Source organism: Galeopterus variegatus, unplaced genomic scaffold, assembly GCF_000696425.1.
Source record: "Galeopterus variegatus unplaced genomic scaffold, G_variegatus-3.0.2 Scaffold3763, whole genome shotgun sequence".
NCBI classification, from domain to species: domain Eukaryota; kingdom Metazoa; phylum Chordata; class Mammalia; order Dermoptera; family Cynocephalidae; genus Galeopterus; species Galeopterus variegatus.
In genome coordinates this window covers 15,513-132,259 of record NW_007729874.1, presented here as the reverse complement: position 1 = coordinate 132,259, position 116,747 = coordinate 15,513, and the positions used below count along the sequence as shown (strand labels likewise).

General features: G+C 41.7%; 2 protein-coding genes and 1 pseudogene across 4 annotated transcripts; 2 read left to right on the top strand and 1 right to left on the bottom strand.

Moving 5' to 3' along the window:
- Nucleotides 1–16,090: 16,090 nt before the first annotated feature.
- SLC5A1 (solute carrier family 5 (sodium/glucose cotransporter), member 1) lies at nt 16,091–85,736 on the bottom strand. Of its 3 annotated transcripts, none has more exons than XM_008585928.1 (15): nt 85,593–85,736; nt 79,656–79,727; nt 59,866–59,970; nt 59,170–59,229; nt 57,839–57,943; nt 47,439–47,544; nt 46,342–46,422; nt 45,614–45,834; nt 45,247–45,382; nt 43,764–43,871; nt 27,264–27,414; nt 25,004–25,172; nt 21,547–21,762; nt 19,632–19,737; nt 16,091–16,572 (listed from the first exon to the last, which is right to left on the bottom strand). In XM_008585928.1, the coding sequence occupies exons 1-15, from the start codon at nt 85,716–85,718 to the stop codon at nt 16,355–16,357; spliced, it is 1,980 nt and encodes a 659-aa protein (XP_008584150.1). In that variant the 5' UTR covers nt 85,719–85,736; the 3' UTR covers nt 16,091–16,354. The 3 variants fall into 3 exon arrangements, with proteins under 3 accessions (XP_008584150.1, XP_008584151.1, XP_008584149.1); XM_008585929.1 differs by having other exon boundaries at nt 16,091–16,569; XM_008585927.1 differs by having other exon boundaries at nt 16,091–16,580; nt 19,634–19,737.
- LOC103601504 lies at nt 55,462–56,205 on the top strand (annotated as a pseudogene).
- A 22,088-nt stretch (nt 85,737–107,824) lies between the features above and the next one.
- LOC103601503 (52 kDa repressor of the inhibitor of the protein kinase-like) lies at nt 107,825–111,032 on the top strand. Its single transcript, XM_008585926.1, is given in 4 exon segments — nt 107,825–108,120; nt 108,122–108,161; nt 108,163–109,305; nt 109,307–111,032. Coding segments are annotated over 4 exon segments (2,277 nt in total). The 3' UTR covers nt 110,105–111,032.
- The last annotated feature ends 5,715 nt before the right edge of the window (nt 111,033–116,747 follow it).

Below are 116,747 nucleotides of genomic sequence, written 5' to 3'. Positions count from 1 at the left end.
CCCCCCCCCCCCCCCCCCCCCCCCCCCCCCCAAATCCCCGCCATTTGGGGGGGGGGGGGGGGAGGGTCTCTGCTCAGCATTCTATGCTCACTGTACATTTAAACTGCCATATATATCCAAATGGGCCACATGCTACTACTATGGTCTAGACATTTTGATTCACTTTGTGTTTGGAGGTGATGAATATCAGGGCAAGAATAGGCTCTTTTTAAAGGAAAGGGAGTGAGAGCTCTGTCTTCTCCAGGAGGAACCGCGTGTGGTGAATTTTTGATCTTTCCCTGAAAGGAGGTCCAGCCCTTTCGGCAGGAATAGGGAAGAACCCAGGGATCAGGACCAGATTTTACCATCAAATTACACCTGGAGAGAAGAAAGACTCTGTGGAGGCAGGAAGGAGTGGGCCTGGGTGTGAATCAGGGGAAATTTAATCAGAACCCATAATCAGTAAGTGCCATAAAGGTTTGAAATAAGACAACAGAATGGAAAGTCAACAGGGCCAGATGAATTTGAAAGATGTTCGGAGAGAGAATCTACATGGCTGGTACCAATTAGATCTTTGGGTATGGTAAAGTCAGCATAAATTTGAGGTTTCTCATTTTACAAACCAGTTGGGTTTTAAATACTTTTATTTTTATGTTGAATAGTCTTAAGCCAAATTTGCACTTTTTTATTAGTGCAATAGAGGTACAGTTAGTGATTCAGAAGAAGGAAACGAATAAATGGTATTTGGAGATTCTGTGACCACCATGATAGACACTGAAAATATATGTGGCTTCCGCTGATGGCACAGTCACAGCCACTGCCAGTGGTGCCACTACCACTATGGCTGTAGTTTGTGGCCAACATTCCAAGGGGATGAACATGCTACTTTTCAGCAGGAGATGAGAGAGAATGCAGATGGTATTTTCTCCTATTTGCTTTCACACACCCAGACTGTCATCTGTGCACGTCATGTTGGGAGCCTATGCTTCAACAGCTCCCATCATATCCAGCATAGCTTCTTTTATAAAAGTTTTAGTAAAAAATGCATAACATAAAATTTGCCATCTTAACCATTTTAAGTGTACTCTTCAGTGGTGTTAAGTATATTCACATCAATGGGCACTACATCCCCCAAAATTCTTTTTCTTGCAACTCTGATACTCCATGCCCATTAAATAACAACCTTCCATTTCCCTCTCTCCCCAGCCACTGACAACCATCATTCTATTTTATGTTTCTAAGAACTTTATGATTTTAGATAACTCATATACAAGTAAGTGGAATTATACAGATTTGTCTTTCTGTAACTGGCCTACTTCACTTAGCTTAATGTTTCCAAGATTCATCCATATTGCAGTATGTGATAAGATTGCCTTCTTTTGTAAGACTGAATAATGTTCCATTGTATGTACATACCACATTTTGTTTATCCATTCATCTGTGAATAAACATTAAGTTTGCTTCTGAGCTGAGTGCGCACTGACCACAGAGGCGCCCCGCCAGACAGGCCCGAGTCCCGCAGAGACCACGCACCCCATGGCGCCAGTGCATGAACGAGCAGGTAGGCCTTACTGCCGCCAGACTCCATCCCCAGCCAGATCGAGTGTGCACCAACCAGAGAGGCACCCCACTGGAGAGGCCTGAGTCCTACAGAGACCATGCACCCTGTAGTGCCAATGCGCAACCAACAAGGTATGCCTCGCCAGCACCGGACCCCATACCCAGCTCGGCCGAGTGCATGCTGACCAGAGAGGTACCTCCCCAGAGAAGCCCAAGACCTGATGAGACCATGCACCCAAGGTGCCAGCGGGCAACCAAGCAGACACTGAGGCAGCCATGCCAAATTGGCAGCCCCAGCAGCATCCTAGCCAGACAATAGTGTCAAACCAGTGGACTGTGAAACCCCCTGCCGCAATGACTAAACACCAAAGGAGAGATACCAGAAATATGAAAAATCAAGAAAGTACATCACCAAAGGATAATAACTCTCAAGCTCTAGATCCTATAGAACAAGAAGCCCTTGAAATGTCTGACAAGGAATTTTGAGTGATAATTCTAAGGAAACTAAATGAGATACAAGAAAACTCAGCTAGACAACATGATGAAATGAGGAAAAGTATACAGGACCTGAAAGAAGAAATGTACAAGGAAATCAACGCCCTGAAAAAGAATGTAGCAGAGCTTGCAGAGCTGAAGAATTCATTCAACGAAATAAACACAACAGAGAGTTTAACCAGCAGGCTTGCAGAAGCAGAAGAGAGAACTTCTGACCTTAAAGATGGGCTGTTTGAAATAATACAGGCAGACAAAAAAAAAGAAAAAAGAATTAAAAACATTGAAGAAAATCTAAGAGAGATATCAGAAAACCTTAAGCGCTCAAATATCTGAGTCATGGGTATTCCAGAAGGGGAGGGAAAAGGAGATTGCATTGAAAACATATTCAACAAAACAGTGGCAGGAAACTTCCCAGGTATAGGGAAAAACACAGATTTTCAGATTCAGGAAGCTCAAAGATCCCTAAACATATTCAACCCAGATTTATAAAGCAAATTCTATTAGACCTAAAGAAGGAAATAGACACCAATACCATAATAGCAGGGGACCTGAACACCCCACTGTCAACATTGGACAGATCATCTAGGCAAAGAATCAATAGAGAAACACAAGATCTAAACAACATACTAGACCAATTGGACTTGACAGATACCTACAGAACATTCCATCCAACAACATCAGAATATTCATTCTTTTCATCAGCACTTGGAACATTCTCCAGGATAGACCACATGTTAGGTCACAGATCAAGTCTCAAGAAATTCAGAAAAATTGGTATTATCTCATGTATTTTTTCAGACCACAATGGATTAAAATTAGAAATCATAACAAACAAAACTCTGGAAACTATACAAACACATGGAAATTAAACAGCATTCTACTTAGTGACATATGGGTCCAAGAAGAAATCAAGCAGGAAATCAAAAAATTTATTGAAACTAATGAAAATAATGATACATCATACCAAAACCTGTGGGATACTGCAAAAGCAGTATTAAGGGGAAAATTTATTGCATTAAATGCTCACTTCAGAAGAATGGGAAGATGGCAAGTGAACAACCTAACACTTCACTTTAAAGAACTAGAAAAACGAAAACAATCCATACCCAAAGTTAGCAGACGGAAAGAAATCATTAACATCAGAGCAGAACTTAATGAAAATGAAACCCAAAAAATGATACAAACGATCAATCAATCAAAAAGTTGCTTTTTGGAAAGATAAATAAAATTGACAAACCATTAGCATGGCTAACTAAAAAAAGAAGAGAGAAGATCCAAATAACAAAAATTAGAAATGAAAAAGGTGATATTACAACTGATAAATCTGAAATACAAGGAATCACTCAAGACTACTACAACCAACTATATACTAACAAATTTGAAAATCTGGTGGAAATGAATAAATTTCTGGACACACACAAGCTACCAAAACTGAGCCAAGAAGATGTAGAAAATCTGAACAGACCAATAACAATAAAGGAAGTTGAAGCTCTTATCAGAAGGCTCCCAACAAAGAAAAGCCCAGGACCAGATGGATTCACAGCAGAATTTTACCAAACATTCAAAGAGGAATTGACACCAATGCTCTACAAACTATTCCAAAAGATTGAAACAGAGGCAAATCTCGCAAACGCATTCTATGAAGCAAACATCACCCTGATACCACAACCTAGCCCACACACCTACAGCCATCTGATCTTTGACAAAGGCACCAAGCCTGTACACTGGCGAAGAGACTGCCTCTTCAGCAAATGATGCTGGGATAACTGGATATCAATATGCAGGAGTATGAAACTAGACCCATACCTCTCACCATATACTAAAATCAACTCAAAATGGATTAAAGAATTAAATATACACCCTGAAACAATAAAACTTATTAAAGAAAACGTAGGAGAAACACTTCAAGAAGTAGGACTGGACACAGACTTCATGAATACAACCCCAAAAGCATGGGCAATCAAAGGAAAATAAACGAATGGGATTATATCAAACTAAAAAGCTTTTGCACAGCAAAAGAAACAATTAACAGAGTTAAAAGACAACCAACAGAGTGGGAGAAAATATTTGCAAAATATACATCTGACAAAGGATTTATATCCAGAATATACAAGGAACTCAAACAACTTTACAACAAAAAAACAAGTAACCCAATTTAAAAATGGGCAAAAGAGCTAAATTGGCATTTCTCAAAGGAAGATATACAAATGGTCGACAGACACATGTAAAAGTGCTCAACATCACTGAGCATTCAGGAAATGCAAATCAAAACTACACTGAGATACCATCTCACCCCAGTTAAGATGGCTAATATCCAAAAGACTGCAAATGATAAATGCTGGCGAGGTTGTGGAGAAAAAGGAACTCTCATACATTGTTGGTGGGAATGCAAAATGGTGCAGCCTCTATGGAAAATGGTATAGAGGTTCCTCAAACAATTGCAGATAGATCTATCACATGACCCAGCTATCCCACTGCTGGGAATATACCCAGAGGAATGGAAATCATCAAGTAGAAGGTATGCCTGTTCCCCAATGTTCATTGCAGCACTCTTTACAATAGGTAAGAGTTGGTACCAGCCCAAATATCCATCATCAGATGAGTGGATACAGAAAATGTGGTATATCTACACAATGGAATACTACCCTGCTATAAAAAAGAATGAAATTCTGCCATTTGCAACAACGTGGATGAACCTAGAGAGAATTATATTAAGTGAAACACATCACACAGAAAAAGAGAAATATCACATGTTCTCACTTATTTGTGGGAGCTAAAAATAAATAAATACACAAAAAAACCGGGGGGAGGGGGAGGGAAGAAGACACAGCAATTACAATTCCTCGAAGTTGATATGACAAGCGAACAGAAAGGACATTGTTGGGAGGGAGGAGGGAGGGAGGTTTCAATAATGGGCCACAATAATCAACCACAGTGTATATTGACAAAATAAAATAAAATTTGGATCTAAAAAAAAAGTACAGTAGGATCATGTCTTTTTACTCATTCTGCTGATCTCTGCCTTTTAATTAGAGAGTTTAATTCATTTACATTCAAAATAACTACTGATAAGAAAGGACTTATTTCTGCCATTTTGTTATTTGTTTTATGTATATCTTATACATTTTTTGCCTCTTACTTCCTCCATTACTGACTTCTTTGTGTTTAGTAGTAGAATTTTTGTAGTAACTATTTTGATTCTCTTCTCATTTCTTTTTGTGTATATTTTCTACATATACTCTTTGTGATTACCATGGGGACCACATTTAACATCCTAACGTTACCATAATCTATTTTGAATGGATACCAACTTCAAAAGCATACAAAACTTCTCTTTTTAAAAATGTAGGCTTTATTATTATTCAGGTATGATGAGGTAAGCAAAACAGGAGACATTGCCACTGAAAAGATAATTTGTTACTCACAGTTCCCAGTAGAAGGGGGCATGCCACACCACACAGGGCCACAGAAGAAGCACTTGGGTTGCTCAGAAGGCAGAGGGACTGGAAGGAAATGTAGGCAAGAGCATTTATTATTGGTTTTATGGGGAGGAATGGGCAGGGCAAGGTAAGCAGACTAAGCAGGATTGGCTAGTCTAAAGAATTTCAGTGGGCTCCAGGATGTAGGGGATACCCCTAGTTGTCTGATACCTGGCCCTGGAGTAACGAGGGCAGAATAACAGTGGCCCAGAGTGTATGAGCCTGATCAAGGAGGTTGCCGGGGTGTGTGGGCTCTGAGTTGGTTAGTTTGCATATAAAAGGTATGTTCAAATGTGAGTCATTTACTATCTCTAGGTATTGGCTAACCCTAGGAGAGGCAGTCTCAACAGGGACAGCAAGACGCTAGATGGTAAAACTATCAGAAATGTGATTAATACAAGAGTACTTCAGAAAGTTCATGGAAACGTAGAATTAAGAGATAATATGAATCCTTCCATTAACTTTTTGAAGTACCCTCATGCACTACTGTGCAGTTCCATCCTCCCCAATTTATGTGGTTGTCACAAATTATATCTCTATACATGTTACAATTATACAATTTGTAATTATTTTATTGTTAACAATTATACAACTGATCATTTTACAATTATACAAATTACACAAAGTATGACATATAAGTATAATGCAAACTTTATGCATTGTGTAATATAAATCTACATATATAGATTGAAATTTTTTCCATTTTGTCTTTAAATCTTGTAGGAAATAAAAAGTGGAGTTACAAACCAAAAATACAATAATACAGGCTTTTATATGTGCCCATATACTATCTTTACTGGTGCCATGGTCTGAATGTTTGTGTTCCCAAAAAACTCATGTTAAAATTCTAACCCACAAAGTAGTGATATTAGGAGGTGATTAGGTCATGAGAGGAGAGGCTTCCTAAAGAGGATTAGTGCCTTATAAAATTTGGCCCTTCCACCATGTAAGGACACAGTGAAAATGTGCCATCTATTGAGAAAGGAAGCCCTCATCAGACACTGAGTCTGACAGCTCCTTGGTCTTGAACTTCTCACACTCTACAACTATGAGAAACAAACTTCTGTTGTTTATAAGCTACCCAGTTTATGGTATTTTGTTATAGCAGCCCAAACAGACTAATATAACCAGAGATCTTTATTTCTTCATGTGGCTTTGAGTTACTGTCTAGTGTTCTTTCATTTCAACCTGAAGGACTCCCTTAAGCATTGCTTGCAGGGTAAGTCCAGTTAAGTTTTGTTCATTCTGCTACTTAGCCCATTATCCAAGCATCCTATTTCAACAAGTTAGATTTCCCTTTGAATAGCTTTGAGTAGAAAGTATAATACAATATTAAGAATTAAAACTCAGATACCTAGGAGTCAGATACCTAGGTTAGAATTTCAGCTCCATTCCTTAATACCTGAGTAACTTTGAAAAAATGAGCCTCAACTGTACCTCATAGGAAGGTTGTGATGATGAAATAAGATAATATATGTCAAACTCTTAGAACATTGTCTAGCATATAAGTAAACTCTCAAATGTGAATTGATGCTATTAATATTTTTATTTTTATCATCATCATCTTGTTTTCTGACTGTCTTTACTGTCTTTTTTTTCTAACTGCCTCTTCAAACTACAGTATCTCTTCTGTCTTTCATTGGCTAGAGCCTCACAAGGTCTCATTCAAACCCTGGAGAGGGGCTGGTCGGTGGCTCACTTAGGAGAGTGTAGTGCTGATAACACCAACGTCAAGAGTCCAGATCCCCATACCAGCCAGCCAGGAAAAAATAAATAAATACATAAACTTCCTGGTCATTCTATTACAAGTAGATCCCTCACTTGAGTCTATTTTTCTCTCAGCCAACAGAACAGGGCTTCCTAATCTTTGAATCTAAAATTGTCATTTGTGGCCTATAGGCCTCCCAGCTTCCAGTTTCTAAGCAGATAAAGGACAAATATTCTAGGCTTGGGACAAAACATAAGATTTTCACAGTCTGGCACCAACCTGTACATTAGCCGCAGCTTAGATTCATTTCCCACCGCTCTTCCCCTCGTGAATCCTCTATTTTAACTATATTTGTTTGCTAAGACACATGAAGCCGGGTTTTGTTTTGTTTTTTTCTGACTTTATATACAATTTCCTCTGCCTAACTATGACCCAATTCTGTATCCAGATAAGTGTCACTTATCCTTCAAGACTCAAGTCAGACGTTCCCTCTGTGAAGGTTTTCTGGAAGTTCAGAAGCAGCTTCAAATTCCTGCAACAGTTTGACCTCCCTCTATCTTGATGCTCATCACACAGGGACACAGAATCATTACTCATCTGCTCAGCTGGTTAAAGCCACGTCCTCCACTGTGAACCACTCAAGGAAAGGAACAGGATCTCACTCATCTATATATGCCAGAACCAGGCCAGGTAATGACTCTATGTGGGTGTTACGATTGAGCCACATGCATGGAGTATACCTGACAGATGAGCACAGAGCACCCAACTTTAGATATTTATTCCCACCTTGATGTCATAGGGACAAACAGCCACCCTAGAACCAACCATAGAAAAAAGAGCAAAAAGAAACCATGAAAAGAATATTAAGTTAAAGAGGATTTGTTTGAGGGCCTTACCATGTCATTGCCCCTGGTTTGAGGGGGTGGGAGGTAGGGATCCTGACTGAAATCCTACCACACATGACCCATTTATATCTCTCAGCCTACCCCAGGCTCTCTTTCTGCTGGGTACCATAAACCAGAGCCTACTTCATGCTGAGGTTTAATATATGACCTGCAATGCGTAGTAAGAAGAGATGGAAAATAAGGGGTCCAAGCCCAACATTGCTTCTGAAAGACTACATAATCTCTATGAAAAGGAACTATTAATGAATGGTGGGTGCTGTATCCCCCAAATTTTCATATACTGGATATTTAGTTCCCACTATGACTGGGTTAAGAAGGTAGAGAATCTTATTATGGTAATTGAAAGGTGGAGCCTCGAAGAGATGATTAGATTTTGAATACTGCACCCTCTTGAATAGATTGATCCACTCATGAAGTAATGGTCATGGTTCTGATGGCTTTAAAAGGAGAGTAAGGGGCCGGCCCAGTGGCGCACTGCTACAGTGCGCCACTTGGGAGTGCGGCGGCACTCCAGCCGAGGGTTCGGATCCCACGTACAGACCAGCCGTTCACTGGCTGAGCGAGGTGCGGGTGCAACACCGAGGGTTGCGATCCCGTTGCCGGTCCCCGGTACGGGCGCGACACCGAGGGTTGCGATCCCATTATCGGTCAGTAAAAAAGACAAAAAGGAAAAAAAAAATCTAAACCAAAAGCAAAGAAGGTACATCCTCAGACCAATATGTTTGGATATAAAACTGATTTAAAAGTGGAGGTCTGTGGTGTCACTTACAGTCCATTCAAGTGTTGCACAAGTAATGCCTTGAAGCCACTCCCATTCCAGCCAGCCCCACAAAGTCTTTGTTACTGATGTCACGGGCAAAAAGAGATACACCCTTCTGGAATCCAAGAGGAGAAGAGACCCAAGCCACACTTCTTAAAAACTTTTGCAACCTAATACCAATCCCCTATGCCTTAGTGCAGATTAACTCAGATTGTTACCCCTCCTGGAACTATTTGCCTCTTTGAGTTGCAGACACTTACTTCAAAGAAAAATGTAACCTCATCTTAGTTACAATCTTGGTCATTTGGCCAGCTGAAAGGTTATGGAATCTAGAGCTCACATCGCATAAGTATGAACTTAAAATCATGTCCTGAATGTCCTGAACCTCCACCCAATTGTATGGCCTTAGACTTCTTACTTAATCACTCAGAACCTCAGTTTTCTCATCTGTAAATTGGAGATAAATCTTCCTGCAGAATTTGTATACTGAGAGAGAATATGGGCACATTGGCTTAAACTTAGCTTCCCATGTGTAATCAATGTCATTGTATAATATATGCATGTATTGAAACAACACACTATACCCCACAAATATGTACAATTAGATTTATAAATTTAAAAAAATTTTTTAATAATCAATGTTGGTCCCGTGCTTAAAGTGTGTCTTAGTCTCTCTAGACTTGTTTTCTCTTCTGGAAAAATTCTGCTTTTACAGGCTCAAGGTGACAGTTAAATAAAATATGCAAAAGCACTTTGCATAATATATGTGAGGCTAAGTTATTATTTTATTCATTATTCCTAAAAGTCATATTAAGTAGCTTTCTACTATCGTTACACACAAGGGACTTGCTCTCCTAGTCTCTGATTCATAATATAGCAGCTGATGTTAGATGAGAAAATGGTGAATAGTTATTTTTAAAGAGATAATCATTATTTGGGAAATATAATGTGTCAAGCCCTATGCAAAGCACTGTCACACTAAAGCCTCAAAATAATTCCCTGATGCAGGTCCTGTTATTCACATTCTCCAGATAAGAAAACTTCCGTTAAAATAAACATAAGTACACTGCCCAAGGCCACACAGCCAATAAGACAAAGAGCCAAGGTTTCAACCTGTTTTGTCAGGTTGAAAATTCCATGCTCTTAACCATTACACAGGCCATTTATAACCTTATGATCTTAATAAAAGTGGAAAAGGGTAGAGGGAAGGATTGTTAATGGGCAAAGACATAAGGCACAATGAGTTGAAACACACCAAGATTCTACCATTCAGCCAGAGAATCTCAGTGGAATTTTTCATAAGCAACAGGCAGATGGAGAATTGTTTCTGAACTGACAGACTTTCTTCTCTCAACTTGAACCATGTGGGATAGGCAGCCTCCTACTTTCTTGGTGTGGTCTTGGCCCAAAAGATAGCTTTGAAGGAGACCCAGCCCTAAACAGGGCTTTTTATTCAGGAAGAGAGAGAGAAAAACCCTCACTCGCTGGCAATCAGCTCATTTCTCAATCTTCTAGGAAGAAGCTCTGACTCCAGGGGCCTCATCATGAGGCCAGGGCTTCAAGTGCTGGCCATGGTTGAAGGCTGTGCTTCTCTGTCCCAGTGTGATATTATGAAATATATATTTGGTCTTTGTTCCATTTCCTGGCACACAACTCTTGAAATCTTGGAATCTCCAAAGTAATAAATGTCTTTTTTTATGCTAATTAGTTGACTAATGGCTGGCAGCCCCTAGGTAGCTCCAGGATTGGAGCTGGTCACCAGAAAGACCAAGGCAGGATTAGAGGGTTGGAACTTTTATTCCAACCCCCAACCTCCAGGAAAGAGAGGGGCTGAAGTTTAAGTTGACTGCCAATGGCCAATGATTTAATCACTCATGCCTCTGTAACAAAGCCTTCATAAAAACCCAAAAGGACAGGGTTGGGAGAGCTTCCGGATAGCCGAACACCTGGCGGTTCCTGGAGGGTGGCACGCCCAGAGAGGGTGTGGAAGTTCCATCCACCTTTCCCCATACCTTGCCCTATACATCTCTTCATCTTATCCTTTGTAATATTCTTTATAATAAACCAATAAACACAAGTAAGTATTTTCCTGAGTTCTGTGAGCCACTCTAGCAAATTAATTGAACCCAAGAAGGGGTTTGTGGGAACCCCAATTTATAGCCAGACAGTCAGAAGCACTATTGAAACAAACTGGAGCTTGAAACTGGCATCTGAAGGGGAAGGGACAGTCTGTGGGACTGTGGGATCTGACATATCTCCGGGCAGATAGTGTCACAATTAAATTGAATCTGGAGAACAGATTGGTTGTTGGTGGGGAGAAATCTCCACATACTCCTCAGTAACCAGAGGTCACAGAGGTCTCCTGTGTTGATTGTTGTGGTATAAGAGCAGAGGAAAAACATTTGGTTTTATTTACACCCAGACATGACCCCTTCTTTACATAGGTTCTGAGTAATTTATAAGTTCAGGGAGGTGGAGCTTGATATCAAAGCTGGAGCCTGAGCATGGGGAGCATAAAATTAACCAAGGCTGAGTTTCTTTTCCAGCACCAGGCTCTAGAAACCTGGCCCTAAAGGGGCCAGAATTGAGTTGTGAGAATGAGAAACAAGAAGTGTGAACCTGTAAGAACAGCTTGTGTTGATTAACATCAAGGATGTGGTGCTGAAAACATGGTCTCTGAAAGCATAGACTGAAACTCTTTGCTATTTGAAATTATATAAGTGAGAATGAAATATCTCACTGGTGCCTGAAGGTTCCAAATCATGTGCATCACTGAAAAAGAAGCAGCCTCAATTTCCAACCATAGTGCACAGCTTCAGATAAGGGGTTTTCAACATAACATTCCCATATTTATCTCAACTTTGAATTGCCAAAATAAACAGGAACACTGAGTCTGCTTCTCAGACCAAGTTTCATGTTAATCCCTTAGTCACACTCTCTGCTTTATTTTGAGCCTAACAAAACATGGCTTCATGTAAATTCTTCCTAAACTCTACCCTTCTTCAAAGTCCCATAACTCCATCTCTTCTGTTTTGTGAGAAGCTAAAGTTCTGTTTTAATTTCTCCCTTGCTGCAGCAAGTTGAATCAGCATAGCTTTGGGTGACATAGGTGTGCCCTGGTGGGCTCCAGTTGATGGTGAGTTTCAAAAGACTGGTGATGTAGGTTCACTGAGGTCCATAATGTAGTGGGACCAAGGAAATGAGTACTGAGGAGATAAGAATGGGGACAAAGATAGAAGAAGAAGAGAGGGTAAAGGGGCCAGAAGAAAGGATAAGAAACAGACAGAGAGTCTTTTAAAGAAATGATAGTGCAGTTACTGATCAACAGGCTATCAGAAGATGTCCTGCAGATGTTTGAGCTAGCTATTAAAAGTGGAAGGGATTTGTGAAGTTTATTATATTCACAGGTCCCAGAGAGGGGGGTCACTGCAAGTCACGCAGGGTAATGGGGGAAGCATCAGTGTCAGTGAAGAGAGAGGAGTGAGGGAAAGGAATAGGCCACAACCTTTATTTGAGTTTCCATGGAAAAAGCAAGGTAGGACAGAGGAAATAGCTTAGGATTGGCTAGTTTGAATAATTCCAGCAGGCTTTGGGCCATCAGAGCGGTCTCTAGTTGTCTGGTACCAAGCCCTGGGATGATTTAGGGCAGGGGAAATATTGGCTTGAGGTGTGGAAGTTAGATAAGAAGGAGATTGTGGATATAGACTTGGGATTGGGTGGTTTATATATGCAACACATGCTCCCAGCTAAGCCTTTTCCTATCTCTAAGAAAGGGCTAGCCCTGAGAGAGGCAGTCTTTCCCCAAGTCTGTAAGTCCCTCCAAATACCAGAGCATCAAGAATACAGGAAATAAGAAATATATAGATAATATAATTGGCCCTGTAATAAATGGATGCCAAGTAGACAAATACAGAATCTAAGAAAACGCAGAGCAGGATCTTACTTCCTTACAGATAGTATCTGTTTGCTAGGTCTGCCATAACAAAGTTCCATAGACTGGGTGGCTTAAATATTAGAATTTATTTTCTTATAGTTCTAGAGGCTAGAAGTTCAAGATCACGCTGTCCACGGGGTTGGTTTCTTCTGAGGCCTCTTTCCTTGGCTTGTAGGTAGTCGTCTCTCTCTTTGTGTTTTCACATGGTCTTCCTTCTGTCTGTGTCCTGAATCTCCTCTTTTTATGAGATCAGTCATATTGGATTAAGGGTCATCCTAAGGACCTCATTTTAACTTAATCACTTCATTAAAGACCCTGTCTCCTAATGCAGTAACATTTTGAGGAACTGAGGATTAGGAATTCAACATAAGAGGTTTAGTTTGGTTTTGCTTTGGTTTTTTTTTTTTTGTTTTTTTTTTACAAACGAAATGTCAGTTTATTCGAAAACGTACACATTATCATAAAAATCATTACGCAAAAGTTAAGCTCTATTTCAAATTAGTAAGATGATATGAAAAGGCATTATTTTGAGATAGCACATCAATTAATGATGAAAAAGTATGTCCACATACATTTTCATATTAATGACTACACCCATTGAAAGTGTCTTTTCCTTTCGTCACTTAGAGAATTAACTATATTTAGAATAATAAGCAACTTTGTCTGTTTGTCAGTTTTGTAGAGGGAGGCCCAGGTCCACAACACATTTCAGACTACATTTTATAGAAGTATAGGGTTTTATTAAACTTCCTGTTTCTGCTGGCTGCTTGCTTGAGTAATTGTTTGGAGGCAACATGATCAAGCCCACAACACAGATAGAACTAAGTACACATCTTTTGGATTTCCAAGTCAGAGGTTCCCACGGAACACATAATCTGAAGTAGATGTTACACAGCAAAAGGAGATAGAATTACAAGCTGAACATACCCGTATAGAGCCTGTGGGTGAGGCAAGGCATGGGTGGGCAGGGCCTTTGGGTGAAAAATCATGATTTTTCAGTTCTATAAACTGAGCATTAATAAGCAGTCACTGCCCCCTGTATAACACCATCTTCTATTTGAGGAAAAGTATAGCTCTTCCATGTACCCCTGAGATTATTCTAGTATAATTTATCATTTACTGGCCCCTGGTTACCCAGTGGTCTGGTCTATTCTAACAGTAAGGTAGAGTTACTCACCTCATGTTTACTAGAGATTTTGTAGAGAAAATCATCTCCAAACTTAGCTATGTACTTTTTAATTGTTCAAGTAGCTAGATTCTATTCTCAATTTTCCTGGCCTCCTTCTTCCTAATTCATATCTTGTGCTAACTAATGCTCACCACAGATACATTTAATATTTGTCTAGAATCTCTAGAGAACAGGGAATCAAGATGTCAGGGGTTCTTAATGTTTTTATTTGTATCAAAGTAATATATTTTAAATTATGGGCTTAATATAACATCTGTATGGTATCTTTCATGTCCATATCTCCCATCTCCTTTTGAAAGTGTCCTCACCACAACCACAGGAGGTAGGTAGATGCTATAAGCACCAAGGTCCCATTTTCAAAGAGAAAAATACACAGTTGAGACAAAATCATTTATGACAATATACACAGTAGATCATTGGCAAAGCCAGAAACCGAATTCAGGACAATTTAGATATTTTACACTGTCTACTCCATTCACCAGTTTTTGATCCTCTCCCTTTATCCTCTCAAAGTTCAAAACACACCACAAACTCCACAGAAAACTGAGTCCTCTGAGCAATACTATTCATGAGAAGTTCTCCACTTTTCCCTCCTCTCTAGCTTCATGGGAATGAGAAGGCACTTCAAATAGTGCTCTCTGTGTTCTCCTCTTACCATAAGAAAAAGCCATGTCTTTACCTGTTGAACCATTTTTATACCCAGGAACTTCTCTCAGCTCTTTTCTAAACTAGCCTAAAATCAGTTAATACTAACATCATGACTTTTTCTTAACTTCAATGGGATTATATTACAATATGATTGAGATTTCACAGGTGGAATTTAAAACTTGACTTAATTCATTAAATTTAAATTAAATTAAAATAATTTCCCCCTTGGGCCGGCCCGGTGGCGCACTGGATAGTGCGCCGCTTGGGAAGCGCGGCGGCGCTCCCGCCCAAGGGTTCGGATCCCACATACAGACCGGTTCCCGCTCACTGGCTGATCGAGGCGCGGGAGCAACGCCGAGGGTTGCGATCCCATTGCCGGTCCCCGGTCCGGTACGGGGGCAACACTGAGGGTTGCGATCCGTTGCCGGACACGGAAAAAGACAAAAGACCAAAAATAAAAAATAAAAAAAAAATAATTTCCCCCTAGGAAATCAGTTCAACAAGAGATATACTCCTTTTAGTGAGAAATGTTGAGCACTAGCACCTGGAATTGAGACCACCTATCCTGACCCTTGTCAACTGATGATCACCAGATGATCACCGATCGAAACTCCTGAAAAAAGAAGTGCTGTAGTCACCCAAACTCACAGGGAGGAAGAGCTCCGGCTCATTATTTCAATGTTTTGGGAGGACACAGCTGCTTTGAGATGGCAGATGCCCCCAGCAGGGGCATTTGCTCTAACATAGGACACAGTGTCAACTTCTAAGCCCATATGTCAACATCAGCACTATAAGGCAGAGTGGCCTCGGGCAAATGCATTCCAATTCATTATAGTCACCAGAGGGTGTACTTTGTGCAGCCACAGGAGAAGATTAACTAAGAGCCAGCCTTCCATAGAAAACAAAGCAATAATTTATAAATAAATGTCCATATGATTCACTGAGTTAACAAACATTGCTGAGTGGCTCCGATATTCTAGGCACAGTAAATGCCCAAATGAGTGAAATCCCAAACACGGGGAACTCACAATGGACATTTTTAAGGCCAGAAAATCCCTGGGACTCAAGATTATCTGCTTCCCCAGATAATGAGGTTGGTGCCTGGGTCCCTCCCTTTTGGGTAATTACTGCCATCCTTAGGATCCCACTTCAAAGAGTAAATACCCAGGACAAGGACCCCATCAATCTCCCACCCTTAGTTTTTATGTGTGCATCAGTTTATCAGATTGATTTTTCTTGTGCCAGAAAAAACTTGACAAGGATAAGATGAGGGAAAGTTTTCTTTTTCAAAAATATGAGGAAGAAGTCAGGCAGGGAAAGTGGCAGGAACCAGGGAGACCAAAAGTCCTAAAATGCTATTCAAGGATTACACACAACGTTGACATGCTGAATCTGTCTGAGACAGACTTGCATCAGACATCACGGTGCTTCTGTTTCCTAGTCTGCCTTTGAGTATGACTGAGTGGACTTTCCTTCCACAGCTCTGCTACATACAGAGGACTATATCATAGTGGCTTCAAATACATAAGTTAAGAGCAAAATAATGATTTTTCCTCCAGCTGGCCTACAATTACACATGTACACATTTATCCGACTGGGCAAAATTTACAACTGACCAGTTTTCCTTCAACACCACAGAATGGGATTAAAGGAAGTAAAGATTCCAGCTTCAGCGAGTCTGCAGCAGCAGGTAGGACTCAGGCAAAATATGCATGGCAGAAGACAGCCACAGCCAGCAGGATGATGCCATTAATGTTTACTACTGTCCTCCACAGAGGCTTCTCAGAGGTGTCCGTCAGCTTCAGCTTCATGGCTGCCTCCTCTTCCTTAGTCATCTTGGGTCCCTTCTGCTGGTCCAGCCCACAAAATAGGTCATAGGCCCGCCTGAAGCATCCTTTTTCCTCCTCAGGAACTTCTGTGTCAGGGGAAAGGCATAAAAGGTTTATCGGATACAGAAGTAGGATGGCATAGAAAAAGTTTCTCCAGGGGAGATTCCGTACAATGCAGCATCCACCATTCTGCAGAAATTTCCCAACTTTCCTGTTTTCAGGAATAGAAATAGTACAGATGTTCAAATTAACTTAATTACAAGCCAACGTTACTAGATGGATTCTACATCCTTGTGATCAGCTAGCCTAAGTTTTATCTCTCTTAGTCCCAATACAAATGCATTTTGATTTAGAACAGTCAGATCAAATAATGTTTTATGAGAGAGAAATGTTAACAATAGGCTGGGGAATATTGTGACATATGAAGAACATGGAAAACCCACCTCTGAAACACATATACTTATATCTGTTTGCCACATCACTGGAAAGCAATGAGGCTGGCATGACTTAGGAGTGCATTGACTACATCTGTCAATTCTAAGGCTTTACCACAGACCCAGAAAGGTGGTAGAGATTGGTCTGAAAAGCTCCTGATGAAGGGCAGCGGTGATCCACATTTCCAGGGCTTAAGATCTGATTTTGCATACAAATGCTGCTAAATCAAATCATCCAACTGGTCCCGACACTCAAAGTGGATGCCCACCAAGGAAACTGATTCCCTCCTCTGAGCCCAGCTGTGGCACTGGAGGCACACAGACCTAGTTTCAAATTCCAGCTCTGCCACTCATGAGACATGAGCCCACTGTATTTTCAACACCATGGGACCATGGCCAGAGACCACTGCTCTGCACTTTCTCATTTTTGTGAGTCACAGAATTTTTTCTTTAAAAAGACACAAAATTTTAGAACTGGAATGAACCTTAGTGATCAAGTTGCATACATGAGTCAGAACTAAGACCAAGACCTAGCTTTATGGCCTTGTTAATTCACCCCTCTGATCTTCAGGCATCTGTAAAATTGAATAAATAATACCTTCTTCATTTTATTAATGAAGATTTAATGAGAGATTAATGATTCATTGAGAGATTACTTAACACATAGCAGATATCAGGAAGTGCTGGTCTCCTTCCATTCTCTCTTTTTTCTCTCACACACATAAGAGAGACCCCCCTTCTGATTCACTCCACCAAAAGAGTAGAATGGATAAAAAGGAGCAAGGAGTTGGGCTCACTGACCAGCTCAAGAGAGAAATGCATGGTTATCTGGGTCAATAAAAAATTGATTAGCCTATGTCTCATTTTCCTTGTCTGTAAAGTTGGAAGAATTATATTTGCATTACCTTCCTTAAAAGGATGATGTGTTGCTAAAATAAAACACTAAACTAGAATAACGTATTTATAATTAAAATATATTATTATCATATCATTATCAATCATGATGGTGCTGATGATGGTGATGGTTATGATGCAGCTGCAAGGCTTGCTTGTGCTGCTGTTTCTCAGGGAATAGTGTGACACCCATGGTCTGTAGAAGCCCTCAAGAGAGCTTAGTTTATTTAATAAGTTTTAGCAAAATAGGGTGTTCAGTCTGATTTTACTGAGTTCGTCAAGAAACAACAGAATTCTAGTGCTGCCATGAACCTCAGTGGTCACCAAGCCAATTCTCTAGCCAGTCTGGGAGTCCTCTCTGTAGCATCCCTCATAGATGCACACTTGCTGCCCATCCCTTTCCAGAACAACTCAGTTAGAAAACTCTTCCTTCAAAGCAATCATAATGGTGATAATTATAGCCAATTCTTATAGTGGAACATTATCTCATTCTATGTTTCCAACTGTGCCATGAGGTGTGGGCTATCATTTAGAATACTTTTACACGAGGAACCGGAACTTTAGAAAATTGGAATTATTTGCCCAGTGTACTAAATAGAGAAGTCAGGATTCAATGCCAGCTTTTTCTGATTCCAAATCCCACAATCTATCTCTGCACTGTCCTGACTTCTTACTCTGAGTTAAAATTGCATAACTTCTTCCCACCCATCAGTCTTGTCTGCTCTCTGGTGCAAAAATAATCTCTTCTTCCACATTAAAACCACTCAACTCAAATACTTCTCACCCATGTTCCTTTAAAGTCTATGATATTCTCACTCAACGTGGAGACATTTGGGGAGGTAGTAGAAGTAGGGGGTATGTTCATGCCTATCTGCTCCAGGGAAGCAAGAAAACATGCCTGTTTTCAGCACCATGGTCAGCTGCCTGTGGCTCCATGCTCCCTCTGACACTGTACTTGCAAAAAGTCACAGGTTTCAGGACTGAAAGGTCCTTAGAGATCAAGAGCAGATTATACCAGAGCTGGGATCACAGGCAATGCTTCTCAACTACCAAATAATCTCTAGGGTCCTTTCCAGAGCTAGGATTCTATGATGTTCCTGATGGCCAGATTCCAGATTTGTTCTGCTGCATCTGTGCTCTCCTTTAGATGGAGTGGTGAGATCTCAGCCCAGAGCCAGGTAAAACACACATGACCTTGAGTTCCCAACCTCTGCATGCCACACACCTCCACAATCATCCTACATGTATGTACCTCTCCCATGTAGGAAGGAAAAGATGCAAAATTGAAACTGAAGAAAGCATTGACTTAAAGGATAAGTCTCTGGGCACTCACTAAGAATCATCTCACCAGGCTTCCAGAGAAATCTGATTTTCTAAATTTGATATAGTAAGCCACTAAGATGTAAGATCCCACAACGCTGTATCCCATCGCCCCCGATGTCACTAGAACTGACCATAGCCTTGTTTCCATCTGCTCTCAGTTCACAGGATGTGTCATAAGAGCTCTGACTCTTCTCTTGTCCCTGACCATGCCTCAAATCAAGGCAGAGTGGCAAATTCCTCACTGAGATTTACTCACTGAGCACAGTAAAATATGAGGGATGAAGGAGCTGGGATGATTCTGCACCTCCCTCCTCTCCTTGACCAGGCCTCAAAGTGAACTTCTCAAAACTCATTTATCCATCTCATCTCAACTCCTCTGTAGAGGAGAGATCTGAGCTTTGACAAAGGCATTTAGTAAAGGCTTCAGTAAAGTTGTCTTGCTGTTGTAGGAGTAATTTTTATGGTTTGGGAATAGGTTCTGAGTCATAAATCACCTATTTCAATGGTTTCCTTTGGGGCTTCTTGGATATCCTCCTGTTCTGCATCCAGGTCAATACGCTCCTCTTTGCTGTTACGCAGGCTCCAACATAGACGGTAGAGCTGTGGAGGAAGCAGATAGGCTAATAGAAAGATCCAAATAGAGTCTTAGGCCAAGAAGTTGGGAGAACAGAGAACTATGCATCAAGAAATGTGGCCTCTCAGTACCAACAAAAACATAGATAGCAGTTCCCATCCATAGCATTTTCTTTAAATATGTTGGGAACTTAGATGTAAATCATACACACTTATACACTAGCCCTTATGATGTATGTACAGTCATGCTCCCCAACATTGGGTAACAATGTTTCAATTGGGTAAAAATGTTTCAATCAATGACAGACCACATATACAATGGTGGTCCCATAAGATTATAATAGAATTGGAGGTATGTAGTAGGCTATACCATCTAGGTTTGTGTAAGTACAATCTACGATGTTCACACAACAATGAAATTGCCTAACAACGAATTTCTCAGAATGTATTCCTGTCATTAAGTGATGCGTGACTGTATATTCAGACGCTAAGAGACTCCTCGAATATAGAAACATTTGTTGAATGAATAAACTCTTTTTACATGTGACAAATGAATTTGTTCCCTTTAGCACTGGTACTAACAAGACTAGACAGCCATTTGCCCAGAACAGCAATGCAAGATCAGATTTCTGTACTATGTCATATTATGGAGACAAGAATCCATAAACTTATTGGAATAGGATAGAGTTCGAAACACAATTTCTATTGACATAGTCTAGAATGTGAAACAGAAACTTGAAGTCTGAAAATCAATGCAATGTGTTCATCCCAAACATAACCTTTGGTGACTACCTTACTTTCTCTACTTCAAGAGGAAGCACAGAGCTAAATGTGTCTGGGGCTGCAAAACTTTCAAAGACTGAGACATGAGGAAGAAATTGATACAACACAAAGAAAGCCTGTGACGGACCTAACCAATACACACGATGGTGGTGATGTTGGTTCTGCTGCTACCAAAGCAGTCTTTGTTTGACATTAAAGTTTGTCACAGCTCTTGAAAATTTGGCAATGAGATTGAAGGTCTCAGAGATTCCATAGGCCCTTGTATTTGTGTATGCATGAGCAAAGTATTAACAAAATCCTTCCCCTTTCTCTATGGATAAATACGACCTTGGGTTAACTTTCTAGCTCTGTTCCCTTGGAAACCCGGAAAAGGTGGACTGTCATCTGTGTTGGGTTACCAGACTACATTGTTTATGGTAAATATAGCCCATAACTGATCATCTTTATCTGCTTTGGGAGAGCTATGAATGAACTCTAAACCAATGGGGGAATCTAGAGCTAAAGAAGAATAATGGCAATTTTTGAAGTCTTGAATCAATTGGACTTTGATATTGTCAGAAATGTCTTGAATTCTATAAGCAACTGTTTGGTGGCCTAACTGGAAAAGAAATCAAGAGGTAAACTATACTTTAGGTTTCCCTGAGTATAGTGATTTTTGTCACTAGGCATATCCCTTGCTGAGACCCCTGGGAGTTTTGGCCAAGGGACTATTACAAAAAACAACAGTTCCTATTTGGGACATGGGCTTCTAAGCTACCCATGTCATCTTATTCTCTTGCACCTGAGCTGTCACTTCAGGAGCAAGGTCCAGAGAATAGCCCCTGGACTGAAGTGTGGACTTCTGTGAGGACTCCTGCTGAAGACAAATGATCAATACTGCCACGAACGCACAATGTGTTTTCTGTCCTGTATCCTTCTACACAAAATCAATGGCAAGTATAGACTATTTTGGTCATGTGAGTGTGAGATGTATAATTAAACTGAGGCCAACCAAGAGTGTTGCATCATGAACATGAAGTAAGGGCAGGACAGGTCTCCCAAAAGGATACTCACATGCACATCTGGAATAGGCTTGGTGAAGAGGGAGACAACCACAATGGTGATGACAGAAATGACAAAGAGGATGATGGCAAAGTACAAGTAGTGCACTCCACAAATAATCGTGGGACATTTACTAGGCTCCACACAGCTGCCAGTTCCATAAGCAAATTCAGTAATCATACGGGAAATTCCAATCAGAAATCCTAGGACCAGTCCCCAAAAGGCTCCCTGTGAAAGAAAACCCTGGGTTAACTAATGCAGAGCCCACAAAACAGTTGGACATTCTACCTTCCCTGGGACAGAGGCAAAGGAATAAAGGTGAGAGAGACAGTAGCTCCAGGCCATCTGAAGCCAGAGCACTGGCTAGGGATGTGATGTCAGGCGTTCAGTGGGTCTATCTATCACGTTACTGTGACATGATTTCACCTGGATTCTAAAACAAGGATTCATAACATAATGGGGTAAACTATCTAATAATTGGTATAGAACATCAACTTGAAGACTAATTCCAAAAATTCCCTTTTACTTGAAAAATAATGTGAACCTCCCTGCTCGCAGCTATTGTCACCACCAGTCTCCAGATTCAGGTACATTCAGATGTAAAGTAATTACTCTGAAGTAATTTGCACTCCCCGAAGACATGGAAAAAGAAATTGGGTCTTTGAGGAATAGAAGAGAAAGAAATTTTTCCATCAAAATATAAATAATACTTCCTTCTTCAGCCCCCTTTATAGATCCAAAGCCACGACTTTTAGTTTGAGAACGTAAACTTATACTATGTGTTTTTACATTAAATTTTGGGTTTGCATGTTAAAAATATGGAAGCCTTTAAGAGATTAGAAACATTATGGAACAATTTTTCAAAGTTTTTTTTTTCCTTTGGTCAGTTCTCACCTAGAGGACCAGGTCTGAGCCTGGAGGCCACAGTTTAAGAGGGCCAGTGACAAAGCAGAGTGTACTCTCAGAAGGGTAGCCCAAAGGAGCCTTCCTGATTTTGTCAAGTATTGACCAATGCCTTTGCTAGCCATTGGCACCCCTGTACTTTATATTTCAACTGTGCCAAACTACCAGCCATTTTTTAAACAGAATGTATTCCTGTCATTAAGTGATGCATGACCGTATATTCAGATGCTAAGAGACTCCTCGAATATAGAAACATTTGTTGAATGAATAAACTCTTTTTACATGTGACAAATGAATTTGTTGCCTTTAGCACTGGTACTAACAAGACTAGACATGTATTCATGTCCCTGGGTTTTTGTACAGGTCATTCTCTTTGTCTTAGAGAGTACAAACTCCTCCCTTCCTGGTAACCTTGTTCTAACTTAAATAGAACAAGCTAGACAGCAATGCGTGCACACCCTCCTTGCTGTGGTCAAAGCACCAACCCCACTGCTATGTAATCACTCATTCATTTCTCGGTCTCCTCATCTGAACTGGGACCTTGCCCCTGGTAGGAACCAGGTTTCATTCACTTTTTGTTGCCAATGCCTCACCTTATGTCTGGCATCTGGAAGTGTCTGCTAGATGAATAAATGAACAAGGAAAAAGAAAAAATACATTCCCCATTTATCCTATACACTAGTTCACTCCAAAAAAATTTTGTTGATTTCAGTTTGTGTAAGTAGTATTGATAAAACTTGCTAAGGCTTTCCCTATCTTTTGACAATTAACCTCTTTCTGTTCTTTTAGGCTTTATTCTAAAGAGACTCTTGAGAAATCTGGTACCCTTTGACATTTTCCTCAAAACTTGGAGTCACCACCCTTCAGCAAACACAGTACCTGACCAGTCCTGAGGATCACCTTACAATCTTTATCTGCCATTGTCTGGAGACTCTAGCCCAGGGTTTCTCAACCTCAGCACTATGACATTTGGATAATTCTTTGGGGGTGCTGTCTTATGCACTGTAGGGTGTTGACAAGCACTCATGGCCTCTACCCACTAGATAATAGTAGATAATAGATAATAGTAGACAATAATCAAAGATGTTTCCATACATTCCCAACTCTCCCCTCGGGGGGGGGTGGGCAAAATCACCCCTAGTTGAGAACCTCTACAGTCTATCTCAATTCTAAGGCTTATCTTTTGAAAGCCCTGTTCCATTGCTGAACTGAATCTGCCTGTGGCCTGCTGCTATAATACCCAGATGAGCTTTGGACACACTTTCTTAACTTGTATTTTAGAAATCTCCCAATAAGCCAGCTTTCTGCCGATCCCTACTGAGAGTTATCCCACGATATGTGTCTATTTCTCTAACCTGTCAAGATGACTTGCAGATTTAATTCTGATCTCTCAAAGGTGTTTATATGCACACCTAGTATTGTGTCACCAGAAAATGTGGACTATCTTCCTAAAGGAAGAGAGGCACATGTAATTTATGCACCTCAAAATGGGGTGACTCAAGTGAGGTATTTCCCTGATGTACATCTGTTTCTGTCCCATTGGGAGAAAGGGAGTGTCTCCAATCAAAAATATGTCATTGTCTATACTGTTTCAGACAATTAGCCACATGGTCAGCACCTCCGTACCTCGCTGACCCTCCCAGGCAGGTAGATGGTTGGATACAGAGACAGCAAAGCAACACCTCAGTTTTATAGCATATCTGAAGTCATCGTTTTCATTGTACTTTAAAATCTGCAATAGTGTACCATTGTTGATCTAAATTCTTTCCCCTGGCTTTCAAAGGGGCCATTCTCAATCTAACCTTGACCTGCCTTTCCATTACTCACATTCATAAACTCCCTCTCATGCCAGGTGGGATTCCTTATAAGTCCTTCGCCCTCACCCCTATCCTTCTACTTTTGGCTAAAAGTGCTGTTCTCTCTGCCTTGAATGCCATCTCTTGCCTCTCCAGCTTCAAATCCTTCCAGCTCCACCTCCTCCCCAGAGCCCTCCCTGACTGTTTTAGCCCATGTTGATATAACTTTTCTTGAATCCCTTCCTACTTATATTATGTGTTTCATTTTATCCCTCATTTGTTATGTGCTTTACATTGTTCTATGTATAAACTGCTTGAGCACCAGGAATTTGTCTTTCACTGGGCCCTGAAAACTGCTGTCTGGAAAGCCAAGTGCATGGCAGAGCCATTGCTGAAATTTATGTTAGAATTTCCCTGGCAGCTACTCAGCCAGGGGCCACAAACTTCCCAGGGGATGCCATACAGTCAGATTAAAATCACCAAGATTCAATAGAAAATGTACAACATTTTGTGGGAGCCTGTAGCAAAGAGGACAGGTGAGACAGAGGGAATGTGGACCTAGCACCAACTCCCAAGGAGTTCATTTCAGCTCTCAGAGAGCCCCGTGGTCCTTCTGCCTCTTGAAGCTTTCCCATATAAACCTTTAGCAGCACATCTATTTCTGATTAAGATCTCTAGGAAATAGAATCCTTCCCACAGAGAATATACAAACCCATGTAGAAACTTCTGTGCCAGACTGGCTTTTCTGGACATGCCAGAATGATACCTACTTGCTCATTGACTCTTTTGCAGAAAATAGCAAGCAGGAAGACAGCTGCAATGGGTGGTCCCAAGTAACTGGTGATGGACTGGATGTAATCAAAGAGCTGCCCGCTTTGTGCTGACTGCACAACAGGCACCCAGGTGATACTGATGCCAATCAGCACCAGGATGAACAACCTGAAATCAAAGCCCCCACAACAGAGTGTCAATAAATAACTGTACATGAATAAAGATATATCACCAGGTATCATATTTATAAACACCACCAGCAAATATGACCACGGCAAGGAAAAAGAATTAGCAAATTTATTCTTGAGGCTTTTGTCTTCCATATTCTACCTACAGAAAAGTCATCTGTGCCTATGAGTAAGTGGAATGCACTTGACTTTCAATAGTGACCTAGGCCCAGTTACCACCATAAGAGAATCCCACTTTGAGAGGCAATAGAATATAGGAATAAGGGTATGGATTTTGGAGCCAGGCAAGTCCTGGATTCAAATTCTTATTCTCTCTCTGTGACATACAACACATTGCTTAACCTGAGTTTCAAGTTCTCCATCTGTATACTGCGACTATGACCAACCTTGCAAGGCTGGAATAAGGGATAGTGATACTAAAACACCTTGCAAATAACAGGCACTCAGTAAACAGTAAAAATTATTACTATTTTCTTCTCCTCCTTCTCCTCCTCTTTTTCCTCTTCTTTATAACAAAGTTAAAAACACTAGCCAAGTAGAGTTCATAAAGGAATAGCCTGGATAAGAAGGGACACTACCAGGTATTTCCAGCTCTCCTTCCACCTCTTGAGCTTCACTTCAAGTCCTGAAAAGATTGGAGATTCCCTTACAAACTCTTCTTACTTGTGCTCTTGATTTAATTAGAAAGAAGGCCATTATTTCCTTACCTCACTTACCTGCATTTAAGGCAAAAAGAGTCTTAAACAGACCTTCACAAAGCAATGTTTTCACTCAGTATTTCTACTTCTGGAATGCCTTTCCCACTGCCCCCCACTTACCCAAATCCTACCCCCATTTTGGAATCAGGTCAGGTTCTCCCTACCCCAGCAGCCTCCCCCAGATACATCACGCCATGTTCATCTCTCCCTTATCTGAGCCCCTGATTGCTCTTACAGTCTCCATAACAGAGTCTGGAATTTTTTCACATCACTATGAGTTTGTCCAGGGCTGGGACAAGCCTTAGGGTAGTAGTTATGGAATGCACAAAAATGTAAGCCCCAACATAGTCTTAGGTCCATGGGATCTAGACCCAAGCAAAGCCACAAAATGGTTTTCTTTCCCATTTTGCATTTGAGCCATATGAACAACAGGAAACGTCAGTGCCTGAAAAATCAACCAAGGTAACAGGTGGCTTCCTATTGCACAGAGTAGTATAGACTCTTGCCTGGTCAGATCTCCCCTAGGTGCCAGGTCTCTTGACACCTGAAAGTTGCCCACCACTTTTCCTTCTCTTCCTTTACCCTGATCTTGCTGATGAGACTTATGAGGTAGCAGCCCAGACCCCTCCTGCATTACTGGGAACCTTTCCCTTGGCTGACATCTCAGGGACTTGTTCCACCTGCCCTGAGGTGTGACCTGCCTTAGCCCCATGGAGAGACATAGCAGAGCTTCTGTTATCCTCTCTCCAGAGCATCTGCTCCATGGATGAGCATGAGAACGAGCACAGCTGATCGATGTATCAATGCTTTGATGCTTTCAGTATCTTGTTGTGTGTTTTAGACCATTGGCAATAATAAATATGCACATAGCTTGATGTTTTACACTTTATGGAGCATGTTCACAAATACAACCTCATTTGACCTTTTACAATGGTTCTGAAAAATGTTGTATCACAGGTTGAGGCATCAGAGGCATTTGGGCCTCAAAGATGGTGAGTGTGAAGAGCTGAGAAGGACAACATGGGGCAGTATAAAGGGACTCAGACCAGGACTTAGTCAGCTTTAAGATTCCAGTCCTGGCTCTGTCATTGTCTAAACTATCTGGGTTTATGCAGGATGAGCCTCATTTCTCTTGTTGATAGCCTGAGAGATTAGATGATCTCTTATGTCCCTTTTAACTCCAGAGGGCCATTGTTTGATGATCTCTAATTTAAAGTTAAATGCCACTGAAGGGCAAATATAACTAGCTACAAAAGTTATTCCCATTCTACTAAGGCATCTGCCAATTCTTCTAAGCTTAAGGGATAGCACAAATGGAACCTCTCTGATCATTCAAGAAAGCTTCGTACATGGCAGGAGGAAGCTATATTTACCTTCCTACAATCATGAGCTCTTTCTCAGATGCCCTTTTCCGGATCTTGGTGTAGATGTCCATGGTAAAGAGGGTGCTGGCACTGTTGAAGATGGAGGTCAAGGAGCTCATGAGAGAGGCCATCATGACCGACAGCATCAGGCCCCGCAGTCCTGGAAGAGAAGGAGGTTCTGAATAGCACACACCGCACATCAGCTCTCTCATGCTTGGAAATAATGAGGACTCAAGGTTTGTTTGCCTCCTGAAACCAAGCCATGTTATCCAATTTATCTCTCCAGAAAGACTAGACATTTTAAGAAATGGACTGTGGCTTTAAATTATACTATAAGCCTATAGCAGCCAGCCAATAGCTAAAGACAATATATATAAGAGATAAATACTCTGCAATTGGGTGGTGATGGTGGTGTGTTTCCAATTGAGGGGACTTTTATAAGGTCTCTCACCCAAAAGATCCATGATGTAACAGAAAGAGATTTAAACTAAGATTCAAAAGATGAGGTTCTCAGAACTGTGGTTACTAGAGATGGGAAAGGGGAAAGAGGGGGTAATGAGAAGTGGGTAAAGGGTCACAAAGAATGATTACAATTTGCAATGACGAATATACTAATTATCCTGATTTGAGCTTACATGTTGTATCCAGGTATTAATATTCAACTCTGTACCCCACAAATATTTATAATCAATTATGCTTCAATAAAAACGTTTTAAAGAAAAAGATGAGGTTCTCAAGAAAATGAAAAGACAGGCACAGAATGAGAGAAAATAGTGGGCAAATAATATATCTGATAAGGGTCTTGTATACAGAACATATAAAGAACTCCTACAGCTCAATAATAAAAATGAAAAAATTAAAAATTAAAAATGACAAAGGATCTGAATGGACACCTCTCCAAAGATATACAAATGGCCAATAATGACATGAAAAAATGCTTGACATTGGAGAAATTCCAATCAACACCACATGAGATACTACTTTGCACCCACTAGGAAGACTATAATAAAAATAATAAGAGACAGAAAATAACAAGTGTGAATGGAGATGTGGGGAAATAGGAACTCTCATCCATTGTTGGCAGGAATGTAAAATGGTACAGCCACTGTGGAAAATGGTCTGGCAGATCTTCAAATATAGTTAAACATAGAGTTACCATATGACCCATCAATTCCACATATGTTTTCACGAAAACTCATACATGAAAGTTCATAGCAACATTATTTATAAAGCCAAAACATACAACCAACATATATGTTCATCAACTGATTAATAATAAACAAAAAAGATAAACAATTGATAGAGCCACAGACAGTCATGCCAACAGACAGTAAGAGCATATAGGACCTAAGGAGCTGCTGCCACAGATACCAGTTCCACACAGGTGGTCTGCTGCAACCACTGCCACAGCCACTATCACAGAAAGTGTGGCTTAATGCCATAGAAGCAGCTAAGGCTGCCATGCAGGCAGCCCACCAACTACTTGACTGCACTGACACAGGAGAGTCACCAATGGAGCTGGGGAAAGAGGTGAGCAAGTGCAGACCCATGACCAGGGGCCAACCCACAGGGTGAATTATGCTGCCACAGTTGGTAGCACACCTAGGGGTGAGAGGTATATGTGCAACCCATGAGACTGCCTTGATCCAGGGAGAGAGACATGTGGAACCCTTGAGAATACAGAAATCCAAGGTACCCAAAAAGAGTAAGAAAGAAAATTCCCAATCACCACCAACCCATCACCCAACAAGGGAAAGCAAGGACCAAGGAGTAACCTTTGCCTGTAGGACAGAGGAAAGAGAAACCCCACCCATGGTTACCCATTCAAACTGAGGAGCTCCAGTACACCCCAGTGCACCCATCAGGGTCATGGGATGCTAGCTGGATGCCAACAAGCCTTCCCAGGGTCACCCACCCCAGCCAAAGAGTAACAGGGAACTTAGGCATTTTTCCCAAGAACTCAAGAGCTTACCCACATCTTCAGTAACCCAACACAGTGTCACCAACCTCAGCAAGGAATCAGTAGAACACAGAGGCACTCAGACGAAACTCCAACACTGAATATGGCCAAAGTACTCACACAGGGACTAGACTACTGCATGTACCCAGAGCCAATACTAAAACATCCTACTCAATGGTCAATGTAAAACACATCTACAGGACGTAGTCTCTCTTCCCAAAGTCCACTCCAGAGTAATTAAAGAAGAAACTGCTCTACCAGATAAGCAGACGTCAATGTAGAGATACTAGAAATATGAGAAAACAGGAAAATATGACACCACCAAAGAATACAATAATTCTCAAGTACCAGACCCCATAGAGCAGGAAACCCTCAAAATGACTGAAATGAATTCTGAATAACAATATTAAGGAAATTCAATGAGATACAAGAAGAATAAGTTAGACAACACAATGAAATGAGAAAAACTATCCAGGATATGAAGGAGGAAATTTAGAAAGAGATTGATACCTTAAAAAAGAATGTAGCGGAACTCCTGGAACCGAAGGATTCATTCAACAATATTAAAGAGCGAGAGAGAGGGTTTAAGCACCAGGTTAGAGCAAACAGAAGAAAGAATTTCTGATCATGAAGATGGTCTTTTCAAAATAACCCAGACAGACAAAAAAAAAAAAAAAAAAGAAACAAGCATCTAAAAAAATAAAGAAAATCTAAGAGAGCTAGCAGACAACCTTAAGCACACAATCATCTGATTCATGGGTGTTTGGGAAGGAAAGGAGAAAGGAAAAGGCACTGAAACATTCAACAAAATAATAGCAGAAAACTTCCCAGGTATAGGAAGACACACAGACCTTCAGATCCAGGAGATTCAAAGATTCCCAAAGAGATTGAATCCAAAAAGGTCCTCTTAGAGATATATTATAGTCATACTGACAAAACTCAAAGGCAAAGAGACAATCTTAAAAACAGCAAAAGAAGGCAACATTCTGCATTTTTTTTTTTTTTGGTCCTTTCTGCAAGCTTCGCCACTAGACACAGAACTTCCAATCTGCTTTTCAGTACCACACATTTATTTGAGAAGAGACTTTGACGTGGAAAACTCATAGTTAAGTCTTCATACTGGGTGCCGGGGTGCCTCCAGGTGCTTTCCGTGTTGTAACTTTTCTAATCCTCCCAATTTTATGCAGTAGGTTACTATCCTGTCCCCATTTTACAGATGAGTACTTTGAGGAAGAAGGAGGCCATGCCCCAGTACAGTCATGTAGTTAGTACACCATAGAATTGAGCTCAGGACCTAGGCAGTCTGCCTCCCAGTCCACATGCTATAGGCTATACCCCAAGACAGAGATCAGGTACAACATAGGCAGGCAGAGAACCCAAGGGAAAGAAAGATAATGCAAAAAAATTTTTAAATAACCGTACAGAATAAATATCCTATAAGAGATAGAAAAGATATTGCATTCATAAAATAGGATTAGGATGCTATGAAAAAGGAAAAATTAAAAAGGAGGAAGAGCTCTAGAAAATTAAAAATAAAATGCAAAATAAAATGTACAACAAATATTGTAAAATAGCATCAAAGAAATCTTCTAGAAAGTAGATCAAAGTGGCAAAGATATGAAAAAATAAGAAAAATATATTTAAAGGATTGTGGTAAAAAAAAAAAATACAGCAAAAGAAAAGAATCAAGTCACATATAAGGGAGTCCCCATCAGAATAACAGCAAACTTTTCAGCAGAAACTCTATAGCTAGAAGAGAATGGGATAACATATTCAAAATACTAAAGAAAAAATCTGCCAACCAAGAATACTATTCCCAGCAAGGCTATCCTTCAGAAATGAAGGATAAATAGTGTATTTCCCAGACAAACAAAAACTGTAGGAGTTCATCATCACACAACAAACCCTACAAGAATATTCTCAAGGGAGTCCTGCATCTGGAATCAAAAAAAATGATAAACACTACTATGAATACACAAGAAAGAACAAAAACTACTGGTAAAACATATATATACAAATGAGGGAGAGAAAGAAACTGTACCTTACCACCTCCAAAAACCAAAGAACACCAAAGAAAAACAATAAAAGGGAAACAAAGGAAAAAGATATTTAAAACATCCAAATGAAAATTGATAAAATGCGAGGAGTGAGACAATACTTTTCAATAACAGCCCTAAATGTAAATGGATTAAACTCCTCACTCAAAAGACACAGACTGGCTGATTGGATTAAAAAGCTAGACCCAACTATATGCTGCCTACAAGTAACCCACCTCACCTGTAAAGACTCACACAAACTAATAATGAAAGGATGGAAAAAGACATACCACAAAAATGAAAACCAAAAACAAGCAGGAGTGGCTATTCTTATAATGGATAAAATAGATTTTAAAGCAAAAACCATGAAAAGAGACAAAGAAGGCCACTATATAATTATAAAAGAATCTACCCAGCAAAACGATGTAACAATCATAAATATACATGCATCCAACTCCAGAGCACACAGACATATAAAGCAAACACTATTAGACCTAAAGAAAGAGATAGACCCCAATAAGATAATAATGGGAGATCTGAACACCCCTCTCTCAGCATTGGACAGATCATCTAGGCAAAAAATCAACAGAGAAACACAGGATTTAAGATACACTTTAGACCAGTTGGACCTGGAAGATATCTACAGAACATTTCAACCAACAACTACAGAATATACATTCTCCTCATCAGCACATGGAACATTCCCCAGCATAGACCACATTAGGTCATAAATCAAGTCTCAACAAATTTTAAAAAACCAAAATCATTTCAAGTATCTTTTCAGATCACAATGGATTAAAACTAGAAATCAGTGACAAGCAAAACTCTGGCCACTATACAAATGCATGGAAATTAAACAACATGCTCCTAAATGACCTATGGGTCCAAGAAGAAATTAAACAAGAAATCAAAAAATTTCTAGAAACTAATGAAAATAAAGACACATCATACCAAAACCGGTGAGATACTGCAAAAGCAGTAATAAAAAGGAAGTTTATTGCAATAAATGCTTATATCAAAAGAATAGGTTTCAAATAAACACCCTACTTGAAACCTCAAAGAACTAGAAAACAAGAACAATCCAATCCAAAAATTAGTACACAGAAAGAAATAACTAAGATCAGAGCAGAGTTAAATGATATAGAGACAAAAAAATGATTAAAAAAAATTAATGAAACAAAAAGTTGGTTTTTTGAGAAGATAAACAGGCAAACCATTAGCTAGTCTAACTAAAAAAAAGAAAAGAGAAGACCCAAATAACAATAATCAGAAATGAAAAAGGAGACATGATAACCAATACCACAAAAATACAAAGAATCATCACAGACTATTACAAACAACTATATGCCAAAAAATTTGAAAACCTGGAGAAAATGGATAAATTTCTGGACACATACAAACTACCAAGACTGAATCAAGAAGAAATAGAAAACCTGAACAGACCAATAACAAGTCATGCAATTGAAGCAATAATCAGCAGTCACCCAATGAAGAAAGCCCAGAACCAGATGGCTTTACAGCAGAATTCTACCAAACCTTTAATGAGGAATTAATACCAATTCTCTTCAAACTATTCCAAAATATTGAAACAGAGACCATTCTCCTAAACTTATTCTATGAAGCCAGCATCACCCTGATACCAAAACCAGATAAGCAGAAACATAGAACTACAGGCCAATATTTCTGATGAACATAGATGTAAAAATCCTCAACAAAATATTAGCAAACATAATGTTACAAAACATAAAAAAAAATTATACGCCATGATCAAGTGGGATTCATCTCAGGGATGCAAGGATGGTTCAGCATATGCTAATCAATAAATGTGATACATCAACAAAATCAAGGACAAAAACATGTGATTATCTCAATGGATGCAGAAAAAGCATTTGAAAAAATTCAGCATCCCTTATGATAAAGACTTGCAGCAAATTAGGTATAGAATAGAAGTATCTCAACACAGTAAATGCCATATATGACAAAACTACCACAAATATAGTATTGGAACAGGAACAAGACAAGGGTGACCAATCTCACCACTCCTATTTAACATAGTATTAGAAATCTAGCCAGAGCAATCAGACAAAAGAAATAAATTAAGGGCATCCAGAATGGAAAAGATGAAATCAAGCTGTCCCTGTTTGCAGAGCATAGGATCTTATATATAGAATAACCTAAAGACTTCACAAAAAAGCTCTTACAGCTGATGAACTATTTTGGTAACATTGCAGGATACAAAATCAACACACGAAAATCAATAGTGTTTTTATACTCCAATAACAACATAGCAGAAAAAGAAATCAAGAAAGCAAGCCCATTAATAATGTCCCTCAGAAAATAAAATACCTAGGAATTAATTTAACCAAAGAGGTGAAAGATCTCTACAACAAGAACTGCAAACAAATGCTGAAAGAAATTAAAGAAGACACAAAAATATGAAAAGACACTACATACTCTTGGATTGGAAGAACAAACATTGTGAAAATGTCCATATTACCCAAAGTGATCTACAAATTTAATGCAATCCCCATCAAAATGACTTTCTTCACAGAAATAGAAAAAACTATCCTCACATTCATATGGAACAACAAAAGACCCCAAATAACGAAAGCAATCCCTAGCAAAAAAAATAAAGCCAGAGTGCGCATGGATCAAAGAGACACCAGCTGGAGAAGCAGAAGTTTCACAGAGACTACATGCCCTGCGGTGCCAGCACGCAACCCAGCAGGTAGGCCTCACTGCCACCTCCCAACTCCATCCCCAGCCCGGCCGAGTGCATGCTGACCAGAAAGGTGCCTCTCCAGAGAGGCCCAAGACCCTAGGAAACCACGCACCCAAGGCACTAGTGGCCAACTGAGCAGACACTGAGGCAGCCATGCCAAATTGGCAGCACCATCAGCATCTTAGCCAGACAATAGTGTCAAACCAGTGGACCATGAAATCCCCTGCCACAATGACTAAACATCAAAGGAAAGATATCAGAAATATGAAAAATCAAGAAAGTACACCACCAAAGGGTAATAACTCTCAAGGTCTAGATCCTATAGAACAAGAAGCCCTTGAAGTGTCTGACAAGGAATTTCGAGTGATCATTCTAAGGAAACTGAAGGAGATACAAGAAAATTCAGCTAAACAACATGATTAAATGAGGAAAAGTATACAGGACCTGAAAGAAGAAATGTACAAGGAAATCAATGCCCTGAAAAAGAATGTAGCAGAGCTTGCTGAGCTGAAGAATTCATTCAACAAAATAAAAAACACAACAGACAGTTTAACCAGCAGGCTTGCAGAAGGAGAAGAGAGAACTTCTGACCTTGAAGATGGGCTGTTTGAAATAACACAAGCAGACCAAAAGAAAAAGAAAAAAGAATTAAAAACATTGAAGAAAATCTAAGAGAGATATCAGAAAACCATAAGCGCTCAAATATCTGAGTCATGGGTATTCCAGAAGGGGAGGGAAAAGGAGATTGCATTGAAAACAATTCAACAAAAAAAGTGGCAGGAAACTTCCCAGGTATAGGAAAAGATACAAATCTTCAGATTCAGGAAGCTCAAAGATCCCTAAACATATTCAACCCAAAAAGGTCTACTCCAAGACATGTTATAGTCAAATTGGCAAAACTCAAAAACAAAGAGAGAATCTTAAAAGCTACAACAGAGAAGTGTCAAATCACATATAAGGGAGCCACAATCACACTAACATCAGACTTTTCACCACAAACCCTAAAAGCCAGAAAGGAATGGGATGATATATTCAAAATACTAAAGATAGAGGTAGCCAGCCAAGAATACTCTACCCCACAAGGCTATCCTTCTGAAATGAAGGGCAAATAGTATATTTCTCAGACAAACGAAAGCTGCAGGAGTTCACTACCACACGATCACCCTTACAAGAAATTCTCAAGGGAGTACTGGGTTTGGTACCTGAAAAACAACTACTACTACCATAAAAACCCAAGAAAAATCAAAACCAATTAGTATAATAAAAATGCCAACAATGAAGAGGAAACAAACAAAAAAAAGGCTATCTACAACCCCAGGAACCAACAAATACAGAAAGCAAACAGTCAATCAGAAAGCAAGGAACAAAAGACACTTAAGACATCCAAACAAAAATCAATAAAATGCTAGGAGTAAATCAACACCTTTCAGTAACAATTCTTAATGTAAAAGGATTAAATTCCCCAATCAAACAACACAGACTGGCTGACTGGATTAAAAAGGAGGACCCAACTATATGCAGCCTTCAGGAGACCCACGTCACCTATAAAGACTCACATAAACTAAGAGTGAAAGGATGGAAAAAGATTTACCATGCAAACAGAAATGAAAAACGAGCTGGAGTAGCTATTCTTATATCTGATAAAATAGACTTTAAACTAAAAGACCATAAAAAGAGATAATGAGGGACACTACATAATGATAAAAGGACTCATCCATCAAGAAGACATAACAATCATAAATATATACACACCCAATGTCGGAGCAGCCAGATTTATAAAGCAAACTCTATTAGACATAAGAAGGAAATAGACACTAATACCATAATAGTAGGGGACCTGAACACCCCACTATCAATATTGGACAGATCATCTAGGCAAAGAATCAGCAGAGAAACACAAGGTCTAAACAACATTCTAGACCGATTGGACTTGGCAGATATCTGCGGAACATTCCATCCAACAACCTCAAAATATTCATTCTTCTCACCAGCACGTGGATCATTCTCCAGGATAGATCACGTTAGGTCACAAATCAAGGCTCAACAAATTCAGAAAAATTGGAATTATCCCATGTATTTTTTCAGACCACAATGGATTAAAATTACAAATCAATAACAAATGAAACTCTGGAAACTATACAAACACATGGAAATTAAACAGCATTCTATTTAATGACATATAGGTCCAAGAAGAAATCAAACAGGAAATCAAAAAATTTATTGAAACTAATGAAAATAATGATACATCATACCAAGACTTGTACGATACTGCAAAAGCAGTACTAAGGGGGAAATTTATCACATTAAATGCTCACTTCAGAAGAATGGGAAGATGGCAAGTGAACAACCTAACACTTCACCTTAAAGAACTAGAAAAACAAGAACAATCCAAATGCATAGTTAGCAGATGGAAAGAAATCATTAAGATCAGAGCAGAACTTAATGAAATTGAAACCCAAAAAACAATACAAAAGATCAATCAATAAAAAGTTGGTTTTTTGAAAAGATCAATAAAATTGACAAACCATTAGCATGGCTAACTAAAAAAAGAAGAGAGAAGATCCAAATAACAAAAATTTGAAATGAAAAAAGTGATATTACAACTGATACATCTGAAATACAATGAATCATTCAAGACTACTATAAACAACTATATGCCAACAAATTTGAAAATCTGGAGGAAATGGATAAATTTCTGGACACACACAAGCTACCAAAACTGAGCCAAGAACATGTAGAAAATCTGAACAGACCAATAACAATAAAGGAGATTGAAGCTGTTATCAGGTGGCTCCCAATAAAGAAAAGCCCAGGACCAGATGGATTCACAGCAGAATTTTACCAAACATTCGAAGAGGAATTGACACCAATGCTCTACAAACTATTCCAAAAGATTGAAACAGAGGCAATTCTCCCAAACTCATTCTATGAAGCAAATATCACCCTGATACCCAAACCTGGTAAAGATACAACTAAAAAAGAAAACTACAGGCCAATATCCTTGATGAATATAGATGCAAAAATCCTCAATAAAATACTAGCCAACAGAATACAGCAACACATGTGCAAAATTATACAACACAATCAAGTGGGATTCATCCCAGGGATGCAAGGTTAGTTCAACATATGCAAATCACTAAATGTGATACACCATATCAATAAAATCAAACACAGGGACCATATGACCATCTCTATAGATGCTGAAAAAGCATTTGATAAAATTCAACATCCATTCATGACAAAGACCCTCTATAAGTTAGGTATAGATGGAAAGTATCTCAACATAATTAAAGCCATATATGATAAACCCACTGCCAAATTCATCTTGAATGGAGAAAAGCTGAAAGCTTTTCCTTTAAGTAGAACTAGACAAGGATGCCTGCTCTCACCACTCCTATTCAACATAGTGTTGGAAGTACTAGCCAGAGCAATCAGAGAAGAGAAGGAAATAAAGGGCATCCAGATTGGAAAAGATGAAGTCAAACTGTCCCTGTTTGCAGATGACATGATCCTATATATCGAACAGCCTAAAGCCTCTACAAAAAAACTCTTGGAGGTGATAAATGAGTTCAGCACAGTAGCAGGATACAAAATCAACACACAAAAATCAGTAGCATTTCTATTCTCCAATAGTGAACATGCAGAAAGAGAAATCAAGAAAGCCTGCCCATTCACAATAGCCACCAAAAAAATAAAATACCTAGGAATTGAGCTAACCAAGGATGTGAAAAATCTCTATAATGAGAACTACAAACCACTGCTGAGAGAAATTAGAGAGGATACAAGAAGATGGAAAGATATCCCATGCTCTTGGATTGGAAGAATCAACATAGTGAAAATGTCCATACTACCCAAAGTGATATACAAATTCAATGCAATCCCCATCAAAATTCCAATGACATTTTTCTCAGAAATGGAAAGAACTATCCAGACATTTATATGGAATAACAAAAGACCACACATAGCCAAAGCAATGCTGAGCAAAAAAAATAAAGCTGGAGGCATAACACTACCTGACTTTAAACTATACTACAAAGCTATAATAACCAAAACAGCATGGTACTGGCATAAAAACAGACACACGGATCAATGGAATAGAATGGAGAATCCAGAAATCAACCCACACACCAACAGCCATCTGATCTTTGACAAAGGCACCAAGCCTATACACTGGCAAAGAGACTGCCTCTTCAGCAAATGGTGCTGGGAGAACTGGATATCAATATGCAGGAGAATGAAACTAGACCCATACCTCTCACCATATACTAAAATCAACTCAAAATGGATTAAAGAATTAAATATACACCCTGAAACAATAAAACTGCTTAAAGAAAACATAGGAGAAACACTTCAGGAAGTAGGTTTGGACACAGACTTCATGAATACAACCCCAAAAGCACAGGCAACCAAAGGAAAAATAAACAAATGGGATTATATCAAATTTAAATGCTTCTGCACAGCAAAAGAAACAATTAAAAGTGTTAAAAGACAACCAACAGAGTGGGAGAAAATATTTGCAAAATATACATCTGACAAAGGATTAATATCTGGAATATACGAGTAACTTAAACAACTCTACAAGAAAAAAACAAGCAATCCAATTAAAAAATGGGCAAAGGAGCTAAATAGGCATTTCTCAAAGGAAGATATACAAATGGCCAACAGACACATGAAAAAATGCTCAACATCACTCAGCATTCGGGAAATGCAAATCAAAACCACACTGAGATACCATCTCACCCCAGTTAGACTGCCATTATCAAAAAGGTAGAGAATAACAAATGTTGGTGAGGATGCAGAAAAAGGGCTACCCTCGTACAATGCCAGTGGGATTGTAAATTACTGCAGCCATTATGGAAAACAGTATAAAGGTTCCTCAAACTACAGATAGAACTGCCATACAATCCAACAATCCCACTGCTGGGTATATATATCCAAATGAGTGGAAATCATCATGTCAAAGGGATACCTACACTCCCCATATTTATCACAGCTCTACTTACAATAGTCAAAATATGGAACCAACCTAAATATCCATTGACAAATGACTAGGTAAGGAAAATGTGGTATATATACACAATGGAGTACTACTACTGTGCCATTAAAAATAATAAAAGCCTACCATTCACAGCAACATGGATAAACTTAGAGAAAATTATGGTAAGAGAAATAAGTCAGACACAGAAACAGAAATACCACATGTCTTCATTCATAAATGGGAGCTAAGAAAATAAATAAACTTTTAAAAAGGAAGAAAGATACAACAATCACAATAATTCATTGAACTTTCAAAAAAAGAGAACAGAACTGAGGCCACAGAGGTGGAAAAGGGAGAGGAGGAGATTAGCGAGAAATTGGCAAAGGGTCACCAAAAATGAGCACATTGTATAATGACGAATATACTAATTATCCTGATTTGAGAATCACATATTGCACATAGGTATTGATATTCAATTCTGTACCCCACAGACATGTACAATCAATTATGTTTCAATAAATTTTAAAAACTGGTAAATGAATAAACATGCAATGGAATATTATTCATCAATAAAAAAGAATGAAGTACAAATGCACACTACAGCACAGATGACCTTGAAACCATTATGCTCGGTGAAAGAAGCCAGTCGCAAAGAACCATATATTATATGATCCTATTTATATGAAATGTCCAGAAAAGGCAAACCCATAGAGAAAGGAATTACATTAGTGGTTGCCTAGTGCTGGGGTTTTGGGGTAAAACAGGAACTGACTGCTAATTTCTTTACCAGGTACAGGATTTCTTTATGGGGTAAAAAAAAAGTTTCTAAAACCAATTGTGGTGACGGTTGCACAACTCTGTGAATATACCAAAAACCACTGAATTGTATACCTTAAATGGGTGAGTTGTGTGGTATGTCAAAATTATAGCTCAATAGGGGCCGGCCCGGTGGCGCACTGCTACAGTGTGCCGCTTGAGAGCACGGCGGTGCTCCCGCCGAGGGTTCGGATCCCACATACAGACTGGTTCCCGCTCACTGGCTGAGCGAGGTGCGGGCGCGACACCGAGGGTTGCGATCCCGTTGCCGGTCCCAGTCCAGTACGGGCGTGACACTGAGGGTTGCGATCAGTTGCCGGACACGAAAAAAGACCAAAAAAAAAAAAATTATAGCTCAATAAAGTTATATGGTATACAACTTTTATTTGGTATACAATGTTTATTGAGCAAGTTATGCCAACCTCTAGGCCTCATTTCTTGATGTGTTAAATAAGGAGACTACTACACCCACCCAAATCAGAATGAGGAATTTTTCTTAACGTTTTCCCAGTCGTGGAAAGCATGGTTGGCTATAATCTCTATTATTCTTTCCAAGGAGGCCACAAGGGTTGTACCTGCTGAGGCTGGAAGGCTGAGGGTCCACCAACAAGAGTACAGTTTAACAGTCTCAGAAGTAAAAGTAACCTTAGGAACACCTAGGCCTATCATCCATCTGATTCATGAATCCCTTCCACAACACTTCCTCTGTCAAACCCTCCAGCAACAAGAAATCCATTACCCTACAGTGCCTGCTTCCTCTTGGCAAAATTTGCTTCTATACAACTTCAGATATAGTCCTTATGCTACTCAACAGAACAGGTCTTATCCTTCGTGTATTTTACCATCTTTCATATATTCAAAGACAACTCATGTCCCCTTGAACTTTGTCTTTTCTAAGCTAATTATCCTCAGCTTCTTCCAATATGCCTATATAATTAGGATTGGGGAACCCAAATAGATAGAACTTAACTTATATCTCTATAAACTTCAGTTTGTTAGATTTGAGTCAACATTCAGGCCTCCTGAGATCTTTTTGGAACACGATTCTGTCATTCCTCCAGATTTTCTATCTGTAAATAATTTTATGGCCTCATCTATAGCCTTGTAAAATGAATTATAAAGGCTGCCTATTCCAATTATTTTGTCATTTGCTGGGAGGTCTTTTAAACGGTTCCTCCTGAGTTTGTGTAATGTAGATCACAGACTATCAGAGCTATAAAGAGTTATAAAGATCTTTATAAGGAGTTATAAAGATCATCTAGTCCAACTCTCTCATTTTTCAGGTGATAAAGTTCCATTTCAAGGAGTCTATAGGTAGAGCTTCCAGCTCTGCCACTTGCTCCAGGTTACTCCATCCTGAAATTGCTAAGCTGGAATCGAACTCTCCCCTCTGTTCCACACTCTTATTATCAAACCCTCACTCATTTATTCACTCAGCAAATATTTGTTGAACATAATTTTACAAGAGACCAGGCAAGAAATAATGGTATATCACACTAGGGTAACGGATATAAAAAGAGAGATGTAGATGAACATAACAGACATTTAAGAGACAAAATCGACACAATTTGATGGGGATTGGTGGGGAAACGTTTACTGGCCATGCAGAGGAGGGTGTACCTGCAAATAAGGCAAAAAGGAGCAGACAAAGAGGATGGAGAAAAGAGACAAACAGGAGAGTATAGTATTATGGAATCCAAGAGGAGAGAATAACTCAGGAACGACTAGTAATCAATAATGCTGAGTGCTACTGAAAAGTCAAGTCAGGCGAGGAATGGACAATATCTATTTGATCTAGCACAGGGTGGTCATAGGGGAGGGAACAGCAATGGCACACGTGAACACAGCATTTTGTTGTTCAGCATGACACACAGCTTTCTGTTGTGCACGGTCCACTCTAACATAATGTTCACAGCTACAGTCCTCAATAAGGATCTGCCAGTCTAAGGAAATAACATAAACACTCCCAGTGTAATCAGTCCCAGTGTAAGAGGCCAGTGTAATCCAAGCCAGAACTCTTTATTTTTTCCTTTTTGTCTTTTTTTACTGACCCTCGGTGTCGCGCCCGTACCGGGGACCGGCAACGGGATCACAACCCTCGGTGTTGCACCCGCACCGCGCTCAGCCAGTGAGCAGGAACCGGTCTCCACATGGGATCCAAACCCTCAGCAGGAGCGCCACCGTGCTCCCAAGCGGCGCACTCTCCAATGCGCCACCAGGCCAGCCCCAAGTCAGAACTCTAAAAGAGCCATCATGACTTTTGCTAGTTGCAACCTTAATTAATAAGCACACTGTGTTACTCCTATTTTCATATAATTTGAATGCAAATGTTTGCCCAAGGTCACGTATGAAGCCAATGGTTAAAAAGAAAATCCTCCCAAATTCTTCAATTCCAGCCTTGAGCAGAGTTAAGCAAGCCAGATGGCAGACACCAAGTTGCAGGGTGGCCTTAGAAAAGTCACTTCCCCTATGCAGGCCTCAGTTTCACCAACTGTAAAATCAAGGGGTTTGACTAGATGGCCTCTAAGTTCCTTTCAGTATAAAGTATATTCTAATTTTATCTGGTTTATACCTTTGAATTGTTTGTCTGCTGAGACTCCATAACCTAACCAGATGCAAATCCTGTGAGTCAGAATTAGAAGATTTTTCTTCAATAGAAAACATGAACTGCAACCCCACATGTCAATCCCAAAACTCTAGTAGCTATTGGAGACTCAGAGTTAAGTACTCAATCTACTGGGATAACATATTCTTTATGGTGAGAAGCCCCCTTGAGTCCCATCCATCTACTGCTTCAAACTTTCTCATTCTAGAGCTAAAACCTTGCCTTTTTCTCCATATATTTCCTTGAAATAGCCTAGAAGTCAACCTAATCTCCAAGTAATCTCCTCTGGACTTAGTTCAAGGCACCACATTAATATCTGTTGAAGAGCTTTCTTTTTACTTATTTTTAATTGACAAAAATTATATATATTTATGGTGTTAAATACGATGTTTCAAAATATGTGTACATTGTGGAATGGCTAAATTGAACTAAGCAACATACCCATCACTTCGCATACTTGTTTTGTGGTGAGAACACTTAAAATCTACTCGCTTAGCGATTTTCAAGTATGCAATACATTGTTCTTAACTATAATTCCATGTTGGACGATAGATCTCTTGAATTTATTTCTCCCGTCTAAGGAAACTTTGTATCCTTTGACAAACGTCTCCCTAATCCACCTCCCCACCTACACTGCAGCCCCTGGTAACCACCATTCTACTCCCTGCTTCTGTGAGTTCAACTGTTTTAGATTCTACATTTAAGTGAGAACATGCAGTATTTGTCTTTCTGTATCTGGCTTATTTCACTTAATATAATGTTCTCCAGGTTCATCCATGCTGTCACAAATGACAGGATTTCCTTCTTTTTAAAAGCTAAATAGTATTCCATTGTGTATATATACCACATTATCTTTATCTATTTAACCATTGATGGGCACTTGGGTTGATTCTATATCTTGACTACTGTGAATAATTCTGCAACAAACATGGGAGTGCAGATATTGCCTTGATATACTGATTTCATTTGCTTTAGATATATAGCCAGTAGTGGGATTGCTGGATCATATGGCAGTTCTATTTTTAAATTTTTGAGGAACCTCCACACTGATTTCCATAATGGCATTTCCTCTGTTGGAGAGCTTTGAAAGACCTTCTAGATGAGCATGGAAAAATCACCTTTTTCCCTAATGAGTTTTCAGATCATCTCCTTTCCAAGCATGGCTGATGAGCAAGTACCAGGACTCACAGAGCCCAACCAAGCCATATGTCTCCTTCCCACTAAGAGAAGTCACATTCAAAAACTGAGGGCACCCAGAGTGAAGCTTTCCCTATTGATACTCCAGGTTCAGAGATGGCTTTGCCCCAGGAGGCCCACAGAAATCTAAGTGGAGCCTAAACTCCATCAGCTTCCCAAGGAAGACCCCACCAGCCTCCCAAGAAAGACTCTCACCCTTAGGCATGAGCTCCACCACTAAGGTTGGGTAGGCAATGTTGGTACAGCCGACCTTGGTGCCGCAATATTTCTCACATTCCGAGGGGAGGACACAGGCAATTTTTTCTGGGGAGAGATGAAGAGCCATGTCAGCAAGCAGACATCAGGGAAATATTTCCAAAGTTCACCTTCTTAAAACAAGGCTTCAAACAGGACATCCCTGCCCAAGGCCCTGAAAGCATTCCTCAAAGAGTGCAGCTCCCAGCTGAGCCCCTCTGTGCCACGCCCCTGCTGAATAGAGACGAATGACCATTCCTAGGCAGAGGCGAAAAGGAAATAAAGAAATGTTCAGGGTGTGAAGGGAGGAGGCACAGTCCTTAGACTTTAGCTAACTACCCTGCAGCTAGTTTTTCCTGAAAATCACAGTGATTTATGGCTCCTAATGTTGAGGTTTAATTTAAGCACCTCTTGCAAGTAGTGTTGAATGCTCAGACAACTGAGGGAATTCTCCAGTGGCAGGACTATTGGGTACTGCTTCCAAGATGTGGGAAATCTGGGGTAGAGATTTAAAAAAGAAAGAAATAAAGAAAAGAAACAGTCTTGAAGGAGAAGGAGACATGATCTAGAGACTTGGAGAAAATTTTAGAAACTTGTATAGAATTCAGACCAACAAATACTTATTAGGTACCTACTATATATAGGTGTACCTCATTTAGTGCTGCCCAATATAGCCCTGATTCATTATGACACTACTTCAAATATTTTTATGAATAAATATGTGTAATATCCATTATAATATGAACTATTCAGTCAGTATAGGACTGTGAGAGCACTTTAGCAGCACACAGCCAGTGGCAGCAAGTTCTCCCAGACTGTCTTGTCTTCATTTCAGAGGGAGCTCACCAAACTATCACTCTGTGGTTCTTTTGCCATTATTTCATATTCCAGGAAATAGTTTTGACCCGTGATAGCTGATCAAAAAAAAAATTACAAGTGGCAATGCTGGAGAGGCCACAAAAAGGCCAAGGAAGAATCTATCACCCTAGATTGTAAAGTGCAAGGCTTGGGGCACCTTCAAGGAAATGGTCCAGGAACCAGGGCTTAGAGCAGTGAGCAGTTAGAGACTGTCTGTGTCCTTTGACATTACAATTAGAAAGGAAATCACACACACCACTACAAGCCTGGGGAAGGGGCTGGGGAGAGTGAGCAACAATTGAGCAAATATTATTAGCTGGAAGAAGCAACCTGGAGGCACATCATGACTTTAGAAGATTTGAATAAAGGGGGAAAGCAACTGCCGATGTAAGAAACCAAGGAAGGCATCTCCAAAAGTTCTGTGCTCTCAAGTTGCTCACTGTCTAGCAGGGGAACGATAATGTCAGTGATCACGGCAAGAAAAGGAGAAGGTGGAAAAGAGAAAGCATGGAGCTACAGGACTTTAAAATTGACTTTGAGCCAGGAAAATGGAAGAGTAGCCAGTAAGTCCAGCAGAAGGCATCACCTGTGTACAGAATGCGGCTGACCATCCCCGTCATCACCATGAGGAACATGGGCAGCAGCTTCAGGTACCCACACAGGATGCAGCCAGCCTTCACGTGTGACATGTTTTTGGCCGAGAGGCAGCGCTGCACAATGACCTGCCAGGGAAAGCCCAATGCGAGAGCGGTACAGGTCAGAGACCCCATGATACCCTCCTGCTACCCCATCCTGGATCCCTGGCCTGGCACTCCCATGTCACCAGGGCTCAGTGACCTACAGACCACATGAGCCTCCCCTGGCTTTCCCAACCACACAAGCCACAGACAGACAGAAGTTCTTGTAGCGCCCTAGGGAAGATCCTGTCCACCCTGCCCGTCCAGCCTGGGTACCTGATCTGTGCACCAGTACCACAGGGCGAGGATGGTCAGCCCAAAGATGAGCCCAGGCCATGGGATGTCTCCCGTGATGGGATCTCGGAAGATGTGGAAGGAGTCGGCCCTTGGAGTGTAGCATTTTTCCTCAACGGTGAGGTTTCCATCAGAAATCAAGGTTGGAATGGCTTTCATATACTTCTCCATGAAGGCCTCATACCCTCCCACTTCGTGAAAAGCTGCAAAACATTGATACAAAAATGAACATTCTGAAAAGTTCAACTCTTTATAGCAGTTTTCTTCTGTGGATGCCTGAGAAACTGAGAGGACCCAACCAACAGAGCCCTCACTGTATGGTCTTGGTCATTCAGCTTCCCACTCTGGGCCTCAGCTTTCTCATCCATAAAATGGGTTTATTAACCCTGCAAAGTCCACTTGGGAGCTACTATGAGGATCCAAAGTAGTAACTTGTGAACGTGTTCCAACCATAAACTTCTTTACATAAGGAAAGGTATTTTAATTATTGAAAGGAAGACCTCAGTCCTCCAATGGTGAGGAAGCTGCCCCTACACACCCACAATGATGGCCAATCCAGGCTGGACCACTCCCCTTGGGACGGCAGAGTACGCCCAAGCTCACTGCCTGGGCTGGCAGCAGGGCGGAAGGCCAGATTTGCTTTTCTCTTCCTGGGCTGCAATGCCTCTACCTCCACCCCCACTTCTCCAGCCTGCCCTTGTCCCACTTACCAAACCCAGTCAGGATAATAGATCCCACCAACATGATCACTGTCTGCAAGGTGTCCGTGTAAATCACAGCTGCCAGGCCCCCTAAGCAGGCAGGAAGACAACACATCTTACCTCATGTGGAGGGGGACCTGTCTGCTTGTTTCCTTTCCCCACCCTCTTCCCTCTACCTCTTGCACACTTTCTGAAAACCAACCCCCCTCAGTCCCCCACCTGTCTTTCCTTCCTTCCCTCTCTTGTCCTGTTACAGTATTCTGAAACTCAGAATGTTCCCATACCTCTGCTTTTCTGAGAAATGCTTGTGAGGCCTTGGGGAAAGGAGGATATTCCTCCCTGCTCGAGAGGGAAGAGCTTGATGTGATGCTTTTAAGCCAGAAGAAGGATCAAAGCAGATGGCTCTTCTATGGTAAGAAGAAGCATCTTCCACAAATGAAGGCAGAGAAGAGCAAAGAGCTGACTGTAGCGATGTCTGCGGACACTGGCTCATTTGAAAAGATGAGTTCTATGTCCACTCTCTCTTTTCTCATACCATCTAAGTATCTTCCTGCCCCCAAAGCTGTAGGGCTCCTTTTGAGTAGCAAGTTCCATTGCTGATCCTGCCCTCCATCCCAACCAACTAGGCAGAGTAGCACCTCTGCAAAGGAGCCCCCAATTGTTATTCACATACTAGCTTCTCTGGTCACCCTCCTCCAGCCAAAACCACCCTCGTCCAGCCAAGAGCATCTGCCTGCTCCCCCTACCTCCATCTCAGTCCATGCCCATTCCTGCCTCCATTCCCTGCTCTCACTTATTCCTGCATCTGGCAGTCCCCTGATTGTCCCAACTTAGCCAAGTCATCTCCACAACCTGCAGAACCAAGCTTTGCCCCACCTCCTCTAAGAAGTTGTTCTGACTATTCCAGTACACTGGAGCTTTCTGAGACCAATCCTATAACTTGTAGGGTCTTTGAGTGGGGACCAACCAAATACTCCATTCTCAAACTCTTTCCTCGGTGTTTCTCTCCTCTTCAACAGCAGAAATCATGTCTCCTACCTCCTTTTATCTTTCATGAGTGCCTAACCTCAAGCTGGCCTTGAGCTAGTTCGTTTGAATGAACTCACCTGTGATTGTATAAAGGGCAGTGATCACCAATAAAATAACAATGGCCAGGTATAGATTCAGGCCCACAGCCAGATTGATGAATATGGCCCCAGAGAAGATATCTGCCTGGAAGGAGAGGAGAGGTGGAGTTAGGAGTGGAAGAGGCCAGCTGGCCACAGGGTCCAAGATCTATTCCTAAGTTTCCAAGTAGGCTTTCTTCAAGATGATAATAGGTACTTCATGAGAAAAAGGATTCCATGGTCAAAAATGTCTGTGAAATGCTAGGTCAAACAAAGGTAAGGCGATTTCTTAAAAATAGAACTAACATATGATCCAGCAATATCACTACTGGGTATTTATCCAAAGGAAAGGAAATTAGTACACTGGAGATACATCTGCACCCCCATGTTTATTGCAGCACTATTCACAATAGCCAAGATATGGAGTCAACTGAAGTGTCTATTGACAAATACATGGGTAAAGAAAATGTGGTGTAAATACACAATGGAATACAACTCAGACATAAAAAGAATAAAATCCTGTCATTCATGGCAACATGGATGAACCTGGAAGACATTATGTTAAGTGAAATGTCAAGCACCGCATGTTCTCAGGTGGGAGCTAAAAAAGTTAAGCTCATAGAAGTAGAGAAGAACTGAGGTTACTAGAGGGTGGTAAGGCAGGCAGGGTAGGGAGAAGTTGGTTGCCTGATACAAACTTACAACTAGATAGCAAGAATAAGTTCTGGTATTCTACAATACCATTAGGTGACTATAATTAATAACTTATCGTACATTTTCAAATAGCTAGAAAAGAGGATTTTGAATGTGCTCAACACAAAGAAATGATAAATGTTTTAGGTGATTGGTATGCTAATTACCCTGACTTGATCATCAGACCTTGTATATATGTATCAAAATATCACTCTGTACCCCATAAATGTGTACAATTATTATGTGTCCATCAAAAATAATAAAAAAAAAAAAAGTTAAGGCAGTGTCTTTGCCACACAACTTCTCTGAGCCTATAATGTACACTCTGTACTGGAATTCCCAGGAGGGGAGCATGGAACACAACACTTCACAAACTCATTTAACTATGAAACTCTTTTTGCCAAGGAACACCTTGATGTTCCTTCCAACCCACCCGTAGACTGTTGCTCTAAGCTATTATCCATCATTTACACCTCAGTGTACACAGGTTTATCAGATCTATTCCCAAAAATAAGTCTGAGTGCTCAAGAGGCCATGAATAGGAAACCCCATTCCTACTCCACAGTGGAAAGAAACTTCAGCAAGATCATAATTTTATGTCCTGAACCCAGATGGAGTTCATCCTGACTCAAACACAACCAGAACATCACCAAGCACCTCTTGCAGAGAAAGTTGGTACCAGGTGGTTTTATCTAGATTATTGCATGCAACTTTCGGGAGAATTGTTCCCTCTTCAATCCTGAATTCATTAGTTATGTTCTTGCTGCAGTTCTTACACTGGCCCCCTCTCTCCTCCTCCTGTCTCATTTAGGTACTTCATAAAGAACCTTCTACCTGGCTGGAAGGTGCAGCTGCTAATATAAACCAGCAGAGAGCGCTGGGGTCACCGAAAATAAATTTTCATATCATCTCCAAAATACTACAAGGAAGGGTAGTGTAAGGGATGAACATGGTGAATCTTTTGTTCCCAAACCTTCAGGTGCAGGAGAAATTAGACTTCCCCTAGATGGAATGCACATGCTGTTTTATTGCACAAAACCTAATACATTTCAGGGAATGCTAAGGGTGCCCGGTCAGAGTCCTGGGGAATGGGCCGACAAGGTTGGACGCTTGCATCTCCTCTCTCTTCTCATCTCCCCCCTTCCCATCTCACTGCAGCTTCTCAGGACCCTCCGGTGGTTCAGGTCCCCCACCACCACCACACCATCCTGCTCCTCCCAATGGAATCTCCTATTCCCCACTTCTGTTAGTTGGCAGAGAGTTTGTCTAAAATCAACTCCATGTTTATGTGCTAATATGTGAGCCCTGGAGAGAATCAACCTCTTCCCCCAAAATGGACCTTGTGAGGACCCAGTGCCTTAATTCCTGTCCTCTCAGACCTCCCCTGCAGATTCTCTTGCCCCAAGGAACCTAATGTCATCATCTTTCCTAGTGACAGCAGAGAGGTGGGGGAGAGACGTGACTTAGAAAGAGACATCCCCCTCCACCTGGGGCTGGTGGTCAGAGCACCTGCGCTTTATCCCTCGTGTTGCCGCTCTAGGCCTGAGTGACCTTGTACAAGACATTTCACCTCTCCACTTTTGAGTGTCCTTCTCTTTAAGCAGGAAGTCCTGACTCCAGTGGCTTGTGATTCTCAATGGCTGGAAGTGGAAAAGCCCTACAGTCGAGGAAAGCATTCGCCTCCCAAATCCTGGACCAGTTTCATCCTGCCCTCTGCAGCAGCCCAAGAGGAGGAAAGAGCCCCTGCGGTGCATTAGACTTGCTAAAGGTAAAATGGCCAGTCCTTCCTGACTATGCACACTGTGCCACTTGAAACTGTGATGGATTTTCATAATGCTGGTCCCTCCCCTCCAGTGACTTCTGTATAGTCGCATAAAGTTATCTAAATTAAAAGAACCCTATTCATTGATTACAGTGGAAAGTTGTTAAATGTACACACTTTGTTTTGGTAGATTAGCTAACAAGCATAAATAAGCTAGGAAAAGATTCCAAGCCTGCTATGGTATGTACTGCCTTAAAAATGCCCTTGATTGGTTTATTTTCCAGAGTAGTTCATTTTTAGTGCTTTACGACGGCATGCCATAGTATACTGTGATATCCTTATTAATATTTCCCTTTGACATTAGTCACAAATAAGTAACACACAACTCCTAAGATAATTCTATAAATGAAGTCTATAAAGACTTCTGTGAAGTGTTTTTTAATATTCTATTTCCATCTAATAGTACAGATAAAGAATTCTAAGAAAATCTCCCTGGTAAATTGAAAAAAACTAGGACAGATTCTTCCCCCATGAGTCACTCCTAACTTCAGAAATAAATTCTGCCCTGGGAACCCCAAAGCCAGCCTGAGGATACCTTAGCTAACCTCACATAGGTGACTCCAGCTGAGCGAACCCACTTTAGCCCAGGCGCTTTCACATTACTCTTGAGTTCTCTCCAGCTGCTCAAACTTTCTCCTGCTTCACTAGGGGTTTTTTCCTTCATATCCAGGGAATTTTACAATTTACCAAGAGCTTTCAGATGCATGTATTATTGTGATACTCATAACAACATTGAAAAGAAAGGGACGTCCTTTCTGGAATATTTTCTGCAGAGAGTAATATCTTTCTTAACCAAAAAAAAATTTTTTTTTTACTTTTAAAATAAAATGTTTTAATAATATAAAATAATTCATGTGTGTAGTTGAAAAACAAACAGCACAGAAAGTTATATGTTGAAAAGTAAAAGTAGCTCCACTTCCATCACTCTGCCCAAAAGTGACCACTGTCAAGAGCTTTTAGTCCACCAGAGAATGTTTAAATGGCTTGATGAAAATGACATATCAACAGTTCTACTCAACAACCCCTAAAAATAATAAAGATTCAAACCTGAAAAATGTTTACAATTTCATGGTAAGAGGGGAAGTGTGTTTGCTGCCCGTTCTGTTCCTAACCAAGATGTATCTGAACACACAATAAATCCTGCCTGGCAATTAGGTTTCAGATGCAGAAGCCCCATTACTCAAATTTCTCTTTCCATTTGTTAAAGCGAATGGCCCAGGTAATGAGCATTAAATCCCTGAGCAAAAGCCAAAGCTCCTATTTTGACCCAAGGACCCAAAATGGACAGTGGAGGTGCTGTAAAAGCTTATTGCAGTTGTGATACAAATTGAAATACAAATGGGGATATTTGGACATCACACGTAATCATAAAATCTGAGGCTTTATCTCAAGTGATTGTGCACATTTTAATAAGATACACAATGTCAGGAAATTTTACAGAACAGAATGCTTCCCAGAACTTGATAAGGTAGGGTGCTCGAGGGAGTCAATAAAATTCAGGAGTTCAAAGAGGGACAATCAATAAGACGGCAGCCATAGCCAAGGCTCCACACCACGGATGCCCAGTGTCCTGCACCTGCAATGCCCTTTTGCTTCCTCTCTCTCATCAGTCGCACACCCCCTGGATCACTACGTCCTCCCTGGGCCTTCCTGGCAGGTCCCTGCTTGTTCCCTGTCTGGACATGGATCTCACAAGGCCATCCCTCCTCTCTTCTCACCCAACACAAACCATCTGTGCTTCCCCCCACACACAACAAAATTGACGAAGCTTTGTGTGCAATATAAATACCTTTCTACTGTATTTTGTTAAATAACTGTTCTTTTCTTCTGTCTGTGAGCCTTGCACTCCTGTGTATCTTGATATGAGCTCCTAGCAGGAGTAACATCAGTGTAATTCTTTAAAATTTTCATTCTCTATGACTCATGGGGAGCCAGCCAGCCAAACTTACGAAAACGAAGCCTTGCCTGTCTGCATCCCTCTCCACCCTCCCTCTACGTAGGTGTCCCTCCTTCAGATCCTTCACACACCTATTATGCCACTGATGTTCTCTCCTCACAGTTCTCTCAAACCCTACTCTCAGAAATTCATTTATATTGTGAGGCTCATTTAACTGGCTCTCTTAATTTTTCCCTGGTTCTTAAATTTGAACTCTGTACTGGAGGAATGAGAGAGTTAGAAAGCAGGGAGGACATAATGCCAAAGAGTTTGAACTTAGAGTCAGGAAACCTGCTTCTCATCCTGTTTCTGCTCCTGTTTAACCCCGCAAAGTCCCTTTCCCTCTCTGGACCTCAGTTTCCCCATCTGTAAAATGAGAGCATAGAACATAGGACTAGATGACCTATCCCATTTTGTTATTCATGCCTTCATCCCATCCAAGCACAGTGCAGAACTGTGAAGAGAACACAGACTTTGGGACTAGAAAAACCCTGGTTACAATCCTGGCTTTGCCATATACTAGCTGTGTGATCTGGGGCAAATTACTTAAATTCTCTAAGACTCAGTTTTCTTGTCCATGAAGTGGAAAATAAAATAGAAATCCTTACCCGTGTAGTACTCTTATGAGAACTGGAAATGGAGTAAGTGAAGCCTTTAGTGGAGACTAAATGAGAGACTGGCACTAAACAAAAGGCAGCTGTCATCCTTCTTATGCATTTGCCAAGGGATCACTGGCCTTAGGCAATGGGTGGAACAAGTACGACATTGGTCAGGGCCTCCAGTAAGGAGCCCCAGAAATCACACAGAGTGGGAGCAGTCTATACTGTGTACAATTCAAAAGCAACATTTAGAAAAAGCTGACTGCTGGGGGATGTGCCCCTTCAGGATCTGAGTTGAAGGAGGCTGCCCCTCAGCTACCTGTAGGGGCTCCCAAGTCCAAGGAGGTTTAATCAGTAACCTGAAAAATAGATGAGGCAACAGAAAAGGCAGGGAGAGAGGTTGGGCACTTAGTCTATTTATATGACTACCCCTACAACAGCTCTGAGGGCAGAGTGCCCTTTCCATGGCAACTGTAGTCAACAGACTTTCACCCCCTTGAACTGTGGACTTGGAGAATGCTTGTCTCCAAGAAGGGGAAACCCCATGCCCTCCTCTACATGCTCATTACACAGATGCCACCTCACAAGCTGAACCAAGGGACAGTTATCTCACCAACCTCCCACTCCTTCCAGTGTGACCTCCCAACCCTCCCACTTACATCTCTTCTCTCTTAGATCAATGTCTTTCCCTCCCTCGGGAAACCAAGACCTGATTTCTTCAGCCCTCCCAGCCCTTCCCAGTCTAGACTCTGCACACCGATCATCTAATGAAATAAGACTGGAAAGCCCAGGGTCTTCATCTTGTAACTAAAAACTAACCTGAAGGAGAGGAGGAGAAAATGAAGAAGCAGAATCGTCACATGAATGGATAAAACACAAAGGCACAGGTCAAGGGCAGTAGCAGTGGAAGTCAGGAAGCTGCTCAAGGAGGGAACACTATTAAGGTGTCAGTCCCAACTCCAAGACAAAACCCTATTGGCCTTATCAATGTGAGCATGTTTTCACTGAGTTGTGTAAAACTTATGTACAAGACCATTCAATGGGGAGACAATCGTCTTTTCAACAAATGGTAATGGGAAACCCACATACAAAAGAATAAAGTTAGACCCCTACCTCACACCATACACAAAAATTATCTCAAAATGGATCAAAGCCCTAAACCTAAGAGCTAAAACTCCTAAGAGAAAACATGAGGGTAAATCTTCATAATGTTGGATTTGTCAATGGATTCTTAGAAATGACACCAAAAGCATGAGCAACAAAAGATAAAATAGAAAAATTAAACTTCACCTTGATTTCAAATCTTTGTGCATCAAAGGACACTATAAAGAAAGTGAAAAGACAACCTACAAAATGGGAGAAAATATTTATAACTCATATATCTGATAAAGATCTGGTATTCACAATATATAAGGAACTTCTAAACTGAACAATAAAAAGACAAACTACCCAACCAAAAAAAAAAGTTTGTGCATGCAGGCCAGGACAGAAAGGTAATACATAAAAGGGAAAAATAACTGTGGTAGGCTGAAGGCTTGTACATATATAATTCCTTTAAAGAAAGAACAACCAAGTGCAATGTATGGACTTTGGATCCCGATTTAAATAAACTAGCTGTAAGTAAAAGAACATTTTTGAGATAATCAGGAAAATGTGGCTATGAACCAAGTATCAAATTATCTAAGTTGAGAAGTTACTGTAAATTGTGTTAGATATGATAAAAGCACAAAGTTTATGTTTTTAAAAAGTCAAAGGTGCATCCTGAAGAATTTATAGTGAAATGATATAATATCTGGGATTTAATTTAAAATATTGCTGGAAAAAAAGTGAAAGGGGATAGATGAGTCAAGAATGGCATAATATTGATAATTGTTAAAGCGAAGTGATCGGTATTAGGTCCATGAGTGCACATTATACTATCCTGTCTCTGCATAGGTATGTTTGAAATTCTCCATTAAAAAATGCAGATGTTACTTAATATTGCTGTTGTCTCAGCCTTAAGTAATCAGGAAAATAAAAGTACTAGCGACTATTCTTTCAGCACCCTCCCTAGCTAGAGGAAAATGCTCAGTTCGGTTCCAATCCAACTCAGATCTCAGCCAGGACAGATCTTTTGCAAGATACTGAAATTGGTCCAATCTCACCTTTGGTGCTGGATAGGGGAGGACAAGAAAAGCGAAGAAAACTGAACATAGCTAATGAGATAACCCTTTTTATTTTTTTATTTTTTATTTTCTGTGACCGGTAAGGGGATCGCAACCCTTGGTGTGGTGTCACCCTGCACCGCACTCAGCCAGTGAGCGCACCAGCCATCACCAGCCATCCCTATATAGGATCCGAACCCGCAGCGGGAACACCGCTGTGCTCCCAGCGCCACACTCTCCCGAGTGCGCCACAGGGTCGGCCCTGAGATAACCCTTTTGACAGAGCTATGAGCACTTTATAACTACTGGCTAAGGGAGAAAGTTGGAGCCACTCCTTGAGTGATGTCAGAAAATGTCACTTCTCTCTGTCCTACTGCAGCTCAAGGAGCTTCTCATAGAGTGTTGAGGGTTCTCAACTGGCCATGTTCCTCATCATAATATCTTACATCTCAATTAACACTTTACGTTTTCAAATAAATTCACTTGATCCTCACCACCACCCAGTGAGTTCGGCTAGGTAGGAATTATTATCCTTACCTTACTCATGAGGAAGCTAAGTTCTGGAGAGTTTATGCCATCTTCCCCAGGTCACCTGCTAGTGAGCAGTAGAACAGACCAGGAACCCAGCTTCTTCCAATTATTTTCCTAGGTAATTTTCTTACCAAGATCCTGTTTTCTTTCTTATTCTTTATCATTCACATTTTCTTTCTCTTTTTTTTTTTTCCACTGTTGTTTTAATCTTTATCAGACTGACATTCACCTTAGGGAAAGAAAAATGCCAACCAAAACTTACATGAAAATTTTTCTCCTCCTACCATCTTTTGGAACCATGAAGGGTGTCAACGAGAAGGAAAAGAAGGCTCCTGCTGTGACAGAAACCCTTAAAAAAAAGTGAAGGAACTTCACAGAGCTGAAGATCAAGCACCAGAGGAAGAAGTTTGCCCTAAAGATGCTTCAAAAGACAAGGAAGAAGCTTATCTATGAAAAAGCTAAGCACTATCACAGGAATATAGGCAGATGTACAGAACTGAGATTCACATAGCTAGGATGGAAGAAAAGCTGGCAACTTCTATGCACCTGCAGAACCCAAATTGGCATTTGTCATCAAGATTAGAGGTATCAAGTGTGAGCCCAAAGGTCTGAAAGGTGTTGCAGCTTCTTTGCCTTTGCCAGATCTTCAATGGCACCTTTGCGAAGCTCAACAAGGCTTCAATTAACATGCTGAGGATTGTGAAACCATATATTGCTTGTGGGTACCCAAACCTGAAGTCAGTAAATAAACTAATCTACAAAGCATGGTTATGGCAAAATCAATAAGAAGCAAATTGCCTTGATAGATAACACTTTGATTGCCCGATCTCTTGGTAAATATGGCATCATCTGCAAGGAGGATCTGATTCATGAGATCTATACTGTTGGAAAGCACTTCAAAGAAGCGAGTAACTTCCTGTGGCCCTGCAAATTATCTTCTCCATGGAGTGGGATGAAGAAGACGACCACTCATTTTGTGGAAGGTGGAGATGCTAGCAACAGGGAAGATCAAATCAACAGGCTTATTAGAAAGATGAACTAAGGTGTCTGCCGTGATTGTTTTTGCAATCTGCTTAGTTAAATAAAGAGCTACTGCTTTCAAAAAAGAAAAGAATTTTGATGGTTTCCTGGGGGGGGGGGGGTTCCCACTTTGTTTTGTCTTACCATCATGAGGAATTGACTTGAACACTTTCAAGGAAGAAAAAATAAAGGAAAGAAGGAATACAAGGCTTGCTCCAGTAGGTCAGCGAAGAGCTCTGCTCAGCTTTCAAAGGCACCCCAGTGGCCAGCCAGTTTCTGAGAAATCTCAGCTCTGCAAAATGGGGACTGCTGCTCCAGGTTGGCAAGGAGAGTAGGTTGGTAGGAGAGTAACCCCGTGGTTGGGTTCAGAGAGAGTAAAAATCCCCCAAAGCGTTAGCAACTAGAGGCCCAGGGAGCTGATCTCAAGTGAACACAAGGAGCCCCATGCAGGGAAAAGGACAGTGAAGTAAGAGCCAGAAGCCTGGGTTCTACTTCTGATTCAGGATCCTGAGTACTTTCCATGCCCAGGGTTTTCATTTCCCTGTCCATAAAAGAAGACAGAATGTCAGTAGTCCCTTACAGAGTTGGCACTGATGTCCATGTTTAAGTGCATCAGAAATGTCACATGGAGTCAAATTTTGACCCTGACAGGGCACCAAGGCCCATGGATGCCTCTAAAGTTGGAGCTGGTCCTTAGATATTTCTAATTCCCTCTTTTTTTTAATTGAGAAATAAAAATTGTATATACATATCATGTACAACATGATGTTTTTAAATATGTGTACATTGTGAGATGGCTCAATCGAGCTAATTAACATAAGCATTACTTCACATAGCATTCTTTTGTGGTGAAAACACTTAAAATCTATCCTAGAGATTTTCAAATACAGTACATTGTTATTAACTGTAGTCACCATGATATACAATAGATCTCTTGAACTTATTCTTATCTAACTGAAGTTTTGTATCCTTTGACCAACATCTCCCCAGTCCCTGGTGACCACCATTCTACTCTCTGCTACTATGAGTTCAACTTTTTCAGATTTCACATGAAAGTGAGGTCATGCTGTATTTGTCTTTCCATGTCTGGCTTTTCCACTTAACATAACATCCTCCAGGTTCATCCATATTGTGGCAAAAGACAGGATTTTATTCTTTTAATGACTGAATAGTATTCCATTGTGTATATATACCACATTTTCTTTATCCATTCATCCATTGATGGGCACTTGGGTTGATTCCACATTTTGGCTATTATGAATAATGTTGCAACTAAAATGGGAGTGCAGATATCTCTTCAACATACTGATTTTGTTTCCTTTGGATATGCACCCAGTAGTGGGATTGCTGGATCATATGGTAGTTCTGTCCCTAACTCCCTTCTAATCTTCTTTTAAAAACAGCTTTCCCTGAGCCTTCTTAAACCTGTTTATGTTTTCAACCTGCACCACAGTGGAGGACAAGGAGTTCCATTGAACTCCAGTGGTTCCTTGATGCGTGAAATAGGACTTTACCCCAAGGAGCAAGAAGGCTTAAGGGACTGAGTTAAGAGAAACATATAGAGCTGCATCTTGGTGCGGCAGCATGTGCTGGGAAGTGAGAGTGAGCAGCTAACTGAGACAGCCAGTGCCCAGTCCCCAGAGCAGTGGACTCACCGAAATCTTGGTAAAAATGTAGAGCAACAGGGACAAAAGGGAAAGGTAGATCTGGATCCGCTTGCCTCCGAACCGCTTCTGCAGGTACTCTGGCATTGTCACCACCTGCATGGGATGCAAGAGAGGTCACTGCCAGCAAGAGAGACCAGAGGGCCCAGAGCAGGCAGAGAAATGAGATCCACCCTGATGTTAGAGCCACGGAAGTATGGTCAAGGATTTATAACCATCATTGGCCACAGAAGTCTGCAAGGTGGAAAGATGGCCCCTGACTGCCAGCCATTTGCTCGTTGTAATCCCACATGCCCCACCACTGTAGGAGTAGCTAGGTGTTATCCCAGCACATAGAATATGATCAATAAACACCTGTTTTTGAATGGGCACATGACTAGGCATAACTAAGGAGGCAAATCCTTGCCCTAGAGTAGGAGGGAATATATATATATATTTTTTTTTTTTTTCATTACTATACAGAGCACCTACTGCAAACAAGACATTGTAACAATGGTGGCATCTTTGCAGTGCACCAAACAAGCTGGCCAGGCTTCATGATGCTCTACACACAGGCAGGGTCAATGATTGCAGCTGGAGGCCTGCCCAACTGTTCTCCCAGTTCCTTTCTGCAAATTCCAACCACACTTCTTTTCTTGCTCCCTCAACCATGAGCCCGTTGTCTCCTGGGACCAGACATGTGTTACCAATAAACTGTGAGCCTTGAAAAGATGCAGGATCTGCCCTGTGTTTCTCCTATATTGCTTTTATCTCCTAAAGTATAGACTTACACATAATAGGTGTTCATTATATCTCACTGAACAGATGATACCAAAGCTGCGCTATGCAAAATGACAGAGAGACATAGTCAGGAAACCAAGCATGCATTTGATAGTTGAGTACAAGCTGCATGCTCAGCAAACAAGAGCTGCTGATGTATGTAAATGAAGGTGAAATAAGGTTCTTTGTCTCAAGCTGCTTCTTTTCCAGGGGCAGAGGCTAGAGTCAGTTATATGTTAAGAGCAGTGCATGGCAGTGCAGTGCAAGTACACACCCAGAGTGAGGAAACATGATGCTTCAGAGAGTTGAATTGAGTGAGGTTGCTTAGGGGAGCTTCCTAGAGGGAAAGTCATGAGCATGGACTGGCAAAAGCCATCAGATCCAACCTAGTGGATCTGTTTAATGCCCCTGCTGGCAGTCAGAAACTTTATGACCTGGGAGCAAAAGCCAACCCACAGGTCTTCTCTGACATTTATACCATAAAGTTTCCTCTGTTCTCCAGGAGGACCAAGCTCACATATAAGTTTGCCAGTAAGAAATGGAATAACAGAACAGATACTTACCCCAGCCTTAATGTAAATGGGGACAAACACCCAGCCCAATACAACCACCAAAACCAGGGCCTGAAATCAAAACAAGAGGTGGATTCAAACTAGAAGAAAGCTTAGCCCACGCCTGCCGCCTGAAGGGCCTCTTAGCTGTTGCAGAAAAATCACCCAGTATTTGCTCCTTTTAGCTCTGAGGACAACTCCGTTGGTGGCCATTAGAAACTGGAGGCGGCCTTTGCTGCCCAATAGGCCCAGGGAAACAGCAGTTGGGCAGTAGCAGAGGGGATCCCAGGAGATAACCCACTAATATCACAGCCCAAGGCCCTAGTCAGGACATCGAGTTCTCCCTTGCCTCTTCCCTGGTTACAAGGAGTAAAATACCATTCAGAGAGATTTTATAATAATAATTATTATTATTATTATGGAAGTCTGGTGATTAGCATGTCCAAATTTGCAATATGGCTAGAAGGATACTGGGGGGCTTGGCTTTCTAACACTGAGGGGAAAGAGAAATACTCTTGTCATATCAGTGGCTTTCTCATGCTGCTCTGGTGGATGCTGGGACTCCTGCAGCCATGCGCCTCCTCCACCTACACCTGGGTGGCTCTGAGGAGTTTCCTAACACCCAGTGCTCCTCTGAGCATAGATTGACCTGGCTGACTGCTAATGCTCCCTCCAGTCCCAGGACACAGTGGCTCTGGTGTTACTCACGTTCCATTCAAAGCCTCCCATGGAAATGCCTGAAGCCGCTCCTGTCCCAGCCAGTCCCACAAAGTGGCCACTTCCAATATTACTGGCGAAGAGGGAGGCACCAATCTGGAAACACAAAAATAAATTCAGGTGCAGCCTCTAGACTCAACCAGGACACTCAGAGTAGGACAAAGAGAGAAGGGACATGTCAGCCAAGAGAAGGACAGGAAAGAGCAGAGGTGGTGCAGGAACTCTACTGTGCTGGAGTCTGTCCAAACAGCTGGTTCAGAAGACAGATGTGGGGACTTGGGAAATGGGAACGATGAAAAGGAGATGATTAGGGAAGAAGCAGTGGGATGTATTCCCAAAGCAGATGATCCGTGAGTCTTTTGTGAGACCAATGCGCAATAGTGAAGAAGACACGGGAAGCTCCACAGCCTGCTGGGCCTCCACTGAAAGTCTCCTGCAAGGCTGTCTACTCAGGGGCTGGCATGGGCCGTTCAGCTCCATATCCTCCAGCATGCCTGGTGGCTTACGGCCTGGCCCAATACAGGCTCTCAGTAAATACAGGCAACTTTCTAGAAAAGAATCATTTAAAAGAAAGCCTCTGGGCCTCAGTCATCTTGTCAAACTGGGAGGGGCACAGAGCCAGTGATTTCCTAGTGATTCTTAGCTATTAAATTATATGATTTATGTACTCCCAAGTAACAAGAGATGAAACTAATAATAATAATTCTCTAAATCCATATAGTATTTTTATTTTTTTTAATTTTTTTACAAAGAGACTACATAGACACATGCACAAAATACTGAATTTTTCAAGGAGACACATATGTCTAAGTATACAGAATAGAAAACAGATTGGAAGAGGAAAGGATATTGGGACTGTGAATGGAGACAAAGAAAAAAATAGCAGTAAAAACAAGAAAGGGGGGCCGGCCTGGTGGCGCACTGGAGATGCGCCACTTGGGAGCGTGGCGGTGCTCCTGCTGAGGGTTCGGATCCCATGTGGAGACCGGTTCCCGCTCACTGGCTGAGTGCGGTGCGGGCACAACACCAAGGGTTGCGATCCCGTTGCCGGTCCCTGGTACGGGCGCGACACCGAGGGTTGCGATCCCGTTACCGGTCAGTAAAAAAGACAAAAAAAAAAAAAAACAAGAAAGGGATCTTGCACTGACCAATATGCTGTGCCATCAGGTCAATTGCATCTGTGAGCCAAAAGAACTCCAGAAAGTTCTAGAGTCCTTCTATACTCCAGAGAAGAAGGTACAGCAGCATTTGATAAGTACCAAACAAGTATAATTATTCCCATTCTTGCTTAGCACATGGTGGAGGCTTGCAGTTATTTGTCTAATGTCCCTAAGATAGTCCAATTCTGGACCAAAACACCTATCTCCCAAAAGACAGATTACTCCAAGGAACTGTCCTAAAAATACCAGCCCTGTCCCAATGTAAGGGAGCTGGTGCTTCTGCCAAATACTAAATCAGAGAAGAGGGAGATCGCTGAAGGGCTGGGTGGAAGGAGTTCTCAGAATGATGAGGAGGAGACAGTGGTGTAAATGCACTCATTCATTCTCTCAACAAATATTAACTTAGCATCTACTAAATGTGCCAAACATATTCTAGACTCTGGGGAATCAGCTGTTTATATTCAAACACAGTAAACATAAATAAACAACAAAAAGAAAGGTCAGAGAATGGTAAGTGCTGTGAAGAGAATAAAGTGTGATACAGTGGTTAGATTCTTCTCTAATTTTAGAGAATTATTATTATAACTCAAACCTTCAAGCCAAGATCTGAGTGAAAAAAGGAGCCAACCATGCAGAGATCAGAGGGAAAGCATGCCAACAAAGCAAAGACCCTCTGAGCAGGAAAGACATGCATGTTGTGAAGCAGAAAGAAAGCCAGAGTGGCTGGAAAGTGCTGGAAGGCAGGAGAATGGCCTGAGAGGAGGCTGGAAAGTCGGGAGGGTGGAGTCACATTGATTCTAGGAAGCCAAGATAGGAAGAGTGGGTTTTATTCTTAGCGTGATGGGAAGTCATTAGAGTGTTTTAAGCAGGGAGGAAGCAGGATCTCACTTCTTTTAAAGATTGCTCTAAATTATGTGGAGGGCGTAGTATTGGGGGCAAGGGAGAGAAGAGAAACCAGGTGGGAGGCTATCACTGCATCTAGGTGAGAGGATGGCAGCTTGGACTAAAGTGGTAGCAGTAGAGACAAAGACGAGTTAGAGATTGGGAGTAAGTTTTAGAAACAAAGTTGACAGGCTTTATGAATGGATTAGACGTTGGAAATGAGGAAAAGAGTAATCAAGGGTAACCCCTAGATTTGGGACTTGAGTAACTGTGTGAATACCGTCCATTTGAAACAGAAAACTAGGGGAAATGATTTTGGCCATCCTAACTGGGGTGAGATGGTATCTCAGTGTGGTTTTGATTTGCATTTCCCGGATGCTGAGTGATGTTGAGCATTTTTTCATATGACTGTTGGCCATTTGCATATCTTCTTTAGAGAAATGCTTACTTAGCTCTTTTGCCCATTTTTTAATTGGGTTGCTTGTTTTTTTCTTGTAAAGATGTTTGAGTTCTTTATATATTCTGGATATTAGTCCTTTGTCAGACATGTATTTTGCAAATATTTTCTCCCACTCTGTTGGCTGTCTTTTAGCTCTGTTAATTGTTTCTTTTGCTGTGCAGAAACTTTTCAGTTTGATATAGTCCCATTTGTTTATTTTTCCTTTGGTTGCCCATGCTTTTGGGGTCATATTCATGAAGTCTGTGCCCAGCCCTATTTGCTGAAGGGTTTCTCCTATGTTTTCTTTAATAAGTTTTATTGTTGCGGGGTGTATATTTAAATCCTTGATCCATTTTGAGTTGATTTTAGTACAAGGTGAGAGATATGGGTCTAGTTTCAATCTCCTGCAAATGGATAACCAGTTATCCCAGCACCCTTTGCTGAAGAGGGAGTCCCGACCCCAGTGAATAGACTTGATGCCTTTGTCAAAGATCAAATGGCAGTAAGTGCGTGGGTTAATTTCAGGGTGCTCTATTTTCATATATTACTCTGCCACTTGCTTTTTTCATTTAACAATGTACATTGGAGGGCTTTATGTAGATATAAAAAAAAAAAAAAAAAAAAAAAAAAAAAAAAAAAAGAAAACTAGGGGAAATGAGATGTCCACTTGTTTCTGCTCAAAGCTTGTAGGGGATAAGAGCCCACTTTTAATCAAAATTTCCCTTCGGCAAGTGGCCCACCTGTCCTGACCCATTTTCATTTATCACCTCTCACTTGGTAAATTATTAAGCCTAATAGTGTACTATTAAGGACATAATTACCAGAAATTATTAACTGCATTAGATTAATCTTAAATTCCAGCAGTCCTCTCCAATATCCCCTCCAAAGGAAGACATCGGGCTTTAAGCAATCTCAGGCTGTCCTGAGGTCCATCACCCCTCACCAGCTGAGAAGAGTATGGAAGGGGGCCAGGAGAGATTTGGGGGTACCAGAATGTCCTGGGCCAGGTTCGGTTCATTTCTGTTAGGGGCATCACCTTAGTCTCATTCTGAACTCCCTCTCTTGACCCTATGACCTGCACTCAATCATTTACCAAAACCCTGACTCTGACTTTACAATGTAGTGGGCATCTGTATTGCCTTTGTGCTGCCTGTCATTATATACAACAGGACTATACAACAAGCTTCTAGATGATATCTAGTCTCTCCCTCCTATCAGTCACCCCCACCCACTCCCATGGCCAGTTACCTCCCCACAGCACAACTGTGGTCATATCACTGCCCTATTCAGAGACCCTCCTGAACACCCTAAAGGGCCTGCCAAGCACCCACAGCTTGGCTTGAAGACATAGTCCCAGGAATTCAGCAAGATTTCATGGTAAATTTCCCTCCAGTGTGAAGACAGCAGGAGCTTAAAAATTCGAGTTTGAATGCTTTCTTGACCTCTTGCTATCTGGGTGATCACACATCTGTGAGCCTCCACCTTCTCTCATGACAGTGTTCTGCAAAAGTTCAGTGAGATAATGAATCAGTAATGGCTGGCCACTCAGAATGACCCTCAATTGGTAACCATTCTCTCCCATTTCCTCCCAAGAGGACAATTATTTCACTCTCAAAGACAATTCACAAGAGCCACAATGGACACTGTTATAGACTGAATTGTGTCCTCCCTGCAAAATTCATATGTTGAGCCCATAATCTTCATTTTTGGTCCTCTTTGCTAAGAAGAGCTATTGAAAATGTCATAATACTGCAATTCAGAAGAATGGAACAGAGCTAAGTAATCTACAAAGTGCCTCCTCTTGAAACGGATGTAGCACAGGAAATAGAAGCTATAGAAAGGTTTAGGAATTGTATAACAAGGGAGTTTAACAAACTATCCATAGTGTTAGAGAAGGGATAGGCAGAGAGCTTGCAATGTATCACGGAGTTGAGAGAGTTAATAGAAAGGTTACAAGGTGGATTCTCCACAAAATCAAATCACTGAAGTAAATGCAAAACAAGAGAAAATCCCACAGAATGCAGAGAAAAGGGAAAAGAAATCAAGATGAGAAAAAAAGAGACCGAGAGGGTCAGTCCAGGAGACACAATGTACACATAATAGGAATACCTGAAACAGAGGACAAAGCAAATGGAGCTGAAACAGTAATTAAGGAGCTAATTGAAGAAAATTTCCATAGTTGAAGAACACACTAGATCCACAAATGGAAAAAGTACACAGGGTACCTTTAAAATTCAATGAAAAGAAAGCAACACCTACATATATTCTGGTGACATTTTTAAATTTCAAGGATAAAGAAAAAATTCTACAAGTAGCCAGACAGAGAAAGCAAGTTACCTATAAAAGGGCATAACTCAGACTGACCTCAGATTTTTCTCTTGCAACTCGAAATGCCATAAGACAATGGAACAATACCTACAGAGTTTTAAGGGAAAATAATTTTGAGCCAAGAATTATATACCCCGACAAGTTATCATTTCTATACAAAGGCAACTAGAAGACATTCTCAAATATGCAGAAGTTAAGAGAATATGTCAACCAAGAACCTTCCCTGAAAAGTTTTCTGAATTATTTACTGCAGAAAACAGAGAACATGAACTGAAGTAACTCAAGAGTAGGGAGGCAATTGTATGAAAGAATTAATGTTAGCTTGGAATTGCAAACTTGCCACAAGACACATACTATCCAGATCCCAGGAAACCAAAGAAGATATCAATAAAGCTATGCTGATTCCACCCTGAATCTCATCAAAATCCAGCAGGACCCTAAGTAAACATCAAGGATGGGAACAGAAACCAGAAGGAGCCTTGGCAAGAACTTGGATCTGGCTCCTTGCTCGGAGCCTTCACAGATCACATCCCCTCCCTCCTTTTCATTTCCCACATTCCATTCCCTCAACTCCCTCTTTAAAAACTCCTCAGTAAATCTGAGTCTTTGAGATGGTTTTAGTCTGGCCATTGTCCTTCAGGTTTACTGAAAAAATGGATTTGCCTGACATCTCTCCTCAGGTCATTGGTACTCCTAAGTAAAAGCTGACTTCCTATTCCACCACCAACAACAACAAAAAAATTCATATGTTGAAGCCCTAACCTCCAATGTGATTGTATTTGGAGACAGGGCCTTCAGGGAGATAAAATGTTAAATGAGGTCATAAGGGTGGGGCCCCAATCTGATAGGACTGGTGTCCTTATTAAACTGATAAGAACAGATACTACACTTGATCTTAGTGAAAAGGCTGAGAAGCAATGGACTGGTGTCCTTATAAGAAGAGGAAGAGATATCAGAGATCTCTCTTTATCTTACCCCCCTCCCCCCCCACACACACAGTGAAGAAGCCATATGAGGACACAGAGAAAAGACAACTGTCTAGAAACCAGGAAGAGAGGCTTCACCAGGAACCAACCCCAACAGCACCTTGATCTGGGACTTCCAGCCTGCAGAACTTTGAAAAAATAAATTTCCATTGTTTAAGCTATCTGGTCTGTGGTATTTTGTTATGGCAGCCTGAGCAGACTAAGACAGACACCACCGCTTTATCACCTACACTCCTCTGCCCCTCCTCTCACTGGAGCTCATTAACAGCACTTTCATCACACTGATTTCCCAAACACTCTCTCTGTCCACTTCTCACCCACACTCATGCCCATTTGGGAATCAGGACCCATCTGGGGAGTGACCCAGTGACATGAATCATCACCATGTCCTTCTCTGTAATTTCTTCCCACATTCCCTCTGAATTCAGGATTTTAGACTTTATCTAAAATTTTTCCAGCTTGACCATATTTCTGACTAACTTCTTTCCAAGCCCTCCTCATCCCCTGGCGGGGCTCAAAAAGTCATCACAAGTAGATATTTTGCTGTCACTGTGCAAGATGAGCTGGGCCTGACCAAACCCAACAGGATTGAGAGCATAGTACTTGGGAAAATAACATAACGTCACATAATAAAAGGCAAAAAGACTGGGGGGGGGGGTTGCCTTTAGGGAATTCATGATCACATTTTACTGCCTAAATTTCCTATCTTAGAAGGTTGGCAGGAGGGGAGATTTATATGGAGAAATTATAGAATCATAGAGTCTTCCAGAGTTGGATGGGTCCACAGATGTCACAGCTTGAGTCCTCTGTGCAACACCTCCAAGTGACAGCTTCTGAATGTACACCTCCAGTGACAGAGAACTCCCCACCTTGTAAGGCAGCTGAATCCGTGGTTGGACAACTCTAATTGTTAAAAAGTTCTTCTATACTTTGAGCTGAAATCTACCCATTAGTCCTACTTCCACCCTCTAGAGTCATACAGAACAAGTCAAATCTCTCTTCTGCGAGCTAGTTCTTCCAATATCTGAGGACAGGGGTGGTACCCCCCTTAAATCTTCTCCAGGCTGTTTCTTCTTCTCGTATGTCTGTTCCTTACTGGACATGGGCTGGAATATCATCACCCTTGTTGCTGTCTGCAGCTCTGAGCCCCATCTCTGTCCCCAAGTGGGCGTCAGACCTGAATAGACTATTCCAGACGTGAGCTGTCCAGAGTGAAGCAGGCCACCCTTCTTGACTTCCTGTCTGGTTTTAACATCATCTAGCTTCAAATCCTCTTTTAAACCTGTCACTTGGCTAGGGGTCCTTAGCAGTAGTAAGGACCTGGGCCAGTCTCTCTTATTCCTGTCACTATTAGAGAATCTGCCTCTACATTATTTGGAACACTTAAGAACAGATTTCCTCTCATTGCAATTGAGATTCCTGATAAGACCAATTTGGTTTGCCTTAACAAGACAGGGGCTCTATCACCTAAATTTTTTTCTCTTCAACTCCTCCAAGGTTTGGCAGAAATTTGATGTTTTCCCATGAGTCTTCTCTAAAGGGAAAACTACTTAAGCCATAAAGGAAAAAGTCAGGTCAAATCATTCCTCTTCTATTAGTGTTAGAAGTCAGAAGCTAGCAAGGATTGCATCTATCTCTTGAACTGAAGATAGACATTACCCTAATGATCATTCCTTCAGTGCTTAAATCAGCCCTTGAAATGAGGTCCCAGAACCAATCCTACTCACAGAGCATTCTGCAGGCCAGTAATATCAGCTTCATCTGGGAGCTTGTGAGAAATGCAAATCCTCAGTCAGCACCCAGACCTACTAAATCAGAGTAATAGGCTCTCCAGGTGATTCTCACGCACAATAAAGTTTGAGAAGGCTGCCCTAGACTGTGTTGAAAGTCCTTATTTCCTCCTTAAACTTGTTTTGACCTCTCTTCAGAAGCAGGAGCACAGTCACTAACTATACAATTACAATGCTAAGCTCTGGAGAACAAAAAATTCGGGGTGAAAGAGGCTCTCTCCAAAATCTCCTGCTTAGTCTCCAGAGTTTTAAAGGTCTGTTACCATGGCATTCATACTGCCCAGTGGGAGACGCTGTTGCTTCAATCACATGCCAACATATGGCACATAAGCTGGAAGAAGCTTTGACCCATCTCACCAATGAGACCACAAAACTGGTGGCTCAGTAGAATAAAGATTTCCAGAATATCCTCAGTCCACAGCAAAGTTATCGAGACATTTCAAATGGAAATTCTCTGAAGCCACTTAAAGGCTTTGTGGGAAATTCTTCCACACACAATTTATCCACCCAAGAGATGGAATGATAAGAGTTCCCAGAAGGTGATCCCAACCACCAGAGACAACAGAGATTGTCAAACAGATAACTCCTCTGTCCCTCTGCTGCGGCATGAAATTTGGCTCTCTGTAATCCAGCCAATCCTACCTTTCCCAACCCCAGCAGCCTTGCCATGCTCTGTCATGTACCCTACACGCTGGCAAAATCACAGACTCAGTCTTCTAGACGTGCTCTGTGCTCTCCTGCCTCCTGCTTTTGTTTATGCCATTTTTCTCTTCCTGGAATTCCCTCTCCATGGAGCTCTGCCTACCAAAACACTGCTCCAGTCTTCAAGATAAAGCCAGGTCCATCTCTCTGCTGACACCATGCACAGCTGATGTCTCCCTCCTCTAATCTCTCACCCCACATGTTATCTGTTCCACTCTCCTGGTAACTTCTTCTGAACAAATGTGGTATCCCAAATATCTTCTAGCCTTCAAAGAGCATTTCTGCTTCCACTTAGCACAGTATCTTCCTTATACATGGCAAGGACTCAGTAAAGGTCTGCTAAGTGAGTGGGTGATATCAAATCCCTGAATGCTTCTCTTGGGGAAACAACAAGAATCATGGTGACAAAATGCCTTAGAGTTATATTTGTTCCTACTGGCTGCATGGATGCTTCACAGGCCCATGCCAAGGACCACTCTATCCTGGGACATACTTATACTAAAAAAAGTATTCATTATTTGTCTGAAATTCAGATGTAACTAGGTATCCGGTATTTTTATTTGCTAAATCTGGCAATCCTAATCAGAATCACCTGGAGAGCTTATTAAAACACAGATGACTGGGCCCCATCCCCTAGAGTTCCTGATTCAATAGGTCTGGGTCGGGGCTGGAAGATTTGCATTTCTAACAACAGCCCAGGTCTTGCTAATGCTGCTGGTCTGGGTGCCACACTTTGAGAGCCCCGTCCTGGGAGAATGAGAAAGGGAGAGAGGAACACTAACTTTTACAGTGCTTCCTTTGGACCAAGTGTTGAACCATATACTTCATTCACTTTATCTTATTTAATACCCACAGCAGTCCTGTGAGGTTGATATGATTCTCATCTTCACTTTACAGATGAGAAGATTAAGGATCAGAGAAAGGAAGTAACTTGCCCAAGGTCCCACAGCCAAAGGTGACTGAAGTCCAGGGGGCACAAGGAGAGACCACAGCACCACACTCTTCCTCCTTCTTCCTCAGACATTCTCTTCTGAACGTCCCCGAAGAGGCACAGTGGTGTGAGACCCTCCTGCCCGTCTCACTGTAAACTCGGGAACAGCATGTGCTCATCTGTATGGTGTTTCATTTCAGATTCCTCCCTCACCCTCTCAGGAACTGGTCTTTCATCTTGATCAGCATCTCCCCTAGTAAGCTCTCTTTGCAGGGGAAGTTTGGAAAGGTTTAACCTTTGACCCTTGTCATCTCTCTGGTATTATACTTCCTGGACTGGGACAGAAAAGAAGGTGGGGCTTGTACATTCAGAATATTTTATTTCTGAGACTCTGGCAAATATGTAGACACAGGCCTTGCTCCAGAGTCATCATAATCTCTGTTTACTCTGTCAGCTCATGTGCCCACGGACAATGGTCGTCTTTTACTCATAATCTTCATGAATCGCTCTCCTTGACCAAAGAACCAAAGGGGAAGAAAATCAGGAAACCATTGCCAAAGCTGACATTTTCCCACTAGTTTTTGGCACAAAAGGCAGGTGACGTCTTCTGTTGGCATTCAGAGGTCAAGGAGGCTGGAGACCAACCCACCCACCAATCCAGATAGGCCCATCTTTGGAATCATCAACCACTCGGGGTCTCTCACGCAAAAGGCCTGATCTAAGTGCACTCTCTCCCCACCATGCTGGCCCCTTCTCAGTTCCTCAGATAATCCAGCTCTTTCCTACCTCAGGGCCTTTGACCACTCTTGTTCCTTCTGCTTGGATTGCTCATCCCCCAATCTTCATATGGCTGGCTCCTTCTGACGCTTCAGGTCTCAGCCTAAATGCCCAATCTTCAGAAAGGCCCTTCCTGATCCTCCTACAGAAGTTAAGGAAGACCCTCTCCTTTCCAACCACCCTCTTTGACTCAAATACATTTCTTTTTTTTTTTTTTTTTTATAAAGATGACCGGTAAGGGGATCTCAACCCTTGGCTTGGTGCTGTCAGCACCACGCTCAGCCAGTGAGCAAACCAGCCATCCTTATATGTGATCCGAACCCGCGGCCTTGGTGCTATCAGCACCGCACTCTACCGAGTGAGCCACAGGCCGGCCCGACTCAAATACATTTCTTTCCTAACACTTAACTGCTGTTTGTAATTTTACATGTATATTGTAAGAATGTGCGTGACATGCACATATACACATGGACATATACCAGCAGCTAACATAGAATCCTGCACATAATAGGTAAGCAACACATGGCTGTAGGATAAAAAGAATAATAACGTATAAATGGATGAGTGAATAAATGGATAAATGATTGAATACACAGCTTAAGGAGGAGAATCTAGAGATGAGATACAATAATAATGATGACAATAACAATAGCCAGCCCTTGGGTAGCACTAACTATAAACTGCCCTCAGAGATTTACATGTATTAACTAATTTAATCCTCAAAATGACTCTACAAGGTAGGTGCTATGATCTCTATATTGTGGTTGAGGAAACTGAGGCACAAAGAGGATAACTTGCCCAAGACCACACAGCTAGGTATGCAAGGAGCTGGGGTTCAAACCAAGGCAGCCTGGCTCCATAGTCCATCCTCCTAACTCCAACCCTCAATCACCTCCCTAATATCACATTTACCCCAAAAGATACATACTGCTGCAGCTGGCTTGTTTTGCCATGCCAATGGTAGACAAGAAAAGCACAGATATATTTCTAATATGAATAACCCAAAGACTTCATGTTAGCCAATAGTTTTAGCAGTCTTCTCTTTAACCAACTAGAAATTTTTTTTTTTTTTGTCTTTTTGTCTTTTTTCATGTCCGGCAACGGATCGCAACCCTCAATGTCGCACCTGTACCGGACCGGGACCAGCAACGGGATTGCAGCCCTTGGTGTTGCACCTGCACCTCGCTCAGCCAGTGAGCGGAACCGGTCTGTATGTGGGATCCGAACCCTCAGCGGGAGCGCCACCACGCTCCCAAGCAGCGCACTGTAGCAGTGCGCCACCTGGACGGCCCCCCAACTAGAAATATTGATTACAATTTGCTTTTTCCTTTCTCTGTGTACAGAAGGGCTAATCTGTTAGAAAATGCTGGGAAGACTGCCAGTGAGAAAGAAGCTAAGAACATAGGTACTAACTCAGTGACAGGAACTTAGCTACTTGCAGTCAACTGATGCCTGGAAACACAAAGAATACATGGGGTGGTAAGTGGCTGTGCATTAATCAAAGAAGCTCCCTGGAGGAGAGACCAAGCCATGAAGAATGGGAGGGAAAATCTCCACCAAAAAGAGACAGAGAGAGAGAAGGAGAAGGGGGAGAGGGAGAAGGGAGGAGAACAGGGAAGGAGAAGAAGAAATGGAAGGAGGAGGTGGAGGAGGAGGTGGAGGAGGAGGAAAAGGAGGAGAAATAGGGGAAGAAGAGAAGAAACAGTTTGTTCAAGAGCAAGACAGGAACTGCCATGAAACCAAAAACTTCCACCAAAAAGGAGATATATATCTATGGGAACTGCTAAGTTTTGCAAAAACTTAACTCAAACTGAGAAAAAACAAATGGCCTGAGATAGTGAGAAAGCATGACCACAACAAGCATTACCAAGGGATCCGGTGTGGGCTGAATTTAGGTACTCTGGTTAGGGCCAGGCTGGCTTTTCTCATTTACTACCATGAGCCTAGAAAAACAATTTTTCTCTGTGCGTAGGAACAGAAATGTGGAGCACTGCTGGACGCAGGCTTTGACTTAGACCCAGTACCCTCCTAACCTCCCAAATTCTTTTTTTTTTTTTAATTTAACTTCTCAAAATACATTGCAGTTTATTTTCATGCCCCTTTATCTGTTCCTCTCCCCCCCCCCCCATTTAATTTTTATTTTATTTTACTTCTCAAAATACATTGTACTTGATTTTCATGCCCCTTTCCTCTCCACCGCCTCCCCTCACCCCCGCACATCATATCTGTTCACTTGACTTAAATAGTTCAAGGAATTTTTGTAGTTATTCTGTCTTCTTCCCCATCCCCGCGTTTTTTATTTATTGGTTGATTGACTTTTAGCTCCCACAAATAAGTGAGAACATGTGGTATTTCTCTTTCTGTGCCTGACTTGTTTCACTTAATATAATTTTCTCTAAGTCCATCCATGTTGTTGCGAATGGTAGTATTTCGCTCTCTTTTGTAGCAGAGTAGTATTCCATTGTGTAGATATACCTCAGTTTCCATATCCACTCATCTGATGATGGACATTTGGGCTGGTTCCAGCTCTTGGCTATTGTAAATAGCGCTGCAATAAACATGAGAGTGCAGGTGTCCCTTCGGCATGATGACTTCCATTCCTCTGGGTATATTCCCAGCAGTGGGATTACTGGGTCATATGCTAACCTCCTAAATTCTTACCCCTGCCTACCCTGTGTGGCCCACGCACCAGAGAGCAGAATGTAGACTCAGGTCTCAGGTAACACCACAAAAGGGAGCCAAAGGGTCTGGGGACATGTCCCTCTCCTCCTGCCTTTTTCTTTAATTTGTCAAGCGCCTACTTGCAGTGCAAGACCTTGGACTAGGTGTTGTGAGGGAAAAGTGTAGGCTTGGCCCTCATCACAGGACACTGGGATGAATGAGGGCACAGACAGCTACATGCAGGTTGAAAGCAATCAGAGCAGGGAGAAGGCTGCAGGGACTTGGGGGTCAGAGGAGGCAGTAATCACTTTCCCCAGGTTTACCAAGGGCCAAGTACGTGTCTTTCCTTCTCACTCCCTCCCGGGCCTTCCTCCCTTGGTGGGCTCTCTGCCTCTGCTGTGTGCATTTGCCTGGTTCCCTCTCTTCCTCTCTGATTCATGAGCTCCAACCTATGTCTTAGGCCTACCAGGTGTTTCCAAGACACCCTTTGGCCACTCTGGTGGCATCATAAGTGGCTGAACTTTGATATGATCATTGGATTTTAGGGACTTAAGGATAAAATCAGATATGTTTTTCTCAAGAGGGTTTTAAAAGTTTGAAAAGCTGTCTTCTTTCTTCAGGGAAAATTTCCATCATGATCTCTGGTCAGCCCTAAATGAAAGAATTTCTTGGTTTTCAGATTAATTTCTAGATCACACCCATTGGCCTTATAAATTTCCACCTCAAAGGACGAGGAGAAAAAGACCTGAATAACCAGAAGAACAGAAGGAGTCCTAGCTCTGTCGTTATCCTGTGTGCACTTGGGCAACCCTTCGGGCTAATCATCATTCTGGCTGTACTTACCTGCTAGATCACTAAGGATTCAATTAGATAAGGGATGTGACAGTCCTTTAAAAGCTTCCAGTTGAAAAAAGAATAGCTAAACCTGAGAGTTTGCTGTGTGTCAGGCAATATTCTGAGACTGTGAATGTGTCCTCACAACAGCAAATCTGACCCTCCGCCTGTTTTTGTAAATAAAGTTTTATTGGAACACAGCCACACCTGTTCACTCATGTTTTTCCATGGAGGCTTTTGTGCTACAACAGCAGAATTGAGTAGTCGTGAGAGAGATCACATAGCTGCAAAGCCAAAAATATTTACTATCTGACCCTTTACAGAATAAGTTTGTCAGCCCTTGCCTTAAAGCCGTGATATGCTGTTTTCTGATGATTTTCTAGTAATAAAGGAAGGAAAGAAACTCTGGCTGTTGAGAGAAACAGCCATACCATCTTCAAGTCCCTCACTGGTGATGGACTGGCTAGCATGCCCACACCCATTTGCTGTACTTGTTCCCCCCGAATAGTGTAGAATCTTAGAATTTTAGTCCTAGAAGAGGCTTTGAGATCCCTGATTGACTGTCTCATATAGGAGACTCTCTCAGAGTCATGAATTGCCCAGTGTCACAAAGCTGGAAGAAGCCAAATGTTTTGGCTCCTTGTGTGTTTCCCACTCCCTGCCCTTTGGAATGCTAACTTCTGAGTCAAAGTGGGTTGCCAAAGCATTGGCCCAGCCCTGTCATACCTCACTGCTCCCACGGAGCCTGCTCTGCCGATGGTCATAGTAGATGGTGTGACCAAACTCTCTTCCCATACAAGAGTCCTCTACTGAGCTGTGTACCTGGGGCCCCACTTCCCTGAGTAATTTCTGCTGCCAGTAGCCAAGGAGTGGGGGATTCCCCTTGACAGCCTTTCTAACCTTACATCTCCCCCATCCCCAAATGATCATCACAACAAGCACACAGGCAGCTGTTAGTTAAAAGTGCCAAACCATGGTGCCACAGAAAAAGGGAATCCTGGCCTATCAATTAGCCCATAATTACGTAAGGTATGCCTTCTCGGTTTCGTGTTACTCAGTCGAGTTGGCTAGGCTTGCCTCACCTGTGACTCAATCTTCTGGGGCCTCCCCACCTGGCTCCCATGTCATTTCAGCCCTGGAATCCTCCTTCCCTTGGCTTGTCCCGATCTTCTATCCTCAGGCCAAGGCACAAACTATTTCTCTCTCTCTGGGCCTCATTAAGAATGGGGTCTTTTTCCAGAGCTCCTGGATCTCCACCTGTTACAGGTCATAACCAACTCCTTTCAAAGCCCCCTAAGCCCCAGGAATGCCCCAAACCAGACTCTCCTCTGTCAAATCTCCTTTTAAACTTTATAAGCTCTGATTTCCTCCTGCTGTTCTCGTGGGTATTCCCTCCCTGCCTCGGGTATATCAACTTAGGGTTGACACAAGTCCTCCCTTCCAAAAATCCCCTATCTTCCTGAAGGTTCTCTAGCTGCCCACTCCTCCTACAGCACACAGCAACTGGGCTCAAGGCAGATGGAGGGGGCAAGGGCCCCATTGGAGAGTTTCTGCTGTGGCCAACAGACCAAGAGAAATGTCAGCTCCGGAGAGCCTCTGGCCCTTGGGATGTACTTCTTCGGTTAGCACGTTTGAGAACTGATATTCTGGTCATGGACATACCATCCGAAGACGGGCTTGAACTGACTTCATATTTCATTACAAAGGGAAATTTAGAAGTATAGTTTTGATGCAGTTATTTTGAAGAGAAACTACTTAGATATGCATTTCCTTTGCATGCCATGTTTTCTTTTAACTCTTTTTTCAGGTGTGTGATGCTAAGGTATTTTAAAACCATTTTAAATTTTAGAATGGAAATCACCTGCTTATTTTCCTTCTACATTAGCAGTTTTTAAACTTTGTAAGATAGCAGGATCTTGTACTCAAACAAAATCTTAGAAGATTCCCCTTATATAAATTAATAAAATATATAAAAGTTGGGTTGGAGGGAGTGGGGGAGAGGAAGGTAGCCCCTGAAGCATTTCTGCAGAGCCCAAGGGTTGTAGTGAGTATAGTTTAAAAACTATTACTTTTGAATATAATCATATCTTATTGAATCTGAGACACCAACTATTGGAAGACATACCATGTAGCACAAAGAATGAAAAAATATTACCACTGATTGATTATAACATACAACCCAGTTTCAGAGATGTTAAAAGGCAGTCTTTGTGTAGCTGGAATTAATGATTTACAGTAGTATAAGTAAATATATATATATATTTATAACTATAAATATAAATCACATTAACTTATCCACATCGTCGACCTAAACGTTAAATTCAAGAGACTGAGCAGCAATAGCTTTAGGTAAATGCTAGTCTCCCTTTACTGGGCACTACTAAGTTCTGTGCACAAGACAGATGCCAACTGGGTGTTCGTCTCAGCACTCCTGACCTTCCTTCCATTTCTTGATGTTCCTATTTATTGACAACTCTCCAGGCTCAGTGCTGAGTGCTGTACATGCATTATCTCATATGATTCTGATACACGGGCAGGTTTAGAAACCATTAAAGTAATCTCATAAGGCCTTAGATGAAAAGATGAAAACTATGCCTGAAGGAAAAAGTTGAATGTCAGCCTCATCAAGGAAGCAGTGACTTCTGCAGAAAAACAGAATGGTGCCATGTTTCTCCCTTGGTTAGAAAAATCCAATACTGGGCCGGCCCGGTGGCGCACTGCTACAGTGCGCTGCTTGGGAGCGTGGCAGCGCTCCCGCCGAGGGTTCGGATCCCACATACAGACCGGTTCCCGCTCACTGGCTGAGCGAGGTGTGGGTGCGACACTGAGGGTTGCGATCCCGTTGCCGGACCCGGTCCAGTGCGGGCGCGACACTGAGGGTTGCGATCCGTTGCCGGACACGAAAAAAGACAAAAAGGAAAAAAAAATCCAATACTAAGACATTCATGCACAAGGGAAACAATACTCTCAGGAAATCCCGTGTAAACCACTGAAACCTGCTGCTTTGGGTGGGGCTAATCCCTCTCATCAATCAACCTTCAGCCCAGATCCAGACCCGGGCACAATCAGGAAGGAAAACATCATCTGGTTAAGACATGATATGTTCCCAGGTCTAACCCAAAATATATATGTCCTAAGGGTAGTTCTGCCCCATGATTCCTCCTCTTATTGGCTTTTTTCAAGACTCGGAGATTGCAAGCTGAGGTCTTAGCCCCAATAAATCAGCTCTAAAAAATTTCATCTTGATTATAGTCAATAGAATGAAAGATCACTGTCTGAAAATGGAATGGTTTGTGTTGAAAATAGTGAGTTTCCTGTCTTAGGGGTTAGAGAGGAGAAAGTGAGGATGGGCACAAACAGGCTGGGTAAGCATCTGTCAGACTTGCTATAGGGGGCACTGAAGCATTAGATAGGGTGAGTGATGCACTGTTTTCAAAATAATGAAATAAACTTCAAGGTCATGTTCAACTCTCTAATTCAGCAGATCTCAAGTCCACTAAGATTTCATGCCAACCTTGGATCTGAAGTCCATAGAGTGGCATTGTCCAATTGAGCTTTTTATACAATGATGGAAATGTTCTAATGTGCACTGTCCAATATGGTAGTCACATATGGCTACTGAGCATTTGCAATATGGCTATGTGACTGAGGAAAGAAATTTTTAATAACAGTCAACTCTGTACTCCACAAACATGTATACTCAACTGTACTTCAATTAAAAAATAAAAATAATAATAATAATAATTTTAGTTTAAATAGCCAGTGTGAATAGTGACTACCATATTGGACAGCACAGCTCTAGAGGGACTACCCCATCCTTGTCTTGAACTTTAGGACTACGGCTGCCTGTTTAACACCAGCTATTAGGAAAGCACTAGTGTCCAAAGCGTGAGAAGACAAAAAGCCCTGACACAGAACTGAAAGGAGGTACCCAAAGGTATGTGCCTCTTCTCACAAAAGCATCAGGAGAGACCACCATGAGGGACCCATCACAGAAAATCAGCATCTGTCCAGTATTCTTGGGCACCTTAAGTATAAAATAGAAATGACTTCATGGTCCCACTTATATGTGGCATCTCGAAAAATTAAAATAATAGAAGGGCCGAGCCCATGGTGCACTCGGGATAGTGCGGCGCTGGGAGCACAGCAGCGCTCTCGCTGCGGGTTCAGATCCTATATAGGGATGACCGGTGCGCTCACAGCGCTCACTGGCTGAGCGTGGTGCGGCCGGTCTCAAAAAGGACAAAAATAAATAAATAAATAAATAAAATAAAATAATAGAAACAGAGAGAAGAATGGTGGTAAATAGGGTCTGGTTGGCAAGAGAGAGAGGGTATGGATGGGGAGATGTTGGGTAAAGGGCACAAAGTTTCGGTTAGGTTTAATAAGTTCTGGAGATCTACTGTACAGCATGGTGACCATAGTTAATAATAATGTGTAGAACACTTTTAAACTGCTAAGAAATTAGATCTTAAATGTTCTCACCACAAAAAATAATAAGTAGAGTATGAGGTGACAGATGTGTTAGTTTGATTTAATCATTTTACAATATATACACATATCGAAGCATCATGTTGTACACCGTAAATACATTCATGCATCACTTAACAATTTATTCTGAGAAATGCATCATTAGGCGATTTCCTCATTGTGTGAACATCATAGAGTGTACTTCACAAACCTAGATGTTGTGACCTGCTACACACCTAGGCTCTATGATATAGCCTATTGCTCCTAGGCTGCAAACCTGTTCAGCATGTTACTGTACTGACTACTGTAGGCAATTGTAGCACAATAGCAAGTCTTTGTGAATCTAAACATATCTAAACACAGAAAAGGTACAGGGAAAATACGGCTTTATAAATATTATGGGACCGTCATCATATATGAGGTCCGTCATTGACCAAAACCATGACACATGACTGTATATGCAATTTTTATTTATCAAAAACTTTTAAATTTTAAAAAATAGAAATGAATTCAGGGATAACTCAAGCAACTGTGAAGATGCCAGTTATTAAAATCCATCCCAGGGGCCGGCCCGGTGGCGCACTGCTACAGTGCGCCACTTGGGAGTGCGGCGGCGCTCCCGCCGAGGATTCGGATCCCACATACAGACCGGTTCCCGCTCACTGGCTGAGTGAGGTGCGGAAGCAACACCGAGGGTTGCGATCCCATTGCCAGTCCCGGTCCGGTACAGGCGCGACACTGAGGGTTGCGATCCGTTGCCGGTCATGAAAAAAGACAAAAAGGAAAAAAAAAATCCACCCCAAAATAGATGATCAAAGGCCAACTTCAGGATGTGGCATGATTTCCTGGTAAGTTCTCTCTGTGCTGTACATATCGCAACAGTGACAGTCTTTACTTTCTTGCTTCTCTTCCTCCAATCAACTCACAGCTCTCACTCCCTTCTCATTTTATGTAGGTACATTACTCCCCCCTTTCAGCAGCTAGTCTTGCTTGTATCTTAAGCCCAAAGAACTACACGATTTGGCCATTTTTTTCAACCAGTCCCTTTGGTGAGAACTCTGGATCAACATGGTCATTGAGCTGAACTGATAAACCAGCCAGAGTCCTATGCTGATCTGATGAAAGGAACCTCCAAGTTTCTCTTCCACTCATGCACATGTCCTTGGATTAAGACAGTTCTGCCCATGTGCAAGTGTCAGGGGAAATGTCTCTTCAATATACAAAACATAAAATCTACCAAGAGATGAGGAAACCTCATCCAAATGAAAGCTGGAATTAGAAACAGTAGGGGGTTCCTTCTCCATCCATTCAGTAAGTATTTACTGAAGGCCTCCTATGTATCAGGCACTGCATTAAGCACCAGAGGTAGGAAAGGTAAAATCTCTCTTCCATGGTGCTTTCAGCAGGAAAAAGGGAGCAAAAGACCTACTGTTTATTGAGTTTCTGCCCCATAAGAGTTCTCCACGTCTCTTAACACTTCTGGAAGATAAATATTATCATCACTATTTTGTAGATATAGAAATAGAAGCTCAGATTTAACCAAGATTACCTTGGTCTGTGTCCTCTCTTTGTTTCTCCGCACCGCCCACCTTTTGCAGTCTTTTCCTCTATATATCCCTTGAAGGATTCCAAGCATCACTTATTTATAGGCGATTCCCTTACCACAAGAGATTAAGGGTGCCCAGGAGACCTGGTGAGCACGAGACCCGTTATCAGGATCAAGAAGGAGAGGAAGAATCACCACCACCCAAAGCCAAGAAGAAAATGGGTTCCTAAAGGGAATATCATAGTTAAGCAAATAGTATTTCAGAGAAAACTTACCGGCCACCACACCATACTTCGGCCTGCCAGGAAGAAACCTCCAACAGTCCCACGATTAGTGGAAAACATAGCCTGAGGAGGAAAGGGTCAAAAATGTAACAGAAAACTACAGGAGTGACCTTGCCAGCCAAAAGGATATGCCTCCCCCACACTGGCACTTTCTTCTACTCACTCCACTTTCTGAAAACTTTCACATTTTATTCCCCTGGAGCCTCAATACACTCAGATGGAGGAGGCAGGGACCTACATTTGACAGACAAGGAAACTGAGGTTCAGGCAGTTTAAACAGTTTGCCCTCACACTAGCTCTGTAATTAGCTTACAGTATGGCTTCGAGCCAGTGACTTCACCCAGATTTGTTTGCTTTTCTGTTAAACAGGAGGAAATGGAACTTTTTAAGCCTTATTTACAAGCATATCAAGCTACCTAATGAAGCAGCACACAGTCAGCCCTCCATATCTACAGGTACCACCTCCACAGATTCAACCAACCACAGATCAGAAATATTCAGAAAAAAATAAAAAGCAACAATATAACAATAAAAATAATACAGCTAAACAAACAATACAGTATAATAGCTATTTGCACAGCATTTACATTGTATTGGGTATTATAAGTAATCTAGAGATGATTTAAAGTGTACAGAAGGATGTGTGTAGATTATATGCAAAAACTACGTCATTTTATATCAGGGACTTGAGATCTAAAATCTATATCCATGGATTTTGGTATGGGAGGCGCAGGAGGGTCCTGGAACCAATTCCCCACAGATACCAAAGGACAACTGTACTTTTTAAAAGTACCATATGGTATGTGAATTATATCTCAATAAAGCTGTTATCAAAAAATGAAAAATTCTATAAGGCATTTGTATTTATAAGACAACATGTTCAAACTCAATTCAAATCTTTCCTCTCTGAGGATGTAGGTAGGAGCTTGCTAGAATCATTACTTTTTAATATATCATGACTACTGTGATAAATACAGAGGAACAAGGGAATTCCTTCTGACTGTGGCATCAGGCAAGGCTGCACAGACAGAGGAGCATTTCAGCAAGTCTTGAAGAAAGGGTGAGGTTTTATTAGTCTGAGAGAAAAGGGAGGTACTTCTGACTGCAGGAACAGCAGATCAATGAGGTGGAACCACACCCAGTACAGGGAAGGAGAGAATGGTAAAAGTGTTATCTGGCGAAGCTGGCTGAGGCATAAGAATGGGGAATGTGGTGAGAAGTAGAGCAGAATGCAGGCTCTCAAATGCCAGGCTAAAAAGTGTCGGCTTTATTCCATAGGCAGTAGGGAGCCACTGAAGGTTCATGAGGAGAAAAATGACATGGATTTTCAGCACCTGATAACCAGCTCCTCTCACAGCTCCCTTACAATGTTGCCTCTGAGCCTTCAGCTTATTCCTGGCCCAGCTCAGACCCAGGCCCAGTCCTCCAGCACTAAATGGTGACAGTGCCTCTGCCCTGGCCCCTGGCCCTCTTTCCCCTTCCTCTCTCTGTGTCATTGGCCTTCTCTCAGCTAACTCTTGCTAATCCCCCTGAAAATGTAAATGGCTAATAGTGACTTCGCCCTGTCAGAGGTGTTTGTGTTTTCAAAGGTGACATTGGCCTTCTCTCAGCTAACTCTTGCTAATCCCCCTGAAAATGTAAATGGCTAACAGTGACTTGGCCCTGTCAGAGGTGTTTGTGTTTTCAAAGGTGACTATTAAGGCTAAAGAGCAGCACTGGTCCAAAGGAATTAATCTCTGATGGTGACATTGCAGGCACATAGAAACTTGCCATTCATTTAGCAAACATGTCTGTGACAGCACATTGCTACGTGCTCAGACTGCAGAGATGTATTGGACTTAGCTCTTTAAGAAGCAGGGCCATTCATGCATCCAGTCAATTAACATAGATTTACTGAGCACCCCCGTGTGCTAGGTGGTGCCAGGGAGAGCACAGCTCAGGTCTTTCTGGACTCCTAGCAGTGTCCTCCCTCCTACTCTGAAGGCCTCTGCAGTGGTTTTCCTAGAAATAGCAAGAGGACAATAGACCTAAGGAACAGAGAAAGTATCTAGGAGTGAAACAGAAATAAATCCCAAGGACTCAGGCTCTGGAGGTTGGCCAGAGAAAGGCCATTCTAAGATCATTCTGAAGTTGAAGAAGGTTGATACCCCCTCACCCCCAGGCACGGTTGGAGGAACAGGAAAAGTGGATTTGGGGCCCAGACACCCAGACACAAACATTTCCCCGTTGGTCTCAGAAATGAAGAGCTCAGAAGAATGTGAGGACAGAGACTAGAGTGGGGAGCTGGAATAATTCGGGACAGATCTTGGGATGGGCAAAAGGTGAGGAGAGATGTGCCTACAGCAGACCGTCTCCTCTCCAGAATGTTCATTCCCCCACCTCTGCAAGTTCAGACCCTACCTACCCATCCTTCAAGACCTCTTAAATGCTACCTTCCCTGTGAAACCTTACCTGACACTCCCCCATGGAAACCTCCTCCTGCCCTGCAAACAAAAGTAATCTCTCCCTCCTCTAAACACCTAGAAGACTCCATCTATACTTTGTTTACAGCCCTTACAATTGTTTTTTACTTTGTATTATCATATTACAAAATTTAATCTCCCCGTAATGCTTAGTATGATGCTTTGTGCATGGAAAGGCACTGTCCTGTGAGCAAGAGATGCTCAAAGGAAAACTCCGAGGTTCCAGACCCCTCTTCATACACCATGGCATTAAGTTCTCCAGCCCACCCTGCAACTAGAAGAGAATGAAGTCAAAATTGCAAGCTGCAGTGACCAAAGAAGCACAATTACTGACCCATAACAACATTTTGGTTTGGGGTTTTATTTTGTTTTGTTTTGTTTTTTCTCAATGGAATAAAAATATCATTGAACAAAAGGAAGGAACTTCTGGCATCTGTTTAGATGAGGAACAGCTTAAGACACTGGGGATGTGGGCCTGAGAAGACTCAGGAGTGGCCTATTGTCTTCTGATAAGTAAAGTGGGACAGACACACTCAGCCTGGCCTGCGTAGGGGACAACCAGATGAAATGGTGGAATCTCCAGGCTGTTAGGTCTGAACTCAGCACTGGGAAGAATTTTCTCTCTTCAGAGCTGTTCAGAGATGGAAATGATGCCACTGGGGAGATTCTGCTGGAAGTATTCAAGTGAAGGCTGTTGACAACTTGTCAAGATGATTTTGTCAAATGATTTAAAGAAGAGATGTGAGCTTAGGATAAAGAGAGTTGAAGTCAACAAAATTTAGGTCCTCTATTCATAAAAATATGTTAGAGAAGAAGGAATTCAGCACCACCAGGACACTGTCACAGCAATGCAGTGATGGTAAGGACCATGGGGAGGATATTCCCAGAGAGGATATTGTCTTAGGGAGGGGAAAAGGTAGAATAGTGGAAAGAGCATTGGCTTTGGCATCATCGGACCTGAGTTTTAACTCCAGCTCTGCCACTGATTCATCTTAGTGACTTCTGTTCACCCTCTCTGATCCTCATCTGTAAAATGGAAAGGTTGGGCTCCCCTAGGGGTCATCCCAAATCAGATATTCAATGATGATATGGGTTCAAATGATGGCATAACACAGGTCAGCAAATTTTTTCTGTAAAGAAAAAGGGCCTGACAGTAAATACTTTAGGCTTTGTGAGATACATAGGGTCTCTGCCACAAACTCTTTATTTTGTTTTGTTCTGTTTTGTTTTCACAACTCTTTAAATGTGGAAAAAACATTCTTAGCTTGTGGGCCATACAAAAACAGTCTGTGAGTCAGATTTGGCCCATGGGCCATAGTTTAACAACCCCGGGCTTGAGGGGGTTTCAGAATAGCTTAATTAAATCTTCCAGCAAAAATAAGGTAGAGATACAGCTTAAAAGGATATAAAATCCCTCAAGAAACAGTCTGAGAGGTGGTAAAAAACAAAATTCAAATAAACACTGAAGATGTAATAAGCCAAAGCCCAAAATATGATTGGATAAGGCAAAGTTGGAAGAGGATGAAAAAGAACCAAATAATGTTGGAAGAGGGGGGGATGGTGACAGGGATATTGGCTGTGAGGTCCTTTCTACGTTGAGGAAGCACAATGGGCCTGGACCATTCCATCTGTGCAGCCCAGAGATCACGTGGGAGTCAAAATGCCCATCCCTGAATCAAGCTACTATTGACGCTTCAAGAGCAAAAAATGGAGTGTAAACTGGGAGAAACCAAGCATGTTAAATGATCAGGGTCCAAAGGCACTGACTAATGGAGGAAGATAAAACATAAACAAATACTAGCGGGCTCATCTAGTAGCATTTAACAGGACAAGTGACACTGATTCACAAACACTTGAAAAGCATAAACACCATTTTTAAAAAGTGTGAACACCTTCAGAACTGGCAGGGCTAAAATGAGATCAGTTAAGGGAATGGAGATTATTGGTGATGGGGAAACAAGCAATATAGCACAGCCAGCAAACGCTGGATTCCCCTCTTGGCTCTAGCTCTTAGCAGCCGGAGTGGGTGGGGAAAGGTAGGTAGGTACTGTGGCAATGCTCCTGGCACCGTGGAAAACCAGGAGTCGAGAGACCTGAGTTCCAGGAACAGTTCCGTCTGTTGCAACCTTAGACAAATCACAACTACGTGGGGCTTCGATTTCCTCTTCTCTAAAATGGGGATTAGCATTCCTGCTCTCCCTGTCTTACAGCTTTTTGTGAACATGTACAACCCAGCTGACTATTTTTGCCCATTTTACTTAAAAGTACAAAACTTATTCAGGGCCTGGATCATACCCTGGAGAGCAAATAACAATAGTAATTTTTAAAATTCCTGCAGTTCATAAAGAACTTTCAGATTCATTTCTGCAGATCCTCCCAACGACCTTGGAGTGTAATATGAATAGGTAAGATTGTATCTATTTTACACTGAGTAAACTGAGGCTGAGGGAAGTTACCCAACGCGGCATGGCTCAAACTATAGGAAAGCCAGTACTAAACCTGAGTATCCTGGTTCCTAGTTGGACACTTTCCACTTTGTCTGGGAAGTTGAGAGTATTGAGGAAGAGTCAGCCACACTGACCCCATGTGACACTTGAGGAGGCTTTCTGTCACATCTGGTTTCTACAATTCCTTTTTTAAAAAAAATCAACACTTCCTTTTACCCCTGAAAAAGCTCCGTGTCCGTGGAAGGGTTAATGCCCATCCTCCTCTCCCCTAAGTCAAAATAGTTCTGCACAATCACCTGGGGCACCTCAGCCTACCTGGGTCCTCACACACACCCCATGACAACGCTTGACAGTAACTGGAATATTTGCACACGTTTAAAACGCCTCCTTTTCTAGTCATTGGGTGTGCCAACTAGAGTCTGTCACAAGTGAAATTTCCAAGTTCCAGGCTGCTGAGAACAAGTTTCTCTGGTTCAGTGTGTCCCCAGAGTCCCAAAGAAGAGACACACACACTTCCCTCTCCCCAGTGCCAGGCCACCCACAGGTCTTCCTCCTCCTGCTCCTCCTCCACCCCTCTTCCCCATCTCTAACTCGCTGCAACCCCGGGAGGTCACAAGACCTCCGAGTTAGTTGGCCTTTCCCAGGAGGGGGACGGAGATGGGCCGCCCCACAGCACCTGCAGCTGGCAGAGGCGGTGGCTTCCCTCGAAACGGGATGACTAAGAGATAGGACAGCAGTCCCCTTCTCGAGGCTCCTCTCCCAAGCCTGGCATCCTCGTTGGGCGTTCCTGGCAGGCTCCCCTGCCACCCTGTCGCTTCTGCTCACACTCGCTTGCCCGCTGGCCCCACACTGTGCCCCTGAACTCCTCTCAAGCGCTTCCAAGTCATTTCCAGCCCACTCCAAGGACTCCTAAGCCTGCCGCCCTCGTGCAGCTCGGCGGGGCCGTCGCTCTGGGCGCGCTCCCCTCATCCCTCCCGGCGGCCTTCGTCCCCTCGGTCCGCATCTCGGACCCCACATACCCACAGCCCGACGGCCATCACCACCAGGAAGTAGATGACAATGACGGAGATGTCGGCCGCATTGCGGATGCGCTCATGGGACGCTAAGGGCGCGGCGGTGGCGGTGGCCGCGGTGCTACTGTCCATGGTGGCGGCGACGCGTCCCTCCCGCCCGCCCGGGGCCGCTCCGCTCCGCTCCTTATGCGGCCCGCGTGTTAATGATCAGCCCCGGGGGAGGGGAGCGCGCCGTCGGGGCCCCCGCGCAGCGCCGTCGGGAGCAGCTCCGGGCGTGCAGCGCCAAGTGAGGAGGCCGAGCCGCTGGCGGGGTGGCGGCGGGCGGCCAGGTAAGGGCTGTCCCGCGAGCGGGGAGTGGCCGGCCAGGGGGTGGTGCCCGCCTGGTACAAAGGCCCGCTGTCGCTGTCGCAGCGGGTACCTGGCAGGACTGCCACGCCTGGCTGGCCGTGGGGCCGCGCCTGGGGCAGACTGGGAGTGGCTCTACTGAGGGACCAGGCCACCTGAGGTTGGGGTCTCAGAGGCTGCGGGTCTCCTGTCACCTGCCCTTGGACCAGTCCCAGGCTCTCTGTGGAATGGGCTTCTCCATGTGTAAAACAGGTGCAGGGCTTTTCTGAATAATCAGCCAAGCTCTCCTCGCTGTGGAGAACATTCTTGGGAGTATGGGAAGTTGCTGGAAAAAAATTCAGCACAATCGTTATCTCTTGGCCACAGGGATGGCCACCCACCCACCCACATTCCTGACTCCCCCTCCACAGCCTGCAGCCCGCAGGGGCTCTGTCACTCCCACTGTAAGGAGGAAGAATCTGAGACTGGGAGAAGGGATCCCACTAGGAGCCATTTCCTCACCCTGTGCCTCCCCCAGTAATGTGACTTGGGGCCTTCCCAGGCAGGCAGAAAGGAAGATACTAGAAAATCCCTCCCAAGGAATTCATCAAACCCTGGCCCTTCCTGGAGACTCAGCCTGCCCATCTGGAAACACACATCTAAGTCACAAGCGGGAGCTCAGAACAGAGATGGCTGAGGGAGCAGGCATGACTTGCCCAAGGTCACGCAGTGAGCCAGTGCGGAACTGTCCCTGCAGCCCAGGCCAGGGCAGGCCTGGTTCAGGTTGGGGGGATGCTCTCAGGGGGCTGGCTGTAGAGGCCCCAGAGCAGCCAAAAGTGGCTGCTTCCAGAGAGGGGAGCCTTGCTCTGATGATGAGTCAGAGGAAGGGAAGGACCACACAAACCCTGCCAGGACTCTGCTCCACCTCAGGCCCTCCCTGCCCCCACTAACATCCACCAACTGCCCTAACATGAGTAGCCTGTTCCTTTGCACCCCACTGCCTCAGAGGTCTGCTTCCCCACCTCCCTCATGAGCGCTTACTGTTCCCACTGAAGATGCAGTCTGGGAAACATTATTTGCACAGCATCTGTGTAGGTCTTCCCCATTTCCCCACCCATCCCCCAGGACTGTAAACTGTATAAAGCTATGTCCAGGCTCAGCATAATGTCTGCCCAGAGGAAACAGGAATTCCTCTTCTGAGGAACCTCAAAGCAGGGGCTCTTCCCTGCGGATGCCTCCCAAGACTTAGAGCTCAGCCATCACCTGCAGCTTGGAGCAACTCGCCTTTCATGCATGTTCACTCATTCATTTATTCCTGCATTCAGCAAAGCTTTTTCACATGGATTTGTGCCTGGCAGAGACCCTGCCCTCAGGGAGATTCTGGTCTGGTCTGGAAGTGAACCTCCCCACAGAAAAAGACCAGCCCTGAACCTATGGCTACAGGCAGGCAGCCCACGAGAAGTTCGAAAACTACAAAGCATAGAAAGTGAAGTCTGTGAAAATGAGCAAATTCAAAAAGTGAGCAGGAGAGAAGACCAAAGCACTTCAGAGGAGAGACAGAGCTATTCTTCTATCTTTCTAGGACAGCAGAATAGATGGGCAGAGAGGCCAGACAATGCATACATTCATTCATTCATTCATTCATTCATTCTTGCAAAAAGGAGCAGCTTCTATGTGCCACGTCATGCATGACCACCCTGGGGATACAGCTGTGAACAGACTCACACACCTCTTGCCCTCACAGGGAAGACAGACTATCATCAAAGATGAGACAGCTACCTATAAAATGACCATTGTAATACATGCTTTGAAGAAGAAGTACTAATGCTTCAAGTGTCTACCAAGGAATTTGACCTGGAGATGAGGTGAAGTTGGAGGAAGGCCTGGGAAAGCTCTGTTTTGAGCAGAATGCTGAAAGAAAAGGAAGAGTGAGCCAAGTAAGGTAAGAGTGAGGGACTTCCCAGGAGAGGGAAAGCATGGGGGGTAGGGGATGAGGGGGGTTTATAATATTTAGGGAGGGACCAGCTGGGGCTACAAATGAAAATAAATGAAAAACATGTCATCAGTCAGTAACACCCCACCAGAGTTTGCCAGAGGCCCTTTTGTAATCTCTCTTCCTCATTCTAAAGGGTCTCTTCTAAAGGGACACTTTAAGCCCAATTTCCTCTAAACAGATGCTTTCAAAATACAGATGATGCACCACCTGTTCCCATACAGCTGGCCAGTGTTGTAGGGTCACTGCTCATTGATAGGATCCTATTGGTCTCTCTCTCTTGCCTTCACTGGTGACAACCAAAACCAGGGTCTGGTTACTAAAAGGGACCTTGTTATCAGAACCCCATAGAAAGAAAAAAACTGGCCAGACACCCTGGTCATGGGGAAGATGAGGCTGATGAGGAAAGATGGGCCTGAGACCACAAAGCAGACACCCCCCCATCCCTGAGTACACACAGGTTTAGAATCAGTGATCAGATTAGGGTCCTAAATTTAAAAAGCCAGATGCCCACAGAGGTACAGCCCTATCTGACTATTGGAAGAACAAATATTCAAATGACCCTGAGGTCGCTAAGCTGATGTCTATAGATGACAAGGAGGATTTGGCATTTTGGAAGGTAATGACTCATCACTAAGTGGAAATCATCCTGTCTCCACTTCTCTGCCTCCCTCCATACACCTCATCTGTCCTGGTCCCATAAAAGTTCTACCTCTCCTGCTAGCCCAGGAGCTCCTCCCCTGAGGCCCAAAATGTATAGCATCCACCTCTTGCTGGCTAAACTGTACTTCTTGGCAAGGGACCACATGGTAGAATGGCCAGCTTCTAAATTCCTGTCACACAGTGAAATCAACAGCCTAGGTGCAGAGGCCATGAGTTTGGGGAAGTGGGAGCTTAACAGGGGACCTACATGGCTAGTTTGAATCTTAGCTTAGCCACCAAGCAGCAGACCATGGACAGCTCATTTGACATCTGTAACCCTCCCTTTGAACATCTTTAATAAGGCAGAGACAGCAATGATTGTCTCAAATGACAGGTGTGAAGAGGCCTCATTGACAGTGACACAGCAGCAAAGCTGAGGGACCGAGAGGGCTGCTACGATTTTCTCTTCCTTCCCTTTTCCTCATTGTGAGTTCAGGTGTGGAAAGCACTGGAGGCAGACTACTGATCAATGTATTTGTTTCCTGTGGGTGCTGTAACACATTACCACAAACTCAGCGGCTTAAAACAACATAAGTTTATTCTCTCATAGTTCTGGAAGCCAAAAACGTGAAATCAGTTTCACTAGGCTGAAATCAAGGTGTCAGCAGGGCCACACTACTGAGGTTCTAGGGGAAAATTCTTCCTTGCCTCTTCCAGTTTCTAATGGTTGCCAGCATCCCTTGGCTTGTTCCACATCACTCCAGTCTCTGCCTCTGTCTTTCTGTGTGTACAAGTGTGGTAAGATATACATAACATGAAAACTGCCATCACAATCATCTTTAAGTGTGTAGCTCAGTGGCATTAAGTACACTCACAATGTTGTACCACCATCCATTTCCAGAACTCTTTCATCATCCAAACTGAAACTCTATACACATGTATATCCATCAAACAGTAACTTCCCATTCCCCCTCCTCCCAGCCCCTGGTAACTACTATTCTATTGTCTCTATGAGTTGACTGCTCCAGTACCTCATATGAGTGGAATCACACAATCTGCCTCTGTTTTCACATCACCTTCTTCTCTGTGTCTGTCTCCCTCTGCCTCTCCTTTATAAGGCCAATTGTGGTGACATTTAGGACCCACCTGGATAATCCAGGATGATCTATCGACATCTCAACATTCTTAATTGAATCACACCTGCAGGGACTGTAAATTAGCACAGCCATTATGGAAAACAGTATGGAGGTTTCTCAAACAACTACAGATAGAACTACCATACGACTCAGCAATCCCACTCCTGGGTCTATACCCAAAGGAATGGAAATCATCATGTCGAAGGGATACCTGCACTCCCACGTTCATTGGGGCTCTATTTACAATAGCCAAAATATGAAACCAACCTAAATGTCCATCGACAGATGACTGGATAAAGAAAATGTGGTATACATACACAATGGAATACTACTCAGCCGTAAAAAAAAAATAATGAAATTCTGCCATTTGCAGCAACATGGATGAATCTGGAGAAAATTATGTTAAGTAAAATAAGCCAGACATAGAAACAGAAATATTTCATGTTCTTACTCATAACTGACTGCTAGTAAGGAAGGAAGGGAGGGAGGGAGGGAAGAAGGAAGGATTGAAGGAAAGAAAGAAAGAAAAGACCACAACAATACCTTGAACTTTCAGAAGAGAGAACAAACCTAAGAATACTAGAGATGGGTGGAGGGAGGGAGGGGGTTTGGGAAGTGATAGGTCAGGCAAAGAGCATAAAGAAATATCACTATTTGTAAGAATGAATATGCAAATAATAAATTTTTAAAAATCACAGCTGCAAAGACCTTTTTTCCAAATAAGGTAGCATTTACAGGTTCCAAGGATTAGGACCTAATATCTTTGAGTGGCCATTATCCTGGCTGCTATAATCAGTGACGATGAAGGAGTCTGAATGTGGAAGAAGTTGCTGGAGAAAGCAGGACTAGAGATGCTTTGTGAGGGTGGGTTGGGGTGAAGGCACTGCTGGAGAGAGTGACTCCAGGCCCAGGAATAAAAGCCAAAAGGTCGCCAGGCAAAGAGGAGGTGAGAATGAGTTATAAGGGCCAGAAAAGGGAACGACTGAGCTGACCTCAGGCTACTCCTGGGAGCTGGTGTATGGGCTTAGGGGAGTGAAGAGAGGAAGATGAAAATCTAAGAGGGACAAAGTGCTCCTGACCCTCCCTCTAAAGCTGAAGTCAACAGAAAATTGGTCCCTGGTGGGCTCCATCCAAGGATCTGAGCCTTAATTCAGCCCCTGACGTTCCAGGTGACCTTGGGCAAGTCCTCTCCATTCTCTGAGTACCACCTCTGCAGTGGAGATCAAATCTGATCTAACAGGGGTTTGCTGAGTGCCCACTATGCATGTCAGCTTCGGGCTGGGGCCAGAACCCAGGTGGCTTGGCAGTGGGTTATAGTTCTATCCTCTAAATCCCAAAACCCAGACAGGCTTCAGAGAGAAGCCATGGGGCGAGAAGCTGCAAAATGCCCAGCCTCCCCTCCCCAGAGCTCTTCACAGGGCCCTGCCTCAACCCTGTCCTCAACCTGGGGCAGCAGGAAGAGTGCATGGCTAGGAGTCAGGAGGCCTGGGTTTAGGTGCTGGTTCCTCTTCCAAGTGGCCTTAGGCAAGTCACTTCCTTCTCTGGAGCTGTTTTTCTGCCTGTCACATTAGCAGAATTTGACCAATTGGTCTCTTAAGAAGGATCGTGGTGCCAATACTGACTCTAGCCAGGCTCCTGAAGCTCCCTGGGCCTCCATCTCTTATCTATTCACTGGGGACAATAAGCCCTGGACAGTTGCATGTCAGAGCACGTCAACCTCATTTCATCCTAAAATCCCCACTACATCTGCTGTGCCAGAGATGACATTTTCTATTGCTCACCACCATTTCTAAAAGCAGAAATGAAAACATGACCATTGCTCATTAAACATCAAGCTCCTCCCTGGATGCTCTTCACCCAGCAAGCTTGGCAGTGGCGATGCAGTCAGGCACACCTGGCTGGAATTGTGGCTCCTCCTCTGGTTAGCTAGATAGCCTCAGAACAATTTATGTAACTCTTGGGTGTCTCATTTTCCTCACTTGTAAAATGGTGATAATAATATCTCAAATAAATGAAAGAACATATGGAAAACATTTCAGCACACTGCCAAGCACATATTCAGTGCTCAATGAAACAGCATTTATCTTCTTCATCAGCATCACCTTATCTGAATTCAAAGATGAGAGATCCTGAGCCAGGATTCCGCCCTCACAGTGCAGGAGACAGACACAGAAAAGAATGTATGAAGTATATTTGTGACAAGTGGTACAACTTCAGTCTTCACAATGACTCCATTGTTATCCCCGTTTTATGGATGAGAGCACTGAGACTCAAAGGGGTTAAGTAACTTGCCCAAGGTCCCTCAGCTGGTAAATAGCCACGCTGGTGTTCAACCCTGTGTACCAAAGCCTGTAGTATTTTAACCAACTTGTGCAGAGGGAAGAGAGAGGAGGGGACAAAGCAAGGGGAAGTGAAGGCTTAGTCCTGATTCCGAACCCACTCTTGCAGCAGCCTCCCTGTTTCCATCCCCCCACCTCACCCCCAGACTGGCACTGGGCCCCAGCTGCCATAGGTGTGAGGCATTTCAATGAGTCAATAATTATAATAAATGCAGGCAGAAGTCAGCAGTATTACAGGCATCATATTCTGCCAAAAGCCTTAGTTTTCTGAAAATATAGAGCCCAGGATGAGAGCAGGTGGAGTAGGAGAGTTAACCGTCACTCAAGTCCTGGAGAAATTGTCTTTCTGAGAGCCCACCTCTGGGTGACTGTCACCCCATGTGTCCCGACTCCCTCTGTGAGATGAGGCAGAGAAGCAGCTCCTGACAGAAGGTGGCCTCAAGGCCTGCAGGCCCTGGTTGAGGAACACAGCAAAGCTCTCGCCTGTGAACCTTACCTCCCACCCTGCCAATTCACCACCCATCAATCAACCTGCCACTGAGACTGGGATTCCAGAAACACAAAAATCAGGCTCAAAAATCCTTGGGTGATTCCACTTACATGAGATAGTTCTAATATTCAAAATCATAGAGACAGAAAGTAGAATGGTAGTTGCCAGGGGCCAAGAGGGAAGGGAAAATGAGGAACTATTGTTTAATGGTATGGACTTGCAGTTGCACAAGACAAAAAGAGTTGTGGAGACAGATGGCGGTGATGTTGGCACAGCATTATGATATATTTAATACCACTGACATATACACTTCAAAATGATAAAATGGTAAATTTTATGTTACGTGTATTTTACCATGAGAAATAATAAATTTTTTAAATGTTATATAAATATGTTATAAATAACATGATTAAGAAAATAAATAAATACCTGGGCAACTGAAAAACCCATGAAGGCAACCGTGGGGCTGGGAAGTTATTCATATATTCAACAAATACCAGTCGAGTATTTGTCTAAGCCTTAGGGGTGCAAAGTCAACAAGACAAACATAGTCCCTGCCCTTCAGAAGCTTAAAACCCATGCATGTGCTTAATGGGCATTAGGGAGGGATTCCTTCTGGGGTGAAGAAAATATTTCAGAACTGGATAGATATGGTGGTTGTACAACATTGTGAATGTGCTAAATGCCACTGAATTGCTCACTATTTAAAATGGTTAATCTTATGTAAATTTCACCTCATTTTTATAGATAGATAGATAAAACATGTACAAGACACCAGGTCTGGAGATAATAAAAATTAGATCCCCCACCCAGATAATTTCTCCCCAACCTATTGACCGGTCCTAAAAGTTTCATGGGTTTCATTCATTTCTTCAGCACATCATTTGAAGAAAATGAAAAAGTGAATTAATTTCACAACCAAAAGAACATTCTGTCTTTAGAGCCATTAGATCCATCTAATGTCTGATTCTGATAATTCTATATCGAGAAACTATTCATTCATTCATTCAGAGTATTCACTCTACACTAGGCACTGGGTTTACAAACTTGCATAAGACACCATCTCTGCCTTGGAGTTCTCCTGTTTCATCAAGGAATATTTACATGTGATGTGCACATACTGTTCCCTCTGCAGGGATGCTTTCCCCCTACTCTTCACCAGGCTGTCTCTCACAATCCTTCAGTCTCAACTTAAATTTCTTCTGAGAGGTTTCCTGACCTGCACCCCCTGTACCCTAATTGCTGTCTCAGAGAGCCCTGTTCTTATCCATCCTATGCTTGTCTCAATTTTCAATTTGCGTTTAATTGTGTAACTATACATTTAATGTCTCTAGTCCCCACTAAGCTGTAAGCTTCATGAGGGAGTGTACCAGTGTCTTTTGGCCATCACCATGCCTAGGACTGGGGCTGGCATATAGTGGATGCTCAATAAATATTAGCTGGGTGAATAAATGAATTAAAATAATGAACATAAACAATTATAATGTGGCTGGCTGGTTAGCTCAGTTGGTTAGAACACAGCCTTGTAACACCAAGGTCAAGGGTTCAGTTCCACATAACAGCCTGCTGCCTCAAAAAAAAAAAAAAAACTACAATGTGATAGATGCTCTGATAGTGAGGCAAGGTGAATCAAAACATGGCTAACTTTGCCTCTCTAAGAGAAGTAGAGAGAGGGGCAAAAGAAACCATCAGTAAGAGGGGATATTTGCAATGAGTCCTAAGTGATAAGTAGGAGTTCCTGAGGCAACTCAGTTGGGGAAAGGTAAGAAGATGTGTCAGCACATGGTATGCATATTCGGGGAACTGGAAGTGCTTGTGGTCTGCATGACTGGGCAGAACAACAGGAGATACGGCCAGACACCTGGGCAAGAATTGGACCACACAGGACCTTGTGCAGCATGCTAACCATGCTAATTTCATCCCATAGAACACTGGGGAGCCATAAAAAAGGGGTTCCTAACCTTAGATTCAAGGACTACTCAGCAGCGGGTTTCAGATATCCATTAACTCCCTACAATTGTATGCACAGTTGTGCTTAGATTCGTGTTTTCTTGGACAGAGGGTCCATGGCTTTCATCAGATTCTCAGAAAGATCAATGACCCAAAAATAGGTTAAGAACCACCGCCTTCCCCCACCACCCTAACTAAAACAATCCCACCCCCATCCCAGTTTTTGACTTTCATAGTACTCATAACAAAATATGAATATCTTGTTTATTTCTTTGCCTTTGTTTATTTATTCCTGTCTTCTCCACTAGAAGGGAAGCTCTGTGAAGGCAGGGACTTTGTCTCTCTTATTCACTGCTCTATTTCCAGTGCCTAGTACACATGGCCTGGAATGTAAACAAGCTCAAGAAATATTTGTTGACTAAATAAATCTTATTGTAGGCATTTTCTTCATTGTGGTAAAATAAAATACACATAACATGAAATTTACTGTTGACCATTTTCAAGTGTGTGCTTCAGAGGCATTAAATACATTCATATTCTTGAGCTACCATCACCACCATCCATCCACTGAACTCCTTTCATCTCACAAAACTGAAACTCTGTACCCATTAAATAATAACTATTAAGACAATAACTCTCCATCCTCCTCCTCCCATCCCTCTCCAACCCCAATTGCCCTGGTAACCACCATTCTACTTTCTGTCTCTGAATTTGACTACTCTGGGTACCTCATATAAGTGGAAGCATACCGTGGTATTTGTTCTTTTGTGACTGGCTTATTTCATGATGTCCTCAAGCTTCATCCACGTTGGAGTATGTGTCAGAATTTTCTTCCTTTTTAAAGCTGAATGATATTCATTGTATGTATATACCACACTTTGTTTATCCATTCATTCATTGATGGACACTCGGGTTGTTTCCACCTTTTGGCTATCATAAACGATACTGCTATGAACATGAATGTGTAGGTATTTTTAATACTTTTGGAAATAAAGAATAATCACAGAATGGGCTAGTGGATGAATGAATGCACAGATAGATGATAAATGGATGGATGAATAGGTGGATGGTTGATGGATGGATGGATGGATGGATGGATGGATGGATGGATGGATGGACAGGTGGATGGATGGGGGACAGATACTAGATAAGTGGATAATGAATGGATGAGTATATGGGTAGATGGATAATAGATGCATGGATAGATCAATGAAAGCACTCTGAACTAAGCACTAGGAGAGCTGTTTCCTGCCCTGGCTGTGACACTTTCCACCTCTATGACACACCAGGCATCAGAGATATTGTGAGGTAACAGTGATCCCATTGTAGCAATGGCAATAGTATTGAGTCAGGGAGTTTAAAGATGTTTATAAAGATGAGTAATTCTGTGCTACTTCATGATAGAGTTGGCATGCATCAGTGAAAAGACAGTGCACTAGAACTTAAGGTGTTGCTGACTAAGGAGAATGGGGTTTCCCAGGGTGGTAACCCTGGGAAGGAAGGGAGTGATTCAGGTTGGGTAAAACCACATCCAGTATCAAATATGGAACAACCTGAACATCTGTCGAAACAGCAAAAACAGGGTCAATGGAAATTCAGGAACTTGAGCCACAAAGGATGTCGGCAGTGAATGGGTTAAAATGCCAAAGGAGTGTGTATAAATGATGAGTGCAGAGAGAGGAAGTTTAGGGGATATTGATTGATCTCTGCTCTGAACTGGCCCACAAGATTTGCTCATCCATAGTCTCAGCATCCATGGCAACCAATCCCAATTGAAAAAGGAACAAAAAAAAAGTTAGTTCCTATAAAAGGAAATACAAATAGCACACAAACATTTTTAAAGACACCAAATCTCACTCTAATAAGATAAATGCAAAGTAAAACTATGGTGAGATAATATTCTTTACCTATCAGACTGGAAAAGATCATAAACAAATTGATGACACATTGTATTGTGAGAGGAGACATGGACTCTCACACGTCACTGGTGGGAGCAAAAATTGGTGCCTCCTCCAACCGTAATTTGAAAACATGTATCAAAATTATATAAGAAAATAAGCAGATAAGGTCTGCAGACTCCTGTTTAGTTTTTTTATCTGCCCTGGGCTTAAAGTATGGTGGAGGAAGTGGACTTGATCACACAGTCAATGTTTATGAGCATAAAGATAACTGAACCACAAAACTGGCTTCCCAGAAAGGGCTTACCTCTCATACATGTGCTTTCCAGTAGTCATAGATGCTGACAGCCAATGGAAAGACCCCTCACTACTATTTAACACTATCCTCATTCTCTACCCACAGAAACTATTATTGAGGAGTCATTATAAATAAACGCAGTTCACACACACACCTTTCCAAATGATGATCTGTCCCTGCTGAGACACCAGAAATTGGTAAGACAAACCAATAAGGCAGAGATTCAGTTAAAGAATTATCTGTCTGAGCAAGAGGGAAAAAACCTAATCCACTGTCAAGTGTCTCTGATCCCTGGGATTTTCTAAGGGTCTTAGGCAAACTCTTCCATCGGGGTTTTCCAAGTTTGGGAAATCCCACCAGGAAGCAAGAAAAGAGGAGTGAGTGTCATTCTCATTATTATGAATGACACGGGTGCGACAATCAACCGCCTGGGGCTTAGCCTAATGTTTTTAAGTTAACTTTGATTAAAATATTATATAACACACACAGAAATGGAACTATATATACACAAACACATATATAAATATCCCCACAAATATATACCCACATAGACATATACACAAATATCAACCCCAAAGCACAGAATAAAAGTCTGAGATGAAGAACCATCAATTCTAAATTGGCTAGACTTACAGAATGAACCACCATGATGATTCAAAATGGGAAACCCTAAAATCCCTGTTTGTCTTTGGAGTGATTCTGTTATTGGGGGAGGGTCCGCTGATTGATCTCCCAGCTTCAGTTTGGCTCTGATGGGTAGGCAAAGCAAATAACTGATCCTCTATGAGACAGTAATTGCTGATGAGAGAGAGCAGATGGCTCAGTGTTGTGCTTGAAAAGAACAGAGAAGCCAAACTGAGATTTTTTTTTTTATAGGCTTAGGCATGCATCCAACCACAGTGGCTCATTTTTAATGGAGGGCCACTCCACAGGGCCCATTTGTTCCACTCTCCAGCCAGCATCACCCCAGGTCCCAGTTTAATCCCTTGATTTGACTCATCATGAGTCACTCACTGCTTGCTTCCCACTTCCACTCCTTGAGAAAGCACCTGGGCTGGGAGAGCATCCTTCAGTGCAAAGTATACTCCAAAGTCATTTTTCCATGTAAAAGGGCTGTGAGCTCTTTCGGGAAAAGGCCTCTTTAAACTGCAACTGTTATTAATATTGTGATTATCCCCACATAACCCTCCCTGACTCCAGCACCCTCATATGGGAGGGCAGCTTGTGCCTTCCTGAGCACAGAGACTTGCTAGTGAGTGGCCTTGAGAGTCAGTTCCTTTAATTCCTGAGTTAGGTATGGGTCAGGGTTTGGATTTCCACAGCCTCTAAGAATAATAGACTCTTCACACTGATCAAGGTTAAAAGCATTCAACTCACCCCTTCATTTTAGTAAGAGTGGTATCTAAGGCCATGGCCTGGCCTCTGAGCTACTAATTCAATGCTCTGCTATTTCTAAAAACATTGTTCAAAACAAATTCTTACAATTTCTTATAAAGCTTAACCTACATATTCTCTACAACCCAGCAATTCCACTTTTAAGTATTTACTCAAGAGAAATGAAAAGATTTATCCACAAAAAGACTTGTATACAAATGTTCATAGCAGCTTTATTCATAGTGGCCAGAAACTAGATACAAGCCAAATGTCCATTAACAGGTAAATGGATAAATAAATTGTGGTGTACTCACTCAGTGGAAGACAGCTCATCAATGAAAAGGAACAAACTATGATACACACAACATGCATGAATCTCACAGACACCGGATTAATGAAAGAGGACAAATATAAAGCAGTACATACTTTATTATTCCATTCATATGTAGCTCTATAACAAGCAAAACTAATTAGTGTATGGTGATAGAAAACAAAGTAGTTGTCTGGGGCAGAAGGATTATTGGCTGCAAAGGGATACGAGAGAACTTTCTAGGGTGTTGGCAATGTTCTATATCTTGATTGGGGTGGTGGCTCTGTGGGTGTAAATATGTCAAAACTCACCCAACAGTACACTTAAAATCTATGTATCTTATTGTATGCAAATTATACCTTAATCAAGTTAATTTTTTTTTCTTAAAACCAGAGTGTCAGTTTATTTTTTTTTCATTAAATTTTTATTTTGTCAATATACAATGTATATGATTATTATGGCCCATCACCGACACCTCCCTCCCTCCTCCCTCTCTCCCCTCCCCCCCAAGAATGTCCTTTCCGTTTGCTTGTTGTAACAACTTCAAAAAGGTATAGTTGTTATATCTTCTTCCCCCCCACCCCCCGGTCTTTTTTTGTGTGTGTATGTGGGTGAATTAATTTGTTTATTTTTTAGCTCCCACCAATGAGTGAGAACATGTGGTGCTTCTTTTTCTATGAGTGCCTTTTGACCCAGAAATACTACTTCTAGAAAATTTCATTAAGGAAATAATTTCGTATAACTTCGTATAATGTATGCTATACGAAGTTATTACGGATACAAAATCAACACACAAAAATCGGTAGCATTTCTATTCACCAATAGTGAACATGCAGAAAGAGAAATCAAGAAAGCCTGCCCATTTACAATAGCCACCAAAAAAATAAAATACCTAGGAATTGAGCTAACCAAGGATGTGAAAAATCTCTATAACGAGAACTACAAACCACTGCTGAGAGAAATTAGAGAGGATACAAGAAGATGGAAAGATATCCCATGCTCTTGGATTGGAAGAATCAACATAGTGAAAATGGCCATACTGCCTAAAGTGATATATAAATTCAATGCAATCCCCATCAAAATTCCAATGACATTTCTCTCAGAAATGGAAAGAACTCTCCAGACATTTGTATGGAATAACAAAAGTTAATTTTTTTAAAAACCTAAGCTCTTACATTCACATTGCTCTTTTCTGTTAACAAAGCACTTTCTCACCTCTCATCTCACAACCACCTCACAACAGCCTTGTGACTGAGAGGCAGCAACCTCTGCCACCTGGCACAGGTACTGGGAGTGTCTCTGTGGTCTTAGGACGTGGAGGGCATGAAATCCACCTGTCATTTGACAGACGAACACACTGTGGCTCAGAGGGCCAGGAACTTGTGAGTCCCAAGTGAATCAATGGCAGGATTGGGACTGGGACCTTGGACCCCTGGTTCCTGGTCTAGTGCAATCCCCCTGCCCACAGGGTCTCTGATGAGCAAAGCCAGAAATCCTAGTTCTACACTCCTTCCCCATGTAAACGCTGGGCTCTTCAGGCATTGCTCTCAGGTAATTCTCAAGGACTCTGGGATTCTAATGAATTGGTCCACAGGGTGGTTTCTTATGAAACAGTTCCCAACATTATTCCACCCCAGGGTATCTGCCAACACTGGAAGAATAAGATCTTAGTAATCAAAGAAAAAAATTAAAATAAGATATTTTCCACCTATAAGATTGTCAGATGTCTAGAAGATTAATGATATCCAGTGTTGACAAGGGTAAGGGAAAATGGGCACTCTCATATACTGTTAGTAGGAGTGTGTTTTAGGGCCTAGAGCAGAGTGTGTGTGTGTGTGTGTGTGCGTGTGCATGCACATACACATGCATGCATGTATGTATATGTGTTAAAGGATGATCACAGACAGGACAAGTCCAAAGTGGTGGGGGAAGAAAGAAAGTATACAGGACATCAAAGAGGTCCAGGGAAGAGAGTGATGTTCAGAAGTGGCATAAACCTTCCCTCCCTTAGACCAAGAAAATGAATTTTCAAGAGATCATTATTAGAAGACTAATAAAAGAGCTATCATTAATCAGTTGCTTGCTATTATTTATTGAGCACGGTAGTAAGTGCATTACCAATCTTATCTCCTTCAATCCTCACAACACCCTATGACATAGGTGCTATTATCCCGTTTATAGATGAGGAAAGTGATACCTAGGTTAGGTAACTTGCCCAAGGTCACACAGCTAATGAAGGACAGAACTAGAATTTGTGCCCTTAACTGCACATTAAAAATATGTGCCCAAGGGCCTGGCCGGTTAGCTCAGTTGGTTAGAGCACAGTGTTATAACACCAAGGTCAAGGGTTTGGACTCCTGTACGGGCCAGCTACCAATAAATAAGTAAATAAAAATATGTGCCCAGAGAGGGTGTCCTGGGGGGAAAAAAAAGAAAAGAAAAAGAAAAAAAAACTCTGGAAAGGAACTCAAAATCCCGGCTTCCAGTCCCTGTCCCACCCCAGATTCACTCTGCCACCCTGACAAGTCCTTTCTCCTTTTTGGTCAACTGCTCCTCTTTGAAACTATGTGCTTCACAGCAACCCACCTCCACCAGCATCCACCTGACTCCTCAGCCCATTGGCCTCCTTTATCCTTTCAGGGGTTCCAAGTTCATGCTACTGGCCCCTCTTCCCACATTTCCAGCTGCGCCAGACTCAGGTTCTGGCGGGAGCCCAAAGTCCTAATGGCCTGTGGGTGGAGGGACTGACAGGAGATTCCAGGAAGCTCTGCTCAGCTCAGATCCCTTGGCTCTTTCTCCGCAACCTTTCGCAAGGCCCATAAGTTGAGCCTTATCACATAATGAATTGGTACTTTGAGAGGTCAAGAAAACACACACTCCCCTCTCTGAAGGTACACAATTCAGGCTATAACCTAAGTCATGCTAACATATTTCCACTGCAAAAACTGTCTAAGGGAGCAGAGTACCTGATACTGTTATCACAGCTCCCTGATTACACATGTGTAACAGTAATCACAGCTCCTCGGCGACCTCATCGAGGAACCCGGAGCTGAAGTGTTACCCAAGTCAGCTCACCACCCCGAGGATGCCAACGGGTCTGTGTATCCTGATCTGCTCACCCCAGTTACAACTCACCTGGCTTCTTTTGAAGAACTAGAAATTAAAAAGTAGCTTGAACATGAACCCTGGAAAAACCACCAGAGATGACATTACTCATCCCCCCCTACCTTTCACAAACGGGACACTGAGGCCCAGTGAGGCCACGTGACTCAGGTGGAACCAGAATTCGGGCCTTCCAATCCTGTGGTGCTCCTTTGACTCTTGCCTTTATTTCATCCCTTAGCCAGTTTCTGGACCCTATGGAGTCATCCTGTATAACGCCTCTTCTAGTGTTTTCCTCATTGCTTTCCCCAGCAGCGTCCCAGACTAGGCCACATCATCTCTCCCTGGATTATTGCAACTAACTCTTGTGGGCTCCATCCTTCAAGTTTTCCCTTCCTCCAATCCATCCTGAGAAATTTGCCATGTCACCATCTGACCCAAAACTGTTAGGGGCTCCCCACATCTACAAAAGAAATCCCAAAGCCTGATGTTCAAGGTCCTACACTATCTGGTACCAACCTGTTTTCTGCTTCCCTTCCCCTCTACCTCCTCTCCTCACTCATCCTAAGTCTAACCCAGCTGGACTAGGTGCTGTTCCCAGTATCTCCCTTCTGCTTCTGCATTTGGTCAGTGCTGTTTCCTCCACCAAGTTTGCAAGACTATCCTGCCCACTGCTCCATCTGCCACCTCCACCTATCTGAATTTTACTGTCTTACAAGGCTTGGTCTCTCATCCCATGAAACCTCCTTATACTCCACTCCGAATGGAAGTAATTGCCCCCTCCTCTTGACCCCCAAAGCACTTTCTCTGTGACCCTAATATGGGTAGAGCTAGGCTTTAGTATTATGTACCTGTTTTCTATCCTAGTATAATGTATCTGTTTTCTATCCAAGCAGGTTACATGCCTTCTCAAATACAGAATACATAATTAACTTGTCTGTATACTTCCCACCAGTCCAGCATGGTGCCTTTTGCTCATTGATTTATTCTTTCTTTCATTAATAATTTACTAAGCAGAGGGCCGGCCCGGTGGCGCACTGCTACAGTGCGCCGCTTGGGAGCGCGGCAGCGCTCCCGCCAAGGGTTCGGATCCCACATACAGACCGGTTCCCGCTCATTGGCTGAGCGAGGTGCGGGTGCAACACTGAGGGCTGCGATCCCGTTGCCGGTCCCGGTCCGGTACGGGCGCAACACTGAGGGTTGCAATCCGTTGCCAGACACGAAAAAAGACAAAAAAAATAAAAATAAAAAAAATAATAATTTACTAAGCAGAGTTTTGAAGTCCAACGGACCTAAGTATGAATCCAAGCTCTATCATTTGCGAGTAGTATGACCTTGAGCAAATTACTTAACCATTCTGAGCCTCAGTTTTCTCCTCTGCAAAATGAGAATAACAATACCTATTCCACAAATCTGTTGTAGTGATAATCGAGATAATGTGGCATATGCTTAGCACAATGCCTGGCACATAGTGTTCAATTAATAAGGCAATACTACTACTAATAATAATAATAAACATAGCCCCTACTACATGCCTAGAATTGCAAAGAATACTTACAACACAGAGATAAATAAAACTAGGCTCACACCTTTGAAGACTCAGAGACTAGTGGGGAGACAAAACAACAAGGAAATAGCTGACCTCCATACCCATACAAGGTGATAAGTACTATGACAAAGATATCCACAAGGTGCTCCAGAGCTTCCAAAAAAGGCACTGAGTGGAAGCTATGCCCTGGGAGACAGGAGATCAGAGAAAGCTCCCCAGAAGAGTCACGTGAGTAGCATTTGGAAAGACCAGTTATAATGATTCAGGGAGAAGGGGTAAACTGGAAGAGCCAGACAGAAGGCATAGAACAAGATAAGGAGCACAGGGGCAAGATGGAGCACCACTGCACCTTGCAAACAGCTGGTGCTTAATAAGCATTTGCCAAAGGAGAGGCAGCCTAGAATAAAGAGCAGAGTTCAGGCTCTGTCACAGTCACAGCATGTAACCCTGAATAAGCCTCACTCCAGCCCTTGGTTCAGTGTCCTCATGATCCGTAAGGTCAGCCCCAGTTCCATGATCTAAGATATGGGATGTAACACTGGGCCTTTGAATTGTACCCCTTCATTCCTCCAGCTCAGTTAGACAAGGGCATGTTTTTACTTGCTCAGTTCAGGAGGAGTTTGGCCTACAGACACTGGCACCACCCTCTGTGGTCACACCTGTTTCTGAAGCAAGAAACACTAATCACCTTACGAGCATTGTCACACCCTCTTCCTGGGAAATCTAGAGACTCGTTTTCCTTTTCACAACGGATGAGGAATCCAGAGACTCTAAGGAGCTACCTGGCCTCAGATTCTATCCAGAGAGTACCTGGAGTAGAACAGAGGCAATTATTGAAATCAGGGCAGAAATAAGCAACATCAGTGAACGTAAATGTTTTTTTTCAGTGAGTATAAATTTGATTCATCTGATAAAAAATGAATAAATTCCATTTAGAAAAAAATCATTTTGAAGGGAAAGATGCTGAATTGTATAAAACTAGTCAACTTTGTAAATGCAATATTAACTGCTTGATTTGAAACAAAAAAACTCATTTTATTGGATTAAAAAAAATCCACCTGAATTATTTACATCACATAACCCAAAATCATGTAACCAAAAGGTCTGGTTTATTCTTTCCATTTTTTATTGTTTCAAACAAGTATTGTGTATAGTCTTAGAGAGGAGGCAATAGACCAGGTCTCAACCACAGTCCAGATTGTGGTCCACAAATGCAGCAGCAGTATCTTGAGCGTTCAGATTCTCCAAGAAGAAAGTGAGGTGAACGTGGGGGTAGGGAAGGTGCATTCATTTTCTATGCTGCAGTAACAAATTGCCATAACCTTGATGGCTTAAAACAAAACACAAATTTAATTCAAGTGATAGAAACTCAGTTTAAGCCTACATTAAAAAAAAACAAAAGTGTGAATAACATATTTGTATATTCAACAAAATTGTAGAAAGTATGAAGGGAAAATGGGTTCATGCATGACTGGATCCAGAAGCCCAAATGTCAAGATTCTCTTGTTCTAACTTTGTATCTCATCTCTGCTTCTTCTGTGTTGAATTCTTTCAAACCATAACTAAGTATTCCCATATGCAATGGAATGTGTATTATTTTTAAGTCATCCAGCATCCAAGATAAGCACTACTAACACTTTTCCTTCCAGATTTTATATATGTTATTGTACATACATATAACACCTTCCAATGTGCACACACAAACATACACAAACATAAATAACTATTTGGGGACTGAACTGTGTACGTATAGTTCTGTGGCTTGCTTTTTTTACTTATCACCTTTTATAAATATTTTCCTTGTTATTAAATTTTATTTAATAATAAAAAATAAAAAAACACATTTATTCCCTTAAAGTTCAGTCTCTATGGTCAGAAGCCCAAAATCAGTTTCACTGGGCCAAAATTAAGATGTCAGTAGGGCTGTGATCCCTCCAGAGGCTCTCAGAGAAAATCTATTTTCTTGCCTCTTCCAGCTTTTAGAACTGCATTGCTTACATTCATTGCAGCTTGTGGCACCTTTTTTCATCTTCAGAGCCAACAGTTTGAAGCATCTTGCTTCAGGGATCACCTTGCCTTATTCTTCTTGTTCAAAGAAATACAAAGAGAAACTCTTGTCCACCATCTTATGTTGTGGGTTTGTGACTTGAATAAACTCTCCCATGACCCCCAGTGTATATTTAAAGCAGGTGCATGTAAAGGGGAGTCTCAGAACCTGGCATGCTTCCCACTCTCATTTCTGCAAAGGACGCTGCCATAAGGATCAGGAAGAATCAGGGAAATGATACCACCAAAAGAACAAAATAAGGCTCCAGTAAACAATGCCAAAGAAGTGAAAAACTAAGAACTTCCTTAAAAAGTAGTCAAAATAATCCTCTTAAAGAAGTTTAGTGAGCTACAAGAGAACACCAACAGACAGTCAGACAAAATCAGGATAAGAGGACATGAAAAAAAGAGAGAGATTTTTAAAAGAGCTAGAAACCTTAAAAAAAAGAAAGAAAGAAAGAATTCTGGAGCTAAGGAATACATGACATGGACTGAACTGAAAAAATCAATAGAAAGTATCAACAGCAGGCTCAACCAAACAAAAGAAAAAAATCAACAAATTCAAAGACAAATCATTAGAAATTATCCATTCAAAGAAGAAAAATATAAAAGAATAAAAAAGAGTGAAGAAAACCTATAGGACTTGTGGGATACCATCAAAGGAACCACTATGCCATTATGGTATCTCCAGGAGGAGAAGAGAAATAAAAAAGAGGCCAAAAGTTTATTTAAAGAAATAGTGGCTGAAAAATTCCCAAATCTGGGGAGAGAGATGGACATCTAGATTCATAAAGCCCAAATTACCAAATAGGTTAGAAGAAAAGAGGTCTAAACCAAGACACATTATAATTGAATTGTCAACATGCAAAGACAAAGACATAATTTTGAAAGCAGCAAAAAAAAAAAGTGACTCATCACATAAAAAGGACCTTCCATAAGGCTATCCATGGATTATCTCAGCAGAAAACTTGCACACTAGGAAAGAGTGGAGTGATAAATTCAAAGTACTAAAAGAAAAAAAAAGGTTGCCAACCAAGAATACCATACCTAGCAAACTGTCCTATAAAGGTAAAAGAAAGACAATGATTTTCCAGGGCAAACAAAAACTGAGGGAGTTCATCACTAGACCTACCTTACAAGAAGTGGTAGAGGGAGTTCTTTGAGTTGAAATAAAGAGATTCTAAACAGCAACGTGAAAGCATATGAAAATTTAAAACTTGCTGGTTAAAGTAAATATATAGACAAATACAGAATAACATTAAAATGTAATGGTGGCATCATTTCCAACCCTAGTATAAAAGTTAAAAGACAAAAGTAATAAGAATAATTATAACCACAAACACTTGTTATTGGATACACAAAATAAAAACAAGTAAAATCTGACATCAATAACATAAAGTGAGGATGGGGAAGGTAAAAGTATAGATTTTTTGTATTTGACTAAAATTAAGTTATCAACTTTAAAATAGACTGTTAGGAGCTGGTTAGTGAGCTCAGATGGTTAGAAAGTATGGTGCTGATAACATGAAGATGTAGGGTTCAATCCCTGTTCAGCCAGCCACCAAAAAAAAAGGTTCAATCCCTGTATCGCCCAACCACCAAAACAAAAACAGAAACAAAACAAATAGACTGTTATAACTATAATCTATTTTATGCAAGTCTCATGGTAACCACGAAGAAAAAATCTTATAGTGGACACACAAAATATAAACAGAAAAGAATCAAAGCATGTCACTAAAAAATCATTAATCACAAAACAAGACAGCAAGCAAGACAGGAAGAAAGAACAAAGGGTACACGAAATGGAAAACAATTAACTAAATAGCAACAGTAAGTCTTTACATATCAACAATTACTTTAAATGTAAATGGATGAACTCTCCCAATCAAAAGATATATAGTGGCTGAATGGACTAAAAAAAAAAACCTAAGATGCAATTATGTGCTGTCTACAAAAGACTCACTTTATAAGGACACACAGAATGAAAGTGATAAGATAAAAATTTTTTAAAGATATTCTATGAAAATGGTAACCAGAAGAAAGCAGCTGTAGGAACTTGTATCAGACAAAATACACTTTAAGTCAAAAATTTTCACAAAGACAAATTTGGTTATTATATAACAAAGGAGTCAATTCAACAGGAAGATATAACAATTATAAATATATAAGCACCCAACATCAGAGCACCTAAATATATAAAGCAAATAATAAGAGACCTGAAGGGAGAAATATACAGCAATACAATACAATAAGAGACTTCAATACCCCACTTTCAATAATAGCTACATCATCCAGACAGAAAATAAATAAGAAAACAACAGGCTTGAACAACACTGTAGACCAAATTCATATAATAGAACATTCCACCCAACAGCAGTAGAATACACATTCTCCTCAAGTGCTATGGAACATTCCCCAGGATACAGCATGTGCTAGGTCACAAAAAAGTGTTAATAAATTTAAGAAGATCAAAATTATTCTAAGTATCTTTTCAAACCACAATGGAATAAAACAAGAAACCAATAACAGTAAGAAAAGAAAATTCACAAGTACGTGAAAACTAAACACACTTTTGAATAACCATTGGGTCAAACAAGAAATCAAAGGGGAAATTTTAAAAGATCTAGAGACAAATGAAAATAAAAATACAACATATCAAAACTTATAGGATGCAGCAGAAGCAGTGCTGAGGGAATTTTATAGCTATAAATGCTTACATTAAAAAAGAAGAATGATGGGCCAACCGGCCAGCCCAGCTCCCCTCCCCGGCCCGACGGGCGGGCCTCGATGCCGAACTTCTGCGCTGCACCCAATTGCACGCGGAAGAGCACGCAGTCCGACCTGGCCTTCTTCAGGTTCCTGCGGGATCCGGCCAGATGCCAGAAGTGGGTGGAAAATTGTAGGAGAGCAGACTTAGAAGATAAAACACCTGATCAACTCAATAAACATTATTGATTATGTGCCAAACACTTTGAGACTTCTATGATCTGTAGAACTAGTCCTTACAGGACAGTTCTTTGAGATAATGCAATACCAACAATATTTGATCTTACCAGTCATTTGAACAATCCACATAGTAGACACAGAATTGAGTGAAGATGAAATCAGGACACTGAAACAGAAAAAAAAAAATTGATGAAACTTCTGAACAGGAACAAAAACGTAAAGAAACCAACAACAGTAATGCTCAGAACCCCAGTGCAGAAGAAGGAGGTGAAGAACACGATGAAGATATCTTACCTCTATCCCTTGAAGAGAAGGAAAACAAAGAATACTTAAAATCTCTATTTGAAATTTTGATTCTTATGGGAAAACAAAACATACCTCTGGATGGACATGAGGCTGATGAAATCCCAGAAGGTCTCTTTACTCCTGATAACTTTCAAGCACTGCTGGAGTGCCGGATAAATTCTGGTGAAGAGGTCCTGAGAAAGCGCTTTGAGACAACAGCAGTTAACACGTTGTTCTGTTCGAAAACACAGCAGAAACAGATGCTGGAGATCCGTGAGAGCTGTATTCGGGAAGAAACTCTCAGGGAAGTAAGAGATTCACACTTCTTTTCTATTATCACTGATGATGTAGTGGACATAGCAGGAGAGGAGCACCTACCTGTGTTGGTGAGGTTTGTCGATGAATCTCATAATCTGCAAGAGGAATTTGTGGCCTTCCTGCCTTATGAAGCTGATGCAGAAATTTTGGCTGTGAAATTTCACACTACAATAACTGAGAAGTGGGGCCTAAACATGGACTATTGTCGTGGCCAAGCTTACATTGTGTCCAGTGGATTTTCTTCCAAAATGAAAGTTGTTGCTTCTAGACTTTTAGAGAAATATCCCCAAGCTATCTACACACTTTGCTCTTCCTGTGCCTTAAATATGTGGTTGGCAAAATCAGTCCCTGTTATGGGAGTATCTGTTGCACTGGGAACAATTGAGGAAGTTTGTTCTTTTTTCCATCAATCACCACAACTGCTTTTAGAACTTGACAATGTGATTTCTGTTCTTTTTCAGAACAGTGAAGAAAGGAGTAGAGAACTGAAGGAAATTTGCCATTCTCAGTGGACAGGCAGGCATGATGCTTTTGAAATTTTAGTGGACCTCCTGCAAGCACTTGCTTTATGTTTAGATGGTATAAATAGTGACACAAGTATTAGATAGAATAATTGTATAGCTGGCAGAGAATTTGTACTCTGTAGTGCAATAACAGATTTTGATTTTGTTGTTACCATTGTTGTTCTTAAAAATGTCCTCTCTTTTACAAGAGCCTTTGGGAAAAAATCTCCAGGGGCAAACCTCTGATGTCTTTTTTGCAGCCAGTAGCTTAACTGCAGTACTGCATTCACTCAATGAAGTGATGGAAAATATTGAAGTTTATCATGAGTTTTGGTTTGAGGAAGCCACAAATTTGGCAACCAAACTTGATATTCAAATGAAACTCCCTGGGAAATTCCTCAGAGCTCAGCAAGGTAACTTGGAATCTCACCTAACCTCTGAGAGTTACTATAAAGAAACCCTAAGTGTTCCAATAGTGGAGCATATTATTCAGGAACTTAAAGATATATTCTCAGAACAGCACCTCAAGGCTCTTAAATGCTTATCTCTGGTACCCTCAGTCATGGGACAGCTGAAATTCAATACATCAGAAGAACACCATGCTGACATGTACAGAAGTGACTTACCCAATCCTGACACACTCTCAGCCGAGCTTCATTGTTGGAGAACCAAATGGAAACACAGAGGGAAAGATATAGAACTTCCATCCACCATTTATGAAGCCCTCCATCTGCCTGACATCAAGTTTTTCCCTAATGTGTATGCATTGCTGAAGGTCCTATGTATTCTTCCTGTGATGAAGGTTGAGAATGAGAGCTATGAAAATGGACGAAAGCATCTCAAAGCATACTTGAGGAACACTTTGACAGACCAAAGGTCAAGTAACTTAGCTTTGTTTAACATAAATTTTGATATAAAACATGATCTGGATTTAATGGTGGACACATATATCAAACTCTATACAACTAAGTCAGAGCTTCCTACAGATAATTCAGAAACCATTGAAAATACCTAAGAGACTTTAAAAATAAGCTTTCTCTTATGTTTGATATTTGGAAGAATATCTGTAAGGTATATGTAGGCCACTTAACCACTGGATATCTTTGCCTGTGGGCCTCCTATTGAGTACATTAGCCATTGATAATCTTTCTATTTAAATGGCCCCTGTTTGAACTCTCATGCTTTGAAAACCTATCTGTTCTTCCAGAAGATAGCATTGAAAGTGCCACGTGTCACTTCTGTGTGATCTCTGCTAATGGTACTCTGGAATTGTTTCAGATAAGTCATTCTAGACATAACATTTATTATCACCATGGATCCATTTGTCGGGTATTGAGTTATAAATTCTTTGAAGAAATAAATTTTAAGGAGGTGTGGGAGGAAGGAATACGTTTGATAAAATGTTACATTGAAACTCACAATTGACCTTTGACTAGTGGGAGTTTTAAGTATGTTGTTGAAAATCTGTAATGGACAATTAAGGGAATTAACAGAAAGAGAAACTTGTGAACTCACCAAATAAGGATTTCAGTGTAGATTTTGTCTTTATCAAATAAACTTAGAGGAACAAGTTACAGTTAAAGTTCGAATGGAAGAGCCTGCCATTGTTCCTCATCTGGTGGTTACTGTTTACATTCCTTTGTTGAGCCTACATCTCCATATGCTTTTTAGCAGGTATATGTTGAACACTTGTGCTTCATGGTCAAGACAGAATCAGAGGCCATGGATACTGACAACTGACTTGTCTGTTTTCTTCTGTCTTTTTCCATGACTATATCTACTACCTCATCTTGATTTATAAGCAAAACCTGAAAAGCCTAAAGTGTTTTGTGATTTATCTAGAAATAATACAGAAAATATTGCTGTTATTTTTGGTGAGGAAAATCAATTTTGTATAGTTTATTTCAATCTAAATAAAATGTGAATTTTGTTTAAAAAAAAAAGAAAGAGTGATCTCAAACAAACAACCTAACTTTACACATTGAGGACCAAATGCAGAAGAACAAAACCCAAAGTTAGCAGAAGAAAGGAAGCACTAAAAATTTTTTTAAAGAGTAGAAATCAGGAAAATAAAAATAGAAAAAGAATAGAAATATTGATGAAACTAAGATTTGGCTTTTTGAAAATACAAACAAAATTGACAAATCCTTATCTAGACTAAGAAAAAAAGGTGGGAGACTCAAATAAACAAAATTAGAAGTGAAAAAGAAGACATTGCAACCAATAACACAGAAATAAAAGAGATTATAAAAAAACTATAATAAATAGTTACACACCAACAAATTGAACAGCCTAAAATAAAAAAATAACCCCCTAGAAACATGCACCCACATAAACTGAATCAAGAATAGGCAGTCTGAAAAGACCAATCACACCAGTAACACCAATAACAAATAACAAGACTAATTAGTAATTAAACACTTCCCCCTGCTCCCCTAAAAAAGTCCAGAACCAGTTTACTTACAGGTGAATCCTGCCAAAAATTTAAAAAACAAATACTAATCCTTCTTAAATTCTTCCAAAAATAGAAGAAAAGGTAACACTTTCAAACTCATTTTATGACACCAGAATCATGCTAATACCAAAACCAGATGAAGACATCACAAGACAAGAAAACTATATATGCCTGATGAACATAGATGCAAAAATCTCCAACAAAATATTATGAAACATATTATCAAATAAACCAAATATTAGCAAACAAAATATTCATCAAACAAAATATTTACCAAATAAAGTAATATCAAGCAAAAATATCAAACAAACCAAATTCAACAGCACATTAAAAGAATCATGCACCATGACCAAGTGAGGTTTACCTCTGGAATGAGAGGATGTTTCAACATGTGCAAATCAATAAATGTGATACAATACATTAATAAAATAAAGGATTAAAATTGCATGATCATCTCAAAAGATGCAGAAAAAGCATTTGACAAAAGTCGATACCCTTTCATGACAAAAACTCTGAACACAACAGGTAATAGAAGGAAATTAACTCAACACCATAAAGGACATATATGACAAGCCCACAGCGAACATCATAAGCAACGGAAAAAAATGAAAGCTATTCCTCTAAGATCTAGAACAAGGCAAGGATGCCTGCTCTCTCCACCTTTATTAAACACACTACTGGAAACCCTGGCCAGAGCAATTAGGTGAGAAAAAGAAAGTAAAACCATCCAAATCAGAAAGGAAGAAATAGGGCCGGCCCGTGGCTCACTCGGGAGAGTGTGGTGCTGATAATACCAAGGCTGCAGGTTCGGATCCCATATAGGGATGGCTGGTTAGCTCACTGGGAGACTGGGAGAGCATGGTGCTGACAACACCAAGTCATGGGTTAAGATCCTCTTACTGGTCATCTTTAAAAAAAAAAAAAAACAGAAAGGAAGAAATAAAATTATCTGTTTGCAGATGACATAATCCCGTATGTAGAAAACCATAGAGACTCCACCAAAAAACTGATAGAACTGATAAACAAATACAGTAAGTCTGCAGGATACAAAACCAACATACAAAAATCAAAGCTTCTGCCCAAAAGCAGGCAAGACAACAGCACCCACAGTCTTAGACAGGAGCTGAGGGCAGCCTGCCCCCTCTGCCTGAAAGCAGGCAAGAAAGTGGCACCCAGGGTCCTAGGCAGGAGCTGAGGGTGGCACCCCCCACCTATAAGCAGGCAAGAGAGTATGGCAAAAATACCACTTCCATGTGGGTGGTCCACCAAAGCCATAGCCACAACCACAACTGTCACAAAAGCAGCTTGACACTACAGCTGTAGCCACAGCCACCATGCAGGAGACCCACCAGAGACTCGACTGCATTGATACAAGGAGAGTCACCAAAGAGATCAGAAAAAGAAGAGAATGTCTCTCTCCTCAAAGCCCATTCCAGAGTAATAGAAGAAGCAACTGCTCTACCAGATGACCAGACATCAATATAGGAATACTAGAAATATGAAAACCCAAGAAAATATGACAACACCAAAAGAATACTCAAATACCAGAGCCTATAAAGCAGGAACACCTTGAAATGACTGAAAGGAATTGTGAGCAACAATCTTAAGGGTACTCACTGAGATACAAGAAGACTCAGTTAGACAACATGATAAAATGAGAAAAAAAATACAGGCTATAAAGGAGGAAATTTACAAAGAGATTAATACCTTAAAAAAGAATGTTGCAGAATTCATGGTACTGACAGATTCACTCAATGAAATAAAAAACACAACCAATAGCTTAAGCAGCAGGCTAGAACAAGCAGAAGAAAGAATTTCTGATCTTGAAGATAATCTCTTTGAAATAACCCAGGTAGACAAAAAAAATGGAAAAAAGAATTTTAAAAAAATCTAAGAGAGCTAAAAAATGTAAGTGCACAAACATTCGAATCATGGGTGTTCCAGAAGAGAAAGAGAAATGAAAAGGCATGGAAAACCTATTCAATGAAATAATAACAGAAATCTTCCCTGGTATAGAGAGAGACATGGACCTTCAGATCCAGGGGGCTCAAAGATCCCTAAACAGATTCAACTGAAAAAGATCCTCTCCGAGACACATTATAGGCAAACTGGCAAAGCTCAAAGACAAAGAGAGAACCTAAAAGAAACAAGAGAAAAGTGTCAACTCACCTATAAGGGAGCCCCTTATCAGACTAACAGCAGACTTCTCAACAGAAACTGCAGACTAGAAGAAAATGGGATTACATATTCAAAATACTAAAAGAAAAAACTGCAAGACAAGAATACTATACCCAGCAAGGCTATCCTTCAGAAATAAGGGGAAAACTGTGTATTTCCCCCACACACACACACAAAAAAAAAAACCCACAGGAGTTCACCACCAAATGACCAGCCCTACAGGAAATCCTCAAGAGAGTCCTCCACCTGGAATATGAGAAACAGTAATCACTACCACAAATAAATACACATGAAAGAACAAAACCCACTGGTAGAAGGAAAGTGCAAATGAGAGAGAGAAAGAGACTATATCTTTCCACCTCAAAAAACCAAAAAACACCAAAGACAACCAATAAAAGGGGAGAAAAAAAAGATTTAAAATATCCAAATGAATAGCCTGGCTGAGTGCATGCCGACAAGAGAGGCGCCCCACTGGAGAGGCCCAAGATCTGTGGAGACCACACACCCCATGGTGCCAGTGCACGACCGAGCAGGTAGGCCTCTCTGCCACCCCAATCCATCCCCAGCCCAGCTGAGTGTGCACTGATAAGAGACACACCCACCAGAGAGGCCTGAGATCTGCAAAGACCACACACCCTGCAGTGCCAATGCATGACCGAGCAGGTAGGCCTCACCGCCACTGCTCACACTCCATGCCCAGCCCTGCTGAGTGTGCACTGACCAGAGAGGTGCCTCCCTGGAGAGGCCCAAGACCTGAGGCAACCATGCACCTAGGTGCCAGTGGGCGACCGAGCAGACACTGAAGCAGCCATGCCAAATTGGCAGCCCCAGCAGCATCCTAGACAGACAATAGTGTCAAACCAGTGAACCATGAAATCACCGGCAATAATGACTAAACATCAAAGGAAAATACCAGAAATATTAAAAATCAAGAAAGAACACTACCAAAGGGTAATAACTCTCAAGCTCTAGATCCTATACAACAAGAAGCCCTTGAAAGTTCTGACAAGGAATTTTGAGTGATAATTCTAAGGAAACTAAATGAGATACAAGAATACTTAGCTGGACAACACAATGAAATTAGGAAAAGTATACAGGATCTGAAAGAAGAAATGTACAAGGAAGTCAATGCCCTCAAAAAGAATGTAGCAGAGAGGGCTGAGCTGAAGAATTCATTCAATGAAATAAAAAACACAATAGACAGTTTAACCAGCAGGCTTGCAGAAGCAGAAGAGAGAACTTCTGACCTTGAAGATGAGCTGTTTGAAATAACACAGGCAGACAAAAAAAGAATTAAAAACATTGAAGAAAATCTAAGAAAGATATCAGACAACCCTAAGTGCTCAAATATCCAATCCATGGGTATTCCAGAGGGGAGGAAAAGGGAGATTGCATTGAAAACAAATTCAACAAAATAGTGGCAGGAAACTTCTCAGGTATAGGAAAAGACATAGATCTTCAGATTCAGGAAGATCAAAGATCCCCAACTGTATTCAATCCAAAAAGGTCTTCTTCAAGACGTTATAGTCAAATTGGCAAAACTCAAAGACAAAGAGAGAATCTTAAAAGCTGCAAGAGAGAAGCATCAAATCACATATAAAGGAGCCCCAATCAGACTAACATCAGATTTTTTTATCACAAACCCTAAAAGCCAGAAAGGAATGGGATGATATATTCAAAATACTAAAAGACAAGGCCAGGCCCATGGCTCAGTCGGGAGAGTGCAGCACTGGTAGTGCTGAGGCCACGGGTTCGGATCCTATATAGGGATGGCTGGTGCGCTCACTGGCTGAGTATGGTGCTGACCAAACCTTGCCAAGGGTTGCGATCCCCTTACCGGTCAGAAAAAAAAATACTAAAAGACAGAGATTTCCAGCCAAGAATACTCTACCCCACAAGGCTATCCTTCTGAAATGAAGGGCAGATGGTATATTTCTCAGACAAACAAAAACTGCGGTAGTTCACTACCACATGACCACCCTTACAAGAAATTCTAAAGGGAGTACTGGTTTGGTACCTGAAAAATAATTACTACTGCCATAAAAACCCAAGAAAAATCAAAACCCACTAGTAAAATAAAAATGGCAACAATGATGAGAAAAAAAAAGTTTATCTACAACCCAAGGAACCAAAAAATACAAAAAACAAACAGTAAATCAGAAAGGAACAAAAGACACTTAGGACATCCAAACAAAAATCAATAAAATGCTAGGATTAAATCAACAATTTGCAATAACAACTCTTAATGTAAAAGGATTAAATTCCCCAATCAAAACATACAGACAGGCTGACTGGATTAAAAACGAGGACCCAACTATATGATGCCTTCAAGAGACCCACCTCACCCATAAAGACTCACATAGACTAAGAGTGAAAGGATGGAAAAAAATTTACCATGCAAAGAGAAATGAAAAACGAGCTGGAATACCTATTCTTATATTGGATAAAATAGACTTTAAGCTAAAAACCATAAAAAGAGAGAATGAGGGCCACTACATAATGATAAAAGGATTAATCCATCAAGAAGACATAACAATCATAAATATATATGCACCCAATTTCAGAGTAGCCAGATTTATAAAGCAAACTCTGATAGACCTAAAGAAAGAAATAGACACCAATACCATAATAGCAGGGGACCTGAACACCCCACTGTCAATATTGGACAGATCATCTAGGCAAAGAATCAGCAGAGAAACACAAGATCTAAACAACACTCTAGACCAATTGGACTTGGCAGATATCTACAGAACATTCCATCCAACAACCTCAGAATATTCATTCTTCTCATCAGCACATTGATCATTCTCCAGGATAGATCACATGTTAGGTCACAAATCAAGTCTCAACAAATTTTTAAAAAATTGGAATTATCCCATGTATTTTTTCAGATCTCAATGGAAGAAAATTATAAATCAATAACAAACAAAATTCTGGAAACTATATGAAAACATAGAAATTAAACAGCATTCTACTTAATGACTTATTGGTCCAAGAATAAATCAAAAAGGAAATAAAAAAAATT

Bases quoted from the DNA above. Each gene is read 5' to 3' on its own strand.
- SLC5A1 (XM_008585927.1), bottom strand. From the start codon at position 85,718: ATGGACAGTAGCACCGCGGCCACCGCCACCGCCGCGCCCTTAGCGTCC. The intron at 59,230-59,865 runs GTGAGTAACACC...TTTTGATTTCAG, and splicing joins TGGGAGGCTTTGAATGGAAC to GCCCTGGTTTTGGTGGTTGT. The intron at 27,415-43,763 runs GTGAGAGTCTTT...CTTCTCTTCCAG, and splicing joins GGTGGAGCTCATGCCTAAGG to GACTGCGGGGCCTGATGCTG.